The sequence below is a fragment of the Leptodactylus fuscus genome, chromosome 3, assembly GCF_031893055.1.
Source record: "Leptodactylus fuscus isolate aLepFus1 chromosome 3, aLepFus1.hap2, whole genome shotgun sequence".
Lineage (NCBI taxonomy): Eukaryota > Metazoa > Chordata > Amphibia > Anura > Leptodactylidae > Leptodactylus > Leptodactylus fuscus.
The window spans coordinates 191,756,364-191,900,542 of NC_134267.1; the positions used below are offsets into that span (position 1 = coordinate 191,756,364).

The window sequence follows — 144,179 nt, forward strand, 5'->3', positions numbered from 1 at the left end:
AATGCAATGGATGCCAGGAGCTCACAGAGAAACCCAGAATTTACTCAAAACACTGCTAAAGATATTTGTATGCACTTATTAACCTATTAATATCACTAACAGAACTTAAAAAAAAAAAAGATTTTTAACCCTGGAGACCACTTTAGTCAGTGATCCCTCTTCTCTATGGGGAACCACAGAATGCTTTGAATAAGACAGGAGAAGTGTCTCTCTGTTTTCTTGCTCCTTGGTGGTATGCTACTGTAGATGTACTTCTGTAACAAGTCAATTACAGCTCTGTACAAAATGGAGTCAGACTACGGCCATGAGCAAGACCTCCTAGGTTGGTTGCCATTAATTTATGGCTCTCCAGCTGTTACAACTACAACTCCTAGCATGCCCTGACAACTATAGTTTTGCATCATCTGCCTTAGAGTAATACCTCAACATTGTCACATGAACCTTTTTTTCCAATGCAAATTATCTCATGTCATCCAAATCAGAGACTCCTGTAAAAGGAAGAGTTATAGAGGGGTCACCTGTCCTTCTGGAGGAATGTTTGGCAGACATAAAATAATTTGCATATTCTTTCCCAAGGGTCACGGTCTAGAAATACCTCTTCATACATTTGCTGTTTGCCTTGCATAAAAAAATACTCCTATTTTTTTTTGTTCTAAGATAAAATTGATGGTACCCTTGGTGGTCGCCTTCACCTTATCCCATGCCAAACCTAACTTGAAGCAGTGCTTTAAGGGTATGCCTACACGGGATGTGGGTACAGCAGCTAACCCACTGGGATGTTCTGTACTTCAGCAGGAAAAGTAAATGGATTTGTGGTGACAGCACACAACCAAAGACAGAGCGCCAAACGGCAGAGTCATCTGACATAGGCTTAAAGTGGTTGTGCCATTTGTGTCATTAAAGATAAAGGTTAGACTAATAGAGGGTAAGTGTCAGATCACTGGGCTCTGACCGCTGAGACCCCTAGCTATCAGAACGGGGCCCCAAAAGTCCCCCTAAAGTGTCCCTATGAATGAAGCGTTAGTATGGGTGGCAATATCCGGCAGTCCCATAGATATGAATGGAGTGTTGGTGGTCGGTCCCCTAGCGATCTGGGATTTATCGCCTATCCTTTGGAGAGTGGATAAGTGTCTTTAATGGCACAACCCTATAACCTAAGTATGAAGCTACATCAGAAGGACACGCTGCTTTATTTCTGTTAGAGAAAGGTTGACAGGGTGAAACCCCCAAAAAATAATTGACATGCTGAAGGTTTACAACCCACCATTTAAGGCTGGGTTCACATCTGCGCGTGATTCGTCCCCCAAGAATGGAAACCCCAACGCAGGTGTAAACCTAGCATAAGAAATCTAAAATGGCAATAAATATGTGATCTACCAACTACAAACAAAGAGAGAACATGAAGTCCTCATTATACAGGATAATAAGTTATATAACCCAGCCGGTACACTAAATTAGAATTAGTACCTATAGAGATTGCATTGGTTGGGACATATGGCTGTAATTGGCATCAATTGCACCTTTACGCAGCAGTGTTATTCCCTCCTCCATTGCATTCTTTCTGTTTTCCTTAGAAGGATAAAGCCTGCTCACTCCCTCCTTCCTCCCACCCCCTCCTTCTGTCTCAAAGCTTCTGGTTATGCTTGCTTCTGCCAGACCAAATGCATAGTGAGTACTAGGGAACAAGATCTGCCGCAGAAGCCAGTAGTCAAGGAGGAGAAGCTGAGTGAGAACTAACAGCAGGAGGAACACTGCACAGAGACACACAACAAAGAGACAAGAACATGCGATTGAGCTCATCAAAGCGCCAGTCATTGGTACCTGGAGAGAAGTGTAGACATCAGTGACTTCTATACTAGCGCAGGGGTGAGTAGTAGTATCTCTGTACTCCTGCCTTTATTTTCTTCCTATTCTGTAGGTAGATATGTTTCTTCATACCGCATAAGTAAGCAGTAGTAAATACATTGATTTTTGTATATACCCTCTAAATCTGAAAATCTTCAGAACTGTATTAGATCTAACTAGTATAGGAATATAGATTAGGAATCCATTACTGGTACAGGTGTGATGTATAAAATAAGAGTGAAATCACTTAAAAAAAAAAAAAGTAAAATATCCTAATAATCAGAATAAATGCTGCAAACAAGTTTATAAAGCACATTTTCTCGTATGTAGGCTTGAGAAAACCTGTCTGACAAGTAATTGATTCAATGGGTTGGAGGTTATGAGGGTATGATATACAATGCTTGTATTAAAAGAATATTACCTAGTTTACACTGGATCAGTAGTGGATCTATACTGGATTCACTAGATCAATCAATAGGGATATTCATTGGGATTCAGCAGTGCAGCAACGATCAAATCCAATAGATTGTAACCAAACCACGCAAAGGAAATCCTCAGGATAGATTCCTATTAAAAATGCAAGTGATAGAAAATGACGTAATATATGTTGCATCGGCATGAAAGTGATAAAAAAAAACAACACAAATACCCATATTGACTGGAGACAGTGTGTTTTATGGAAAGCTGCTATATAAAGTGGCCATAAATCTGCATTTTAGTGTACTATGAAAGGATCAGTGACTACCACTGAATACTAAACAGAAGCTCAGCCTGATACTATAGACTACGTATACTGTAAACAGGGCTGGTCTAAGGCTGGTGAATGCCCTATATGGACACCCACTAGCATAACACTATACAGTATACAAATACTACACATCAATAGATACACTAGGAAGTATATATATATATATATATATATATATATATATATATATATATATATATAGGTCTTATAGATTTAGGTGCTTAGTGTGGGATCGAAGGTAACCATACCATCAAGTGGCGCCCCCCTGACGTGGCAGGTGATATGTGAGCATACAACTATGAGGCCGAGTCTGACTGTAAGTGACCTTTATATTAAATTGTCTCATTTTTCTCTGTCTAACCTGGTTATGTTTTTACAAGGGTGACACATTCCAGCGTGAGTCATTCCTCTTACCTGTCCATTATAATCCACATATTATAATATAAAATTACATAAATACTGGATTGTAAAGTGTGATACTGTGTCCTATTATCATAAGAGACCAAGCCTATACTATGGGAGAAGCCTAAGTATAATTTATTGTGACGTGGTGCCAAGGCTGTGAGGACAGGACTGCCTAATGTCAGCTATAAGAAGGTATTATAATGAACGTAATCTTACATAACCACATGATCTAAGTGATATTAGTACGGGATACACCTCGTGTTCTTATTCCTGCATTCTAAGTAACAGGTCATTTTCCTATAAATAAACAGTTGTCCAATATTATCATTACCTTATGCTACATAGAGAGACAGGATGTTTTTTTTTCTTCTTCCTCATCCCTTTCTTGGCTCCTCTATTGGACTTTCTGTCCTCATGCTACAGATCTACATTGAATTCTATAGACCCCTAAAGACACGCTGGTTTCCAACACCATCACTCACAACCTGTGGCTGTTTCCATATGTTACAATATTCCAAAGACCAGCATATGCCGGCAGTGTGTGACTGTCATGGATTGCTTGGAGCTATAGTATTGGAGCAGCTGGAGAGCCACAGGTCGGAGACTATTACTGTAGCACAGGCAGAGGCAATTGTGTAGGTAAAAGCTAATGGACACCCCCAGGACAGTACTGTAATTTTTAGAACGTTATAAACACCATAACACTGCCATAAAATAATTTCACCATAATGTGCCCAAATAATATCCAGAATCCAAATAATAATCCTTTTAGAAAGTTACATAATACTGCAATATAGTTCCCAAATAATACTGTAATCCAATAAATAATACTGGGTACTTTTACTACTCAGCCCCTGTCCTGAAGAGCCCCTGAATGGGTTCTGGGCATCTGCACAGTTTGCCATCACACCATAGGATCAGCACCAAGACACAAGGTGCAGTAAACACCCCTGCAAGGAAGTGATATGGAATTTGACAAACCTGCAGCTGCCCTCATCCATACGATAGGAGATAACTTGCAGATCTGTTGGGTTCTGACTGCCCAGACCTCCACAGACCAGGAGAATGGGAGACCTTCGCTCCCTGTTTTTAATGGATCATTGGTGAACTGAAGTAATATGCACACTGCTTCATTCATTTCAATGGGAGCTCTGGAGATAGCTGAAGATAGATCTTTCTGCAATTCCCTAATGCTTGGTTTACATCTGCATTGGTATTCCGTCCGTGGGAGTCCGCATGGTGACCCCCAAATGGAATACCAAACGCAATTGCAAGCGGTGTGCAGTAAAAGTACACGGACCCCATTCTGTTGGGAGGGGTCCTCATGCGGATTCCCCAGATGGAATACCAATGCAGATGTGAACGAGGCCTAACATATCAGTGTGCAGACAAGATGTGGATCTACTTTGAAATAATGCCACCATCACAGCAGCTAACTAGTCCCAGACAATAACATTTACTACTGTCAAGTTTTATTGTCTTTTGTTGCGTTGTAGTCAAGCCAAGCCTGCCATAGTTATGCTCTGTATTTATTTGCTTTCTGCTACGCCTTCAGGAGTTACCCCTGCACGTTAGTATAAGGATCATTGGCTTCATTGCTTTCAGCAAAATCCTTAGTTAACTTTTCAGCGCATTCCTTGGTGAGCTTCACTTGGCAACTGACCACATTATGAATTATAGTTTGATCTTATCGCTTGCATTTATTATTCCTCATCTCATCACTAAACATCTGTTTTTATACCCTGTAAAGCCCTCAATAATATAATCAGTAGGGTCACGATCTCCCAATTTGCATGGGTCCTAACACTCCATGCACACAAATGTGTGCTTGGTCAGTGAGCTAGCTGTGTGTTTAATGGCTGCACACTGACCCATTATTTTCTATGGCCCTATACACATGCTGTGTGAGGGGCTGAGAACCCATGCTAAAACTCAGGACAGGTTGTATTCCAGTCTGTTTTGCAGCCTAGGCTCACTGCATGAATTGGAATGGGTCAGTGGGTAGAATGAACTGCGCACAAACAATCATTTACCATCCATACCGTTTTCCCATTGACCCACAGATATACACATTAGTGTGCAGATAGCCTAAGACCCCATGTACAGGAGTGTGCTTTCAATGTGGGGCTGAGATTGTAGCGGATGCAATCTATGGGGCTGTCAAACCATTCTGTTCTGATGACATTCACAGATGATTATGGAGCAGGTTCTTTCCTTTTGTACCGCAAACTCAGCCCCACATTGGAAGCACAGCACTGAAATTCCACACCAAATTCCTCACCATTTTCCTCCGCGTGAATGGATCCTAAGGCCCCATGCACACGGAGGAAAATGGTGTCAGGAATTTGGTGTGGAATTTCAGTTAATGGGAGGCTTTTTTTTTATCAGCGCTGAAATTCCACACCAAATTCCTCAGGCCTCAAAACCCTGACCAAAAAACTATGTGTGAACTAAGCCTAAGGGCTAGTTCACACGTGGGCAAAGGGGAGGTTTTTGACAGCGGAATTCGCTTCAAAAACCTCTCCTTTAACATGGTGGTCTATGTAGACCACTAGCTTTTTTTTTCCTCCTAGCGTTTTCCGCCTGAAGAAGCGACATGACCTTTCTTCAGGCGGAAAACGCCTGAAGAATTGCATAGAAGTGAATGGGAGGCGAAAACCGCGCGGTAAAAAACCGCGCGGTTTTTTGCACACAAAACCGCGCGGTTTTTTGCAAAAAACCGCGCGGTTTTCGCCTGCAGTTTCTATAGCACATATAGGAAAAAAAAACCCTAGCGAAAACCGCTAGCGAAAACCGCGTCAAAAACCTCGTCAAAAACCGCGTGGAATGCAAAAAACAGCGTCAAAAAAACTCCTCGAGGTTTTTTACCTCGCACAAATAAGCTAGGCGGTTTTCACGTGTGAACTGACCCTTACTGCATTCACACAGAGTTTTTTGGTCAGGAATTTGGACAGAAAACTAACTGAAATTCCTCTTCCTAAAAACGCCTAACCATAGGAGTGTTTTGGAGGAGGAATTTGAGTCAGTTTCCTGACCAAATTCCTGACCAAAAAACTCTGTGTGAACGCAGCCAGGCTAAGGCCCCACGGGCCATATCCACAGCACTAAAGCGCTGCGTGAACGCATTGTGGTTCTTTCCATAGCGCTTTTAAGAGAAAGTTCACCGAGTTTTCATCTGCAGACTTTCTCTTAACATTATATCTATGGGAAAGCTGCCGGCATTTCCATAGATATAATTGTGACATGCTGCGATGTTCACAACCGCAACAGTTTTGAAAATCGCAGCATGTCTGCAATGAATTTTTTTCTTTCTACAAAGTGGGCATGGGATTCGCATGAATCACATCCTCTTTGCTTGCACTGTAAAATGCCGCGATTTTTCCCGCAGCATCTCCGCTGCTGGCAAATCGCAGTGTTTACGTCCCGTGGGGCCCCAGCCTTAGACTGGAATCAGACATACAGCAGAATTTGAATCCATGTGGTGTAGACTTAGGGAGTCACAGTCTCCTTCCACAGCTATATACTGTATATAAGTTGTATAGACACTGATCTGCAATATGTATAAGTTATTTTAATTCAGAGCCTATTGCATGCAATGAGCTTATAATGTAACTCTGTGTGAGTCACTGAGAAAGAAGGTTTTGGCATGGTCCATGACACACTATATGAAGGAGATGATCTCATCTACACAGACGATAACCTTCTAAGGTGATTAAGGTAAAGAACACGCTGTCTTATAGAGACACTATACAGCGGCATGTGCCAACATAGGTACAGCCAAGTTCTATGACAGATCCACATGTAACACATGCAGAGTTTGGTAAAAATGTTAGGAAATTACATAGTTACATTTTTAGCTGAAGTTTTTTTCACTTCGATTTCCTTCTTCTATTAAATCTTTAGGGAAAATGCTTACAATTCCGCAGCTAATATTAACATATTGTGATTTTCAAAAACGCATGTGATTTTGAAAATGGCGCTTTAAGGCTAAAGCCCCACGGGCCACAGCCAAAAAGCACTGCAGGAAAAGCTGTGGCCGAAATGCATTGCAGTTGTTCCCACAGCACTTTTCACAGAAAGTCTTTTTGCTTCAATTAGGGTCAGTGCACACAGAGTTTTTGGACGCTGAATTCACCTCAAAATCGTCCTCCAAAAAAACCTCGCAATAGAACTCTATTGGAAGGCTTTTTTTGGAGGCTGATTTTGAGGCAGATTCAGCATCAAAATCAGCGCCAAAAAACTCTGTGTGCACTGGCCCTTACTGTAAAGAAACGGCCGGTGTTTCTATAGGTGTAATTGACATGCTGCGATTTCCAAGAACTTGACAATTTTGGAAATTTCCACAGTGTGTATTTTTTCTGCATTTTTCTGCATTCTAGCAAATCCCCATCACTTTGAAGGGATGGGATAATGTTGTGGGTTCTGCTGTAGCGTTTATGTCACATGGGGCTTCAGCTTTACACACCTTTTTTCCCAAAATTTGTATGGATAAGATTAAGTAAAATCTCATTCAGTTCTATTGCAAGATGCAGCGTTTGTTTTTGCTGCAGCCAAAAATCCTGCATTTCCGTTTTTTTCTGAAAAGATTTCTACAATTGAAACAAATAATAAATAAATACAAAAGGCAAAATAATTCCAAACGTCATTCACAGGCCTGATTCACATCTGCTTTCAGTATTCCGTTCAAGGAGTCTGCATTAAAAAAGCAGCGAGCAGTGAAAACACACGGACCCCATAGACTATAATGGGGTCCGTGTGCTTTCTGCGCGGTGTCTGCACGAGTCATGCGTAGAGAAAAGTACGTCAAGCACTAATTTTTTTCTCTGCATGATTGGTGTGGACACCGCGTGGAAAATACATGGACCCCATTATAGTCTCGGGCAGAGATGGCGAACCTATGGCACGCGTGCTAGAGAGAGCACGCAGAGCCCTCTCTGCCAGCACACATGCGGTCGCCTGGATCGCTGACTAACGGGGAATCCGGTACATCCAGCTGTAAGCTGTCAGTGTAGGCCACACGGTCCACGCGGCCTACACTGACTATACAGAGCGTGACCTCAGCATCGGCGTGATGACATAAGTCATCAACTCCCACAGTGAATAGGAGAGAGGACACCCAGCAGCCCTTCAGGTAAGTACTCATATATTTGTGTGTGTACTGTCTGGGGAGGGGGCTACTGTGGACCATTTCATGCTGTGTGGGGATGGGGTTACTGTGGCGTATACAGGTATAATCCTTTGTGGGGGCCACTGCGGGGCAGATTGTACAGTGTGTGGAGGCCACTGCAGAGCAGATTGTACTGTGTGTGGGGACTACTGAGAGGCAGATTGTACTGTGTGGGGTCCACTGCGGGGCAGATTGTACTGTGTGGGGGCCACTGCGGGGCAGATTGTACAGTGTGTGGGGACACTGCGGGGCAGATTGTACTGTGTGTGTGGGACACTGCGGGGCAGATTGTACTGTGTACAGACCTTTACCTTTCAGTACAAGCTCTGTAAAGCCCCATTCACACAACTGTAATTTGTGGGTCCGCAATTGTGGATCCACAGAATTTTAAGGTTAAATTGCTGTGATGGCACTCCGCGATAATTATTGAGTTTTGGGTTACAGTCTGGGCACTCAGTCTCAAAAAGGTTCGCCATCACTGGCCAAGGGGGTCCGTGTACTTTCATTGCTCGCCGCTTTTTAATGCGTTCTGTATTCTGCTCAGGGGTCAGCAAGCAGACTTCCCGAACAGAATACCAAACGCACACGTGAACCAGGCCATAGAGATTTCAATGCTTGGAACATATCCTTTTGTTTACTACACCAGGAATTTAAAGGGTTAAAAGAGAGAACCCAGAAAGTCTATTTCTTACTCATCAGCTGGCACAAGTATATCTGTCTACTGATAAATGCCATCTATATCCAGCCAAGAACACTCAGCTGTAGGACAGAAATCCAGAACACAGCATGAGCCTTCCCAGGTCGCCCAAATGACAGGTGTTATATGTGGTGGTCATATATAAGGTACATTCACATCATGTGGCATAAAAACAGGGAAAAATGCGGCATTTTACATTAACAGAAAAGTTGCTTTGCAGTAAAGAAAATGCGCTGAGGACACACTTGCAGTTTTGGGAATTGCAGCATATCATTTATACCTACAGAAATGCTGGTGGTTTCCCTATAGGTATAATGGAAGCAGAAAGGCTGCAGAGGAAACCTCCAAGAACTTTCTGTCCAAAGCACTGCGGGAACAAAAGCAATGCAATGCCGCTGCGGTTTTTCCCACAGTGATTTTTTGCTGCGGGATGCCACGTGGGACCTTAACCTCATACAGTTTTTGGTGTAGTTCCTTTATCAGTTGTAATACTTTTTTCAGATACAGTTTTAACTGCATCTAACGGCACTGTGTGAATATATAGGTTCTCATCCTTTAGGTTAAGGCACTAAAGCGCTGCGGGAAGAACCGCTGTGTGAACGCAGTTCTTCGGACTTTCTCTTAACATTATATCTATGGGAAAGCCGCCAGCGTTTCCGTAGATATAATTGACATGCTGCGATTTGCAAAGCCGCAATGACTTTGCAAATCGTAGCGTGTCTGCGCTATGATCTTTTCCGCAAAGTGGGGATAGGATTCGCACGAATCCCATCCACTTTTCCTGCACTGTACAACGCCGCAATTTTTCCCGCAGCGTCTCTGCTGCGGGCAAATTGCGGCATTTACGTTCTGTGGGGCCCTGGCCTTAATGTCCACATCTGGTTTGGACTTCAAAAACTGCATTAACAAAACATGAGTGCATGCCCTTACCCTTGGGTACATTTTAACAGTCAAATGGGGCACAGTTAATACTGTATACAAAATTGCATTGGAAATATCAGAGATTTTAAATGCACTCGGCCTATGAGATGCATCCTTACCTGTAATACATTACATTCATGTCCTAGTTTACCAGCACAGTGATGGTGGATCACACAGATTTGGATATGTATTGAAATAATATATAGAGAAGAGACATAAGGCAAACACCCAGCAAATATGACCTGACTATTGAATTAAATCATATGCTACATATTACATTCTGCACATCCATATGGTACTTCACCAACAAAACATTAGTTTAAAGATGCTTTTATTTGGATGGATATCAAAACTATCTTGTGAAAATATCCCAGACACATTCCAGCAGCATCTCGCTATACTATGGCTCAGCTGCAATGCTTTGTTTTTAGCTGCAGGGGGTGGGTTAGAGAAAACAAGCACAAATAGCTCGGCTATGGAGTCATCATTTGTTCATCTTGAGTTGTCCAAAAGTTTATAGGGGTTTTCCATCCCCATAAAACTAAGTGTATAAGTGCCTAATAGGGGCATGTTAAAATACTATAAGGGTACTCACCTCTCCATGATCCCCCACCAGAATGGGCCACAAGCCCAGGCTGAACTCCATCTCCTGGTGTCTCCCAAAAGCCTAGCCCAGCCAGTGACTGGATTGTGGAGGGGTGAGTAACATTTTATTTTATCATACTTGTAATAGGCACTATGACATTTACTTTTCTGTTGCTAGAAACCTTCTTAAGGCTCCACATAGTGGGCTGCAGCGAAAAATTGCACTGTGGGAAAAATCGAAGTGGAAACGCATTGCAGTTTTTCCTGCAGGGTTCTAAACTGTGGACTTTCTACTTCAATTATATCTGCGTTTCTGTAAATATAATTGACATGCTACGAATTTCCGAAAACGCAACGTCTTTGGACATCACAGCATTTCCGCAGAGCGTAGTTTTCTGCAATGTGTAGCTGTGATATATAGTTATGCTTAATATAGTATATAATAGTAATATGAAAGTGTACTACATAATAATACATATGCAGACCAAATAAATATACACATATAAATATGGAGGATATATAAAATGCTTCCAGTGTATATATTCAGAGTATGAATTGATATGGGACCTTATGTCTTCTATGTGCGATATAGATTTATATTACATATTGTATGTGGTTTTTTTAAATTAATCTTTGGATTTAATTAACATGATTATTGGATTTTTAGATTTTTCTCCTGTGTATTGTTTGTTGGAGCAAATTTTTTTTTAAATTTTTTTTTGTCTACCTAGCTCGAAAAAGTGTTACACAATAAAATGTGTTTCACATCAACAAAATGGTCTGCGTGTACAGACTCCATAAGGGCTAGTTCACACGGAGTTCCACGTGTATACATTCCATCGCGGCTGCCGTGAGAGGATACCGGTGTAGTGCACCAGCAGCCCGCCGCAGCATTCCGCGATGGATTAGGCCCAAATAAATGGGCCAGAGCCTCGTGCTTCAGATGCCACTGCTCATTCAGCCACGGAATCCGCGGCAAGATAGGGCAGCTCGCTTCTTTTTTCTGCTACTAGCTAACGGAAAAAAGAAGTGAGCGGTTCCCATTGGAGCCATTTTTGGCAGCGGATTTTGAGGCGGATTCCACGTCAAAATTTGCTGCCAACTTCTCCCATGTGAACGAGCCCTAATTGTACTATTTTCTTTAATAAGGCTTCATACAGACAACTGTACTTTTAATCTGCAATTGAGGATCCAAAATTGCGGATAAAAATACAGTCCCATTCATTTCTATGGGCTTAGAGGCCCTAGACCCTACCACCATGCTTTTCCTATCCCCTCCATCTATCAGGTTTCAGAAACAGTGAAACAATCTTCCCATCCCTGTCGCTATGTGAATTTATTCCTTGCTCAGTGTTTGCCATCTAACATTACATGTACCAATGACTATAAAGAAAGCTCTATGTTGTCCTGGTCAGAAGGCACTTGGACAGACAATGGTTTTCAGCCACCCATATATGAATAATATATATACGGGCTGGGGGCCCTGATGAGAAACCATCTGGCATCTAGACATACTACTGAATGTAATGATGTCGGACTGCTACTATAAGCAGGAGAGATGTAGACTCGTCCTTGCACAAGTCTATGTAGTATGCAGCATACGGTATTTGCAGCCTTGTATACTGGATCTCGGAAATCAACTAGAAAATGTATATTGGGAATTAAAATCTAAACTACTGCTGATGGGGGCCTGCATGCCCCGTTTATGGATTTCTTTGTTTGTCTTTGTTCTTTTATTATAAAACTTTTAATAAAAACCGATTATACATAAAATCTAATCTATAGAAAGGTCATTGTAGACCATATCACACATATCACAGCACACAGAATGTTTTTTGTCCTGATCACTGGAAACAGACATACGACATCCTGTCCAGTCCTCATTTCCATTGGCACCTTCTACTGAAGATTGCAAGTCTTGTAAAAATCAGCGGCATCTGCCAAAAAAAATACATCACTTTTTTTTACCAATAGCAACATTTATCTCTACAGATTAGTCATTGACAATATATGCAATACATTACATTTACAATATATTTATAAGTGATATATAAGGGATTTTATAAAATAATTTTTAACGACTTACGTATTCACTTTGCTGGTTCTGACCTTTAGGGTTAATTAAAAGGAATATCGGAATATAAAGGAAATCTAATTGGAGGGCTGATCTGGGCTACGCGGTACATGTCAGGGCGCCCTCCCTGCTGACACTTACAGCCTTATCAACAGGGACAAAAGGCAAATGAGGAAGACCTCAAAGTAGATACAGGAAAATGCTGTAAAACAAAGATAACAGCCCTACAATAGAAGGAGGGTAACATGGAAGTGTACTTGGTTGCTTCATGTTTTCTTTGTAAAGCACCTGCAAATTCCACAGCTCCTTAAGACCAAGGAATATAGGGATTTGTATGCATTACATGAGAAGGGGGAGCACAAATCTTTGCCTTTGGTGAAAAAAGTCCTAGTTTTGTCCTCGGTGCCCGCTGACATTTAATGCAATGTTATTTTACATAAATAAAGCATAACTACTATATCAATGAATAGCTTTCCATATACTTCGTGTTTCAGCTGTTCGCTACTTTCAAGAATGAGAACACATTTCTCTACGTTCACAGCCTACAGACCTCTCCATGTAATAAAGGGCTTATAGTGACGTACATATGATAGATAAGGGTCACGACCCTGCATAGTGCTCTGGGCTAGTTGTTGACCTGTGACCCCTTGCTTATCAATTCCTAGTCAGTTGGTCCCTTTTTACTTTCTCACTATGGACATATAGTACCCAAAAGGACAGCTTCTACAGAATATCTACCGAATCTCAGCATGGACTAAAGTAAAGGGATAATCCAAGTGGGTTTTATTAAGGGGTTTGTAGCCATTAGACAGCCAAGGAACTGCACCAGATTGGGAAGCCATTTTTAAGTCTAATAGATATGTAGAAGGTGTCACTTTCATTAAGAAGTAAGGAATGTCAGGGGTTAAATGTGCCCATCTTTTAACTGGAACGTAGGGCACTTATTTAAGAGACCTATAGTCCATGTGGTAAGATACTGCTGCGCTGACAGTCTGATATAAACACTTAACTTTCCCAGAACATGGATAATCCAAAAATAACTTTAATAGAATCACGTTCCACTTGTTCGCCATTGCCTCAAGTACTAAGAATGACAGTGAACAAGTACTAATGGAGATACATGTGATCATAGTCCGGGTGGTGGCGAGGCCATGGTTCTCAGAAAGTCAACATGCTATTTAAAAGGGCAAGTATTTAGTGAGAATGGATGGAAATGACACATAGTACATGTGATAAGTGGAGTGGTCAGGCATGTCAGGAAGTTACCAGAGCTGAGGTCAGTTATCTTAGTGTATACACTGACATAATAGGGCAGATTTACTATGAAGAATGTGTCATAGACCGAGCTTGTCTTACATCACATTTATAGACACTAATAGGTAGATTTATTAAAATGACCAACAAAAATATCTTCAGCCTTATGTAGCGAAAAACAGCTAAAAATTCAGGAACAAACGCAGCAAAAATGTGTCACTTTTTTTTCTGCAGCGTTTTTCAGGGCCCCTTCACACGGCGTAAGCGCTCGGCTCATTCCGAGCCGTACACGCGAGCGCTTCTAAACACTTCCCATTCACTTCAATGGGAGCGCTCGTAAAGCCAGCTTTACGAGCGCTCTCATTGAAGTGAATGGGAAGTGTTTACAGTTCGGAATGAGCCGAGCGCTTATTGTGTTTTTCTATGAGGTTTATTAAACCTATAGGAAAGACGCTTGCATTTTCTCAGTTGAAATTGACATGCCGCTTTTTTAAAAATGCGTGCCTTTTTGAAACCGCAACTTTTTTTTTTTTTTTTTTAACAAAAACATTATTGACTTTGCTGTAAAATGCAGCATTTTTCCCGCTGCATTTTCGCAGGTCCTTAGTCTTAGATAATTTTAATAAAGCTATCCCTTTTTGCTACCTGCTCTAGTATAAAGCCAGGGCTTAGTTAAAGGGGGCATGACTTGCCAGAAAGGAGGTTTGGCGGTGAGCCTTAAGATGAAACACTGTGCACCATAAAAGAAGGCAACAAAAAATCCAAATTTCAAAATGTTGAATATTTTTTGTTGTAAACTATGCCAACGAATAGTTGGTCTAAATTTAGAAACTTGTAACTATCTGAAAGACAAGGAACCGGAGCCTGCACCTCGATCTGGAATTGGTACTAGTGACATGTCCAGTTAAAAAAAAATGTCCACCACACAGCCAATTATGATGTTCTTGTGAATGTAGGACTTGATACAGAGCACAGGAATTAGTCAAGTGTTAATAGAGATGCATTATGTTAAATTTTTCTGTTTTCCAGGTATGGTCTAGATAAGAATCTTGATGCCAAGCAATGGTTTTCATGTGAATGGAGTCAAATTGTGAAGTCCTGGACCGCGCACTCTAAAAATGGAGATGCTACGTCGCTCATCTGTGTTTGCTGCAGAAGTTTTAGAGGTTTTTGACAGATCCCCTACAGATAAGGAACTGGTAGCACAAGGGAAAGCTTTATGCAGAGACTATATCCAGGCCCGACTTCAGCGTGCTGGTCTTGGATGGACCAAACCAGAACATGGCATCTCTTCTACAGCAGGGGGACGTATGGCAGAGGTATCTGCAACCTTCCTGAGACTGGGTCAGTACTATTTACTATTGGGATAGCCGTTTAGTTTGAAGAGGTTGTCCAGGCTAAAATTTTATTTCTTACTAGGCCAGAGAGGTGAAAAAACAAAACGCTCACCTGTCTCCAGTACTCTGGTGTCTTTCTGTGCGGTCCGGTCCTATGGTTCAGCTGTTTTCTTGTAGTGGAATTCCTCGCCGGTGGTGATGTTCCTAGGTCCCTTCCAGTAACGCCACTGATTGGTCTGAGCGGCCTAAGAAAGGGACCCCGGGATGTCACAGGTAGTGATGTCCATGTGTGGTAATGAAAAACAACAATAGAATTGCAGGACTGGACCGTGCTGGGAGGCACCAAAGCATCGGGGACAGGTGAGTATGGTTTTTAAAAAAAAATTTCTCACCTCTCCAGCCAAATTAAAAAATAAAATTTTAGCCTGGGCACCCTCTTTAATAAAAGAAGGTAGCCAATGACATTGCATCTCATTTTCTAAAGGATTCATGAAAAAATGAGAGGTGACAATTGATTGGTTGATTTGATCAACTACTATTTGTTTCCTTTGCTCCAGTTTTAATACATGACCCTCATTGTCTCCTCCATTTAATGACTACTGGGATATTTAGTATTCGCACAACTGTAGTCTTTATGCACAAGGTGGAGCGTTTTTATATTGCCCTAATGTTTCATATGACGCTCCATGTTCATTGCATGGTATGCCAACATATTTGAGCAAGCAAACCTGCCACATATTTTCCTTACCATTTCTCCACAACCTCTACTTCATTTTCCTTATATGATTTGTTTTTTTTAGTAATTGTAATAATTCCATTCGTTCTAATGACCTGAGAATCTCCATCTCCAGGAATGTTAGCAGGACACTTAGAAGAATGGAGACATGTAGAATGTTTTCCTGAAAGCCGCAGCGGAAAAACCACCAAAATGGGGTGGTTTTTTTTTTTTATGAAGTATTTTTAGCAGAGTTTTAAAAATACAAAATATAAATATATAAATAGATGACACCCCACCCAAATCTCCGCGAGTTTGCTGCAGGGTTCAGCCTTTGTAGCAATAATTGACATGTCATCCATTATGCTGCAAGTAAGCGGCGGCTAATCCGCTGCGACTACGACATTTGTGTTCCTTGCCTAATTTCTCCCATCCTTCTATTTTATCCACCTTCCTTTTCTTTACGGTTCACAATGTGACTATGTCTTGCTTACTTAATGGGACATAAACCAGATACCTGCCTGAGGGTGATTTAGTTCATGTTTGTGAATATTTTCTACAGGATATTAAAGTTCATGTTCATACACTCAACCTCTAATCTTAACAGTGTCCCTTGGTTTCAGTCATGTCCTTAACAACTGTACAGCTTCATCAGAGATGTGGAGGACATTTTAGCCCTGCTATAAATATATACAGACATTACAACTTTCTAACCAGTCAGACTACAGCTTGCTCTAATCACGTTAGTTTTTCACTCAGTGATGTGGACGATCTCCACTGTTTGGACCAACAATTGACAATGTAAATGCTGCAAATGATCATTGGCATCTGTCAAATAGCACACTATTGTCTGCCAAAAGAAGATCGGCCATACTGGATATTTTTGGCCTGTGGTCATACAAAAATGTCAATCTGCTTATGGCCGATTATTAACCAACTTGCGCAGACTTGCTGTAATTTTTTTTTTATTTTTAACAACTAAAATGTTCCTCTGATCAAGAAGTTTAGTTGTTAATGTTAATAGTCGGTATGAACAATCCCATTGTCGATCACCTGGCCACATGACAGCCCTTCGAAATGTAATGTGTATATCCAGTCGTAGGTTAATATCACACATGAATTATACAGCTGGGTTTCTGTGCCCAAATTACAGAAGACGGTCCTAGCACACCGGCAGGTTCAATGGTCTGACTTGACAACATTGATCCGTAACATGCATACTTTGGGTCAATTGACCTGCAATTGAGCTAAGACGCTAAGACTTCTTGCTATTATGCAGTTGTAGAAGTTAGATTAGACAAATTACCAAACCAAACACATTTGCATGCGCTGTGCAGTAAAAGCACAGACCCCATAGACTATAATGGGGTCCGTGTGCTTGCCACACGCTGCCTGCACAAATCATGTGGACAGGAAAGTAGATTGTGAACTACTTTCCTGTTCGCATGTTCTGTGTGGAGATCTGGCAGCAAACACACAGACCCCATTATAGTCTATGGGGATCCGTGTGTTTTTACTGCACAGCGCTTGCAATTGTGTTTGGTATTCCAACGCAGATGTGAACCAACCCTGAGGCCCCACATTGTGACAATGCAGCGTTGTTTTTGTTGCAAATTTTGCTGCGTTTCTTTTAGCCAAAGTCAGGAGTGGATTGAGCAGAAGGGAGTATGAGAGTATAAAATCTGCAACAAAAACTCTGCATTTCTGCAACATGGGGCTTAAGCCTAAGGCTGGAGTCACACATGCAGTTTTTGATGCAGTTTATGAATCAAGCAAAGGAGTGAGTCCAGAAACGAAGAAAAAGTAAAAACAGTAAGAACAAATGATACCGCTCCTCTCTCCTCTCTCTATATCCTCTCCTGTATTTGTCTCCTAAATCTTTCACAGACACTGATGTGCGTGATATCAGCCTTAAGCATTGGCAAACCCCTGTGAAACTCTTGGTTTTCTCAAACCATGTCACGTTTTCTTCAAGTTAACTTAAAGTAGACAGTTGGAATTCATTACATTTCAATGAGCAATTACTGGGCAATTTCCATGTGATAAACTTCAGTTTAAAGCGTAACTGTGCCAAAAATGAGAAAATCCAGTTGTTAAGACTTGGCTGGCTGGTCAGAAGGTTATTTAAGGGGCACCTTTAAATAATCATATTTAGATTTCTAGACAATAAAATATTTTTAAAATATGAATATTTTTTTTTTAAATAGTTTTAAAGATTTTCTCCTCTATCGTAGTGGTGACCGTCTGTTGTCTTTTGATCGGCTGCCAGTGGATATGACCGTGAATACAGGAACTTTCTATGGTTTGCAGCTTATCAGAATTCCAGCTATGATTGCCTTAGGGTTGGTTCACACTAGCGCTTGTATTCCATCCGGAAGGAGTCCACATGGACACCCCAGGGACGGAATACAAGAGCAATTGCAAGCGATGTGCTGTCAAAGCACACAAACCCCATAGACTATAATGGGTTCCGTGTGTTTGCCGTGCACTGCCCACACGAATCAGGGGTCTGTGTGCTTTGACAGCACATTGCTTGCAATTGCGATTGTATTCCGTCCGGTGGGTGTCCATGCGGACTCCTTCCGGACAGAATACAAGCGCTAGTGTGAACCAACCCTTATTGTGGCTGGGTTATCAGACAGAGACACTGAGGGTACATTCACATGGCGGAAAGTAAAGAGAAATTCCCCTTCATCTTCTCCTGCCGTATTCGGCCACGGTCTAGCCACGATGGGATACAGATGCAGGGCACTGCCATTCCGTTGATCTTTCTGCCATTGACAAGGCCCTCGAGCCGCGGAATCCTCAGTCAAGATTGAGCAGTATTATTTCAGCGTCCATCTGTGATCTCTTTCTTGCATCGCAAAAAAATGTGAGGCAGATTTGGGATGAAATCTACACAGTCAGGGGTAGAATCTGCCCTCAAATCCGTGGCAAATTCCTACATGTGAACATACTCGAAATGTCTAAGAAGATTATTCGGCAACAATACGGAATCATATGGTTTCAGAGTATAGAATATTCTAGTATTTGTGGTTGTGTCATCAACATCTAAACAAAACAACAGACTGTCACCATTCAGATGATTCAAGAAAATCTTTGTCTCTGCAAAATTTTTGATTATTCATATTTGCAAAAACGTTTCACTTTTATTTGTCTAGAAATTTTAATATGATTATGGCCAAGAGAAAACCCCTTTAAGGACTTCTTCACATGGGAAATATGGCCGAAAAACCTGGACCGTATATGGACTGCATTTCTCAGACTGAATCTGGAGACTGGGGCTTCCTTGATTATAGTGATGTACAATGTTAGGAGTCCCTGCCGCCTCTCTTTGGCAACCACTATCCTTTACTATAGACAGCATGGGACAGTACAGATCAATCACTATGATGCTGGGATTCCAGGTTCCCGCTCAGTGTTCATTCAGGGATGTACTTCTGACATGTGGTCTCTATATCACAGACTGAACCTCTCCTTGTGAAATCTGCCCAAACCAGAGATTTTCAATTTAATGGCTATTAGCGTACAAGGCACAGTAACATGAGCTACTATACAGTATATTGCTATATATCAAAATGACATATATAGGTCATTGCAACCAGATAATACAATTACAACACAGTATAGAAAACCATACAACTAAAACCAACTAATAACTTGTATAGGAAGGTATATGTTTGATGCCACACTTTTGATAACTGCTATCTTCACATTATTGCTATTGTATTTCAGGGGATGAGCTTGAATATATGAGACCAGCTGTATACCGGAACATTGCCCGTCAACTCAACATCTCTCTCACCTCCGAATCTGTTCTATCTGACGCTTTTCTTGCAGTCGCAGCAGAGATATTCTCAGCAGGTACTGGAAATTACATATGTGCCCTTTTTACAGTGGAGGTTGTCATCTTAAAGCTAAGGTCCCATGTTGAGAAAAGCTGCTTTTTTGTTGCAGATTTTGATGCCGTTTTTTTTTTATCCAAGGTCTGGAGTGGCTTGGAAAGGAATGGAAAATATAAATGAAGGTTTTAGACTGGGTTAGGCAACCTTTGACACTCCAGCTGTTGTAAAACTACAACTCCCAGCATGCATACTGGCTCTGCTGGTGTTAGAACAACCATGGATGTGAGTGGAGCATGTTGGGAGTTGTAGTTTTACAACAGCTGGAGTGTCAAAGGTTGCCTAACTCAGTGTAAAACCTTCATTTATATTTTTCTGTTCATCAGAATTCTGGCATCAAAAAGTTACAAAACATGACTTTTGGCTTACTTGTGCAAACATTTTGTGACATTTTACATTTTTACACCATTCCACTTATGAAATATGGATGGGGAAGTGGGTAAGGTTAGCCTGACAAGCTGATGGTACCCAGACATATCCTACATGAGTTTAAAAAAAAGTCACAAACACTGTCACCATCTTACTACAATAAGGGATGGCATAGAAAGTGGAGTGACATCTCCAGACAGAAGAGAGAGATTGAAGGTAGGCTAAAATTATTCAACATTGTGTGACATTTAAGAAAATTATGGAAAAGCAGACTCCAGTAACACTGACTTTAAGGCTAAGGCTCCACGTAGTGTCCCGCAGCAAAAAAGTGCTGTGGAAAAAACCGTGGCGGTAAAACATTGCAGTTTTTCCCACAGCGCTTTTCACAGAAATTTAACAGAACTTTCCTCTGCAGACTTTCTGCTTCCATTATACCGATAGGGAAGCCAATGACATTTCCATAGGTATGATTGACATGCTGCGATTTTCAAAATTGCGATGGTTTTGAAAATCATAGCAAGTCTGCAGCATGTTACCACTGAGTGGAGATGGGATCCGCGAGAATCCCATTCACTAAACAGTGACTGTAAAACACCATGTTTATACCACATGGGGCCATGTCCTAAAATTCACTTTATGATAAATTAGCTTCTCCCCGCGACTTCGTCTGCGTGTTGTTGGAGTCGACGATCCACCTGTTCCGGCGTTTTAGCAGCTCTATAGCTGGTCTGCCACTGATCTTGTTCTTCATGCCGTGCCTGGGATTGTTTTGGCATTTCAGCAGCTCACTGGGACATCATATAATAAGTGTGTTGTTGGAGTAGATGATCCGCCTGCTCTAAGAGCCGCTTGACACCTGGCTTGCTCAATCCTCCTCAGCTCTGCTTGAGGATAAGTCTGTTGACTTCTGGCTACCTTCATAGCTCTCGTTTTTTGATAATTTTGCCACAAATTAGATTTTTGTTTTCCTGGCATGTTTAAAATTGGGAAACTTCCAATTTGGATTAAAGGGTTTTTCCCATCTCAGTGTCTTAGCACGCTGCCTGCGGTGTCTGCTTCTCACTTTGTGTATTTCTCTCCCCCTCCTCCCTCTGGCTGAATGGGACACAGAACAATTATTCAGATCAGATAATATGTAGATGCTTGTACAGAATGGACTCAGGGTTATCTATGTGTTTACACAGTGAGATAACAGACCAGGCTTTATCAGCAAACTGCAATTAGCTGAATTGTCCTTAGTATGGTATATGAACATAAATTCATAACAGTTGTGAAGGCATGTCATTTACCAGGATAAAAATTATCCTATGTGTTAATTGAGGTTACACTCTATGTGCCAAATTTCATTCAAATCTGTTCAGCCGTATTTGCATGATTGAGTAACAAACATCCCAAAACACAAACAGAGAAACTTTCACATTTATAATATTAGTAGAATCTCCCCAGTCATTGCATCGTAAGCCACGCATTTTAATGGTTGCCATATGTATTCATTTATTTTAATGTGTATATTAAGACATCATTGTTTTTTTGCGGACTGTAGGTGTGCATGACAGATGCATCACACCAATAAAATTATATGGGTCCATGTTAAAAAAACAACAACCAAAAAACAAAAAAAAAGGTAAACCATGGACAGCACATCACTCGAAAATTAGTAGAGTGCTGTCTGTGAATAGCCCGGATGTGTGAAAGAGGCCTTACACAGCCTTTGCCCTATTTTTTGGGGGTACAAATTAAATCAAACTTCCGCTGCATTTAGCGAGGTAAATCCCCAAATACCTTCATTACCTGTAGCTCATGCACTAGTAGACCTAGGAAGTGGGAGCGCAATCCACAGAATTCTCACCACGTGCTTAGTCTTATGTCATGTTATGTAAATGGAGCAAGACATAAAATGTAATTGCCTCTTAAATCCCTATCAGGGAATGAGATCTGGAGTACACACAGAGCAATACCCATAAGAGTCCTTGCTTGTGACTTTCGGCAGATCTGCAAAGTCATTTCTACCAAATGGGTTATAGTTAAAGGTTGATTTTATTCTCCGAGTACTCCTGGGCATGGTGACATGTTCAAGAAGCCAGTTTAATAATATGACATATTGGATTTAGATAGATTAGCAGAATATATACATTCAATATGACCAATGTATTGAGGAAAACATTATTAGCTGCTGAGAACTGCCATGTTTTTTTTCTGGAGTATCACAATATCAAGACTTTATAAGCACACTAAGGGTATATTCACATGGCGGAAAGTAAAGAGGAATTTGAGGTAGACTTCCATCTCAAACTCCTCTCCACTTTCCCATCCTCCACCATGGCTTTTAGGCCTCCTGCAGACAACCGTGTGCAGTATCCAGGTCAGTGAAAATGGCACGGAGTGGTATCTGTATGTTATTTGTGTGTTTCACTGAGCCATACAAAGTGTTATTGCATGCACATCATATACTGTATATTATCACCCATAGTCAGCAGAGTTTGTCTGTATTATATACTCGTGCTCAATGAGCTGAAACCGCTAACAGCAGATGAGTGGTTGTGGAGGGGGCTGGGGGCACATATGCCATCGCACTGTGAGCCAAGGAAGGCATCAAAGATTCTTTCTGTTATAGCCATGGTATTAAAAGGGTATTCCTATCTTGGACATTTATAGCATCTCCTGCACAGAATAAGCCAAAAATGTGTATCCCAGCTTTATCTGCCATTGACATTACTCTGCCATTTAGTAAGAGTGTATGCTAAGTGTTGCAAACGACCTTCTGTATTGACCCCGTATACTTATATTGGAATTCCAAGATGATGATAGTGGTGACGTAGCTATAGGATAAGTCATCAATATCAGATTGGTGGGGGTCTCATACATGCTACCCCTGCTGATCAGATCTTTGAGAAGTCTGCAGTGTTGTACATTGTAAAAGCTCTGTGTGTATTTCCGCTCATGGGAGTCTGTCAGCAGAAAAAATGGAATCACACTAATGGCAGTACCTTGTAGGGCGACTTCTACACTTTCCAGAGATAACTTTCTTATTCAGTTATGCATGGGATTTCTAGTCTTGATAACCACCCCTAACTGCCACCCAGATCCCCTGATATTGCTTGAGTCACATTATGTCGGCAGCTCCCTCCGCCTGAAGCTGATCTGCTCTCCCAGGTACAGTCTGACATCATCAGGCATGCACAGTACAGTCAGCTTGTCGTGGGCGATACAGACAATCTGCTTGGGGTGGGGGGAAGGACTTGAGCAATGGGCGACAGAGCTAAGCAGCAATGGGGGAGAGGGTAACTATAACAGAAAGTAAAGCCCCTGCAGGAAAGAAATGCTCCTAAAGAACTTTTAAGCTAATTTGCGTATTAATAACAATTTTCGTGAAAATGGCGATTCAATGCAGAATAAGAAAGGCAACTTTGGAAAGTGCAGAAGCAATCCTACAAGTTACTGTCATTAGTCTGATCCCAATTTTCCTACTGACAGACTTCTTTTAATTGATATCCTAAGAATAGGTCATTAAAGGGGTTGTCCAGGAATTTCAGAAGTCAGGAAGTAGGCTGGAGAAGGTGAAGCATAAAAAAAATATCTATCATACTCCCCTGTCCCCGGTGCTCCAGTGTCCTCCACTGCTGTCCAGCGTCCTGCACCATGTGTGACCACTGAGGGCAATCAGCGGCCTCAGCAGCCACAGGAAAGAAACCTTTGATATTTATGAGTGTTGTCAGCTGTTCCTTTCTTGTAGTTGCTGACGCCACTGATTGGCTTCAGCCATCATGTCTGGACAGCAGTGGCGGACACCGCAGCGCCGGGGATAGGTATGATTGGTTTTTTTGTTTATGTTTCACCTTATCCTGCCTCCTCTCTGACTTTTGAAATTCATGGACAACCCCATTAATATTATAATCCAGAAAGTTCCTTTAAAACTAATAATAAGGTGATAAATGGCAGAAAATTCTACCAGAAAACCATATTTTCATCAGAGATTTTGCCACTAACCACCTTTACCCACAAATGACATCATTACATTGTAGACATATAAAACATTTAGTTGTTTCTTTTTATATTTCTGTTTTAATGGTTTTTTTTTTTTCCTTTTTTTGGCTCGTGCAGGGATCACATGGGGTAAAGTCGTCTCACTGTATGCAGTAGCGGCCGGACTTGCAGTTGACTGTGTAAAACACTCCCAGCCGGCACTGGTTCTGACCATTGTGGACTGTCTAGGAGAATTTGTACGCAAGACTTTGGTCACTTGGTTGAAGCGAAGAGGAGGATGGGTAAATATCTCATAGTCAATACATTTTGGGAAAATTCCTCAATCCTTTGCAGTTAAATCCACAACCTATCAAAGCATATTGGCACTTATGTAACCGTATTTTATTGCTTCATTTAATCTCAGAGTAAAAATATTCTATTTTTGCTTTTACACCCTGTATGTAGGCTACTCAGTGGCATTTTATGTGCCCATTTCATGTATGCAGTGGGAGCCATCCTAGCACATGCTTTACATGGATACATGAACTGCCATAAGGCATAACATACACATACCTCCCAACCGTCCCGATTTCTGCGGGACAGTCACGATTTGGGTGACATGTCCCGCGGTCCCGGTTGGAGGGAGGTATGTCCCGATTTCAACTCAGATCTGCGTCCAGAGGACGCAGATCTGAGTTGAACACATATGCGGCTGAAGCAAGGAGCTGACACAGGTCAGCTCCTCGCTTCGCCGCTGCCCGCCTCTCTTCCTGACACATGCGGCTGAAGCTGCTCGCGTGCTCGCTTCGCCGCTGCGTCTCTCTCTCGCTGACACATGCGGCTGAAGCGAGGAGCTGACCTGTGTCAGCTCCTCGCTTCGCTGCCGCCGGCTCCTGGCTTGTAGACGCGATGTACAAGCCAGGAGCCGGCGGCAGCGGCGAAGCGAGGAGCTGACACAGGTCAGCTCCTCGCTTCAGCCGCATGTGTCAGCGAGAGAGAGACGCAGCGGCGAAGCGAGCACGCGAGCAGCTTCAGCTGCATGTGTCAGGGAGAGAGGCGGGCAGCGGCGAAGCGAGGAGCTGACACAGGTCAGCTCCTTCCTTCAGCCGCATGTGTCAGCGAGAGAGGCGGCGAGGGAGCGGAGGAGAAGGTAAGTTTAATGTGGAGGCGGAACGTGAATCTGGGGGCAGATGAAGGAGAGGACGGCATGACACTGGGGGCAGAGATGGAGAGGACATGAATCTGGGGGCAGAGATGTGGGGACATGAATCTGAGGGCAGAGATGGGGGACATGAATCTGGGGGCAGAGATGGGGGACATGAATCTGAGGGCAGAGATGGAGAGGACATGAATCTGGGGGAAGAGATGGGGGACATGAATCTGGGGGCAGAGATGGAGAGGACATGAATCTGGGGGCAGAGATGGAGAGGACATGAATCTGAGGGCAGAGATGGGGGACATGAATCTGGGGGCAGAGATGGGGGACATGAATCTGGGGGCAGAGATGGGGGACATGAATCTGGGGGCAGAGATGGAGAGGACATGAATCTGGGGGCAGAGATGGAGAGGACATGAATCTGGGGGCAGAGATGGAGGGGACATGAAACTGGGGACAGAGATGTGGGACATGAATCTGAGGGCAGAGATGTGGGACATGAATCTGGGGGCAGAGATGTGGGGACATGAATCTGGGGGCAGAGATGTGGGGACATGAATCTGGGGGCAGAGATGGAGAGGACATGAATCTGGGGGCAGAGATGGAGAGGACATGAATCTGAGGGCAGAGATGGGGGACATGAATCTGGGGGCAGAGATGGAGAGGACATGAATCTGGGGGCAGAGATGGGGGACATGAATCTGGGGGCAGAGATGGAGAGGACATGAATCTGGGGGCAGAGATGGAGGGGACATGAATCTGGGGGCAGAGATGGAGGACATGAATCTGGGGGCAGAGATGGGGGACATGAATCTGGGGGCAGAGATGGAGGGACAGGAATCTGGGGGCAGGGATGTGGGACATGAATCTGGGGGCAGAGATGGAGGGACATGAATCTGGGGGCAGAGATGGAGTGGACATGAAACTGGGGGCAGAGATGTGGGGACATGAATCTGGGGGCAGAGATGGAGAGGACATGAATCTGGGGGCAGAGATGGAGGGGACATGAAACTGGGGGCAGAGATGTGGGACATGAATCTGAGGGCAGAGATGTGGGACATGAATCTGGGGGCAGAGATGTGGGGACATGAATCTGGGGGCAGAGATGGAGAGGACATGAATCTGGGGGCAGAGATGGAGAGGACATGAATCTGAGGGCAGAGATGGGGGACATGAATCTGGGGGCAGAGATGGAGAGGACATGAATCTGGGGGCAGAGATGGGGGACATGAATCTGGGGGCAGAGATGGAGAGGACATGAATCTGGGGGCAGAGATGGAGGGGACATGAATCTGGGGGCAGAGATGGAAGAGGGACATGAAACTGGGGGCAGATGAAGGGTGTATATGAAACTGGGGGAGAGATAGAGGGGGGACATATAATTTACGGGTGACTGTAGGAGGATTATACTGTGTGCAGGCACATGAAAAATTAACGAGTGGGCGGAGTCAACACAAAAGTGGGCGGGGCTAAATTTGCCGCGACGCGCTACGCGCGCCGCACATTTTGTCCCTCTTTCAGTTCTTCAAAAGTTGGGAGGTATGCATACATCAGCTTATACCAGTCAAATGCAAGCTATAAGTATACCGTCTATGTTACCTTAGTCGTATACAGCATTTCCCAGAGGATATCCCAAATGTTGTGCTCAGATTAAGTTGGGGCCTACCCTTTTCTATCTGCCCCTATTCTGCTGTCTTTAGGTTAGAAAGATGGAGTGAAGTGACTGCACGATCCCAGAGATTATTTAGAGACTCATAGGTCTGCATAGGAGCTGTAGGTACAAAATGGTAGGATATATTCAATAAAGACTCTTTATAAAGGTGACGTCTTTTTCTTATTTTAATTGAATATGTGCAATATAGAAATGGTTGCAAATGTGTATACAGATGTGAAAATTATATTGCTTCATGAAATATATGTATTCTGCAAGTTTTGTCCTACCCATCGGACCACCTCCGATCTGCAACGTATCCCCTATCCTGTGAATAGGGGATAAGATGCATTTATGGGGAAATTCCTTTAAGCAATACATCATATGTACATATTTCATACCAGTAATTCATAATGCATTTTCACAACCTTTACATATGTCATTTGGGTTCCCTGCTCTAGGTGACTAAATCCCTCGGAATCATGAGCACTCATTCATTAGGAAACAATACTTTGCACTTCTTCTCGGCAGGGTTATGTTGCGAGTGGATACAGGGTTAGTGTCAGAATACATTTATATTATTACCAGTATATTCAGCAGCAATGTACTCTAATGGGTTATAAACGATGACGGACACTACAGACATAGTCAAAGCCTTATCTGGATCCCATATGGTTAAATGATCAGGGCTCTAAAACTCACTATTACATCCATCTTGTACTCCTGCTGTGCATTTAAGGAAGATTGTTTTCTAGATTTTTTTATCTAGAATGGAAACCCAATGATTTTGAAGTGAAAAGGAGTAATATATTCTTTCTGCAGCCCTGTCCATACCGAATACTTTGTGAGTCCATGGATGAGGGGAAATGTTTGGAATTTGCCCAATGTTGGGAACCAGTTTTGCCCTTTGTTAAATATTTTTTTTACTGGTGAGCAATGAGTTTGGACCTCTGACAACAGTAGCACCTGTACTCCATTAATGGTGGCCCTGTCTGACAACAGACTTAGTGGTTTTCATAAGTGAATAGTATAGGTGAATATAAGAAACTTTAAATAAATAAATTAAAGTTTAAGTAGATGTTAATTTATTGTCTTATTCTGTGCATTGGAAGCCTTTTATTTGGAAACATAACACAGTGTTAAATGAGCTACCTCTCAGAGATGTAGCAGATTGCAGCACCCCTCATCCTCTCCATAGAATAAGGCCTCGTTCACATCTGCGTTGGTATTCCGTCCGGAGGAGTCCGCATGAGGACCCCCCGAACAGAATACCAAAGGCAACTGCAAGCAGTATGCCAGTGAAAGCACACAGACCCCACAGACTATAATGGGGTCTGTGTACTTGCCGCCAGATCTCTGCAGAGAGGAAAGTAGTTCACAATGTACTTTCTTTTTTGTGTGGGCAGCAAGTAAACGGAGCCTATTGTAGTCTATGGGGTCCATGTGCTTTCACTGCACACCACTTGCAGTTGCGTTCGGTATTCCGTTCGGGGGGTCCCCATGCAGACTCCCCCGGACGCAATACCAACGCAGATGTGAACCAAGCATAATATGCAAAAAGTAACTCAGCTTGATAAAAGGAGAAGGAAACTTATTTCTTTGATGTACCCTCCTTGACTCCTCTTCCTGTTACAACCTTAGTGCATGACTTTTATATTTAGAGGATTCTTTTTCTGCACGCCATCATTTCAGGTTTTGCTGTGTGTTTTGTCATAAATGCTCCCATCTTAAATTATCATAGGCTGTAGATGACTTTGCCTTAGTGGTTCTCTCCTTCAGCTCCACCTACAACTTTGATATATTTCCAGTTTGGCTGCTAGTCTAACTATTTACCTCCTACACACATCAGTCATCCCATCTGTACATGGCCTACCATGTGGCTTACAAAATATATCATAATAATTTACAAACTATAATTCCATACAAAAGCATGCACACAAACAAAACTCTTCATTCATGTCTTGAGTGATGCCCATAGATATTTCATATTTATTGGAAATCCTTCTGGAAAAGGATAGCCACGAGGCCTGAACCACCACACCTGACCACGTTCAGTCTTAAAGCCATACAAACCAAAAGGCTCCATTTCCATCCAGCCTCTACTCCCTTACATACAACCATGTCAAATCGGTAGATGCTACCAGTTGACATGGTAAGAATGTTCTACTTGTGAAGAACATTCACTTGCATTTAGCTAGTGACTGGAAGAATTGCCTAGTAATACTTCTCTCCTTGCACAACTTTCCTTCCGCTACCTTTCCCCTTTTACCCATCTCTTCCCACCATGGATTTGTAAACTTGCTATTAAAAATCCCATTATTATCTTGACAGACCCCATTAACTCACATGTGAAAAGAGCCTAAACTAAAAATTACATTGAATTCTCTTTTTTCTAATAATGTGCACTTTTATCTATAAAAATGGATTCCCTTTGAGATTCCCAAGAGGGTTCTATCTCTCCTAGCCAAACATTGTGTTACTGTACATTGTGCTCTGCTCACAGTGGTTTATGGTTTCTAATCTGCTCAGTCTATATAGCCGTCTTTCCTGTTCGCTCAATTTCACTTAAATCCAAAGCCAGCATACGGAAATTAGTATCACACCATATTTTAATAATGACTTGAAGTTCAGATGACTCTTAAGCTGGATTAGGAGGTTTGTGACGCAGGTTAAATACCAGGAATTCATTGGGAAAGAAAGTCCAGTCTGTGGCTTTCATTCCTGATACATTTAGATTACTTGGCTTCTATTACTCAAGTCTTCTCTGGTTCACTGAAAGCCATGCTGAAGAGGTTTGATATACTACTCCTTCTACAATACACAGATGCACACAGCAGTAGCATTACATTTCAGTTTATTTCTTTACAAACAGCATATAGAATTTTTTTTTTGTAAATAGTTTTTACTAAGTATTTTATCACTACTATCATTTAATATGCAACCAAGGGGAAGTAACGCCACTGATACACTTTAAAGCATACCTCTAGTTATATACGACTTTTCTTATAAGAATAGTACAAGTGAATATATGAAACTTTGTAATATATCTTATTAAAGAAATATGTTTTCTTCTCCACCTTTCAGGCATAATTACTTGGTACATATTAGTCTAGGAAGAGAGGATGGGGCTAAAGAAGCTACTAGAACACTGAAATAAATGCTACTTCTACAATCCGCTACTCTGTGCTCTTTTAACACTGCTAGATTGTAGATAAGAGGCTAACGATGCACAGAATTAGGCAATTAATCAATTAACTAGCTGCTAGCAGCCTCCTTCTCTATCCCTCCCTTTTTGGTAGCTCTGTGTGCAAGGATGAATATAGAGATTAATCTTCTGCAAACAATAGTCAGATTGAACACAAGAAGCAGGAGAACAGCTATTTCTTTTATTGGTTGATATGTAATGGTACATTTCAGGGACATATATTGCTCATGCACTTATATGTCGCCATTATGTTCATCTTAATAACTCTTCTGTATGGATGAAATACTTTCCTTCCCCAAAAAAAAAAAAAAAACTCAGAAAAATCTGCAAAAAAAAAGAAAAAAGATGCATTTCCGCAAGTCGGGCCTCAGCCTTAGCAAGGGACTCCCACCACCTGAGGCCTGCTAGGATGATCACATGCGCTAATCTATCATAATATCATGAACCCTGTTAAAATGGATCCCATCAGACTAGTGTGAACAGAATACAAGACAAATTACTTTTTTTTTTGGTTACTTTTAAAATCTGAATAAATATTAAATGCTTCTTCCCTCTTTAATTCACAGACGGACATAACAAAATGTGTCGTCACCACTGAACCTGGCCTACGATCCCACTGGTTGGTCTGCAGCGCCTGCAACTTAGGTCACTTCTTGAAGGCAGTAATATTTTTTCTACTTCGAGAGCGGTAAACTCTTGTTACAGCATATTGTTCTGAACTGAATACAGCTCCGATGGCAAGTCAATTACTGCCGGACATTGCTTCCATTCATTTCCTGTGTCCTGGTCCGACCGCTGCTCTACAAACAACTCGTCGTGGAACATCCATGTTCACAAGAATGAAAGTCTGATTTATAAAGAGACACCAGACAGTGCTGTCCCATTCCCTCCGTCTCAGAACTATTCCCCTGCAGACACAATTTGGCAGATCCCCTGCTTCCGTCTGTACTTTTCATGAACTCTTTAATATTAACCCATTATGGCTGAACAAATATATGTGGATGCCCAAGAAAATAGCAAAGAGGAGACTGGGCTAACCATCAGAAATACTACACCAGTGTTACAGAAGAACATGATATTGGATATGACCGTATACCACTTGTAATGATGTATCTTGTAATGTTAGTACTGATTATTGCCCTGTTACCCAGAACTGTAAAGACATGCAGCCCTATGTGGCACACCACAGTTTTATATAAAGAAAAATCAGCCAATCATTGTCTAGAGCTATGACAAATACACATGATAAAATCTTGATCACCAGGCTAAATGAATTAGTAAATATCTGGCTTACGCTGGGTTCACACCTGCGTTCAGGGTCTCCGTACTATGGTTTCCATCTTCTGCATGGCAGAAGACGGAAACCATAGACCGGGTCCGGCCGTGCGCGGCGGTGAGCGTTTTAGGCTCTCCGCCGCGAAACCGGATTTTTTTATCTGGACACAGAGTAGTGCATGTCCGACTCTGTGTCCGGATTATAAAACCCGGTTTTGCGGCGGAGAGCGCAAAACGCTCACTGCCGCGCACGGCCGGACAGCTTTCTCACCCATTCAAATGAATGGGTGAGAAAGTCTCCTGCAGGCTTCCGTCTCCTGCATCTGTTTTATGCAGGAAACGGAAACCTGCAATAAGGACCCTACAACGCAGATGTAAACGAGCCCTTACTGTATGCAGAAAGGTTCTTAGCTCCCTCTAGTGGTGGCCAAGTGTTTGGCACTTTATTTTACTTATATAGCACCAACATATTCACAGTGCTTTACAGATATTGTCATCACTCATTGTGCTAGACTACAGCTCACAATCTAAACCTCCTATCAGTATGCCATGGGAGTGTGAGAGGAAACCAGAATACCTGGAGGAAACCCACACATAACATATAAATTCCACGCAGATGTCATCCTTGGCTAGATTAGAACCTTGGACCTAAGCACTGCAAGGCAACAGTGCTAACCACTGCAAGGGAATACATAGCTCTGTGCCAGCAAAACTTAGCTAGGTTCAAATAGGACCATTAAAGATACCCATCATGGAGTCACAATGTGATGTAGCAATGCTGGCACAAACATCAGATCTACTTTTTGTTGGTTCTGTATTATTGGTGAATTCTGAATGTGTAAATTTGGTAGGAAGGCCAATGACTATAAATTCAATGGCTAGAAAATTTTAGACTGACATTTTGCTCTGGTCACTTGGTGTATATGGAAAGTTCTTCCAAAGCGCAGTGCGTGGTTGGACTTGAACATAAGACAGGATTGAGGGAGAGGAGTGGATAATGAGAACATAATGTTTCAAGGACAAACCCTAAGAGAGATCTGTTATATGTTCATATGTCCAAACCATAAAAGAGACAGCATTTGTAAAAGAAGGTCCTAAAAAAGTTTGCAATGGGTCTAGATCAATAGCGTATATTAATGGTAACCACCTAATACTGTTCGGTATAGTGTGGCTTACTCATGGTTACACAATATGTTCATGTTGCATACAGATACTCACCATACTGCATTCTATTAGAGACAGTACTGGTCACATACCCATGATCCTTTAGGCCAGGGGTAGGGAACGTACGGCTCTCCAGCTGTTGCAAAACTACAACTCCCAGCATGCATACTGGCTCTGCTGTTCTGGGAACTCCCATGGAAGTGAATGGAGCATGCTGGGAGTTGTAGTTTCACAGCAGCTGGAGAGCCAAAGGTTCCCTACCCCTGCTTTAGGCGATAGTGGATTTTGGTGCTGACTAGAATGGGGAACTGATGTTCCCCATTCTAGTTCTTTATTCTTAATCCCTGCAATGAGGTACAGACTGTACTGAAGGATTCTCAGGTGGTTGTCCCCAGAAAAGCCCTAAATTAGTGATTAGTAATGCTGATAAGGTAATAGGTTAGAAAGAAACAGAGCCAAGGGTCATTATTAGGAATGACTAGAGGTATTCAGACTAGAGGTAAAGATAAGAACATAGTCACGAATGAAGTCAAGGGTCAGAGCCAGGACACGACCAGGTACAAGACAAACAATCCATAAGGTGACGCAGACTCAATATTTAGGGATAAGGCTAGAGTTAAAATCAGGGATAATTAGGAGTCAAAACCAAGAACAAACAGAAGAAGGGACAGGAGCCAGAATAAGAGTATAACACCCAAACAGCAGCCAAGGTATTAAAGGCTAATTGCCCTTTATATGGGCTACTGAGCCTGACGTCATCATGGCTGACAACTCATCGCTGCCAGACAAGAAGAGGATGTAAGGAGGGCATGGCTGAAAATGGGACAAGTGGAAGAGGCAGGATCAATGCCCGCCTGCTGAGACATGGTGCAGGAATTGGGCGAGAGACATGTAATGGCAACAATTAAACTAGTTAAAATGCTTACATATTTTGATACATGCAGAACAGCATGTGCCATTACATCATCATGCCCTAGGGAGAAGATTAATTGTTCATCTTATACTTACTCATCATAAGTTATTTCATTAAAATTACAATTTATTAAAAAGCAATGCCACTTGTTTTCAGATGTGTCCTGCATGATACTGGCAAGAACCACTACTATGGGCAGCATAAGGCTGAGTTCAGACGGAGTATTATGGATCGGAATTTGACGAGGAGGCCGCCTCAGGTTCCGGTCCAAAATATGGAGCAGCCGCGACTGGATTCCGGTGCAGTGCACTGGAATCCAGTCGCGGCACTGCGATCCGGATTAGGTCCTAATGATTCGCGAGGCACAATCCGCCTGAAGAATGAGCATCTCCATTCCTTTTACCAGGAGCTGGAACAAATGGCTCCCGGAAAAAAGAAACGACCGGAGCCCATTGAAATCAATGGGAGCCATCTATTTGGTCAGGATTTTGAGGCGGATATGGCCTCAAAATCCTGACTAAAATACCCCGCGTGAACACAGCATAAGAAGTCAGTCACTGTGATGGGTGAATTATCTGATGCTCAGTTATTCCCACTGTCAGATGAGAAGGAGAACAGGGACACAAGCCATACCTTCCATCATTATGGATGCAAGGCTAAGGGGAATCTGCTGTTTTTTAATATATTTTTTGAGCCAAAGCAGAGTGGATTGGGCAAAACAAAGAAGTATAAGGGTATGTTCACATGGAGGAAAAGGTGGTAGAAACCTCTTCCGCCACGTGAGCTTTCCGTGCAGATAGCTGCGACAGGATGTCTATGTAGCATGGGCATCCTGTCGTGGCATTCCGCTCCTGATTAGGCCTAATGATGGGCCTAAATAGGAGCGTGTCTCAAGCCACGGACGCCACTTCAGGATAGGTCATATCGCTTCTTTTTTCCGTTACTAGCTAGCGGAAAAAAAAAAGGGAGTGGCTCCCATTGAAGTCAATGACAGCCATTTTTGCAGGCGGATTTTGAGGCGGATTCCACGTCAAAATCCACTTGCAAAAAAACTCAGTCTGAACATACCCTAAGAGCTTCTTTATATTTTCCATTCCTTCTGTAGCCACTCCTGGGATTAGCTTAAAAAAAAACCACAGCAAAATCTAACAAAAAAGCAGCTTTGCTACAATGTGGGGTCTTAGCCTAATACTGTATTATTACATAGATGCCCATTACAGCTACATATAGATACCCCCTGGGTGGAAATGTTCTTGAAGATCATTATATACAGTAAACTTTGACCTTCAGCCCGTGTGACTTCATTTTCTTGGGCTTCAGCCAGTAAAGGTCATGGAGGGATCAGAAATCCCACCACATATTGAAGGGCTTAGCATAATCACATGACCTTTCAGTAAGTCATGGAGAGCGAGCAGGACTCTAAAAGCAATATCAAGATTCCAAGTCACCAGGAGACTCCCTCAGCAAAAGAAAGAAAACATCTTATATTGCCAGAACTTCATGGAAAACAATGTTTATGCTATAAACAAGCCCCGAAGTAAAAAGCTGTTTGTGATATTTGATGTTTTTCACTAAGTTACTGTCTTCCTGTGCCAAAACCACAGAGCCATTAAGATGCTTTAGAAACTAGATAAGCCATCCGCAGCAGTACAGATCTTTCCAAGCAAAAACCATCATTATTCTCATAAAACTATTCACTGTATGTTAAGGGTATATGCACAAGGTGTGTTTCATGTGGTATTGTGAAATTACAGCAAAATGACAGATTTGAAGGGACTTAGCAAAAACCACTGTGTGCTCTATCAAGATTTTTTTTGGATTTGCAGACATAAAGAGAATATAATCTAACAGATTAGTGCAAACATATACCAGGGCTCTTATGTGTTAGGATACATATCCATTATGTTAAAGTGTACAACTTTTCATCAATAAATAGTACATGTGAATATAAGAAATGAATGAGTTACTAACAACATAGAAGTCTATGGAGAGGGGTGCGGAAAGAGCACTTTTGATACAACTGTCTTTCAAAATAGGATTGTACTATTGCACAGAATAAGGCAATAAATCCATTAACAGCCTCATCCTTCTCCCCTCCATAGACTTCTGTGTGTAAGGTGAGTGTAGACAAATGGAATGAGTAAAGATAAGGAGAAAGAATGACTCTTAAGTGGAGAAGGAAACATATTTCTTTAACAAAATATATTAAAGTTTATTTTATTTACATCTAGTATTCATTGATGAAAAGTGGTTTTAGAATTAGATATAAGCATTAAAGGGTTGTTCATCAGGTCAATCCCAGTCTATATCTCTTGTTAGTGCATATCAATGCAGTTTTAACTGCACTTTCTGAATATACCATAATCAAAACTTATTACCTAGTCACAGGATATGCGATAAGTGTCTGATCAGTGGGACCCATGAGTCCCATGACACACAAGCAGGGGGTCCCATGTCACCATTTGGATTGACAGTGGAGCATGGACACTGCCGCTCCATTTAAAGTCTTTAGGAATGTCGCAGACAAGGAAATACTGTACTCATCTATCTTTTGGACGTCCAATACAGTTTCAATGGAACAGTCAGCATGCTCCTCTGCCGCTATTCATATGGGTGACATGGGATAACTAGTCTCATGAGTGGTGAGGTCCCAGCATTAGGTCTCTCACACATCTGTTTTTTTTTTATTATTGGACAACCCCTTTAAAGGATATTGCCACCCAAAACACACAAAAAGTAAAGCTGAAGTTGGGCATTTATAATAAAACAACAATTACATTACTCATCTCTGTTCCCACAATAGGCTTTCTCTCATGGATCTCAGAGGGACATTCCATAAAAACAATAAAGTAAAAAGTGAGTGAAACGGGATTTCAGAAAAATCATTCACATGCTGGAGCAAAAATAAATGTGCAGACTCAAAGGCATGATACAGAAAAGGAAATCTACAGCATACACCATCTGTGGCAGATTTTCTCCAAAAGGTTGTGTATGTGACCCATTATACCAATATATATATATATATATATATATATATATATATATATATATATATATATATATATATATATATATATAAAGTTTTCAGGGTACAATTGTGAAAAAAAAATACCTGCTGTGTGTGAATAGACCTTAAGGCCTTATTCACACTAAAGTGAAAAACAGCTGTGAGAATTTTCGGAACACATTGATTTCACTAGGTCTGTTCACATGTCTGTTTTTTTGCCATAAAAAACAGTTCAAAAACTGATGCAAAATGGATGACACTGCCTCCAAAAACGTCACTGTTGTGAGAATAAGGCCTTAGAGAAATATTTTTGGGTGTTTTTTTATTTATTTAAATACAATTTTAATGATACAGGCAAACAGCACCACTCTTACTTACGGGTAAGAATATGCAAATCTGTCTTACATGATGTAAATAGGAAGACAGTGCCTCAGTCATGCAGACCAATAGAGGGCGCTCCCTTTAACATCATGCCTGACTTTCCCAGAGGCCTTTGCTGCAAATGATGTGGGATTTTACCAAGCCAGTCTTCTCAGCCGAGGACAGCTGTTTCGATCTGATTGGATCTCTTCAGCCTGGCGCAGAGAAGACTGACTTGGCAGAGGTGAGAGGCTTCTAGACAGGGTTAAGGGGATATCGTCACTGCATGACTGAGGCACTGTCTTCCTATTTACATCATGGAAGACAAATTTGCATATTTTTCCCATGATCTTCTTCACAGTGGAGCGCATATGGCTTAATAAGACTCCACACACCTAAATGGTGGTCTTTCCCTAAGGAGTGACGATATCCCCTCAACCCTTACGGGTAAGAGTCATATTGTAGCTCAGACTCATAAGGCTGGGTTCATACAGGGTTTTTTGGGACGGATTTTGACGCGGAATCCACCTAAAAAAAAAACGCCTCCCATTGAAATCAATGGGAGCCAGTCATTTCCTTTTTACGCAACCGGTTTGTTCCTGCTCTCGGAAAAATGGAATCTTCAGGCGTGATTCAGCCGTGGACGTCCGCCTTGCGACACTCCCTCTCAACTAGGCCCATTCATTTGGGCCTAATATGGAGTGGAATGCTGTGACTGGATGCCAATGCACTGAATGCACGGCATTGGCACCCAGTCGCGGCTAGCCACTTTTTGGACTTTGAGGCGGCCACCACGTCAAAAACCAGCCCAAAAAACCCTGTGTGAAACTGGCCTAAGGAGTTACCTGTGGCAATGTTTTTAGTGTATTGAGTTTTTTTTTCTTTAAGACAAGACTCCACATTACAGAAAAATTTTTTTTTTTTTTTTTTTTTTTTTTTTTTAATATTGTAGATTGTAAGCCCCATATAGGGATCACAATGTACATTTATTTTTCTATCATTTTGTCTTTGTAGAAAGGGAGGAAATCCATGCAAACACAGGGAGAACATACAAACTCCTTGCAGATGTTGTTCCTGGCGGGATTCAAACCCAGGACTCCAGCACTGCAAGGCTACAGTTCTAACCATTGAGCCAACGTGTTGCCCCAAAGCTGCTTTTTTTCTTGCAGACTTTGCTGCGTTTTTTTTTTTTTTTTGAGCCAAATCCAAGAGTGGATTGAGCTGTAGCCACTACTAAGTTTGGCTCAAACAAGACAGTAAAATCTGCAAAGAAAGCAGCTTTTACACAAACATATTATAGAATGACAGGTATTCAACATATGGACAAATAAGTGATATTAGTGGACTTTACACATGGGAGTCAGTAGCAGATTTTTTCCTCCAGATTGTTTTTTTGCCCAATAGCTGAAAAATCATGACATGCTACGATTTCAAAAACAGTTACGTATTTGTAAATAGCAGCATGTCAAATATACCTACGGAAAAGCTGACATTTTCCATATAGATATATTTAATGCAGAAAGTTCATAGAGGGAAAACTGCAGACTTTCCACTAGTGGAAAAAGGAACCCATTGAATTCAATGGAAGGCTTTTTTTCCACGTGGATTGTAAAGCGGATTCAGCGTTAAAATTAGCGCCAAAAAGCTCAGTGTGAATGGACACTAAGGGAATATTTTTGTATGCCTTTAAAAATAATAAAAAAATAAAGTTATCAAAAATGCATGTTAATAGTTAAACTGTGGTTTACATGTGTTTTTTTTATGTAAACAAAAACAATTATGATTAGGAACACTGTAAAAAGTGAGAGTAGATGAAGGTGATAATATAATAGAGCTTTATTCACATGATGTCTATTAATAATTAATCTTGACATTCCCTGGAGCCCTGTAGAGTTATGTTGTAGATGGGGAGCCAGAAAAACATCCTCACCCTAAGCTCCTGCTAATGGGAAGCCCCTACTGATCCTCACAACAGAGTGATCACAGAGATACACCCACAACATGTTGCAATTACCACGTCTAGGTGACAACTCACATCAGAGGGATAACAGATTTTTACACTGTACATTACACCTCAGGAATGTAGAGGATAGAATATCTAGTAGTGGCATGTCAATCTCTCCTGGACTTGTTTTCATAACTCTTGCAAACATCTTCAGTATTCCTAACATCCTGCTTATATGCTAATATATATATATATATATATATATATATATATATATATATATATATACAGTCCTATGAAAAAGTTTGGGCACCCCTATTAATCTTAATCATTTTTAGTTCTAAATATTTTGGTGTTTGCAACAGCCATTTCAGTTTGATATATCTAATAACTGATGGACACAGTAATATTTCAGGATTGAAATGAGGTTTATTGTACTAACAGAAAATGCGCAATATGCATTAAACCAAAATTTGACCGGTGCAAAAATATGGGCACCTCAACAGAAAAGTGACATTAATATTTAGTACATCCTCCTTTTGCAAAGATAACAGCCTCTAGTCGCTTCCTGTAGCTTTTAATCAGTTCCTGGATCCTGGATGAAGGGATTTTGGACCATTTCTTTCTACAAAACAATTCAAGTTCAGTTAAGTTTGATGGTCGCCGAACATGGACAGCCCGCTCTCAAATGATCTGAAAACAAAGATTGTTCAACATAGTTGTTCAGGGGAAGGATACAAAAAGTTGTCTCAGAGATTTAACCTGTCAGTTTCCACTGTGAGGAACATAGTAAGGAAATGGAAGACCACAGGGACAGTTCTTGTTAAGCCCAGAAGTGGCAGGCCAAGAAAAATATCAGAAAGGCAGAGAAGAAGAATGGTGAGAACAGTCAAGGACAATCCACAGACCACCTCCAAAGAGCTGCAGCATCATCTTGCTGCAGATGGTGTCACTGTGCATCGGTCAACTATACAGCGCACTTTGCACAAATAGAAGCTGTATGGGAGAGTGATGAGAAAGAAGTCGTTTCTGCACGTACGCCACAAATAGAGTTGCCTGAGGTATGAAAAAGCACATTTGGACAAGGCAGCTTCATTTTGGAAACAAAAATTGAGTTGTTTGGTTATAAAAAAAGGCGTTATGCATGGCGTCCAAAAAGAAACAGCATTCCAAGAAAAACACATGCTACCCACTGTAAAATTTGGTGGAGGTTCCATCATGCTTTGGGGCTGTGTGGCCAATGCCGGCATCGGGAATCTTGTTAAAGTTGAGGGTCGCATGGATTCCACTCAGTATCAGCAGATTCTTGAGAATAATGTTCAAGAATCAGTGACGAAGTTGAAGTTACGCCGGGGATGGATATTTCAGCAAGACAATGATCCAAAACACCGCTCCAAATCCTCAGGCATTCATGCAGAGGAACAATTACAATGTTCTGGAATGGCCATCCCAGTCCCCAGACCTGAATATCATTGAACATCTGTGGGATGATTTGAAGCGGGCTGTCCATGCTCGGCGACCATCTAACTTAACTGAACTTGAATTGTTTGTCCAAAATACCTTTATCCAGGATCCAGGAACTGATTAAAAGCTACAGGAAGCGACTAGAGGCTGTTATCTTTGCAAAAGGAGGATGTACTAAATATTAATGTCACTTTTCTGTTGAGGTGCCCATACTTTTGCACCGGTCAAATTTTGGTTTAATGCATATTGCGCATTTTCTGTTAGTACAATAAACCTCATTTCAATCCTGAAATATTACTGTGTCCATCAGTTATTAGATATATCAAACTGAAATGGCTGTTGCAAATACCAAAATATTTAGAACTAAAAATGATTAAGATTAATAGGGGTGCCCAAACTTTTTCATAGGACTGTATATATATATATATATATATATATATATATATATATATATACACTAAAAGATATAAAGGAATATGACTTGGATAAAAGAAAATACTCTATTTTGACATAGAAGAAGCAGGTCTGCAAATAAATATAAATACAACAGGGAAGCTTTATGAACCAAAATTCTGACATAATTTGCATTAAAAAAAAACTAACATGTTTTGCCCCACATTTATCGAGTGTTTTAGCTACTAAGTTGCGACTATCAAAAATGTGTCACGAACTAACAAGTGGTGTAATATTATACACTCATATGAACGTAGGATGAAAACTTTACTTTTTTCATGGCTGTTTTGCATCCGATTTTTCAAGAATCCCTCACGGGGAGGAGAGGTCTTTACCAGACACCTAAAGCAGCTCCAATATTCTCAATCCTTCTTTCCTTGGCATCTATCTGCCATTAAGGTAGAGTCAGAAGATTCCTATAGACATCATAGCTAGCTGGTTCTAAAGAAATCAGCAGGTTTGTCAAACTTTTATCTAATGTATTTTGTTCATTTGATTGACTGTAAACACTCCTTAGCTACATGCAGACATTTTACTTACACATTGACAGATTCAATGTCAGTTTTATATTTTGCTCCTTATGAAGAAAATTTATGAGATGGAAACAAAAGTCTCTGTATGTACCAATGTGAAGGTTTGACCTATTCAGACTTGTATTCTATATACTGTATTCATGTTTGCATCAATTGGGTGGAAAATAAACCCTTAATACAACACTGGGCCTTATTTATAAAAGCTGTCAGACATACAAAACAATCTGAACTAAGATTTCAGGTCTAAGGCTCCGTTCTCACGGAGTAACACACCGCTGATTTAGACACGTATACACGTGTCAGAGCGCAGCGCTTCAAAACGGATCCCATGGATTTCAATGGGTGCTGGCTTATGCGCGTAACACATTCAAATCAATGGGAGGCTTTGAAACCCATTGATTTCAATGTATATCGCGCATAAACTGGCACCCATTGAAATCAATGGGATCTGTTTTAAAGCGCCGCGCTCTGACATGTGTATACATGTCTAAATGGGTGGCGCATTACTCCGTGAGAATGGAGCCTTAAACTGCTGTGGAGTTTCACTTCCAAAAGTGAGAGTAAATTTTTGTTAATTAACAAAATGCAAGGCAAATGAAGAAAAGAGAAATCTAAATCCTATCAATATTTGGTTTGATTGTCCTTTGCCCTCTATCAATTCTTCTAGGTACACTTGCAGACAGTTTTTGAAGAAACTCAGCAGGGAAGTTGTTCCCGCCATCTTGGAGAACTAAGCACAGATAATCTGTAGATGTAGGCTAGCTCAAATCCTTCTGTCTCTTCATGTAACCCCAGACAGACTGGATGATGTTGAAATCAGGGCTCTGTGGGGGTCATATCATCACCTCCAGTACAAAATATTGATGACATTTACATTTCTCTTTTGTTCATTCACTTAATTTTGAATGAATTGAAACTGACAAAAAAAAACAACCCAAATTATTAACACTTCTATTTTTGGAAGCATTTTTATCAAAAACTGCCCAAAACTTTTGCACAGTACTGTATATCTACAGTGAAAGCAAAAATACATCAGTCAGCAGACCATATGTAAATTTGACTGTAAAAATGAAGCAAAAATATACTATAAGGTCCAATGCACACGGCCATGTGCTTTATCAGCTAGCACGACTCCTTTCTCTCTAAGGCCCCATACACACGTTCCTGTACTAGCACAGGTCCGTGTATGCAGCCATGAGCCTGAGGAAAAACTCAGGACCGGTCCTATATCTGTCCATTTTCCAAACAGGGCTCACTAGATGAAATGAATGGGATTGTGGAAGCGCAGGCTGCACATAGATGTCATCCATGTGCTGTTTACGACCATTTACCACGGACCGAATACATACACGTGTGCATGTAGACTAAGAATGGCGGAATAATTCTGCACATATTTCACCTGGATAAACTCCAGAGCATTCAGCAGCTTAGATTTATTCAAGTAATGTGAGGCGTACAGGCACTACTTCAATATCTTGGACGCAATTTGTTATGAGGTCACTTTCTTATAAGTAACTTGCAAGTGAGGAGCCATGTCTTGTGTGCTGGTTGCCATGGAGACAGTCTGCTCCAGCTTTCCTTCAGCGGTCAGGCGGAAAGTACGGGAGATCTGCAAGGAGAAGGAGAGTCACAGTACAGCGTCACACACACAAGGAGAAGGAGAGTCACAGTACAGCTTCACACACACAAGGAGAAGGAGAGTCACAGTACAGCTTCACACACACAAGGAGAAGGAGAGTCACAGTACAGCGTCACACACACAAGGAGAAGGAGAGTCACAGTACAGCGTCACACACACAAGGAGAAGGAGAGTCACAGTACAGCTTCACAAACACAAGGAGAAGGAGAGTCACAGTACAGCGTCACACACACAAGGAGAAGGAGAGTCACAGTACAGCGTCACACACACAAGGAGAAGGAGAGTCACAGTACAGCGTCACACACACAAGGAGAAGGAGAGTCACAGTACACCGTCACACACACAAGGAGAAGGAGAGTCACAGAACAGCTTCACACACACAAGGAGAAGGAGAGTCACAGTACAGCTTCACACACACAAGGAGAAGGAGAGTCACAGTACAGCGTCACACACACAAGGAGAAGGAGAGTCACAGTACAGCGTCACACACACAAGGAGAAGGAGAGTCACAGTACAGCGTCACACACACAAGGAGAAGGAGAGTCACAGTACAGCGTCACACACACAAGGAGAAGGAGAGTCACAGTACAGCGTCACACACACAAGGAGAAGGAGAGTCACAGTACAGCGTCACACACACAAGGAGAAGGAGAGTCACAGTACAGCGTCACACACACAAGGAGAGTCACAGTACAGCGTCACACACACAAGGAGAGTCACAGTACAGCTTCACACACACAAGGAGAAGGAGAGTCACAGTACAGCGTCACACACACAAGGAGAAGGAGAGTCACAGTACAGCGTCACACACACAAGGAGAAGGAGAGTCACAGTACAGCGTCACACACACAAGGAGAAGGAGAGTCACAGTACAGCGTCACACACACAAGGAGAAGGAGAGTCACAGTACAGCGTCACACACACAAGGAGAAGGAGAGTCACAGTACAGCGTCACACACACAAGGAGAAGGAGAGTCACAGTACAGCGTCACACACACAAGGAGAAGGAGAGTCACAGTACAGCTTCACACACACAAGGAGAAGGAGAGTCACAGTACAGCTTCACACACACAAGGAGAAGGAGAGTCACAGTACAGCGTCACACACACAAGGAGAAGGAGAGTCACAGTACAGCGTCACACACACAAGGAGAAGGAGAGTCACAGTACAGCGTCACACACACAAGGAGAAGGAGAGTCACAGTACAGCGTCACACACACAAGGAGAAGGAGAGTCACAGTACAGCGTCACACACACAAGGAGAAGGAGAGTCACAGTACAGCGTCACACACACAAGGAGAAGGAGAGTCACAGTACAGCGTCACACACACAAGGAGAAGGAGAGTCACAGTACAGCTTCACACACACAAGGAGAAGGAGAGTCACAGTACAGCTTCACACACACAAGGAGAAGGAGAGTCACAGTACAGCGTCACACACACAAGGAGAAGGAGAGTCACAGTACAGCGTCACACACACAAGGAGAAGGAGAGTCACAGTACAGCTTCACACACACAAGGAGAAGGAGAGTCACAGTACAGCGTCACACACACAAGGAGAAGGAGAGTCACAGTACAGCGTCACACACACAAGGAGAAGGAGAGTCACAGTACAGCGTCACACACACAAGGAGAAGGAGAGTCACAGTACAGCTTCACACACACAAGGAGAAGGAGAGTCACAGTACAGCGTCACACACACAAGGAGAAGGAGAGTCACAGTACAGCGTCACACACACAAGGAGAAGGAGAGTCACAGTACAGCGTCACACACACAAGGAGAAGGAGAGTCACAGTACAGCGTCACACACACAAGGAGAAGGAGAGTCACAGTACAGCGTCACACACACAAGGAGAAGGAGAGTCACAGTACAGCGTCACACACACAAGGAGAGTCACAGTACAGCTTCACACACACAAGGAGAAGGAGAGTCACAGTACAGCTTCACACACACAAGGAGAAGGAGAGTCACAGTACAGCGTCACACACACAAGGAGAAGGAGAGTCACAGTACAGCGTCACACACACAAGGAGAAGGAGAGTCACAGTACAGCTTCACAAACACAAGGAGAAGGAGAGTCACAGTACAGCGTCACACACACAAGGAGAAGGAGAGTCACAGTACAGCGTCACACACACAAGGAGAAGGAGAGTCACAGTACAGCGTCACACACACAAGGAGAAGGAGAGTCACAGTACAGCGTCACACACACAAGGAGAAGGAGAGTCACAGTACAGCGTCACACACACAAGGAGAAGGAGAGTCACAGTACAGCGTCACACACACAAGGAGAGTCACAGTACAGCTTCACACACACAAGGAGAAGGAGAGTCACAGTACAGCTTCACACACACAAGGAGAAGGAGAGTCACAGTACAGCGTCACACACACAAGGAGAAGGAGAGTCACAGTACAGCGTCACACACACAAGGAGAAGGAGAGTCACAGTACAGCGTCACACACACAAGGAGAAGGAGAGTCACAGTACAGCTTCACACACACAAGGAGAAGGAGAGTCACAGTACAGCGTCACACACACAAGGAGAAGGAGAGTCACAGTACAGCTTCACACACACAAGGAGAAGGAGAGTCACAGTACAGCGTCACACACACAAGGAGAAGGAGAGTCACAGTACAGCGTCACACACACAAGGAGAAGGAGAGTCACAGTACAGCGTCACACACACAAGGAGAGTCACAGTACAGCTTCACACACACAAGGAGAAGGAGAGTCACAGTACAGCGTCACACACACAAGGAGAAGGAGAGTCACAGTACAGCGTCACACACACAAGGAGAAGGAGAGTCACAGTACAGCTTCACACACACAAGGAGAAGGAGAGTCACAGTACAGCTTCACACACACAAGGAGAAGGAGAGTCACAGTACAGCTTCACACACACAAGGAGAAGGAGAGTCACAGTACAGCGTCACACACACAAGGAGAAGGAGAGTCACAGTACAGCGTCACACACACAAGGAGAAGGAGAGTCACAGTACAGCTTCACACACACAAGGAGAAGGAGAGTCACAGTACAGCTTCACACACACAAGGAGAAGGAGAGTCACAGTACAGCGTCACACACACAAGGAGAAGGAGAGTCACAGTACAGCGTCACACACACAAGGAGAAGGAGAGTCACAGTACAGCGTCACACACACAAGGAGAAGGAGAGTCACAGTACAGCGTCACACACACAAGGAGAAGGAGAGTCACAGTACAGCTTCACACACACAAGGAGAAGGAGAGTCACAGTACAGCGTCACACACACAAGGAGAAGGAGAGTCACAGTACAGCTTCACACACACAAGGAGAAGGAGAGTCAAGTACAGCGTCACACACACAAGGAGAAGGAGAGTCACAGTACAGCGTCACACACACAAGGAGAAGGAGAGTCACAGTACAGCGTCACACACACAAGGAGAAGGAGAGTCACAGTACAGCGTCACACACACAAGGAGAAGGAGAGTCACAGTACAGCTTCACACACACAAGGAGAAGGAGAGTCACAGTACAGCGTCACACACACAAGGAGAAGGAGAGTCACAGTACAGCGTCACACACACAAGGAGAAGGAGAGTCACAGTACAGCGTCACACACACAAGGAGAAGGAGAGTCACAGTACAGCGTCACACACACAAGGAGAAGGAGAGTCACAGTACAGCGTCACACACACAAGGAGAGTCACAGTACAGCTTCACACACACAAGGAGAAGGAGAGTCACAGTACAGCGTCACACACACAAGGAGAAGGAGAGTCACAGTACAGCGTCACACACACAAGGAGAAGGAGAGTCACAGTACAGCTTCACACACACAAGGAGAAGGAGAGTCACAGTACAGCTTCACACACACAAGGAGAGTCACAGTACAGCTTCACACACACAAGGAGAAGGAGAGTCACAGTACAGCGTCACACACACAAGGAGAAGGAGAGTCACAGTACAGCGTCACACACACAAGGAGAAGGAGAGTCACAGTACAGCTTCACACACACAAGGAGAAGGAGAGTCACAGTACAGCTTCACACACACAAGGAGAAGGAGAGTCACAGTACAGCTTCACACACACAAGGAGAAGGAGAGTCACAGTACAGCTTCACACACACAAGGAGAAGGAGAGTCACAGTACAGCGTCACACACACAAGGAGAAGGAGAGTCACAGTACAGCGTCACACACACAAGGAGAAGGAGAGTCACAGTACAGCGTCACACACACAAGGAGAAGGAGAGTCACAGTACACCGTCACACACACAAGGAGAAGGAGAGTCACAGTACAGCTTCACACACACAAGGAGAAGGAGAGTCACAGTACAGCTTCACACACACAATGAGAAGGAGAGTCACAGTACAGCGTCACACACACAAGGAGAAGGAGAGTCACAGTACAGCGTCACACACACAAGGAGAAGGAGAGTCACAGTACAGCGTCACACACACAAGGAGAAGGAGAGTCACAGTACAGCTTCACACACACAAGGAGAAGGAGAGTCACAGTACAGCGTCACACACACAAGGAGAAGGAGAGTCACAGTACAGCTTCACACACACAAGGAGAAGGAGAGTCACAGTACAGCGTCACACACACAAGGAGAAGGAGAGTCACAGTACAGCGTCACACACACAAGGAGAAGGAGAGTCACAGTACAGCGTCACACACACAAGGAGAAGGAGAGTCACAGTACAGCTTCACACACACAAGGAGAAGGAGAGTCACAGTACAGCGTCACACACACAAGGAGAAGGAGAGTCACAGTACAGCGTCACACACACAAGGAGAAGGAGAGTCACAGTACAGCGTCACACACACAAGGAGAAGGAGAGTCACAGTACAGCGTCACACACACAAGGAGAGTCACAGTACAGCTTCACACACACAAGGAGAAGGAGAGTCACAGTACAGCTTCACACACACAAGGAGAAGGAGAGTCACAGTACAGCGTCACACACACAAGGAGAAGGAGAGTCACAGTACACCGTCACACACACAAGGAGAAGGAGAGTCACAGTACAGCTTCACACACACAAGGAGAAGGAGAGTCACAGTACAGCTTCACACACACAAGGAGAAGGAGAGTCACAGTACAGCTTCACACACACAAGGAGAAGGAGAGTCACAGTACAGCTTCACACACACAAGGAGAAGGAGAGTCACAGTACAGCGTCACACACACAAGGAGAAGGAGAGTCACAGTACAGCGTCACACACACAAGGAGAAGGAGAGTCACAGTACAGCGTCACACACACAAGGAGAAGGAGAGTCACAGTACAGCTTCACACACACAAGGAGAAGGAGAGTCACAGTACAGCGTCACACACACAAGGAGAAGGAGAGTCACAGTACAGCTTCACACACACAAGGAGAAGGAGAGTCACAGTACAGCGTCACACACACAAGGAGAAGGAGAGTCACAGTACAGCGTCACACACACAAGGAGAAGGAGAGTCACAGTACAGCGTCACACACACAAGGAGAGTCACAGTACAGCTTCACACACACAAGGAGAAGGAGAGTCACAGTACAGCTTCACACACACAAGGAGAAGGAGAGTCACAGTACAGCGTCACACACACAAGGAGAAGGAGAGTCACAGTACACCGTCACACACACAAGGAGAAGGAGAGTCACAGTACAGCTTCACACACACAAGGAGAAGGAGAGTCACAGTACAGCTTCACACACACAAGGAGAAGGAGAGTCACAGTACAGCGTCACACACACAAGGAGAAGGAGAGTCACAGTACAGCGTCACACACACAAGGAGAAGGAGAGTCACAGTACAGCGTCACACACACAAGGAGAAGGAGAGTCACAGTACAGCGTCACACACACAAGGAGAAGGAGAGTCACAGTACAGCGTCACACACACAAGGAGAAGGAGAGTCACAGTACAGCGTCACACACACAAGGAGAAGGAGAGTCACAGTACAGCGTCACACACACAAGGAGAAGGAGAGTCACAGTACAGCTTCACACACACAAGGAGAAGGAGAGTCACAGTACAGCGTCACACACACAAGGAGAAGGAGAGTCACAGTACAGCGTCACACACACAAGGAGAAGGAGAGTCACAGTACAGCGTCACACACACAAGGAGAAGGAGAGTCACAGTACAGCGTCACACACACAAGGAGAAGGAGAGTCACAGTACAGCGTCACACACACAAGGAGAAGGAGAGTCACAGTACAGCTTCACACACACAAGGAGAAGGAGAGTCACAGTACAGCTTCACACACACAAGGAGAAGGAGAGTCACAGTACAGCGTCACACACACAAGGAGAAGGAGAGTCACAGTACAGCGTCACACACACAAGGAGAAGGAGAGTCACAGTACAGCTTCACACACACAAGGAGAAGGAGAGTCACAGTACAGCGTCACACACACAAGGAGAAGGAGAGTCACAGTACAGCGTCACACACACAAGGAGAAGGAGAGTCACAGTACAGCGTCACACACACAAGGAGAAGGAGAGTCACAGTACAGCGTCACACACACAAGGAGAGTCACAGTACAGCTTCACACACACAAGGAGAAGGAGTCACAGTACAGCTTCACACACACAAGGAGAAGGAGAGTCACAGTGCAGCGTCACACACACAAGGAGAAGGAGAGTCACAGTGCAGCGTCACACACACAAGGAGAAGGAGAGTCACAGTGCAGCGTCACACACACAAGGAGAAGGAGAGTCACAGTACAGCTTCACACACACAAGGAGAAGGAGAGTCACAGTACAGCTTCACACACACAAGGAGAAGGAGAGTCACAGTACAGCTTCACACACACAAGGAGAAGGAGAGTCACAGTACAGCTTCACACACACAAGGAGAAGGAGAGTCACAGTACAGCGTCACACACACAAGGAGAAGGAGAGTCACAGTACAGCGTCACACACACAAGGAGAAGGAGAGTCACAGTACAGCGTCACACACACAAGGAGAAGGAGAGTCACAGTACAGCTTCACACACACAAGGAGAAGGAGAGTCACAGTACAGCGTCACACACACAAGGAGAAGGAGAGTCACAGTACAGCTTCACACACACAAGGAGAAGGAGAGTCACAGTACAGCGTCACACACACAAGGAGAAGGAGAGTCACAGTACAGCGTCACACACACAAGGAGAAGGAGAGTCACAGTACAGCGTCACACACACAAGGAGAGTCACAGTACAGCTTCACACACACAAGGAGAAGGAGAGTCACAGTACAGCTTCACACACACAAGGAGAAGGAGAGTCACAGTACAGCGTCACACACACAAGGAGAAGGAGAGTCACAGTACACCGTCACACACACAAGGAGAAGGAGAGTCACAGTACAGCTTCACACACACAAGGAGAAGGAGAGTCACAGTACAGCTTCACACACACAAGGAGAAGGAGAGTCACAGTACAGCGTCACACACACAAGGAGAAGGAGAGTCACAGTACAGCGTCACACACACAAGGAGAAGGAGAGTCACAGTACAGCGTCACACACACAAGGAGAAGGAGAGTCACAGTACAGCGTCACACACACAAGGAGAAGGAGAGTCACAGTACAGCGTCACACACACAAGGAGAAGGAGAGTCACAGTACAGCGTCACACACACAAGGAGAAGGAGAGTCACAGTACAGCGTCACACACACAAGGAGAAGGAGAGTCACAGTACAGCTTCACACACACAAGGAGAAGGAGAGTCACAGTACAGTGTCACACACACAAGGAGAAGGAGAGTCACAGTACAGCGTCACACACACAAGGAGAAGGAGAGTCACAGTACAGCGTCACACACACAAGGAGAAGGAGAGTCACAGTACAGCGTCACACACACAAGGAGAAGGAGAGTCACAGTACAGCGTCACACACACAAGGAGAAGGAGAGTCACAGTACAGCGTCACACACACAGGGAGAAGGAGAGTCACAGTACAGCTTCACACACACAAGGAGAAGGAGAGTCACAGTACAGCTTCACACACACAAGGAGAAGGAGAGTCACAGTACAGCGTCACACACACAAGGAGAAGGAGAGTCACAGTACAGCGTCACACACACAAGGAGAAGGAGAGTCACAGTACAGCTTCACACACACAAGGAGAAGGAGAGTCACAGTACAGCGTCACACACACAAGGAGAAGGAGAGTCACAGTACAGCGTCACACACACAAGGAGAAGGAGAGTCACAGTACAGCGTCACACACACAAGGAGAAGGAGAGTCACAGTACAGCGTCACACACACAAGGAGAAGGAGAGTCACAGTACAGCTTCACACACACAAGGAGAAGGAGAGTCACAGTACAGCTTCACACACACAAGGAGAAGGAGAGTCACAGTACAGCGTCACACACACAAGGAGAAGGAGAGTCACAGTACAGCGTCACACACACAAGGAGAAGGAGAGTCACAGTACAGCGTCACACACACACAAGGAGAGTCACAGTACAGCTTCACACACACAAGGAGAGTCACAGTACAGCTTCACACACACAAGGAGAAGGAGAGTCACAGTACAGCGTCACACACACAAGGAGAAGGAGAGTCACAGTACAGCGTCACACACACAAGGAGAAGGAGAGTCACAGTACAGCGTCACACACACAAGGAGAAGGAGAGTCACAGTACAGCGTCACACACACAAGGAGAAGGAGAGTCACAGTACAGCTTCACACACACAAGGAGAAGGAGAGTCACAGTACAGCGTCACACACACAAGGAGAAGGAGAGTCACAGTACAGCTTCACACACACAAGGAGAAGGAGAGTCACAGTACAGCGTCACACACACAAGGAGAAGGAGAGTCACAGTACAGCGTCACACACACAAGGAGAAGGAGAGTCACAGTACAGCGTCACACACACAAGGAGAGTCACAGTACAGCTTCACACACACAAGGATAAGGAGAGTCACAGTACAGCTTCACACACACAAGGAGAAGGAGAGTCACAGTACAGCGTCACACACAAGGAGAAGGAGAGTCACAGTACAGCGTCACACACACAAGGAGAAGGAGAGTCACAGTACAGCGTCACACACACAAGGAGAAGGAGAGTCACAGTACAGCTTCACACACACAAGGAGAAGGAGAGTCACAGTACAGCTTCACACACACAAGGAGAAGGAGAGTCACAGTACAGCTTCACACACACAAGGAGAAGGAGAGTCACAGTACAGCGTCACACACACAAGGAGAAGGAGAGTCACAGTACAGCGTCACACACACAAGGAGAAGGAGAGTCACAGTACAGCGTCACACACACAAGGAGAAGGAGAGTCACAGTACAGCTTCACACACACAAGGAGAAGGAGAGTCACAGTACAGCGTCACACACACAAGGAGAAGGAGAGTCACAGTAAAGCTTCACACACACAAGGAGAAGGAGAGTCACAGTACAGCGTCACACACACAAGGAGAAGGAGAGTCACAGTACAGCGTCACACACACAAGGAGAAGGAGAGTCACAGTACAGCGTCACACACACAAGGAGAAGGAGAGTCACAGTACAGCGTCACACACACAAGGAGAGTCACAGTACAGCTTCACACACACAAGGAGAAGGAGAGTCACAGTACAGCTTCACACACACAAGGAGAAGGAGAGTCACAGTACAGCTTCACACACACAAGGAGAAGGAGAGTCACAGTACAGCGTCACACACACAAGGAGAAGGAGTCACAGTACAGCGTCACACACACAAGGAGAAGGAGAGTCACAGTACAGCGTCACACACACAAGGAGAAGGAGAGTCACAGTACAGCGTCACACACACAAGGAGAAGGAGAGTCACAGTACAGCTTCACACACACAAGGAGAAGGAGAGTCACAGTACAGCGTCACACACACAAGGAGAAGGAGAGTCACAGTACAGCGTCACACACACAAGGAGAAGGAGAGTCACAGTACAGCTTCACACACACAAGGAGAAGGAGAGTCACAGTACAGCGTCACACACACAAGGAGAAGGAGTCACAGTACAGCGTCACACACACAAGGAGAAGGAGAGTCACAGTACAGCGTCACACACACAAGGAGAAGGAGAGTCACAGTACAGCGTCACACACACAAGGAGAAGGAGAGTCACAGTACAGCTTCACACACACAAGGAGAAGGAGAGTCACAGTACAGCGTCACACACACAAGGAGAAGGAGAGTCACAGTACAGCGTCACACACACAAGGAGAAGGAGAGTCACAGTACAGCGTCACACACACAAGGAGAAGGAGAGTCACAGTACAGCGTCACACACACAAGGAGAGTCACAGTACAGCTTCACACACACAAGGAGAAGGAGAGTCACAGTACAGCTTCACACACACAAGGAGAAGGAGAGTCACAGTACAGCGTCACACACAAGGAGAAGGAGAGTCACAGTACAGCGTCACACACACAAGGAGAAGGAGAGTCACAGTACAGCGTCACACACACAAGGAGAAGGAGAGTCACAGTACAGCTTCACACACACAAGGAGAAGGAGAGTCACAGTACAGCTTCACACACACAAGGAGAAGGAGAGTCACAGTACAGCTTCACACACACAAGGAGAAGGAGAGTCACAGTACAGCGTCACACACACAAGGAGAAGGAGAGTCACAGTACAGCGTCACACACACAAGGAGAAGGAGAGTCACAGTACAGCGTCACACACACAAGGAGAAGGAGAGTCACAGTACAGCTTCACACACACAAGGAGAAGGAGAGTCACAGTACAGCGTCACACACACAAGGAGAAGGAGAGTCACAGTACAGCTTCACACACACAAGGAGAAGGAGAGTCACAGTACAGCGTCACACACACAAGGAGAAGGAGAGTCACAGTACAGCGTCACACACACAAGGAGAAGGAGAGTCACAGTACAGCGTCACACACACAAGGAGAAGGAGAGTCACAGTACAGCGTCACACACACAAGGAGAGTCACAGTACAGCTTCACACACACAAGGAGAAGGAGAGTCACAGTACAGCTTCACACACACAAGGAGAAGGAGAGTCACAGTACAGCTTCACACACACAAGGAGAAGGAGAGTCACAGTACAGCGTCACACACACAAGGAGAAGGAGAGTCACAGTACAGCGTCACACACACAAGGAGAAGGAGAGTCACAGTACAGCGTCACACACACAAGGAGAAGGAGAGTCACAGTACAGCTTCACACACACAAGGAGAAGGAGAGTCACAGTACAGCGTCACACACACAAGGAGAAGGAGAGTCACAGTACAGCTTCACACACACAAGGAGAAGGAGAGTCACAGTACAGCGTCACACACACAAGGAGAAGGAGAGTCACAGTACAGCGTCACACACACAAGGAGAAGGAGAGTCACAGTACAGCGTCACACACACAAGGAGAGTCACAGTACAGCTTCACACACACAAGGAGAAGGAGAGTCACAGTACAGCTTCACACACACAAGGAGAAGGAGAGTCACAGTACAGCTTCACACACACAAGGAGAAGGAGAGTCACAGCACAGCGTCACACACACAAGGAGAAGGAGAGTCACAGTACAGCGTCACACACACAAGGAGAAGGAGAGTCACAGTACAGCGTCACACACACAAGGAGAAGGAGAGTCACAGTACAGCGTCACACACACAAGGAGAAGGAGAGTCACAGTACAGCGTCACACACACAAGGAGAAGGAGAGTCACAGTACAGCTTCACACACACAAGGAGAAGGAGAGTCACAGCACAGCGTCACACACACAAGGAGAAGGAGAGTCACAGTACAGCGTCACACACACAAGGAGAAGGAGAGTCACAGTACAGCTTCACACACACAAGGAGAAGGAGAGTCACAGTACAGCTTCACACACACAAGGAGAAGGAGAGTCACAGTACAGCTTCACACACACAAGGAGAAGGAGAGTCACAGTACAGCTTCACACACACAAGGAGAAGGAGAGTCACAGTACAGCGTCACACACACAAGGAGAAGGAGAGTCACAGTACAGCGTCACACACACAAGGAGAAGGAGAGTCACAGTACAGCTTCACACACACAAGGAGAAGGAGAGTCACAGTACAGCGTCACACACACAGCCACAAATGAAATTGTCTTTCTAGCACGACAATCTGTACCCTCAAAGAATAAACTGAGCCCATATCTGATCACGCCAGCCCATTTACTTATATGTAATATGCTTGGCGAGGCCGATAGCAGGTTTGGAATCTACTTGCTAGAAAAAAAACTAAATCACCACATGTAAATACAGCCTAAAATAGTCTATAGACTTCATGTATCCCATTACTGAGGTTATCAAAAAAAGAAGACATTGGCACATAAACTGTGACAGCTGATGATCAGCAGAACCACAGTGCAACTCTGTACTCTGTGAGGTTCAAGAAGTCAGAATTATTATACAAAGTTAAGGGGATATTGTCACTCCTTAGGGAGAGACCACCATACAGGTGTGTGGAGACTTATTAAGCCTTTAGCACTCCACTTTGCAAGGAACTATGGGAAGAATATGCAAATCTGTCTTCCATGATGTAATCTAAAAGCTTAATAAGTCTCCACACACCTATATGGTGGTCTCTCCCTAAGGAGTGACAATATCCCCTTAACCCTGTCCAAGCCTCTCACCTATACCAGGTTATAGTCCTCTTTACATCGAGCTGACGAGATGCAAGTACATCGAAACGGCCGTCCTCGATTGAGAGAGACTATATCTGGTAATAATCCCAGCGTCACTGCAAAACAAAGGCCTCTTGGAAGGTCAAGCATGATGCTAAAGGGAGCAGCCTTTAATGGGTTGTTTCACTGAAATCCTGTCTTCCTAACTACATCAGAGAAGACAGGCTTGCACATTCCAGTGAGCGCCCTCTATTGGTTTGCAATACTGAGGCAACTGACTTCCTAATTACATCATGGAAGACAGATTTGCATATTCTTCCCATAGTTTATTATACAGAGTGACTGTATTAAAGGGGTTTTCTGGGCTAAACATATGGAAAACCAGTCCTGACGATAGGTCATCAATTTTAGATCTGTACGAGTCTCACACCCAACACCCCATTCGATCAGATGTTCTCAGCAGCAAATATGCAGAGAATGGGGCAGGTAGCAGACAGCTCATTACGCAGTGTAGTACTTGAATTGAGTTGCTGCTACTCAGTACCCATATAAGTGAAATGGAGCCGATCTGCAGAAACCTGGTGTAGCTATTATACAGTACAGAGCCGTCTACACAATCTTACCTTCTGTACATAAGGCTCTTTCGCAAAGCTGATTCTACTTAGTGAATGCGAGGTAAGGGTGAGCTGCTCTCCTTGCACCTCTCCTTCTTCAATCTCAACTACACCTGAAAGATGAAAGATAAAAGATCTTATGGAAGACCCAGGTAACTGCATAAATACATGTAAAATAGAATATTAATACTGGAGACCAGCGTCACTGTGACGGAAGAGCATTAAAAAAAAGATTAGAAAGGCAGAGATTGCTTGATTGTAAGCAGGCACTTGTATAACATTGACTCAAAGCTCCTTTTTAATGATAACGGATCAGGTTGTTGGCTTTTTTCTCTAGCCCTCACCATTCTCAAGCAATAAGTGCTGTTAGTTTTGGTGCCTGATAAGCTATTTATATCATGTGGATGGTGTCAGGCAGAAGTAGACCAGGGGTGTGATTCTGAGCTCTGACACTGTCCACATCTGACTGGAGCTTTGAATCACGCCCCCCCTGCCTGACACCGCCATCTGACAGTACAGAGCCCAAGTAGCGTATGAAGCACCAAAACTAATAGCAAAAAAAGATTGCTTAGGAACAGTGGGGACTAGAGAAAAAAATTCCAGCTATGATGAAATCAGCAGAGCAGCGCCTATTAACAGATGGTCAGCACTGGACTTGGTGGAGGTAGTGAAAGGTCCTTCTTAGTATCCTGATCCCCAAATGTTATATCAAAATAAAAGTAAAACACTTGGTGAAACATTTACAAAAACATTCTTTTACACCACTGTGAAGGAAATTTACTAACTAAAGTTAGTTATTTTTCTGACATAAAAAGCCACACATTTTGGTATATGTCACATTGGTACAAATGCCGGGGCCCCGGCCTTTATAAATTCCCTTCAAGCTCTACAAAGAATAGGTCAAAACGGTGGCTCAGTGGTTAGTACTGCAGCCTTGCAGCACTGTAGTCCTGGGTTCGAATCCCGCCAGAAACAACATCTGCAAGGAGTTTGTATGTTCTCTCTGTGTTTGTACAGATTTGCTCCCATTCTACAAAGACATACTGATAGGGAAAAAAAATGTACACTGTGATCCCTATATGGGGCTCACAATCTACATTAAAAAAAAAAAAAGAGAGAATAGGGAGCAGAGAATCAGCCCCTCTCTTTCCCCATAAATCAGCATAGCAGTATGTTAATTAAAAAAATAAGCTGCAAAACCTGAGTTTAAAGCTTTATTTCCTTTAAGAACATTTACCAATGCTGGTTTCCACATGCATGCTCGACCAATACTCCTTTGCAATGACTAGTCATACAATGAAGAGGAACAAACAATTCAGGACCCCTGTTCTAATAATTGGTACAACCCTATTGCAGGTAGCTGATAAATGTTCTCGGAGGAAATGCCCCTTTGGAGGAAGTTGTTCAAAGTGAAGGAAACCAGATGGCAGTCACAACAGACCTCATTACATGTAAAGAGGCCCTGTCATTGACCAACGGGTCAACCACTACATGCCTAGTTGTTGCTTAACATGTTATGCACTGTTCTGTATAGTACATGTAATAGCTTCACTGGAGGTAATGCTAACGAATATATTAATAAGGAAATGAAATCTCAGAAATGCTGATGTATCCCAGGGTTGAGATTACCTGTATTCTGGGCACATATAAATGCCACTTGATTGGTTCCTGGCTTCACCCGAATGAACCCACATTCTCTGTGCATTGCTTTCCCTGTCTCTGGGTTAGAGGCACAAAACCTGCATGACAACATAAGTCCAGTCAGGTAAAGTACGGTACTATTAATACACATGTCTGTATCATAAAGCCATGTTTACCTTCACAGCTCACATTTCCTTCTTCCTGAACATCAAGGAATAGTCAAGTCTTACTAAACACCCCAATTCTGGCAACCTAGACTATTATATGTGTATCTAATACAGATACAAGTTTAAAGAGTCTCTGCCACCACCAATAATCACGTCTAGACCACCTATATATTGTTGTAGGGGTGGTTAGTGACATAGTAAACATACACCTTTCGTTCCATAGTATAATCTTGCTGCTGAGGACATCAATGAAATTGTTCAGTGTACCCAGGGCATGGCGTTCCTGCTCTGGCACCAGTTATTTCCTGGGGTTGCTGTCCAGGGTCACCTCCTAACATAAAGGTTGGCAGGTCTGGTGACCAGAGGCAAAAAAAAGGTGCTCTGACAGAAATGGCTATGGCCCTAGATAAATGGCCACCACTGATGTACCTGCAAAATTGTATAGGAGATAACATGCTGTATGAAGGCAATAAAGCAGGCCCTGCTGCTAAAAGTCAGCATTTGTTGTCAAGCATCACTCACGTGAAATTCAGCATTGGCTGTCCAACATGTGAGATGACGGCTTCCTCCATGTAACGAAATGAAGGGATTGAGGGAAACTCTCCTTCACCAGGAGGATCAGATACCCATCTCCCCAGCAGCCAGGCCAGTGGTGCTACAGCCGGATTCAATGGAGGGGCACCTGTAAAAAGAACACACTTATTACTTGTATACTTTATTGTAAATGCAAAAAATCCTCCCTCTGATGTAGTACAAATATGGTTCTTCATTCTTTTGGCGCTACATGCTGAAGCAAGATTTTGTAAGTGTTAAAGCATATGGGTTCTTCTTTAAAACAAAGTTTAAAATGCTTGTACCAAGCTTTCAACTAACCAAGACAATCGCCTTTTGTGGATAGGTGATTTGCCAGACACAAGACTAAGGGCCCTGTGTATGAGTGGAGGGGTGGCTGAGCAGGCTAAACTGCTGACCATTCACACAGAGTGTTTAGCAGGGGTCCCAGTGGTCAAACAATCAGTCACTTTATCCGTCATGTGCATAGGTGATACGTTTAATACTTCGTACCTGTATTCACAATTCCTATTAAATACAACAGTTTAGATTATTTACTATTACATTATAGAAGCCAAAGTACAATAAAGACAACTCCATTAAGTCAGATTACCCATCAGAAAATAAAAATTCCTTCTAAACTCCCTCAATCAACATCCCATCCTAGAAATTCTAGTTCCCATAAGCTACAATATTTTTACCCTCAGGAAAGTCATCAGGGCCATCTTGTACCAGTATAAATTATTCTCACCATATCATGTGGCAGTGAGTCCCATAGTCTCACCACTTGTACTGTAATGAAGTCCAGCCTATGACTTATAGAGGCTACAGACCTTGGTATAGAGATTTTAAGAAAGATCTCTGTTCACTCCATTCATATATGTTGTCCCTAAACAGTATTTTTCCCAAACTGAACAACCTCAAGTTTGATAATCTGTCCTTACACTCCAATTCACCCATCCCCTTAGCTACCTTGGTTGGCCTCTTCAGCACTTACTCTAGATCAGCTATATCCTTCCTATATACAAGAGCCGAAAATTGTGTACAGTATTGTACACGTGGCCTGACCAGGGATTTGTATATATGCACTGCATGTTCTACACTTTCCAGAATAGGGTATAACATATAGAAAATGCAGGGAGCGCCTGGAGAATTATGAATGTAGATGTGGTGGAGAATATATTATAATACAGGATGTAACTCAGGTATGTACTTGAAGAATAAATAGACTACAGGGAGACAATGGGAAATTTAGATGCAAAGTGTTATAAGAAATCGGTTTTCCAGCCCTGTAAGATAAAAACTGTATATATAAGGGAATATTCACATGCCGCTATTACAAGTATGGAAAGAGTGAGGCTGCATGCAGGGATATTTTTCACATCAAAGTGTTGGATACCTTGGCAGAATTTGAGAGACCCCAATATAAGTCAATAGGGGTCTACTGGTAGAGACTTGTACCTTCCATATGTAAGTATGGAAGCCACAATACAGATAACAGCGGGTTCACACCTGCGCCCGGTCACCGGTTTGCAGGTTTCAGTCTTCTGCCCGAGAAACTGGACAGGAGACGGAAACCGGCGGTCAGTTTTCAAACCCATTCACTTCTGCCACTCCGCAGCTAAACCGTTTTTTTTCACCAGACACAAAGTCGGACATGGAGAACTTTGTGTCCACTTAAAAAAACCGGTTTTGCCACAGACAGGCAGATTACGCTCACAGGTGGACACTTTGCAAACCCATTTAACTGAATGGGTTTGAAAACTGACTGCCGGGTTTCCATCTCCTGTCCAGTTTCTCGGGCAGAAGACTGAAACCTGCAAACCGGAGACCGGGCGCAGGTGTGAACCCGCCCTTAGAACAGTAGTCAAAATTTTTATTTATTTTTGCTGCTCACAATTACATAACTGAATTACGACCAAACCCGACCTAAGTTTTTTTTTTTTACAAATTTCTTAACAACACATTCTAATAGGTGTAATCCTTTACTGCCTCCTAGTGGTTATTACAGGAATTACATAAACAATTAATAAAGTTTCATTTATTTTAAATTAAACATCAATAAAAAAAAACTAAAATTGAAAAAAATTATATGCCAGTAGCAAATTACTAAATTTGGTGGTTATTTGACTCCAGTGATTTGTCAAACCCATGAGCCCCCCCTCTGACAATAAGTACAAGGTCTTGTTCTAGGTTGTATTCCTAAAGGGAGATGAAAGAGTACCGTATATACTCGAGTATAAGCCGACCCGAGTATAAGCCGACCCCCCTAATTTTACCACAAAAAACTGGGAAAACTTATTGACTCGAGTATAAGCCTAGGGGGGAAATGCAGCAGCTACTGGAAAATTTTTCAAAAATTAAAATGGTCGGAGTTTTTGGGTGCAGTAGATGCTGGGTGCTGGGATAGGGGAGGGGGTGTTTTGGTTGTCTGTCTGCCCCTTCCCTGAGCTTGAGGACTGTTTTTCTTCCCCCACTTGGAATTCAGTCTGGCAGTGCTCCTATTAACCCCTTCCTGACGGAACAGGAGCACTGCAGATACCCTATTTCAGTAGACCGGGCACTGTCAGACACAGGGATACCTAATGTGTATGTGTTTCACAGTAATTTTCTACTTTTATATGTATTCTAGGGAAAGGAGGGATTTAGAACCTTTATTTTTTTATGAAATCCTTTTTTTTTTTTTTTTTGCACTATTTTATGGGAGATTCTATACATTAATATTGTGGCTGGTCATAGACTCCCCCTCCTAAAAAAAAAAAAAAAAAAAAAAAAATAATTTTTTTTTTTTTTTTTGCTGACTCGAGTATAAGCCGAGGGGGGCTTTTTCAGCACAAAAACTGGGCTGAAAAATTCGGCTTATACTCGAGTATATACGGTAGCTCTGTTTTCTGGCCCCACCAACATCATGTTATGAAACGTCTATATTATCTATATTTCAAATTGTGTGTTCTGGATTATTGGTATTTTTTTTTTACTGTACCACCGTTACAGTGGTCCAAGCCTGAGCGCCATTTACTAAGTTTCATTAAACAGATTTTAGAGAAATATTACATGAGTGAAAATAATAGGACTGAAAATGTGTTAACTATTGTTGAACGAGTGCATGTGCTAGATCTGTGGTAAAACAGCATGGAGCACATGTATGATATTTGTGTGTTGGCCGTGTGTCCATGGACCTATTGATATTCTTCTGTGAGCCTGGGCAGCAAAACAGAAACTTATAGGACTGGTTTTGCCCTAGGCTCCCAGCCTTATACACTGACCCATTATAATGCACAGTCATGTGTATGGAGCCATGGAAAATATGCTAGAAGTTAAAAACATGGCTAGTACACATTCGTGCTTTAATCCTTACAGATCTAAAATAAAAAAAAAGAAAACCCTCAACACCATCAGTATAATAAAATATATACCTATAAGGCTACATACACACAGCTATAGTGGCTTTACTGTCCGCAAATACCGATCAGAAAAAAAACAAACATGTCAGTATGTCATCTCAAATCACAGATCTGCAAAGACTTGTACGATCTACATTTGTTGGTGCTGCAAAGGCGGCTGAAAATAGGACATGGTTGATAATTTATGGTCTTCTTCTACGGCCCGGACACAATCCCCTAAAAATAAAAGAGCCATAGAAATAAATGGGTCAGATTTGCAATTGCAGATAAAATCTATGGCGGTGTGCATGAAGTCTAAAGCTGGGTTTACTCAATCTTTTGCTACAAGAAAATGCACGCAAAAACACTTATGTCTTTATAGAAAAAACACAAATGTTTCTGTGAAAAAAGAAGAAGTATTTTTTGCTTTTTTTTTGTCATAAGTGTACCCAGCAGAGCATAAATCTGTCGCATGGAGTTAATATAGTATGCCAATGATTGATGGATACCTGCAGACATAATATACAGTGCTGCATGCAGTTAATATTATAAGTGTGTATATAACCATATATATTACACACACCTCCCAGCAATGATGGGGTGCACGTCACATATACACACACCTCTGCAGCCACAGCTGACTCTTTACCTGCACTCTGCTCACTTGCCATTCTCCCCTCTGCAGACAGGAAGTGACATTGGTGCAGGAGCAGTGCACCCTGGGAGATCCAGTATAAGGTTACATTGTGTAAGACTTGTATAACGTGTATGCTCGTGCAAGTTATTAACACTTGTAATATGACTCACTGTCTCTGGACAGTATATGGAAATCTAGATTTTGCCGCCTTAGAAAACAAACACATGTGACAGAGTAACTGTGTAATGGCGCAGATTGTGTCATACGGAGTAATATTAGTCACACCTGCAGATATAGTAGGAGGGCAAAAGTCATAGGCTTTACTGCTTATTGTCATACTGTAAGGCCTCATTCACATCTACGTCGGTAATCCGTCCGGGAGGGGGGAGAGGGAGGAACCCCATGAACAGACTACCGACTACTGCATTGGCAAGCGGTGTGCAGTGAAAGCATATGGACCCCATAGACTATAATGGGGTCCGTGTGCTTTCCACACTGTCTCTGCATGAGTCATGTGGATAGGAAAGTAGATTGTGAAGTACTTTCCTGTCTGCATGTTCCGTGAGGAGACTGTGCGGAAAGCACACGGACCCCATTATAGTCTATGGGGTCCGTGTGCTTTCACTGCATACAGCTTGCCAATGCGTTTGGTAGTCCATTCATGGGGGTCCCAATGCGGACTCCCCCCGAACAGATGTGAACGAGGCCTTAGGCATAGAACAGCGTGGTTCTCAGCAAGATCCCCAAGATTTGGCAGAAATAGCATAAAGTTATATTCATACGGCTGTGAATAACAGCAATGTGATATGTTTTTCTTAAAGACAAAACGAAACAAAAAAAAACACAACCACACAGCAGCGTTAAATTCAATGCAAGAGAATGGGGGCTATTCGCATAACCGTTATTTTGTTCTAATTTTATCTCTTTTAATGAACTCCCCTCAAATGTATGAGTGATCCATCAAAATGGCTGCCCTTTGGTGCAAGAGGGCCATGAAAAATGTTCATTTTTTTTCTCAGTCATTTTGCACTCTGGTTGTGTGAATGTATCCTAAAATACTGAACTCATTTGCTACTTTTTTTTTGTCACTCCAGAAATGACAAAGTGCCAGAAGTGGGTGTGGTTTATTAATAAGGAGGCGTATATTAGGGGGGTTATTTGTACTAAATAGTACAGTTCTGTTCCATGTGGCCAAAAACCGCACTGTTAGATCTGCTCACAGTTTTGCAATATGCTTTTGCAAGCATGGCTCCTATAGATGAAGCATGTTAAATATAATTATTACTCCTATACACTTCACATGTATTACAAAACCACAACTTGGAGTGAAACAGGCATTTTGGCTGCAAGCTAACTGGCCACAAGGCCCAAAAAGAATGATGCAATTTAGTAACTGAGGGAATAAAAATGTTGCAAATCTCTAGCAGAATTATAAACCCGCTAATACACCCGGTGAGGACCCAGCCTCAAATATGTCCGTTAGAGCAGTAATTTATGGCTACTAAGGCCTTATTCACATTAGTGATTTGCTGCAGTAATTGTGAACCAAAACCAGGAGTACGTTGAAAACACAGCAGAGGTGTAAATCTGTCCATTACACATTATATCCGTGCACTCCTGGTCTTGGCTCAAAATCACTTCCCAGTTCAGTGATGGGTGAATAATGTCTAAGACCAATTTCACACAGCTGAGTTCAGACCAGGATATTCAGCATTCAGTTCAGCGGAGCCAGGTTTGGGACAGTAAATCCCACTGATATAGTGAGGAGAATTTATCAACCCATCTATACTAGTTTTCTGGAGTACATGGGTGTTAATGTGGTGTCTTTCTGGGGCCAATGAATATGGTCGGCGCAGGGCGAGGACACTCAAGCCCAAAGTATTAGTAAACTGGCATGATTTATTCAGGACATCTTCGCCAGCACTGGACTGGTGCACATTTCTGTTCTGACACACGGGCATGTGCCTGATGTATAAAGAGGCCGGAACCACTTGCTAATTCTGGAGCGCAGGCAGGGCCTTTATTAAGACTGGAGTAAGAAATGTCAATCTTAATAAATTCCCCCCATTGATCAAGTTTTCTAAGCCAAATTCAGCCATGTAAATCTGCTCAGCTCATTCAGAAAATATATAGTACAAAAGAAAAGTTAATAACCATCATTTTCAGGGCACTCCCAAGTTTTTGTGTGTAATTGTGTTTTATTGAAGATTTTATAAGATAACAACAAAACAAACATGGAAATCTGAAAACAGGGCGTGTAGGCCCAAACGACAAGAGCGGCCAAGGGAACTCCCCCGGCCAACAGAATGCAATACAACAAATCAGTCATCGGCAAAGCAAAAATAGAAATAAAACCAGGCAGCCACGCAGGCCAGCCAACAAAGACAGGACGAACAAAAATAAAACAAGGGGAGACAAGAGAACAAAGCCCCGAGAGGGCAAAGCAAACAAACAAAATAACAAAGCTATAAAGACAGACAGCAGAAGGAGGGAAAACGTGACACAAAAACAGAGGAAAACCAGGAAGGGAAAGGGAAGGAAAAGGGAGAAAAAGAAGGGTAGAAGCACAACCAGTTCCCCCCTCAGGAAAAGAAAGAGGAGAAAGCAGAAGATTCCTGGAAAATCACCCAGGGCCGCCAGAGCTGTTCAAACCTAGTGGGATCAGGAGAGTCCTCAGCAACCAGGGCCTCCATTCTCTGGATAAGGAGGAGTTCCTGAAGGAACTCAAGAAGGGTAGGCGGAGTGGAACTGCGCCAACGCTTCGGAATGACCGCCCTGGCGGCCGTGAGGAAATGCCCCAAGAGGTCCTTCTTAATGTCAGACCACTCCCAAATTTTTTACAACAATCCTGACCAAGTTTGGCATATCCTGCCCAGAGAAGAGTGTGGCTTACAAAAATCACCATCATCCACCATTGCAGATAAAAAGTCTGGTTATGTGCATTGCAGCTCAGTAACTTCATGGGGATCATAGTAATAGCAGTTAACCCCATCATGTCCCTCACATTAACCCCCTATGTGCCTCACACAAGAGTTACTGATATGTGGGACATATGGAGGTAATAATTAGGTATCTTCATAATTAAGCTCCTTCATTGGTACCCTCATGTGTCTCACATATTAGTAACCCTTATATGGGGCACACAGGGGTTAATATGAAGGTGCAGATGTCACATACCAGTGGCTACAGGACCTTTGATGACATAACAGTTACCTGACCTCATGACAAGCCAATCACAGAGCAGTAGCACTAAAGGACCTCCTCCTTCCAGTTTTCTGTGCTCCGTGGACCCTGACTCGTGTATAAACCGAGGAGAGATTTTTCAGCATGAAAAATGTGCTGAAAAAGTCGGCTTATACTCAAGTATATACGGTAATATAAATGATGGTAGATATGCAAAAGGGAATGTAATGGTACTAAACAAAATGAAAGGCAGAAAATAAGATTTGGCCTTACTGTGTGCTTCATAATGTAACTGGTCTCTGCAGAGTTCCTCTTCTCTGGCAATTCCTGGCACTTCCACAGTACTGTACTGCTTTATTTGGCTGGGTAGGGGGGTTGCTATAGAGCAGTTTAGGGAGTCCAAAGTGGCCAAAACCTCTGAGTCCTTGTCTTGAGCACCATACTTAATCTGTATACCTGGTATAGGTTCCTGAATTGCACATGTAGGTGACTCCAAGACTTCAGCGTTGTCCATGTTTACCTCAAGAGGAGTTTGTCCGACTGAGGCCAAAACTGTACTGCGGCTATCAAATGATTCCTCAGAACCAACCACACCACACAATATGTCCTCACTGCCATGTTCAAAAGATAAGGAGTGCTTGTTGTCTTCTTCTGGGTTTTTGGAGCTTTCTTCTAGTGGTTGAAATGAAGAACTAGAATTTGCCATGTTTTGTGACAATAAGGTCACTGAAGACCGACTGTACGAGTGCAAGGAATAGATAAACTTTGAGGCTATATTTTGGTTACCTTGATGATGAAAATACTCCATGTCCATGGGATCACTTTTATTGGTGTTATCATAGATGTCACTTTTATCTGCAAAATCTTCAGCTAGTGGCACAAAAAGCCTTTTATCTTCTAGGATAAAGGGAGGTATCTTTGTCTTCAAGCGTGTTCTTCTTCGCAAGACATGCGGCTCAAGTACTCTCTTTCTCTTGAAATCTTTGCTACCTTTGAAAAGGGAGGGCACAGCATCTGTCCTGAGAAGAGGGTGCTGGTCAGGCATCCGGGGGACAAAGCTGTCCTCACTGAAATGTTCACTGCATAGGAATGAATAGGGACCTGGAGTCCAGTCACTTCGCTGGATGGCGGCTGTCCACAGATACAGCCGAGCAGAATCTTTAAGTGGAAACCTGGAAGAAAAGGAGAGACTTAAGGGTGCATTCACACTGAGTAAACGCTAGCTTATTCTGAACGTAAAACACGTTCAGAATAAGCGGCGTCTAAAGCAGCTCCATTCATTTCTATGGGAGCGGGGATACGAGCGCTCCCCATAGAAATGAATGGGCTGCTTCTTTCACTCCGTGCAGTCCCATTGAAGTGAATGGGGAGTGCCGGCGTATACGGCAAGCTCTGCTCATGCCGGAGCGTACACGCCGGCACTCCCCATTCACTTCAATGGGACTGCACGGAGTGAAAGAAGCAGCCCATTCATTTCTATGGGGAGCGCTCGTATCCCCGCTCCCATAGAAATGAATGGAGCTGCTTTAGACGCCGCTTATTCTGAACGTGTTTTACGTTCAGAATAAGCTAGCGTTTACTCAGTGTGAATGCACCCTTAGGCTCCATTTACATGACCAAGTGTGCTGTTTATTGTGGGGCTACGTTTGCAACAGAATGCACTCAGATGTCACATGGAGAGACATCTCAGTGCAATCCGTGATGTAGTTATTTCTATAGAGGTTTCTGATGTGTTCTGTTCCAATGACAAAGTAGGGTAGGACCTGCTCTGCGTTCATCGGAACGGAACAGGCCACCAGACGCCACCTTGGAGAATAATCGGCCTGCACACTTGGTTGTGTGCATTAGGCCTAAAACTTTAGGGAGGGGAGGGGGGGGCAATAAAATAGTGAAAAAGAAAAAAGTTTTAAAAAAATAAAATAAATAAAGGTACTTTTCAATTATCGGGCCACTAATGGACATAATACTGTGTGCAGAGGCCACTAATGGACATAATACTGTGTGCAGGGGCCACTAATGGACACAATACTGAGTGCAGGGGCCACTAATGGACACAATACTGTGTGCAGGGGCCACTAATGGACACAATACTGAGTGCAGGGGCCACTAATGGACACAATACTGTGTGCAGGGGCCACTAATGGACACAATACTGTGTGCAGGGGCCACTAATGGACACAATACTGAGTGCAGGGGCCACTAATGGACATAATACTGAGTGCAGGGGCCACTAATGGACATAATACTGAGTGCAGGGGCCACTAATGGACATAATACTGAGTGCAGGGGCCACTAATGGACATAATACTGTGTGCAGGGGCCACTAATGGACATAATACTGAGTGCAGGGGCCACTAATGGACATAATACTGAGTGCAGGGGCCACTAATGGACATAATACTGAGTGCAGGGGCCACTAATGGACATAATACTGAGTGCAGGGGCCACTAATGGACATAATACTGTGTGCAGGGGCCACTAAGGGACAGCGTGCAGGAATGCGGAGGAGGGAGTCGGTCAAGGTCTACGGTGTCGGTCGGGGGTGGGGGGCATGTCAAAAGTTCACCACGGGGCCCCGCCATTCCTAGTTACGCCACTGCTTTACAGAGATAGATTGCTAAAGGCAACTGCTTCATTTTTTTTTTTTTTATTGCTTACGAAAAAATTACTGAGATTTTCTGCAGAAAAAAACGTCACTTCTTATTGCTAAAAACACAGAAATCAGAGAAATATAAAGAAGGGATTACTAAAAAACTAACATTTTATACAAGTCACATAGAGACGTTTAATCAAAATGAGTGAAAAGTGAGGCACTTGCCAATGGCAACTAACTAGATTGTAGCTCTCCCTCGCCAGAAGCCCAGCATGGTTGCCATGTGTAACTGCTTTCCTTGCTTTAGTTTTGGTGGCTGCCCCCCACTTGTACAGCTCAGCCATCTTTCTTGCAAACTCAAATTCACCATTTATAGAACTTATGTGAAACTACAAATCCCAGCATGCCCTGCTTTAGCTTCGCTAAACGTCAGGACAGCTGTTGAGCAACAGGTGACTGTACATTGTGCTCTATGGCTGTCCGTCAGAGACCAGCCAGGCCGCTACCTGTGGAAGGATATAGCTCCTCTTTTCCCCTTCCCCTGCCGGTTGGTGCAGTTCGGGGCCGCACAGCATATCACCATGACAGCCTTTTTCGTATTCCGTACAAGATGGCGGCGCCCTTCTTCCCGGAAGACACCCTGCTGTACGGAAGCAAGATGGCTTCTACAGTACGTAGGCTTCTTTCTACTCCCAAAGGGAAACCGTTTTCACCACGACAGAGAGAGGTCTAGAACGGATACGGACACGTAAGCACCGTGCTGCCATGGGCGGGCCTGTTTCCGTACAATAGCATGTCAGCCTCTACGTACTTATCGGACTTCCGTGTTTATATACGTATCAGACGTCCTGTGGTAACCTGGTGTCTGATTGGCTGCTTTTATGTCAGCTGATGTAGTGTTTGTCACTAGGGTAGGTTGTCTCCCTGCCATATGAGTGTGTGAGAGGAAGGGAATCATGGACGCAGGTGAGTTCAGCACTGGAGTCTCAGCCCTCGTTCATACCTGGCCGTTTTATAGTCTGATGATAATCTATAAGCGTATGAGAACCGCAGGGGGGCCGGGACGGGCAGGCGGTGTACAGTCATGTGTCTGCCCTGTATCTCCTGGCCTGGCCTATTGTCTAGGACAGTATATACACTGCTGTTAGACCCCCACTAGGATTTTCCCATCAGCCATTCATTTCGTTATCGTTTCAGTGTACAGCGCCCCCTTCTGGCTCATACAGCCTTATAATATTATTACCCGGGGGGAGTAAGACAACAACTATAGGCATTCAGGGATGACTGGGCTTTCTGTTACGTTGGGGACAAGATAGGGTTAATATGTTGCTAAAAATAGTGTGGGCAGTATAGGAAAGGGCAGTATAGGAAAGGAGAGTCTGCACCTTCCAGTATTGTGGGGGAAGTGAATGGAGAAAACCTGGACGTCTACTGTCAGGAACCCCACAGATCAGCTGTTTTCTCTGTGACTGTATATACTTGTCATAGCTGTATCCTATAGTGTACCAGTGTGATGGACTGATGTCATATGGTTTATTTGTCTGTGGGTCAGTATGATTGCGGTGGTGCTAAATATATACATATATACATTTAGATATTACCATTGCTTAAATACCATATGGTTTTTGTTTTTTTTTAATTTATATATAATAAAACTATTTTCTATGGAAAAAAAAAAGATTTTTATGTTAAATTTAATCCCACTAAGGAACTTCACAGTATAATCCTCAGATTACTTATACAGTGATTCAGGATAGTGCCTATAGCAAAGTGGGTGGAAAGCTGAGGAAGAGCTGGATGCTGATCAAAATCGGCCCCAAATTCTTTAGTGTGAACATGCCCTAAGGGTGTTTAGAAGTTAAAACCAGGAATGGATTAAAAGAATGGGTAGCGGTGTTATCAAACATGACTGTGTACAGGCCCTGTAAGGGCTCAGACTTGTGGGTTCAGAGATCTCTCCAATCCTGATAATCACATGACTATGTACAGGCCCTTTAAGGGCTCACGTGGGATCAGACATCTCTACAATCCTGGTAGTGACATGGCGGTGTACAGGCCCTCTAAGGGCTCACATGTTGGATCAGACATCTCTCTATTCCTGGTAGTCATATGACTATGTACAGGCCCTCTAAGTGCTCAGACTTGTGTGATCAGAGATATTGCCAATCCTGTAGTCACATGGCTCTGCCATTTCGTAACCACATTTGGCACAGAAGGAAGACTGTATAGTATCCAAAGCAATATGAACAAGTTTTATGGTCTTCATGGTCATGATATCTTTATGGTGTAAATTGTGATCGTTACATATTGGTCAGCAAGTGTAAGACAAATGACTCTTCCAAGCTCGGGCAATAAGTCACCTGTGATAATCTGTGTTTCATGTCTTCCTAGCTACACTGACCTATGACACCCTGCGGTTTGCCGATACCCCCGACTTTCCTGAAACGGCAGAGCCTGTCTGGATATTGGGGAAGAAGTACAGTGCACTAACAGGTACTACAATACATAACTGCTTTGTGTGGATCTGATACACTTCCTTTTATTTCATTATATTGAAATACAATTTCCCCTCCTAACCAGCAGCCAAACACTGTCTTAGTGTGAATTGTTGCTTATAATGAGGGTTAGCTCATGGGGTGTTGTGGGGAGCAATACAGTGACACTATGTGACCAGCTCAGGGTAATACCCTGTATACTTAGAAAGATATTGTCCACTCTCCCATTTTCTAATCTTTTCATGCAGAAAAGGAAGAGCTTCTGAATGATGTCACGTCCAGACTGTGGTTCACTTACCGACGGAACTTTCCAGCAATAGGTATGAGCTATAAAGGTGTCTATATATAATAGGTATAAAGACATAGGACCAGAGTAGATCATGGACTCACACCATTTGTACTAGTGGCAGCTTTGCCTTTAGACATATGCAGAATTCCTTAAATATGCAATTTTTGTTTGTTAAAGGGTTTCCAGAGTTTTTAATGGGTTATTAATTGAATAGTTTAGCAGTGCATTCCCTACATTGGTTACTAATACATAAGCAGGTCCCCCTCAGCCCTGTTTATTACCTCTGTGGAGGATGGTTTTCAGTCACATGACGGATTCTATTCTACTTTATGGACCTTCCTAGAGGGGGGTTGGTGGTGTCAGACAGAGTTGAAATGTCTGCAGTGGAGGCAGGGGTCACACAGCAGACTGCTATGTTATGCAAAATGTAAACTTCAGGGCTTTAGGAGATAATGCTTATATTATAGTAGTAGTAAAGCTTATCCAGGGCTGAGAATACACTGATAAGCTTTATTGTTCTCCAGATAACCCCTTTAAGAGCTCCAGGTTTTACAACATATGGATTTTTAAAGCAGTCTCTGGTAGAGATCTCCAGAATAATTGATTTGGTTAGAGTTTATATTTGCTGCAAAGATATCTAGACAGAGGACAATATATTTGCAGAAGTTTTCAATGTACATATCCCAGCCTCTGCTTGGAAGAGTAGTACTCCCCTGCAATGTAGGTAAACAGCTATACACACTAAGGGCTAGTTCACACAGGGCAGCGGATTTTGACGCGGAATCCGCCTGAATCAGACGCGGCGTCCATGAGGCTCTGACTCAATAATTTGGGCCTAATCCATTGCAGAATGCCGTGACGGGATGCCAGTGCACTGCATGTGTATGTGTACACACGGAACTCAGTGTTAACTAGCCCTTAGTAGGTGACAGTTAGTGGGATATCCTGCTGGGACATGCTTTGAAACTGTTGTTGCAAAAATGCAGGGCGCTATATAGTATTTTCTCTTGAAGGGATCCTGTCACCTGTAAGTGGGCGTTCACACTTGTGCCCGCTGTGTGCCCACCATGATTCTGCCGATATTGCACAAACACTGCCTGGGGATGGCATGCTAGTGGTCAGTTTAAAAATCCATTAATTTCAAAGGGTTTTTAAAGCAGACTGCCAATGTCCGCATGCAGCCTTTCCACCACGAAATCGCTATTTTTACACAGGTTAGTGATATGAATTCTGGACAACAGGGTGTGTCGCTGTACAGTCTGCAATAATTGGACAATTTCAGTCTGTATAGGGTCACACTCCCAACAGATAACAATGTCAGTAACATATGAGTTTATTCCTAAATTTCTAGGAGGAGTAGCAGAGGAACAGTATGATGCAAATCCATCAGAAATTCAATCCTACTGACAGTGGTTTTTGCTTGGTCATTTTATCTGAGCGCTTTCATTGAAGTGTTGGAGCTGCTACATGTAGAAGCCTAGGACGTCAGCCATTACCAGGATTCCCAGCATCATAGATTGTATTGATTCCTACCTGAATGTAATTGTTTTAAATAGCACAACCATTGCTGGTGACTCACAGTCTGACTCAGTGTCCCATTTTATATTTCTGCTAGTATACCCAGTCATTTACAGATATGTGGAGAATAACTCCATTTACAATAAAGGAACAGGGAGCCAGCACATCAGAGACGGAAATAACTGTTCGATGCGGTTTTGTTTGTAAAAGACTACATGTATCCTGCCAGTATATATCTCTATAAATGTAATTGGGGAAAAAAAAGATATTTAGGTTTTCTCTTTGCAGGTGGAACTGGTCCAACATCTGACACTGGCTGGGGCTGCATGCTGCGATGTGGGCAGATGATTTTTGCTCAGGCTTTGATTTGTAGGCATATAGGAAGAGGTAAGATGCCAAAATTCTTTCATTATTGTGTTTTCTAGTGTGGTCAATGGTATGGTAAAGTTGCATGAAGTCTGGATTGAACTTAACTGGAGATGAGCGAGTACTGTTCGGATCAGCCGATCCGAACAGCACGCTCCATAGAAATGAATGGATGCACCTGGTACTTCCGCTTTGACGGCGGCCGGCCGCTTATCCCCCCGCGTGCCGGCTACGTCCATTCATTTCTATGCGAGCGTGCTGTTCGGATCGGCTGATCCGAACAGTACTCGCTCATCTCTAAACTTAACCACTTCAGTACCGGGCCAATTTCTGGTCCAGGACCAGACACATTTTAGGGGTTTTTTTTTTTTTTTTTGTATGTACGGTTTTGAGGGCTGTAACATTTTTCTCATACGTCTCATCCAACTAATTTTTGCTTTATTTTTATGGTGTTTTTATTTTCGAACGTGTTTTTATTTATTTATTTATTTTTTATATCCGGGAAAATATAAACAAAATAGGAGGGAAATTGTGTCTGGTTCTCACTTTTCTTTTTTCTTTATTTAATAACACAAATGCCACTGATAAACTTTATAAAATAGTTTTTCCTCTCAGTTACGGTAATTTTTATTTTGTATGGTGTTGTTGGGGGTGGGGCTACAACCTTTAATAACGGCATTTTAATGGCGTATTATTTTACTTATTTTTTAAATTATTTTATTATTTTATTTAATTTTTAAAAAAACTTTTTTTTAATATATATATATATATATATATATATATATATATATAATTTTTTTTTTTTTCAGATGGTGTCCCCATAAGGTCATAAGAGACCTTTGGGGACACCTGATCACTTTTTTCTTTGGTAGAGAGGCTGATTTCCCCTGTAGCTGGGGCTGGTACATTTACCCCCAGTTGTAGGAGGAATCCAGCCTTCTGCATGTTGTATATAGACCTTATAGAGCAGATCTGGGTCCTGTAGGACCCAGCAGCTCTTGCAAGACACTGAGCCCGGCGGATCACGTAACCGCTGGGTCAGAGGGCGGCCGCATCATGGCGGCGCCCATAGCTGTGTTTACAGCGCTCATTGAGCACTGTATATATAGCGATCGAGAAGGTAATAAACCTTCCCTGCCTTCTCTCTGGGAGCTCCGGCTGAAGTTACCGGATCCCAGTATTAGCAGCTGCTGTGTTCTGACAGGACATACCGGCACGTACTGTCAGAACAAGGCAACCACTATGCGGCCGTATAAAGCCTATGGCCGGTCTGGAAGTGGTTAAAGAGGATCTTTCAATACCGGCACCAACTCCAATTTTTAGGATCTTTTACTAAGTGCCACTTCACCAGTTCTAGCACAGTTGGAAAACTTTTTTTAGCCCCCACCGTTTCCAAGCTATCAGTGCAGTTAGTTTTGGTGCTTGATATGCTAACTAGACTCCTTAATGTCAGAGCTCCAGTCCGAAGTAGACAGTGTCAGAGCTCTGAGTCATGGTCCCTTGCCTGTTCCTGCCTGACGCCACCCACTTCACATTAGGGAGTCTAGTTAGCTTATTAGGCATGAAAATTAACTGCACTTATTGCTTGGCAATGGTGGGGGCTAGAGAAAAAATTTCAACTGCGCTGGAATCAGTGGAGCAGCGTTTATTAAAGTATGCAGAGAGATGAACTCGTCATAGTTGGTGAAAGGTTCTTTTTAAGGAATACTCTTTACAAACATTATGTAGTTTTGTGATGCAAGACATAAAGGGGTGTTGCACACCACAGAGATTAAACAGAACCTTTCTACAACTCACGGGCAGACACTTTGCAAACCCATCCCATTTCCAGACTCCTCTATGTGCATGGGGCCTTAACCAAAGAGGGAATTTCCATTAATGATTAGGATTAGTTATGTTAAGAACTGTTTTCTTACATTTTTGTGTTTGAATCCAAGCACTTCAGGTGCGACTATATACATAGAGAGGGTGGAGTGGTACATATAGATGTTGCTGGAATAAGGTATATTTTCAATTTTTTTGTTAGAATGGAGATGGGACAAAAAAGGACCAGCTGGAGAGTACCTCAGTATCCTGACTGCTTTTCTAGACAAGAAAGATAGTTATTACTCCATACATCAGATTGGTGAGAGACCTATGTGGATAAGACAATGCATTTCACTGCCTGCGGCTTGTGTGTGTGGCTGTTCTCAGAAGATTCCCTTCCACACTCCCTGAGTGAGAGAAAAGCAGAGACAGACAGACAGAGGCTACCCCAAATATTAGTTTTGTGCATTTTATGTGTATAATTTCCCATATGGTGCTGCTGCTGAGTCAGTAAGGGTTAGTTTCTGGTCCTGATTTTGATGCGGTAAGCCACGTCAGAATCCGGACCAAAATGCGACTGCCGTGGCTTCCGACAGTCGCGGCTTTTCGCTCCAGATTAGATCCAAATGAATGGGCCTAATCTGGAGGGATTGTCTTGATGCGGACGCCACGGTGGTTTCCGCCACAAATCGGAAGGGCAGGTCGCTTCTTTTTTTCCAAGAGGAAATGACTAGCTCCCATTGAATTCAATGGGAGGCGTTTTTTTGACACGGATTCCTCATCAAAATCTGGAGACATCATAGCAGCTAGTCTCCACCAACCAGTGCAGGGATAGCTGAAAATAATAGAGAACCTAAGCGGAAATCTGCTAAAAAAATGCAGATTTTTCAGGCCTGTTAAAAACACACTCAGGGTAGGTTCACAGTAGCGCTTGGTACACATTTGGGGTTTCTGTCCTCAAACTTGCTTAGAAATGCAGGACTTTTCTCTCCACATTTTTCCGGCAGAAACCCAGCAGACCCCATTCTAGTTCATGAGGGTCTGCGGGTTTCCACAAGTACTCTCTTTTTAAACAGGTTAGCGCTCTGTTTTTTAGGTCTCCAAACGGACCCGAAAGACAGAAAGCCAAACACTAGTGTGAACTTAGCATCATATATAGTAAACCTATTTATTCTATTTATTTCTTGTACTGTATGTATTAGAATATGACAATAGTGTCTGTACTTTCTGATCGTTGTGTTTTACCCGACGACAGATATGTTAGTCACCAGTCGCATATTTTAAGGGCATTGGCCTCAACATTCATCAGTGTTATTTACTGTGGTAGAAATGAAATAATATAGAATACATTCAGTTTTCATGAACACTATTGTCTAAGCAGCACGTGAATGGGCAGGCCTATTTTCACAAAGGGTGGGTATAATATTTAGGTGTGTGTTGGGGATGATCAGTAACTTGCTGTACAGGTATGATGTAAGATTGATGGTTAAATATAAAGATGTCCTATTAATAATGACCTGTTCTGTAATGGCCTCATCTGGCTATCCACTCAGTATTTCAGTATGTATGCTGCCTTATCAGTCTCTGTGGTAACTCTATGCTTTTTATTACAGCCCAGATGGGAGTTGGTGAAGGGAAATACATTGGTCAGTGGTATGGGCCGAACACTGTAGCACAAGTGCTGAGGTATTTAGTAGCACAGCTATTATTTACCCACAGACAGGATATGGCTCATGTTATGCTTAGTCTTCTTATCTCTCTCATTGCAGGAAGCTAGCTGCTTTTGACCAGTGGAGCTCAATGGCTGTTCACATAGCTATGGATAATACTGTTGTGACTGATGAGATAAGTGAGTAAGGCCCCAACATCAATGTAAGCAGTGCTGTATAGCAGCATCACCAAGACTTGTGGTTGTATATGCTGTGTAACATACAGAGTTCTATTTTTTTCAGAAATGTTACCTCTATGTTTATAAAAGCTACATAATTGCTTAAGTGAGCAATTTTTATTAATAAATGACAGTAAATTATTTCAATTAAAATCTTATCCTATCCTTACTTCCTACTAATCCTATCCTACGAATATTCCTTTCCTACTAATATTAGAAATGTGAAAGTTTGTGTGTTTGTTCCTCAATCACGCAAAAACGGCTGAACGGATTTGGCTGAAATTTGCCACATAGATAGATAGATAGGAACTCCAAGTAAATTTTGGCTACTTTTTATCCCGGTAAATGACGTCACTACATGACTGTTAAGCACAAATTTACACATACACTATGTTTGAGGACCTTTGATGACATCACAGGCCCTTCAGCTGTCCCATAGGCTCATGCTATGTGGTGGGTGGAACTACATGCTAATTTTGGGGGCGGAGCTAAACAGGAGGGAGCTGGATAGTGTGCAAGCTCAATACAATGGAGTCTCCTAGAAGATCAGGAGACTACAGAACATGCAAGCTGTGTGTGGCCACAGAATTGCCCGATGTAGCCGAGCTGAGGCAGCGCGGTACCACAGCTTGCTCTGCTCTCCATACGGATGTGCATACAGCTGGGGCTGCTGCGCATATGCACAAATGTAGCAGAGCCGACACGCGCACGCAGGTGAGTCACCGCCAACCACATTTGGCTAATTATTAGCGGCTCATCAACAACAACAACCCGCAGACAAATTCGTGGGCAGAAGCTAGTAAATTCTAATTGTCACAATTGCTGCCAAGAAATCAGAAGTTATTTACAAGTTTAGGTATAATGAAAGAGGATGAAGTTACTAAATTGATTTTCGGCGGTGGCTGAAAGGAGGAAGCCAATAACACAAAAGTTAATTCTACACTGTCACATGCACAGAACAGACATGCATTTTCTATCCAAACAAAGGCAAACACTGCACATGCCAGGCTTCTCTTTGCACTGAACTAGGAAGAGATGGCCAATGGCTGGCTTGGCAATGATCCTACAGGATACTACTTTGTATATGTAACAGCCATCACTTCAGAAAGGACTTTTTACCACATGCATAGTGGTAGGGTTGTTTTTTAGTGGTGAAACCTGGTGACAATTTTCCTTTAATTAAAAAGTGTGATACCTAATTTATGGGAAAAATATGCAAATCTGTTTCCCAAGATGTAAATAGGGAAACAGTGCCTCTGTTTGCTGCCCTCTAGAGGTAGCTCCCTTCATCATGCCCGACTTTCCAACAAGCCTTTACTGCAATGATGTGGGATTTTGCAAGGGAGCTACCCCTTTAGCCAGAAAACAGAGGCATTGTTTCCCTATTTACATCTTGGGAAACAGATTTGCATATTTTTCCCATAATCCCCCTAGTAGAGCTAAAATGGCTTTTTGTAAGACTCCACATGCCTGAGAAGGTGGACTCTCCTCAAGGAGTGACATTTTCCCCATACCTAAGTTATGTAAGACTTTCAGTTTCCATCTATTACACTTGAACCTATTAAAGTATAATGAAGGCCTGACAAGCGAAATCTTTCCTTTGTACAGGGAGGCTGTGTAGATTGGGAAGCTGTGACTCTGGGCCGCTGTGCAATGGTCACAATGGAGCTTCAGAGTCGCCCAGGCTGTGGAAGCCTCTAGTGTTACTTATACCCCTTCGGCTGGGCCTAAGTGAGATCAATGAAGCGTATATCGAAACCCTAAAGGTATTTTTTTTATTATTATTTTATTTAAAGAAAAAATGTTTTTGGGCTTCTAATTAAATTGAATTTACAAATGTAATATTTACTGCACAGTCCAAGGATAAAGGCACATTACTAGATAGGACTACTTCCAGCTTCACTAGAGCTATATTATATCATCAGAGCTGTTTCATTGTCTTTTTCAGCATTGCTTCATGCTGCCACAGTCTTTAGGAGTTATTGGTGGCCGGCCAAACAGTGCTCATTTCTTCATAGGATATGTTGGTAAGTATGGCTGTAGGTGACCTCCTCCATACCCAGACCAGTGCTATATCTGTATATATAATGAAAGAAATAATATAATCTTTTTACCTACTAGTATAATGATGAGGAATGTTCTAGAGAGAGTATGTGGGTATCCATTAATTCTCATCCAAACCTTGGCCAAGACGAGAGCTCCTTTTTTCTCCATATAAGCGTATCCGTGCCTATGCGTTTCACCGGGGTCATGCATACCCATGATAGTGAAATTCATGAAGAGAAAGAGAAAAATCAATTCGTGCAACAGAACCTCAAATATTACTCCAATTTTTTTTATTTCTTTTAATTGTGGAGTCATATTGAAGATGTGGAAACTATTAAGGAACACTTGTGGAATTAAGTAGTAAATAAAAACTTAATGAACTCTTGGCAGTCTCTTAATCAGCTTCATGAGGTAGTTACCTGGAATGGTTTTATCACAAAAGTCTTGAAAGAGTTTTTTTTTTTTCTTGTCTGGGCTAAAATCAGTGATTACCTATCTTAGTGGGTATCTTACGCCTGGCAAACCTACTGATCAGCCGCTGATACACAGAGAGTGGAGCAGAAAGAAGACAGCGCTGTTTGTTGTGTAGAGAAAGCTCCAGGAACTTGGTCTGGCTACTGCACAGATGACAGAGCTGTCTGCTTTCTGGTGCCTTCTCTGCTGAGAATAGCTGACTGGTAACTCTGCCAGATTTTTCACCCCCACAGATTAAATATTGATGGACCTTTTAATTCAATGTGTTTTTTTCATAGTTTTCATTTCTTACATAAATCTGCAGTGTAGAGAAAAAAAAAAGTGGAAGGGAAAGGTGTATCCAAAGTTTTCACTTGAATTGCATATACGATTAAAATGATTTGCAAAACTGTTCTGTTTTTCTGTATTACAGGACAAAATACATGGGGGTTTTACCCTAAATGCAGCAGTCTTCCCTGCAACAATCTACTAGCACTTGTGCTGACTTGACACCAAGTCCTATTATTTTTCAAGCAAACCTGTTACAGCATTTCCCTATGCAGCTAGGGTGTAGGGACCTAAAACTGTTACTAGCAGTCCCATCTATTCCTGTTTTAGCTTGCCAGAGATAAGAGTGGTACCCAGCACATGCGCATGTAACTGATATCTAGAAGGACGGTACACCCTGTGCATGTACAGTGAGAGAATGTGAATGATACTGTATATTCACTAATAGTTAGGTATATCTTTTTTAGGCAGTTTTGCTTAGAATTCCTTCCCTATCATATTGTATTACTGAATTATAATGTCCCCAACAGGAGATGAGCTCATTTATCTAGATCCCCACACGACACAGCCAGCTGTGGAGCCCAGTGATGGCACTTATATAGCAGATGACAGCTTCCACTGCCAGCATCCTCCATGCCGGATGCATGTGTCAGAGATTGACCCGTCCATTGCCGTGGTAAGTACGATTTTAACAAACATATATTCAAAAATATTGTGCTGTTGCTTGTAGTCACATTAAAAAAATAATTAAGACAAGGAGATACACGGCAAATTGCTTGCCAAAACACAAAGGGGTTGCAATGTATACTCTGTTCATCTGACTCCTTTGTTATTCGCACCATTTCCCCTTCACAAGCCTATGATGCGATATGCTTGCTTGCAACTCAGTCCCATTCATACAGAGAGGGGGAGGAGGGACTGAGTGAACCACACACAGAGGCAATAAATGTGGTCTTACCAAAAGTGCTTTATTCATAGGCAATGCTTGCAGCAAGCATAGGCACTGTTTTTGCATTTACATCTTGGAAAACAGATTTGCATATTTTTCCTATAATCCCCCAGTGGAGCGAAAATTTGCTTTGTAAGTCTCCATACGCCTGTGAAGGTGCTCACTCCCTAAGGAGTGATGATATCCCCAGATCCTTGGTCTATAGCAGGGGTAGGGAACGTACGGCTCTCCAGCTGTTGCAAAACTACAACTCCCAGCATGCATACTGGCTCTGCTGTTCTGGGAACTCCCATGGAAGTGAATGGAGCATGTTGGGAGTTGTAGTTTCACAGCAGCTGGAGAGCCAAAGGTTCCCTACCCCTGGTCTATAGTCTCTCACTCTGCCAAACCAGTAACCTTATGCTGTGCTGAAGAGATCCAACAGATCAAAACAGCGCTGTCCACAGCTGGGATTCTGTTCCTTTTGGAATAGATTTACTGGTTTGGCTAAACCTTGCATCATAGCATTAAGGCTTGTTGAAAAAGTCGGGCATGATGTTTAAGGGGGCTGCCCCTAGAGGGCAGCAAGCAGAGGCACTGGTTTCCTATTTACATCTTGGAAAACAGATTTGCATATTTTTCCATTATTCATATCAGTATTTCTCTAAGCTGTATCCTCTCTATACTATAGGGATTCTTCTGCAGTTCTGAAGAAGATTTTAATGACTGGTGTCAGCGCATTAGAAAGGTGAGTCGCGTGCGTAAACTAAGCAGGAAGTTCAGTTATGTACAGGGGCATCAACAAACTATAGCCAAGGTAGGACTAGGGCAGTAACCCAAACTGAAAGGTGAAGGGGGAAAAAATACAGATATTAAAACATCACTGACTTGTAATCTGGTTTGATTATATATTTTTTTTAATTCTATTTTCAATACATGTTTATAAGGGCTGCCATCTTGCTTGAGCTTCTCCTCTGCTCTGTTAATAAAAGGCAGGAGTGAGAGTAGATTGTTGTACAGAGGAACATTTGGAAAGAGTAGAATCGCCTCTACAATGTACTGAGATTAGTTTTATAGCCAATTTACTGCTCATAGACTCATTTAAAGCTCCACTTTATGACACAAAGTAGTTGATAGGAGGGATCCATTATCTGTCACTCCATTTATGTACTAGGGACAGCCATGTACATAGACGATCTCTTTAGTGTAACCTGTTCTTTGGAACGATGCAAGTGGCATGTTTTGTTAGGGGGCATTCACACAGAGTAAAGTGGTGCTGATTCTGCAATGATAACTCACGGCAGAATCAGCACTGATTTAAAAAAAAAAAAAAAACTCCTTTTGACTTCAATGGGTTCTGTTTAATGCGCAGAACATGTTGAAATCAATGGGAGACTTTTTAGCAGCACCGATTCTGTCGCGAGTTATCGTTGCAGAATCAGCACCACTTTACTCCATGTGAATGCCCCCCCCTAAGAGGGCTTTTCACCATCTCCCATGCTTATCTGTGAATAGTTGCTGCTCCACTGATTCAATCACAGTTGGAATTTTTTCTCTAGCCTTTTTCATTGTTCCAGCGTCGCAACATAGTTAGCTTGGAGGCTTGGTTTGCTATTTGAGCTCTGTAATGTCAGAAGTGCAGTGTCAGGCAGGGGGAGTGATTCAGAACACCACTCAGAGGCTGCCAGTGTCAGAATCACATCCCTTGTCTGCTCCTGCCTGACACCACCCTTCTTATTATATCAGGTACCGAAACTAACAGCATTGATTGCTCATGAACCGTAGGGGGCTAGACAAATTCCAACTGTGCCAGAATCGGTGGAGCAGCACCTACTAAATAATGCAGGAGGAGGGCTTGTAGGAGGTGGTGAAAGGTCCTCTTTAAATACTCATCTCCAGGTATATAAATGAAATTGTTTGTAAGCAAATATACGTCCTATGAATATAACTAAGTATGTTTTTTTTGCAGATATCACTCACTGGAGGATCTTTGCCTATGTTTGAGGTAGTGGATCAGCTACCACTACATCTATCTAACCCTGATGTACTAAACCTTACCCCAGGTAAGTGCAGTCATGTTGCTTGTGCTAGGGTGGAAACAGCTTTAGCCTACTAGTCAGTCTTGTACAGATGGTGACAAATTGAGTATATGTGGCTATGGGAACGAAATGTCTTTAGTTTCATTCAACGATATACACTCACCGGCCACTTTATTAGGTATACCATGCTAGTAACGGGTTGGACCCCCTTTTGCCTTCAGAACTGCCTCAATTCTTCGTGGCATAGATTCAACAAGGTGCTGGAAGCATTCCTCAGAGATTTTGGTCCATATTGACATGATGGCATCACACAGTTGCCGCAGATTTGTTGGCTGCACATCCATGATGCGAATCTCCCGTTCCACCACATCCCAAAGATGCTCTATTGGATTGAGATCTGGTGACTGTGGAGGCCATTGGAGTACAGTGAACTCATTGTCATGTTCAAGAAACCAGTCTGAGATGATTCCAGCTTTATGACATGGCACATTATCCTGCTGAAAGTAGCCATCAGATGTTGGGTACATTGTGGTCATAAAGGGATGGACATGGTCAGCAACAATACTCAGGTAGGCTTTGGCGTTGCAACGATGCTCAATTGGTACCAAGGGGCCCAAAGAGTGCCAAGAAAATATTCCCCACACCATGACACCACCACCACCAGCCTGAACCGTTGATACAAGGCAGGATGGATCCATGCTTTCATGTTGTTGACGCCAAATTCTGACCCTACCATCCGAATGTCGCAGCAGAAATCGAGACTCATCAGACCAGGCAACGTTTTTCCAATCTTCAATTGTCCAATTTCGATGAGCTTGTGCAAATTGTAGCCTCAGTTTCCTGTTCTTAGCTGAAAGGAGTGGCACCCGGTGTGGTCTTCTGCTGCTGTAGCCCATCTGCCTCAAAGTTCGACGTACTGTGCGTTCAGAGATGCTCTTCTGGCTACCTTGGTTGTAACGGGTGGCTATTTGAGTCACTGTTGCCTTTCTATCAGCTCGAACCAGTCTGGCCATTCTCCTCTGACCTCTGGCATCAACAACGCATTTCCGCCCCCAGAACTGCCGCTCACTGGATGTTTTTTCTTTTTCGGACCATTCTCTGTAAACCCTAGAGATGGTTGTGCGTGAAAGTCCCAGTAGATCAGCAGTTTCTGAAATACTCAGACCAGCCCTTCTGGCACCAACAACCATGCCACGTTCAAAGGCACTCAAATCACCTTTCTTCCCCATACTGATGCTCGGTTTGAACTGCAGGAGATTGTCTTGACCATGTCTACATGCCTAAATGCACTGAGTTGCCGCCATGTGATTGGCTGATTAGAAATTAAGTGTTAACGAGCAGTTGGACAGGTGTACCTAATAAAGTGGCCGGTGAGTGTATGAACTACTTTAAGGGTCAGTTCACACGTGAAAACCGCCTAGCTTATTTGTGCGAGGTAAAAAACCTCGAGGAGTTTTTTTGACGCTGTTTTTTGCATTCCACGCGGTTTTTGACGAGGTTTTTGACGCGGTTTTCGCTAGCGGTTTTCGCTAGGTTTTTTTTTCCTATATGTGCTATAGAAACTGTAGGCGAAAACCGCGCGGTTTTTTGCAAAAAAACGCGCGGTTTTGTGTGCAAAAAACCGCGCGGTTTTTTACTGCGCGGTTTTCGCCTCCCATTCACTTCTATGCAATTCTTCAGGCGTTTTCCGCCTGAAGAAAGGTCATGTCGCTTCTTCAGGCGGAAAACGCTAGGAGGAAAAAAAAAGCTAGTGGTCTACATAGACCACCATGTTAAAGGAGAGGTTTTTGAAGCGAATTCCGCTGTCAAAAACCTCCCCTTTGCCCACGTGTGAACTAGCCCTAAGGCTAAAGCTCCATGTTTCAGAAAATCAGCTTTATTTGTTGTGGTTTTCTTGAGCCATAGCCAGTAGTGGATTGAGCAGAACGGAGAAGTATAAGAGCTTCCTGTATCTCCCATTCCTTTTGTAGCCATTCTTGGCTTTGGTCAAAGAAAAAAATCTTCAACAAAAAAGCTGCATTTTTGCAACATGGACCTAAGGGTAAGTTCACACGTTGTTAGGTGTCAAGGAATTTGGTTAGGAAAAAATCCATTTCGGGAATTAGGAAATGGTTTTTTTGAAGCGTTTTTGACATGAGGCGTTTTTAGTTTTTTACCGACAGCACAGTGTACGGACCTTGAAAAACCGCTAACATTCTTTTTTTTTTTGCCAAAAACCACGAGTTTTTCCGCCTCCCGTTGTTTTTTTTTTTTTTCAGGCGGAATCCTCCTGAAGAAAGGTCATGTCGCTTCGTTTTTCCGATGGCTTTTTTTTTTTTTTTTTTTGCTATCAGGAGAAAAAAAAAAAAGCTAGCGGATTACATAGGACTCTATTGTGAGGTGTTTTTTGGTGGAGGATTTTGAGGCATATTCCGCCTCAAATTCCTGACCAAAAAACTGTGTGAACCCAGCCACAGCTTTTTCTTGATGCAGATTTTGCTGTGGCTTATTTTATTTTTTATAGCCAAAATCAAGAGTGAATTCCAAAAGGAACATGTGTCATAGTGTCCAATAGATGTGAATCCCAGCTGAGACCCACACCAGAAAAGAGGTCTTCCAACTATCTGGCATTGGTGCAGCAGTATAATGGCCAGGATTACAGAAACAGGCATAGGTTACACTCCTTTAGAAGCATGGGGGAGTTGGAGCTCAGTGAGCTATACCAAACTGCTCAGCTACTTTTGTAAGTGGTATAAAAATGAATATATAGAGCCATGTGTGGCTGCGAGATAGGGATTAGGGGATCAAGAAAATCTCATTGAGCCATACCCCATGTTGCTATCATTAATCATCTTTGTGTTAGATTCCTCAGATGCAGACCGCCTTGACAGATTCTTTGACTCAGAAGATGAAGAATTTGAAATTTTATCTTTTTGAAGAGAGAGAGAGAGAAAAAAAAAAAAAGACAATACGACTGATTGAAATGGTAAAGAGTATACTATTCCACAGGAGACTGCTGCTTCTTTGTTCATAAAACAACAAAACTACACACATTGCTGGATATAAGAATTGTCCTATTTACAGATCCCTGATGCGACCTGTTTTAATGCAGTGCCTAGCGCTAGGACGCCTAGACACGTCCAAGAATTTATGCATAGTAAGGAGTAAGTTTGGTTACATTCCATTTGCAGACGGAAGGAAGTCCAGCCATCTTGGAAGATGTGGGATATTGAGATGTATGGGAGGGAATATATACATCTTCCAAGTTTACTGAGATGGAGTATTCCTTAAAAGAGCCTTTAATTGCCTTCAGTAACTGTTTTTGTGTTTGTTTGGAATGTCTACATTGTCTTCAGCATAAAGGGATATTCCCATCTCCTAAAGTGATTGCTAGAACATGCCAGATTTTATGATCCTTAAGAGTTCTGGGACCTTTTTAAGCTTAATAAAGTGGCTACAGTGGTGACTTGTCACTGTGCCCCCTTCATTGTTTTATATCTGCTGTGCAGGACACTGCAGCATGGCCCCATTCAAAGTACTTTTTAAGATGGGAATACCACTTCAGCATTGTATAGTCTTTTGACCAGATCACATTATGTTGAGCTATTGACTATTTTCAGCCATTCAGATAGACAGCGCGTCATACTAACTTTCAATATAGCATTTGCCTAGTTAAATGGATGTAGCCATTCTAATTTCTAATTCTAATTTTCATTCTAACTAATTTATTTTTACTTTACTAAAAGCTTCTCTATGCTACTTTATTTCTTAGACAATAAAAGGGATACTAATGTAAAAAAAAATGCAAAAAATACCTTTCATTTGTTTTTTTTTCCCCCATTTTCACAATCAAAATAGGGTAAGGAAAAGTTCTGTATATATTTAATTTCCCAGGAGACATCCATTTGACTTCAACACAGTTATTCTAGTGCTAGAATGTGAAGTTTCTGGCTAAAAGGCAACTGACAGGAGCAGAAATAGTTTAATGGAGATTAGATAAAAGGAGCTCAGCCAATCCTTAGCTAGAGCTGGAGAGGAGCAGAATATAGAAATCAGACAATAGGAGCTTTATAGACCTCATTGCATTCAAGGGTTAGTTTGTTTTCATTACCTATGATATGTAGATTAGGAAACGGATCGATTTGAAAGCAAAGATGTGACTTTTGTGCTTAGTATTGCAAAGTACTGGCCTGAACAATCTGGCAAGAGGGACTCCTAGCAATACAGCCATCTCTGCTACTAGGAGTCTCTGCCTCTGAGCAACAAGCTGTGCCATACTGATCTTAGTCGCATACCCAATTTCTCTAAAAATAAGCTCTATTTTGTCAGTGCCTCCAGCGCTAGGTTGTCATGTGATGTCACGGAGACTAAGGATAGGCATACTGTAGCTCCCAACTGTCCAGGAAAAGTGCCCCCTTACCTACGGCCACCGCAAGGCAAACTCCACCTCCTGAATTCGCTTTTCGAATGCTACTATGCCATGGGCTTGGCTACCTATGCGACCAGACGTCAGGTACCACCCCTGCTCGCTTCCACAGATGCAACCACTCCACTACAACAACTGCCCCTTAGCTTAAAGGAGAAGAGATAGCGAGGGCACGATGCCACTGCCACACAGTGTTTAGAGAGACATTGCCAGTAAGTGTAAGACCCACTGACACTGCACCATCAATTGTGAATGTAAGTTAGGATTACTAATCATTTTATAAGATTTATCTGGAGCAAATCAGAAAAGACCTTCTCTGAAATAAGCCCTAGCCCTTTTTTTTCCCATATAAAAACAAATTAAGACCCTGTCTGAGCTTCAGAGAAACACGGTAGATAACTGTATTGCTAAAAATCCCTCACTCTATAATGTTCAGACCAGTAAATCTGGCTAACACACAGTTTCACGAGGGAAACTCAATCATATGACATGATAATTTGAGGTGCACGGTGCTGGTTTGCAGCCTATTAGTGATGGCCGTACTACTCAGATGTTCTATATGTCAGGTACTGGACAGCCCACCTGATATACACACACCCAAGTAGTACTAGCAACCCCCATTTTCCCTTCAACCAATGTAACAGGCCCTGGCTGCATCCTGGCCAAAAATGAGCTGGTTCCCTCACTGCATTAGTAAATATTTTGGCCAAGATACAACAAGCTTGCAGATCATAGCACTGAAATGAAGCTACATTTACCTCGAGTTAATGTCACCTCTTTACAGTAATAGGAGGTAGATAACACCTTTAAATTCCACTGCGTCATAACATGCATTCTATTGAACACATTTTTGCAATGATTTAGGTAGTCAGTACTCCAAAGTATGCTTTATAGGAAAAATTATGATTCTTTTTTTAAAGTCAGATACATCATCAATGTCGCCATATTCTTTGGGGGTTGTAAAATTGAAGATCCACATTATATAAACTTGGTTAAACAGTATGTTACAGTTGTCAAGGTCGGTCTGGTGTGTACAAATGTGTAATGTACTGTAAGACAATTTCCACTATTTATATGTATTATATTAAGGCTATCATAAACAAGTTAAAGCTACAGTACTCAATATTTTTAATATTTAGGAGTTTGTTGTTCCTATCATAATAAAATCCATGTCAAAACTGGGCAAATTAACATTTCTATTTATAGTTTGTTTGTTACCATGCAGGTGAGACCAAAGCTGACACTAACCAATACAACTTATTCAATTTCTAGATACTACAGAAGACAAGTACATTGCAATAAAATTTTTTATTCTTAGCTTAGAGTGTAAATTTGGTTTAAGAGCAGCACTATGTGCACAAATACACAAGCAGTGTCAAATACTGAATCCATATTTATATTCAAATCTCACTAGCTAACATGATGTAATACCTAAATGGGGTTTGTTGGCACCAAATGGAGTTGTCATACTGACTAGAGATGAGAGAGTACTGTTCGGATCAGCCAATCCAAACAGCACGCACGCATTGAAATGAATGGACGTAGCCGGCACGCGGGGGGTTAAGTGGCCAGCCAGCGTCAAAGCGGAAGTACCAGGTGCTTCCATTCATTTCTATGGAGCGTGCTGTTCGGATCGGCTGATCCGAACAGTACTCGCTCATCTCTAATACTGACCTAACCACCAGATAGGCTGCAAGTATCTGACGACACCCAGACCACACACAGATCAGCTGTTCCAGTAATCTCCAGAGCTGCTGCAATGGACAGACAGCACATGCAGTCTGACTCATTCAAGTAACATAAGTAGAGTAGCAATCCTGTCCCCTGAATAGTGGTGGTTCTGGCGACCTGTAACTCCACTCTTATCACTTGAATAACAGCACTCCCTGTACATGTCAGCAGCACCCGTAAGTTGAGAACAGCTGATCTGATCAGAGTCCGGGTGTCAAACCCCCACAGATCAGATTTGTGCATGGAAATTCAAGATGAATCCATTTGGCGCCGAAAAACCTCTCTAAAAATAATATGTAGCCTATATACACTTTATATAGGACTTTCATATATTATAGGGCTACCAGTTTTTGTATTTTTTATATACAATATGCCTTGCTTTCAAGCACATGAAGGTTCCCCTTTATACATAACTGACTTTAAATTCCCACCAAACCCCTGAATGATATATTAAAAATTTAGAACAGTTTACCCAGCATATTGCACCAACAGGCTTACCTGGAATGTGTAACTTACTCATTTGCTCACACAAAAATTCTAGGTAGAAAAGGCACAATGTCAGTGTGGTTAAAACATCTAAAATCAAGCCATATAATTTTACAAAAAGTTATACAGTTCACACAGAACATATTCAGTTGCCTTCATTAAACACAGCCATAATCTATAACATTCACCACCTTTACAATTAAAGTGCCCAAGTCATGTGTCTGAGCAAGTATAAATCCCAGCTGATAAAGTCCCATCAGTCCTCGACCCACAACTTCCCGATTGGTTGATCGCTGGCTTCCTTAATGATTGCTTCACTCATCTGTTTTATAACATTATGAACATCTTCCATACTCTGTGCAGCGTCAATGACCTGCCCAACAGAAAAAAAACGCAATGAGCAGTTTTCTAAGCTTGAATTAGACTCTGTTCACATCTGCCATCGTGACAAACCCCTTCCAGACTTTATAGGAGGAAGAGTGCTGCTATTCTTCCTGTAAACGGGATGGATACAACAGATCCCTAATGCAGCACATAAGACAATAGTCATACAGCATTGCCAAATCTGTTGCAGAACCAATACTAGCAGAGCTTTATGACTTCCATTATAAGGCCAGGGCCCCACGTGGCATAAACGCCATAACAAATCCCTGCAAAAAAAATACCCACAGCAGAAATGCTGCAATTATTGCGTTTATGGAAATCGCAGCATGTCAATTATACCTATATGGCAATGCTGGCGGTTTTGGTATAGGTATAATTGAAGCAGACAGTCCACAGAGGAAAACTGCGGACTATTGGTGGTTTTTCCTGCAGCGCTTTTTCACTGCAGCCCAATATGTGGGGCCTTAGTCTAAATAGAAACCCTTACCACAGATGTTTAAGGCCCCGAACTGTCATGTATTGCAATGCAATTACTGTCCATAGTAAAAGCCAAACTCAATCACCAAAGTTGTAAAAGTCTGACAGTCTCCCCATTACCTTCCAGTTAAGAGATTTGTCTTCCATAAGTTCAGCATAGCGCTTTTGCACTGTTTTCTGGAAAGCACTTGTCTCATAGCGTTCATTTCCAAAATCCCCACGTTTAGAGGCCGCCTCTGCAGTGATGTTTAAAAAGACAACAAGATCTGGCTTTGGAAGTCCGACATCAGGCTGCTTACACCAGTGCAAGGAGAAATTCTGAAAAAAGAAACAGGAGCTTACCTTTTTGCTATAGACAGACACCTCAAAGTGTCCATATTGCATATTACGGCTGTTTTACACTAACTGGTACATTTAGAAGGAATATACCCGACTGTCCGTTACTATAAAGCTGATCTGAGCTCAAACAGACTCTGCCCCGCGCGGATCATTTGACCGCCAGGGTTAGAAGGGAGCCGCATCATGGCGGCGACCATAGCTGTGTACGCAGTGATCAGGGAAGGTAGTTACAGTTGGCTCCATTTCAACAGCTGAACAATTTCAGTACCAGTACGTCCTTGCAGAACAAGGCAACCACTTCCGGATGTAAATACTCTATGGGCAGTCCAGAAGTGGTTAAAGGGGGTTTCCAGGCAAAAATTATTCTTTTTATAATAATAATAAAAAAAAAAGGGATCTGTTAGTGCTTATTAATGGGATAATAAGTGTACCCAAATACCTTTAGCAGTGTTTTGAATGATTTCTGGGTTTATCTCGGAGCGCCTACCATCTTCTGCATTTGTTTACAGGTGTAGCTTCCTGCTGCCTTAGCTAATGTAATGCATTATGCTACTTGTAGGTTCTCACACTCACTCACATATCCCATACACCCCATTTGTCTCCCTAGTTATCCTGCTCACTACTAGCCCACCCCCCTATACCATTATACTTACCTGTCTTTTTCCTGTCCAGACTTCCTTCTGTGGGGAACAGCTCCTTCTCTTCTTTGATTCTGCCAGTGCCTGCACAAAAGTCCAGGCACTGTGCTGTAGCCTTCACTCCATCTCTACTGTGCAGGCATAGGTGGCTCTTTTGGGCTTCCACGCTTATGCAAGAGATTGCGTGTCGGCTACAGCGCAAAGCCGGGACTCTGGCTCTTTAGCGTATACAGGGGCAGACGTCACAGAAGGAGGAGGAATTCTGGTAGGAAGAGAGGTAAGTATAATGGGGTGAAGAGGGTAGTAGTAGTGACTGTTTCCGGATCGTAACTGAATTAGCAGAAAATGTCTCCGTGGCAGTCACATGACCGCTCCAGGGATATGGGTAACTACATTTTTGCTGAATTATTTAATTTAGAAAGTAGGCAGGGGGAGGATGTTTAGATTAGTGTAGGTTCTGGGGATATTATCACTCCTTAGGGAGAGATCACCTTCACAGGCATATGCAGACTTACAAAAGCAATTTTCACTCCACTGGGGGATTATGGGAAAAATATGCAAATCTGTTTTCCAAGATGTAAATAGGAAAACAGTGCCTCTGTTTACTGCCCTCTAGGGGCAACCCCATTAAACATCATGCACGACTTTTAGCAAACAGAGGCACTGGTTTTCTATCTACATCTTGGAAAACAGATTTGCATATTTTACCCATAGATTAGTGTAGGAATTTATATTTATCCCAGACAACACCTTTAAGGTTTGTTGTGAGTTTTGACTTCTCTTTCAAGCTTAGTGGTGAAAAACTGCAAACATTCTTCATCAAAAAAAGACAAAGGGAATGTTGGCTGTCTAATTTATTTTCTTCAAATCACCTCTATACTGCAGCAATTTCATTATATGTGAATGTACCCTAGCAAAAACCCCATCATAAAACAAAAGTATAACAAATGACATAACAAGGAACAAACTAAAAACTGTGAATCTAGACATAAATCTTATATGCAGTGTGTTGCACTGCTGTCCTGTATTCCAGATAACTTCACATTACCTCTTTTGAACTTGTGAATGCAACACCAGAAAATGCATATCTGTCCACCACAAGAGTGACTCCACTTCTCAGCTTCTCTTTTATAAGAGGACTGTAAAACATAGAAAACTTGCATGAACGTATTTATATTCATAGTCACTAACATTTCATGGACTACACAAACTTCTTCAGCTCAAAGAAAGGCCACAGGAAATGCTAGAATTGAAGCCTCTGAGGAGCTTTCAAGGTTGAAGGATATACACAATACACAATATTTTGTAAATAATTTGCCAAGAAAGTAAAGATGTAGCAGGAAACATTGCAGTATTAAAGTGAGACTTTGGGTGGAAGACCACTGATGCATCAGATAAATACTTAGAAATAAAAATATTTAAGGTGCATGTGGTGCAAATAAAATCAAATCAGTCTTACACATGCTCCCAGCGGTTGGCAGAAAACAGCAGGTGGACAGTATGATCTTCAAGGTTACTTTTTTTCTCAAGGTATGAACCAACAAGACGCCCAATTTCTGTTGTTCTTTCTGCAAAAAATAAGTCTCATGCTGAGAAATTCCTTTTAGATGGGTTGTGCCATTAAGAACCCCAATCCCCAGCAATCAAGACAACATGCGCCTGAAAGCCTCATTTCTCCTCCATGTGAAGGAAGCAGACCATTCACTTCTATGGAGCTTCATGGACCATAATCTCCAGACGTGAACAACGTGCCCTTAGTGCTTGTGCACTGGTGCTTTATTCACATGGAGACGTAGGGGACTTTCGGATCCCAATTCTCCTGATCCAGCAGTAGGATCCGCATCAAGCTAACAACTTGTTCTTAAAGGTAACAGACTCCCTTTAACCTAAAAAAAAAAAGTAGAGAATAATATAGTAACCATCAACACAGTTAAATATGTTCAGGTAAAGCAAACCTAACACCTTTTTCCCCTCATGAAAATCCATTCCTCTGTTGCTGAGATAATGACAATTTGGCACTTTTGATTTCTTTTTTTCCCGCTATGAAGTTTACCATATGGAAAACATATTTTAAGTTTGTAGAGCAGGCGTGAAATGGCTGCAATCAGAGTGGACTCTGATCACGAACATTTGCTCCAAGTCTCTGCTCTGCTGAAGCGCAGCCGCCATCTTTAAAGGGATTCTATCATTAGAATCCCTTTTTTTTTTTATATATATATACACAATAAATACACATAGAAATAGCCTTAACCCCTTAAGGACCAGGCCATTTTTTGGTTTTGCATTTTCGTTTTTCCCTCCTCACATTTCAAGAGCCATAACTTTTTCATTTTTCAGTTCAGAGTCACATGATGGCTTATTGTTTGCAGGACAAATTGTACTTTGTAATAGCACCATTCAATATGCTGTGCAATGTACTGGGAAGCTGGAAAAAAATTCAGAATGAGGTGCAATTGGAGAAAAAATGCATTTGCGCCATTTTCTTATGGGTTTAATTTTTACAGCGTTCACTGTTTGGTACAAATGACATGTTACCTGTGTTCTACGTGTCAGTACGAACGCGGTGATACCAAATTTATATAGCATTTGTAATTTTTTGATACTTTTAAAAAATGATAAACTTTGCAAATAGAAAAAAAAATTTGTGTCGTCATGTTCTAACACCTGTAACTTTTTCATATTTCCATGTATGGAGCTGGTTGTGGTGTCTTTTTATGCGGGACAAGATGACGTTTCTATTGATACCATTTGGGGAAAGATCTGATGGTTTGATCACTTTTTATTCAATTTTTTATAGGAGGCAAAGTGTTGAAAAAAAACGCTATTTGGCTATTTTTATTTTTTTTGCCGCTACATTGTTCGCAGTACGGGATAAATGTTTTAATATTCTAATAGTTCGGGCATTTTGGAGCGCGGGGATACCTAATATGTTTAATGTTCTTTAATCACTTTTATAGCTGATCTAGGGAAAGGGGGGTGATTTGAACTTTTATATTTTTTTAATTTTTTCAATACTTTTAAAAACTTTTTTTTTTCTTGTTATACATTTATGATCAGACCCCTTAGGTACCTTGAAACCTAGGGGGTCTGATCGCTCATACTATTCACTGCAATACTACAGTATTGCAGTGAATAGGAAAATCGCAGCACTTCTATTAGACGATGCCTCTGGCATCGTCTAATAGATCTAGTGCAGAGACAAGCCTGGAAGCCTTCAATAGGCTTCCGGCTGTCATAGCAACCGATCACCGCCCTCATGTGACGTTCAGGAGGGTGGCGATCGGCGAAACATGGCGGCGCCCGTGCCGCCGTTTACACACTGCGATCACGTTTGACCGCAGTGTGTAAAGGGTTAACAGCAGCGATCGGCTCGGGCACCGACCGCTGCTGTTATTGGCAGGTCCTGGCTGTATGATACAGCCGGCATCTGCCCTGTATGGAGCGAGCTCAGCGTGTGAGCTCGCTCCATACATCCCCATGCGACCCATGACGTACAGTTACATCATGGGTCGCTAAGGGGTTAAGAAAGGCTATTCCTCTCTTACATTTTTTATTATTCTAATCCGCACTGCCGTTCTTGAGGAATTTCTTCCTTACACAAATGAGTTTTCTTGCAGCACTGAGGGCATTCCCCAGCTCTTAAACAGCACTGGGGTCGCCCCCCAATGTTGCTTCAAAACCCTCCAGCGACAGCCTCTGTCTTCTTCACCGCTTCTTCTCTCATGCTCCTCTTTTCTTGGTCCAAAAGGGCCGACTGCGCATGCCTGTCAGCTATTTTCTTGTGGCCTCTCACATAAGCGTCCGGTCGGCCACAGACATGCACAGTGCTTTTGGCTGAAGATGCAGCCGATGACCTGTCGAAGAGAGTGTCCGGAGAAGAAGACAGCACGTTTGAGCGCAGGGAAACGCCGTCTGTGCTACCTGAAAACTCATTTACATATGGAAGGATGAAGAAATTCCTCAGGAATGGCGGTGCAAATCAGAAAAAGAAAGGTAAGAGAAGAATAGACTTTCTAAAGGCTATTGTGACATGTATTTAGTTAAAAAAGGGAATTCTAATGATAGAATCCCTTTAAGTGGATTGTGTTTCCGTTTCTCGAACCCCCATGCAGACTCGAAGAACAGAAACCCAAGCACAGGTGTGAACCTAGCGTTAGACATAAGAATAGGGCCAAGTTCACACCTGCACCCGATCTGCACCTGGGCATTCCATTCCCTGTTCTGATTTAAAAATATGGGAAAAAAAAAAAAAAAAAAAGTCCTGTAAGCCGCACTTTTCTCTCTGCATTATCTGCCCTTTTCAGGCGGACCCGATTCTAGTCTATGGAGTCTGTGGGTCTCCGAAGGTGACTGTTTCCTTAAAGAGGACCTTTCATCAGATTGGGCACAGGCAGTTTTATATACTGCTGGAAAGCTGACTGTGCGCTGAATTCAGCACACTATTGGCTTTCCCGATCTGTGCCCCGGGTAAAGCGCTATCGGTCCCGGTACCGTAACGCTTTACAGTCAGAAGGGCGTTCCTGACAGTCTGTCAGGAACGTCCTTCTGTACAAGCAGCGCCTATTGCACCGTACAGTGTGAGCACTGTACAGCGCGATAGGTGCTGCTTTGAAGAAGGACGTTCCTGACTGACTGTCAGAAATGCCCTTCTGACTGTAAAGCGTTACGGTACCGGGACCGATAGCGCTTTACCCGGGGCACAGATCGGGAAAGCCAATAGTGTGCTGAATTCAGCGCACTGTCAGCTTTCCAGCAGTATATAGAGCTGCCTGTGCCCAAACTGATGAAAGGTTCTCTTTAAGCGGATTAGGTTTCCGTTCAGGGGGTCCCCAAGCTGACCCCTGGAAACAGAAATCCGAATGCAGGTGTGAACCTAGCTTTAGCTCCTAGTCTCATGTGTATGGCTACAGTAATAGTCCTTAAAGCGCCTGAGGCCAAGCAGCAGTAACTAGATACTCCCTCCCTATTACTAGAAGCTTTGCATATACACCTATTCACACACATCCGATTTTTTGCCTTTACATAACCGACTCTCTCACCAAACGTTTCATTGTATGACTGACCCAGATTCCCATATAACCCCTTATGTACAGTGCTGCCCTCACCTGGGAAGCGCATGCCCTCGGCCTTGTACCCTTGCTCTTTCAATGCCTCCACTAGTCTTCGGGCCTGAGTGCTCTTGCCAGCCCTATCTGCACCTTCCAGAACAATCAGAGCACCGCGCCGTCCTGCCATCTTCCAGCCACTACCACAGGACACCCCTATCACGTCAGTCACCCGGTCAGAATTACCGCTTTCCCTCAAGAGCCAATCAGGAATGACCTTAATTGGCGCGCTCCAATAATATGAAGGCAGGCGCGGGTCCGCTGTGTAGCTAGTAATTAGCCACGCCCAATAGCCTTTCAGCCTACGAAGCCGTCTACCAATGGGAAAAGAGAACATCCGAGACAACCCACCAATCACCAAGGCTCACACAATGGGCGGGATCAGACGGAAAAGTAAAAAAAAAAAACTCCATTGGTTTGCGCAGAGCGCGGGCAGCCCGTGCTCATGAATATTAATCAAGCAGACGGCCAACCCGACACGCCGGAAACGCACTGCTCATGAATAATCCAGCGAGTCGCTGAGCGGGACTGAGATCTGAGGAAGGAAACGCTCCCACTTTCCGAACATGGCGACGGCGATGTACCTGGAACACTACTTGGATAGTGAGTGTGGGGACAGGAGGGATGAATGGCCTTGGTAGGCGGAGGTGTTATCGCTTAGTGCGGGGGGTTACCGCAAAAAGAATCGACCGAGCGTGTTATTAAAACTGCGTCACCACTTTGCGGGCGCGCGCTCCTTCCTTGCAGCCCTACGTGATGACGTAGTGGGCTTACGTAATTGGCTTGAGCAAGGAAAACTTTATTGAAAATTTGAACCTGTAATGATTGAACCTGTAATGTGTGGAAAACACTTAACTGTTACATAACTGTCTTATAAGCCACAGTGTATAAGAGTAGGGGCTGGAGCCGAGGCACAACCTGTAGCATAGGCTACACAAGGAAAAGAGGCAGATTAGCCTTTGTGGACATACATCTTGTGTGCACATCTGTTGGCACAGTGAAGGACATTTACTAAACTGGTCTCACTGGTTCTGTGGTGTATTTTTAGTACACTGCTATTTGTTGCCAAAAATTGTGCCACTTTGTCCATTTTCTGACCTGCTCAGTGATCAGAGCAGCAAGATGTACAAGGTGGGCTGGAGACGCCTCCCCATACAGATGCACTGTAACTTGAATGGAAAGTGTCCGCCATTTTCCCATTTATTTATTAAAAACAGTTGGTGAAATATCACTTTTTCAAATCTTTTATTTTCTGATTCTAAATTTTACTTTGTATTCTTTTCCCACATGATTATCAGGGCCGCCATCTTGGCTGAGCTTCTCCTTTGGTCTGTTAACAGCACTTAGTGACATGCTTTACAGCATCATCATGGCCCTAGGCAGCGATAGGCTCATTGAGCTGTATAGGAGAGTTTTGTAGACTTGTTCTCTGCAGGGAGTAGACAGACTGTGATCTCTATCATCAATAGCTGTAGAGTTTTGAAGTTCTATTGTGGTTTAATTTCCATCACAAACAAGACTGATAAGATCACAGTTGAATTGGCAAGTGCAAAGCTAGGGTCACATCTGTTTCCGAGAATCTGTTTGAGACTCCATTGCAGAGTTTGTCGAAAGTTGGCGTGATAAAAATTCCTCCACCATTTTCAGTTTAAAAACAATGGATCCCATTATAGATAATTGGGTCTGCCTGGCTCTTTAACTCCAGTGCATCTATCTCCTGTGATTCTGTGCAAGCTGATGGTCACCCAATAGTGTCCCATCATGCCAAATTCTGATATTTTTGTCTGCAAATTTTCTAACGTGACCAATCTTTTAGTAGACTAGTGTTGGCGAGTACACAGGACCCCCATTGGCATCCTTTTGTATTTGCTTTTAGCGTAAGCTATTATGTGGATCCATTAATTAATTAATCCATTAAGTGGATGAGAGAAATTAATATGAACATAGTTACACCTTATGCTATATGTATAAAAATAAACTTATTGATAAATATTATACAAAAAAAAATCTATTCAGCCTTTGTTTCAGCTTAGAAAAAAGTTATGTGACAGTCAGTGTGTCCAGCATTACACTTCTGTCATGTCAGCCATCTTTTCTAGGCTCCTAACTGTAAACCTCGCAAATCAAGTAGCAATACAGAAGTAGTGGGAATAGGAAGGTTTATCTTGTAGGAGACTGAGAAAACTACATGACTGCGCCTTGGCTATGATGAAGGCCGGTTGCTACAACCTATGTTATTCCTGGATGTGAATCTCCCATCCTCCATTATTCACTATGGTGCCATTTTTTCATGTTTGCAGGTATAGAAAATTTACCCTGTGAACTCCAGAGGAATTTCCAACTTATGAGCGACCTGGATCAGAGGACAGAGGGTATGTTCTGTATAACTAGCTTTAAAGGGAGTCTGTCAATAGGAACTGTGCTTACCAAATCAGCAGTACTGTTACCTACCTTTGGCTGAATAAAACTCCCCCCGCCTCCCTTCTCTCTAGATCACAGCCAGGGCCTCTGTTCTTGAGATACTGTAATAGCTTTATGTTGAATATGCAATTGAGCACTTGAGACCAACAATGGCATCATCGTTGCTCTCTCTTCCCTGAAGAGTTAGGCTTCCTCCTTCCTTGCCTCATTGATATTCTTACAGTGCCTGACCCATGTTCCCTGGGAAGGAGGGACTGACTGGGCACTGGAGGACACAACTCTTCAGTGAGATGAGAGCAGTGATGATAGCTTTCTTGCTACAAAATGCATGTATATGTGGTATTTTAGTAATTGAGGTATCTCAATGTGCTTTCTATTCTTCACTGGACTGAAGTGGCTTTTGGCCTCTTTACTTTCAGGTATAGCTGTAAAATGAAACGGATAATGCAGTGAATATTGTGAATCTCAAAGGACGTACATGAATCCATCCTATTTTATTAGAAGACTTTACACTACTCCTAGAGTTAAGGCCTGTTGATATGGCGGAACATTATAGTTGGCACATGTGTCAAAACTTGTAGCTATAGGTTTTAATAGTTGTTTATTTTTTATATTTATAGATAAAAAGAAGGAAATTGATGCCTTGGCCAGTGAATATATTGCCAAGGTGCGGGACCTGACCCCAGAACAGAGAGTACAGCATCTACAGCGGATCCAAAACGCTTACAGCAAATGCAAGGAGTACAGTGATGACAAAGTGCAGTTAGCCATGCAGACCTATGAAATGGTAAGAGGAGGAGAAAACAAGTGCTTTTCTCTAGTTTTAGAAACCATGTAAAGAAATACCCTGAGAGTGCAAGTGCACATGTGTAGACTGGGTGACAGGAATTTTGTGATTGATGTGTTGCCTTGCAAACACTGGTAGTGTTTCATTGCCTTCCTAGTTTCTTATTCAGGAATGGAGTACAGGCTACACTCACTCAGCTGACTATTTCTTGGCAGAGTGTTCATGTGGTTATAATGCGAAGGAGGGAATGCAGAAACAAAGTATTGGGTTTGTTGAATACACAAATGGTGTTGGTTTAACCTTTTTTTGTTATGCACTTAAAGGTGGATAAGCACATTAGACGTCTTGATGCAGATCTGGCACGATTTGAAGCTGACCTCAAAGAAAAACTAGAGGGCACAGAGTTTGACAGCCCGTCTGGACGGAGTATAAAAAGTAAGTTGGCACTTCCAGGATTCTGTACATAAGAAACAGTGTTTATATATTTAGATGGGTGTTACAACTTATTCCTTCTTATTTTTATTTAGTAGTGCTGTTGAGGGGCCCATAAATATTCATTTATTTATTAATATATATATATATATATATATATATATATATATATATATATATATATATATATATATATATATATTATTTTTTTTTTTTTTTTTTTTTTTTTTAATATAATTTACCTCTCCCTGGACCTACAATTCCAGTAGCAGCAGCTCAGATCTCCTGCATACAGGTCCTCCCTGGCTGACATCTTCAGTGGCTGCAGCCAATCACAGGGCTCAGCAGAGATGTCTTAAAAAAATGGCACGCGACTGTAGTGACATTCTGTTTCTGGAGAGGTGATCACTGTAGCTTGGTTAAATGTAAATGGAAGATGAGAGCTGCTGCTGCTAGAAATGGAGGCCCATTGAGAGGTGGGTAATGGTTTATATTTCAGGATACAGTGTCTGATTTTTACTGTATGCTTTACAGAAAGTCGTGGGCAGAAAGATAAACGTGGGTCTCGTGGCCGCCGAGTATCGGAGGAAGATACTGTTAAGAAAAAGAAATTAAAAGGAGGGTAAGTCAATAACCTATATAAAGAGCGCTGGTTTTGATTTAACTACTTCGGTACCGGGCCAGTTTCTGGTTCAGGACCAGACACCTATTCAGGTTTTTTTGTGCGTGCAGTTTTGAAGGCTGTAACACTTTTATCGTTTGTATTATTCAACTAATTTATGCGTCTTTTTTTCGGTGACACTTAGGGTTTTATTTTTGCATGTTTCTTAGATTTTTAAAAAATGTCTTTTTTCAAATTTTTCTTTAATTTTTTTTATATAGCACTAAGCGCTACTAAAAAAAAAAAATCTTTTTAAAATAGTCTTTCCTCTCAGTTATGGTAATTTTTGTTTTGTATGGTGTCGTCAGGGGTGGATCTAGAAGGGTGTGTTATAAGTCCATAATGGACCTTTGGGGGGACAATCAGATCAATATTTTTTTTCTGGTGAGGGAATCTGACTTCCCCTGTAACAGTGGCTGATATGTTTACCCCAGTTACAGGAGAAATACAGCTTCCTGCCCATAACCACAGCGCTAGTCTGGCTACTGTTGGACCCAGCAGCTCTAACAGACTGTGTGCGGTTCCCATAGCTGCGTATACAGTGCTCACAATTTTGTGCAGCTGCTGAAAACTGCAAGGACGTACCGGTATGTCCTTGTAGAATTAGACAACCACTCTCTGGATGTATATACCCAATGAGCAATATTTTGTACTTTGGTGAATTTTCCAGAGAATATGCCTTTTGTGGTCAGATTTATGTACATTATAATGATTAACAGTTGTGTTCTGTCCCACAGGCCAGTGTTTTCAGATGCAGTCCTAGCTGTGCATCCTTCCGATGTCCTTGACATGCCGGTAGACCCCAATGAACCCACATACTGCCTGTGTCACCAGGTTTCCTATGGGGAAATGATTGGCTGTGATAACCCAGATGTAAGGATTAAGTATTTCATCATATGTAATGGTCACAATGAGAGTTCCTGCAGCTTTTACTTACTTTTATACCCAAACTGCTGTTCTACATGATGATAATGTACAGTCTAAGAGAAAAGGAACACATTTTTGATTTGGAGTGTTTTCTGTTAGTGACAGAAAATCTTGGTTACAGAATAGAATCATATTATTACAATTTATTTATTTTTTTGTCCTTCTTCTTTCTAGTGTCCCATTGAATGGTTCCATTTTGCCTGTGTAGATCTCACCACTAAACCAAAAGGAAAGTGGTAAGTATATATTCTCATTGCTGGAAGCCATTTACATTACATCTTCTATTGACTTGTAGACCTGTTCTCTGAGTATTTGTTCAAATCGCATACACGGATTCCCAAAATCAATGTTGGCATGAGTGAAATTTCCGCAACAAGTCTTCCATGTGCAGCATTGCACTGCAATAAGACATAAAACACTGCAATAACACTTAAAACATCCCTCTTATACCCTGTGTGAATATACTGCTATAAGGCCTCATTCACAAATCCATACTTTGAGCACTTTTTTTTTTTTTTTTTTTGTATCAGTATTTGCAAGCCAAAAGCAGGATTGGAATATTAATAAAAACTACTGGAAACATTTGCACTGTTTGTGTGTTGGGTTCCAAATACCGTTGCAAAATGCTGATTAGAATAGGCAAATGGTGAATGAAACTCTAATTTAATTTTTTCACTCTTCATTCAGGTTCTGTCCACGCTGCACTCAGGAGCGGAAGAAATGATTACACCACAGCTTTTATCAGATTCGTCCTTCATACTTCCACATACTTTTGTTCTTTGTATCATCCCTGCTTTATTTTCCATTTATTTTACTGGACAGCTTCCTAAAGAAGGTGGAAGCAACAGATTGTCTTACCAAATCTACAACCCTCTTCCTAAGGAGAGTATTGTTGCACTTTTGGATTGGTACTGCTATCGTATCTTTTGTTTTCTTTGTTTCACAGTGTAATCTATGTTTATTATATTTTACTGAAAGGGAGAGCAAAGTAATATGAGCATGTCTTACTCCATGAATGTTGCTTAGTCATACCATGAAGTGTATGTATGGCTAATGACACTTTCATGAACGTGCCCCTCTGTGAAAACAAAACGTAAGTGATATGAGAGTAGAAAATCCATTTTATAGACACACTATTACATACTATGGGTCAGATATATTGTCTAAAAGAGAAATTGTAACCAGTCTTGGCAAAGCTTTCATTTTATAAAAGCAGTTTAGGAAATGAAAGTTGCACTGTGATTGGTGGCTATAGGGAGTAGTTTTTCTTTTAGACAATTTTGATGGATGAGGCCCAAAGTGCTGACTGTACAGTTAGGAAATCCGTCTCAAATTCCTCTTCACCTGTTGCTATATAATCTTAGTGTTAAGGTTATGTACATGTGTATACACACAGTGAAATTCCGGTGTGGTATATCAGTGTATGATATCCAAAGCGGAAAAAGCCAAAGAAAGATCGGGGCTCATGTACATGGCTGTATTACGGGATCTGCCTTACACACAAGGCCTTGAGCGGTAGATAAAATGGTAGCATTATCTTAAGTGATTTATTTTGTATTACATTGGCTGCATACAGGAGTCCAGATTTTACAGCTATTATATGAACGTCAACTTGAATCCATGTTATGGTTGTGCTACACCAGCTTTGGGTTTATATTTGCACTAACACTAATAGTATTGTGTATAATCACACTAAATGTACCTGAATAATACCTGCCTAATCCAGAAATCTGAAACGATTGAACACCTTTTGGATCCTGTTAATACCAGAATACAGGAATTCTGCTGTGTGTATACTAATAAATACACAAAGTAATGGGAAAAAGTAAGGGTGCCCCTGGTTTAGTTTTGTTTTTTTTTTGTTTTTTTTTCTCTACATTTAATATTCGATCCATCAATATATAAAGATTAAGGTCTTGTAATTGAATACAAGACAATAACAAATTACCTTTGTGAATAAAAATTAGGTATGCGTTTTTGTGGAAGGTTTTAATATCTGGTACTGTGCCCTTTGGCAGAAGCAACCTCCAACAGGCACTTCATCAATAGTGATCAGAGGTGCCTTTGTCTGAGCTGTAATGCCACACAATGAAGAGGCTGCAGCACTTGCTGCAATGCTGCAGCTCTTTCAATCAGCTAGTCAGTTGGGGTGCCAGAAGTATAAAACTGGCGTTGCTAAAATAACCTTAGACTACATAGTTTATCATTATAAAGTCATGAGAAACCCCTTTTAAAGGGAATCTGTCAGATTGATTTGGGAGACTAGACCACCGACAGGTTATTATGGACTGGGGTCCCAAAAAGCTCTGTTGTCCACAACTGCATTTAAAAAAAAAAAAAAAAAAAAAAAAAAAAAAGGTTCTAGAGGAGTCTGAGTCTCACTGCACCCTTCTCTGGAGAGCTCCTGGTGCCTGCGCAGATGTTCAGTGTAGCTGAGGATGTGCTCCTTCGGCTTCCTTGTGGAGTCGCCAGGAGTACGGCCACTGGGTAAGGGGTTTTTACTTTTAACATGGACATGGATGTCATTACAACAGGGGCTATAATGATTGGTGTGTGTTTAGTGCTCTAAATCATCCTCACAGGTTCCCTTTAAATCACCTGTATCTTTATATAGTATTTTAGTAATGATCCTACAGTATGTCAAGTCATCCTTACTTTTTCTCAAGTCTGTGTGTTAGAAGTGAAGAACTCTTGCTATCACTGTAAAGTGGTGTAACTGTACAGTCAGAAGTATTGGTATCTTATTTAAGCGTGACCTTTGGTAACGTTATCCTGACCTATTCTCGATTTTGTGTGATTTCTTACAAAAAGAAATGTAGAGTATAATCTGAATACCAGTCTGTCCCTTATACACGAATCTGGCTTCCAGAACATCAGCCCATTTTTAGTTTTATGCAGTCTTAACAGGCCGTGAGCTGCATCAGCCCACAAAATGGATGACCTCCCTGTAGAGGGGTCGCATGACCATAACATAAGGGAAGTTTACTAAGTAAACTGGTCTTTACTATATATGATTGCTAGGACTGCACAGCACAGTTGGGGCAGCTATATCCTCGAGCTGTCATATGTATTAGAAATCGACCTTTTATGAATGTGATCTAGTTAACTTGTAACTTGCCAAAGATGATCTATTACAGAATCCCATTAGAATGAGAATATATTTTAAAATAGAGATATTCAGAGAAGTAAAAATGTGGATAATATATTTGATTCTATAGCCCATTAAATTAACCTGTTACACTGCTTTGGGGGGGAGAGGGGGCTGGTGTGTAGCCATCCCTATGAAATGATTCCTCTATATTATATTAGAGTGCCAGTTTTATTTTTTACATGTAAATACAACAGATTATATCTATATGGAGATCTATATGTATAAATCGGCTATTGTGAGCTGTAGTGATTGTGCCGAGTTTGATGTTCTTATGAGATGATATGAAATCCTTTGTTTGGAGGGCTTCCATGTGGAAATACTTTGAAGTAAAGTCATGAATTCCATACCTCAATGACTCCTATGTTCAATACATTTCATAGTGGTTTGTTTTCTTGTGGTTTTTTTTTTTTTTTTTCAACCACTACACTTTCTTAGATGATCCATCTGTCTAAAGGAAATCTGTCACCGGAGCCCAGCATATCAACCCATCCACACAAATAGAAAGGTTAGAGTAATGTGCGTGAAAGTGGTTTCCATTTGTGAATCGAAGGCCTATTTTGCCGAGATATTGCTACTTTGTCAATATGCAAAAGGTTATGCTGTTGCTTTAAATGGGTAAGTGACAATACCCTGTTGCTCCAAAGAGCTCAGTTGCATATGGACAAAAAATGGTGATATTTCAGTGGCGGAGGCACCAATTCACAAGGGGAGGAAACTTGTGATCCTAACCGATCTTCATGGTTGGGTTGATATGGTGGGCCCTGGTGACAAGTCTCCTTTTAAGGCCACCATTCAGACATGTGTAATGAGCAGAAGTTTAACTGTACATGTTTTAGCGAACTTACTGTTCAGTAGTTCATTTCTGGATCATGGTGTCATCTCTGTAATATAGGTTGCTAAATGCACCTGTCTGAATGAAGGCTTGGTTTATGAAACTTTAATTCATAGCAAACTTGTTGGATGATTTCTGCTGCCCTGTCGGAGACCCGGATATTATAGAAGGAAGGTCTTCAGTTCTGGGATTGTAAAATGAAATGATATATTTTATAGGTTTATACAATTGGATATAACTTTTGCTGTCCATCTTTGCAGAAAAAACTTAGAGCTGAGCTGAAGTAATGGTATCCTGCCACTGTACAGGGCACAGAGCCATCTGCTATCACCTCCATGCATTATATAGTGCAAAGTCCAGGTGCAATTCTGTACAGTTGATCCATGTGGGGACTGCTATAGCCCCGCCACTGATCTGATATATATGGATATTCATAAATAAGAAATCGTGAAAGGAGTCCTAGGAGAGGCAATTGGAGTTATCTGTACCCTGCCCCCACACTGACGGCCTTCTGTGTACACACACGGATATAAAGAGAGTTGTCAATCGCTGTGTGAGCTTGAAATCATACAAACCTATATATCACAGAGCTTAGCTTCTCTCCTCTATCATGTTATGCTCTCACATGGGGCAGCTGAAATCACCTGATGGGTTCACTCAGCTTAGGGTAAGTTCACACAGAGTTTTTTGGTCAGGGTTTTGAGGCCGTAATCGCCTCAAAACCCTAACCAAAAAGACAGCTCCCATTGAAATCAATGGGAGCCGCTCAGGTCTTTTTTTTTTTTTTGGGAGCCGTTTCTTCCAGCTCCCGTTAAAAAGAAGCGAGGTGCTCATTCTTCAGGCCGAGTCATCTCGCGATTCGGCCTGAAGACACTCCCTCCTCCGGACTAGGCCCATTCATTGGGCTTAATCCAGAGCAGAGTGCACTGGCTTTCAGTCACGGCTACCCGGTTTTTAGATCGGAACCTGAGGCGGCCTCCGCCTTGGGTTCCGATCCAAAAAAAAACCCTGTGTGACCTTTCCCTCACCCTGCCATTTCATTTACTCATTTCATCATTCTTTTAAGGGTTGTGGGGTTTTTTTTGTTTTGTTTTGTTTTTAAATCCTGTTGTGTAAGTCAGATATCATGATCACTACTTGCCCCATCAGTGGCAGTGGTACTGTATGAAATCACATACTAAAATCTTGTAAAATCTGTTCTTAAAGGAGCCGTTTAGGAACTTTTCCAAGAGCATATGTGGAAAAGTGTGTTACAATATAGTATCCCATTATTTCTTTCCTCCCAGTGGAGGAAAACTGCAGAGAAAAAAATGATGCATTGTGTGAACAGGTGTTTATAAAATGCCACTTGCTAAAATATAACTTCTGGCTGTTGTAGTAAATTAGTGCAACATCCATAATAAATTTACTTGTAAGTGTGCATGTTCGATTACATTGCTTTTTGTGGCCTTGTCTCTCTGGTTATTCTGTTCACTGTTTTGGGATACTCTGGATTCCTTTTCCTCAACTGAATTTTTCCTCACCTTCTCAACATACATGAGACCATCTTTATGAATTTGTCAGGGAAGTGCAATATATTATATGACATAGAATCTTCTAACAATGAGAATATTCCTCGCCAATGTGACAGCCCTTTCGAGCTCTTGTATATCCACACTTGTGTTGTGCTCAGCCACAACAGCGAATGTCAGCAGCACCTTGTAGACTTTCAATGCGGCCACTGCGTTCTGTTGTGTTATTTATTAATATATGTTTGGGCTGGCATACACTATAGGTCTGCCTAAACTTTACTCTGCATGTCGGTTCAGGTGAGTTGTGACCAATACACAGTGAGGGAATTTATTAAGACTGGAAATTCTTACTCCCGTCTTCATTCATTCCCCTATGGCCTCTTCTTGTGCATGACTGTGCGCCTGATTTTGAAATTCACACCAGTATTTGTGGAATAACTCAAACCAGGTTTTTGCCATGGGTTGCAGTAAATCTGGCAGACCAGGGTGTTCCAGCCCCAACACATCTAAATTCCTGCCCCTCTCCACCCAATGTTTTAGAAAAACAAATACTGGGCATAGGAGCTGTGATGTGCCAAAAATGCACAAAGTTGACAACTATAGTAAACCTGAAAATGCATCCAATTTATCACTATGGCTGATCCTGAACGACCATCCACAATTATATATTGCGTATACATATGCATATTTATTTTGGGCCAGAACTATATACAAAATGTTGGTTCAATTCGGTAAAGGAGTCAGAAAAACCTATTCTTAGCACAGGTTAGCTGTGTACAAACCCTTCCTAATAGAAGCAAGAAAGAACAATTCTATAATCTTGGCTTTTCAGGCACATGCCCTATTCTTTAAAGGCCAGTGTTTGGGATCCACATAAGGCCCCACATTGCAGAATGCTGTGCATTGCTTATCAATGTTAACAAAGATCAGAACCCAAAATGGAAACTTATTTGCTGTTCCTTTGTAGCAAATGTCCTATTGAGTGACTATCAAACACATGTAGCAGTATATTAAGCATTGGCATTCATCTTGGTAACCAGCATCCTTTTGCTTTCATTCAGTTCCTGTTCTATATTCTGACTGTATTAGAAGTCTTGAATGTAGCTGTTATTGTGATCATATATAAAGCTATATCCCTTATAACTGTGACCAAAGTTCTGGTGTGATATTATGTGTTGGAATATTCTAGCCCTGTTAACAGAATGTAACTGTGTATTTTTGGAATTTTATTTCTGCAGATTTTCTAGGTGATTGGTTACATTCTGAAATGTATGTATAAAACTTCTCAGCAAATGTATTTAATTTATAAGATTTCTTGACTGGTATAAATGTTCTATTTAAATGGAGTTAAAAGAGCGTCTCTTGTCGCAACCCGCGAGGATAATAGAGTGGATTTATTAAAGTGAAAATATAAACTTCTAGTTTATGCACATCACCTTACTTGTTTCTTTGTCTTCGTGTGTAGTTTATTATGTTGAATGTGGAAATATAATCAATACCTTTTGCTGTAAACCTCCAGTATACTTGTTCCTTAGCTGGATATTCTTTTGTTTTTGTTTTCACACTTTTTATATAAATTTTATTTTTTATACTCCTTTAAGTGGAGTCTACTACCACTTAAATCTCTTCTAAACCACTTCTATGTAGGGCGGTGTTACCTTTTCCGACTCTGAGTGCCCTTTCCCACCACCACCAAGTTTTTACAAAAAGTCTTAAGGTTATGCATGAAGGTATGCAGTCTCTTTCCCAACCAGAGTGTTGCAGCCTTCTAGAAGTTTCTGCCAGGGATGATGCTAAGCTGTAAGGCTTGCCCTTCTGACAGTGGAGCAATAGTGGTGCCGAAACTAATGGCACCAATATTTCTAGTACACTGTTTCATATTGTGAAAGATGACCATGTGCTGAATTCAGAGTCTATAATACTACCAATGCCAGAAGATGTGAAAGGTCCTCTTTAAAGGGATCCTATCATTAAAATTCAATTTTTTTTTTTCTGCCTACCATGTCGGAATAGCCTTAAGAAAGGCTATTCTTCTCCTACCTTTAGATGTCTTCTCCGTGCCGGCGTTTGGTATATAATCTGGTTTTTGTCAGTATGCAAATGAGTTCTCTCGCAGCACTGGGGGCAGGCCCCAGCACTCAAACAGCACTTGGGGGTGTCTCCAATTTTGTGAGAGAACTCTCCAGTGCCGCCTCCATCTTCTTCAGGAACGGGGTCTTCACGTGTCTTCCTCCGGGGGTTGGCTTCAAACTTCTAGGCCTAGGGCAAAGCTGACTGCGCATGCTCACCGGGCAGAAGAAAAATGGCCGCTTACACAGTATTGTAAGCGGCCATTTTCTCGCGGCCGGCTGGCATGCGCAGTCGGCTTTGACCTAGGCCTAGAAGTTTGAAGCCAAACCCCGGAAGAAGATGCGTGAAGACTCCGTTCCTGAAGAAGATGGAGGCGGCGCTGGAGAGTTCTCTCGCAGCATTGGGGATGCCCCCAAGTGCTGTTTGAGTGCTGGGGCCCACCCCCAGTGCTGCCAGAGAACTCATTTGCATACCGTCGAAAAACGGGATTTTAACCGAACGGCGGTACGGAGAAGAAATCTAAAGGTAGGAGAAGAATAGCCTTTCTTAAAGAGGACCTTTCATCAGATTGGGCACAGGCAGTTGTGAATTCAGCGCACTATCGGCTTTCCCAATCTGTGCCCTGGGTAAAGCGCTATCGGTACCGTAGCGCTTTACAGTCAAAAGGACGTTCCTGACAGTCTGTCAGGAACGTCCTTCTGCCCAGCAGCGCCTATAGCGCTGTACAGTGTGAGCGGGGAGGAACGCCCCCTTCCTCTTCTCACAGTGCTCGTCCATAGACGAGTATTATCAGGAGGGGAGGGGGCGTTCCTCCCCGCTCACACTGTACAGCGCTATAGGCGCTGCTGGGCAGAAGGACGTTCCTGACAGAGTGTCAGAAACGGCCTTCTGACGGTTTAGCGCTACGGTACCGGCACCGATAGCGCTTTACCCAGGGCACAGATCAAGAAAGCCGCTTTCCAGCAGTATATAGAACTGCCTGTGCCCAATCTGATGAAAGGTCCTCTTTAAGGCTATTCCTACGTGATAGGCAGGAAAAATTGAGTTTAAATGATAGGATCCCTTTAAGCTAAAGTCTCACGTTGCGGAAATGCAGCTTTTGTTGTTGCAGATTTTGCTGCAGTTTTTTGAGCCAAAGCCAGGAGTGAAACCAAAGGTAAAAATATAAGAACTTCCCATTTCTGTTTGCAGCCATCTTGGCTTTGGCCCAAAAAACTGCTACAAAAGACTCTGCGTTTCCATAACGTGGGGCCTTAAGCTATAATCGCATGAATAATGTTCGCTGCAAAATAAATATTGAATTGAAATCCATTTAATGGGATTATGCACATGCCTGTGTGTAGTGTAGTGTGTGTGTGTGTGTGTGTGTGTATGTATGTATATATATATATATATATATATATATATATATATATATATATATAATGTATACCCCCTAGCCTTCTTCATCAGCAACACCATTGGAGGGGCCACCTCATCCATAAGACAGGAACTAAAGTTATTTAAAAATAGTGTTGCCAACCCTCTCCTCCAGAGGGTCGTCCGAATAGAGCTTTAGACCAAAGTTAGATTTTCTCAGCAGCAAGATTGCACATTGCCCCTACAGCATCATATAACTGGTTTAGAAGAGATATTGATGGTGTTAGATTCCATTTCATATTATTCTAGTTATACTGGCCTACCCAGAGTACCTTGGTACTCCAAACTTTGATAACTTTGACCACTTCCATATGCTTCAGATTTGTATCAGTACATTGCAACCATATTTTTAAGCTAAATCCAGGAGTGCATTGTAAAAATAAATAAAAATACCTTCTTTGTGTAGGATCCACAACACAGCTGCTAAATGCTGATCAAATCTGCATTGTGTAAAAGTGGTCTTGCTGTTGGGGACAATTCTTACAGGATTATTCACTAATCATTTACTATTGAGACCTGTGTGCAGTGACATCCACATAATTTCTATTACATCCTAAAATAAAGCACACATGAGATGGAAGGACCACGATAGGCACAAGTCTAAGGACTTATTTACATGATTGAGAAAAACTGTCCTTCCTTTTCATGGCTGTTTTGTGACTCTGTGAGGTGCTTTTGGGCATGTTCACATGACTGTATCTGCAGATTTTGAGGCAGATTTCGTCCCAAAATCAGCGTTCGATTCTGCCTCTCATTGGATGCTGAAAAAATAAAAATCCTGCTTGGTTTTGCCACGAATTCCACAGCTGATTCCGCTGCAGCGTTTACAGTACAAGACACGCTGATGATCAGGCCCATTCGTTGGAGTGTAAAAATCCTACTCTCATATTTCAGTAGCAAGAATTTGTAATGTCAAAACCATCAGACCCAAAGATGTTGTTTCCTTTAAAGGGAACCTGTTATATTATAGTTGTGTGGGGGGGACATTTAGTATAACTTGTATTTTATTGACTTATGTCTGCCTGCTCTGGGTTAAGGAGTCCAGTAGGCGGTCCTACTTGGTGATTGACCGCTACCTTTGTATACACACAGAAAGATGGAAAGCTGCCAACCACAGAGTAGGAGAAGTGGTTTATTACAAGTTGGGCCTTTTGCAGACATTTGGTTGTGTTCCTATTACACCATATCACCAGTGCTGTCCTGACTACCTGTCAGATGACCTGAATTTACTGCATTATGGATCCCTTTGTTGCTGTATTTTTTCAGGTCATTTGACCAAACAGTATGACATTTGTGTTGTATTCACCGTATAATTTGGACAGGAGGAGGCCTAACTTGTAGAGGATGAAACTCTCATGGCCACATAAACATTACAATGTTATCTACTTGTAGCAGAATAGGAAAGAATTATGTTTTCAGGACTTATAATTCTTAGGCCTGGTTCACATCTGTGTTCGCTATGCAGTTTGGGACCTGAACAGAATACTGAACGCATTGACAAGCAGTGAGCAATGAAAGCATATGGACCCCATAGACTATAATGGGGTCCGTGTGTTTTCTGTGCGGTGTCCGCATGGAACATGCTGAGAGAAATGTACTTCATGATCTACTTTTCTCTCCACATGACTCGTGCAGACACTGTGCAGAAAACACATGGACCCCATTATAGTCTATTGTGTCTGTGTGCTTTCATTGCTCACCACTTGTCATTGCATTCAGTATTCTGTTCTGGGGGTCCCCATGTGGACTCCGTGAACAGAATACCGGCTGCAGATGTGAACATGGCCTTAGCTGGAAAGATGTCTCCCCCCCCCCCCCCCAATTCTTATAGTCATGTATGGAGGCTTTTATTAAAAATATATTTTTACTGAACAGACCACTCTGATTGTGAAAGGATTGCATACTGTTTCTTGAAGGACTTTGCAAAGCTGGACTAAGATTCCTGTATTTTTGAACTTGTTGACTCTGTGTCATTCATAAATAAAGTATTTTGTGTTATCTCGTCTAAATTCAGTGTTAATTCGTTATACGTGTACATAAGGGGGCGTTCACACAGGATGGATCACTGTGGATTTTCTGTATGGATTTGCAAACTGATGATGAGCAGTGAATTAACGTATCAAGAAAGTGGAATTTAACAAATCTTCCCTGTATTTGCTGTAGAAATTGACGTGCATTTGACTTAGAACATACAAACTCCTTGAAGATGTTGGCATAACTTCTGCCGCTGTAAAAAAAAAAAAAAAAATGCTCTAGAATTTGCATCTGAATATTTTACTTCCATATATATCCCCATGATTATTATGTATAGAGCCATATTAGATGCATGGGCTTACTATATCCCTATGGGGTGTGGGGAAAGCCTCTTCAAAATGTAACCCAGAAGCTGGCCTTCTAGCACTGCAATTATTTGGAAGAAAGCTCCCAATGTTTGTGCCAAATAATTGTGTCCAATCCTCATTTTGTTGTTTAGCACTAAGGACTAACTTTATTTAGTATTTTAAGCTCTTGCGCTCAGAGTTTTCGGACGCGGAAAAAAGCCTCCCATTGAAGTCAATGGGAGGCCTTTTTTCTGCACCTGAAATCTCTGTGTGCATGAGCCCTTCATCTGCTGACCATTTGGCTATGTTCATGCAACAGAAAATGAAGAGGAATTTGAGGCTGACATCCACCTCATATTCTGTCTCCTGATGGCAGAATACTGAAGGAAAACATCTGCATTCCACTGTGGCTTTCCAACACTGAGGTCTAAATGGATGGGCCAAATCAACGGAAATTCTGGTACTGCGGATTCTGTGGCTGAAACCTTGGCAAGATCGAGCAGGGCGCTTTTTGTCCGTTCTGTGGTTTCCGTCTTCTGCATGCCAGGCCGGGTCCGGCCGTGAGCGGCGGTGAGCGTTTTATGCTCTCCGCCGCGAAACCGTTTTTTTTTTAATACGGACACAGAGTACTGCATGTCCGACTCTGTGTCCAGATTATAAAACCCGGTTTCGCGGCGGAGAGCATAAAACGCTCACCGCCGCTCACGGCCGGACATCTTTCTCACCCATTCAAATGAATGGGTGAGAGAGACTCTTGCAGGTTTCCGTCTCCTGCTCTGTTTTATGCAGGAAACGGAAACCTGAAGTACGGAGACCGGGTGCAGATGTGAACGAGCCCTAAGTGGTATTCTCTGCAATACTAAGCACAGCTGCCCTAGACCTGGTATTCACTGAAGAGGCTGGAATACTTGTCCAATCACTGCACCCACACTAAATAGCTGATTGGCGAGTGCGTCAGATCCCACAGATATGCTATTGATGACCCAATATAAGGACAGCTAAAAGATACACGTCACTACGTAACTCCACTGATATCTGGGTGCATAAATGCGGTGTTTTACAGTACCTACAAAATGGAAGTGATTCTGGATACTCCCATCCACACATTGCGGAAAAATATCTGCTGTGGACATGTAGCAATTTGAAAACCCATCATCGCAGCATGTCAATTATACTTATAGAAACGCTGGTGGTTTCTGTATAGGTATAATTGAAGCAGAAAGTCAGCAGAGGAAAAGTCTGCAGACTTTCTGTGAAAAGCAATGCGTTTCTGCCACGGTTATTTCTGCATTGCTTTCTGGCTGTGGCTCGCTATGTGGGGCCTTAGCCTAATGCACATTGTGATATGTGTACCAATGGTAGATACTGTAAACAGATAAAACATACAGCATAAGCTGAATATTTTTATTAAAGTGACCTGCAACACGTGGCCCTACAGTTCTCATGAAACACGTGTCAGCAAGACAGAAAACTGAAGCATTCTTGTAAAGTATACAGAAAATATTTGCTAAAAAGCCTGTACTGTATTTCACTGACTGGGCTGCACAATCTAGTAACAAATTTCTGAGTGTGCAATTTATTAAAGGAGCTCTATCATTGGGAAAAGTCATTTTTAGCTAAGCACATCCTTGCATATCCTTTAGAAAGTCTATTCCACACCTACCTTTAGTATGTAAATTGCCTCAGTAGTGTTTGAATGAGCCCATTTTTATTCATATGCTAATTAGCCTTCTCCATGGACTCCAGAAGTGTCTGAGAGCACCGTCTGCTATTCTCTATGTGTGTGAGAGCAGAGAGGCTGCTGCTGACGACTCATCTCTCATAGACAGATCCGATGCTCGCTGGAGTCTAAGGGCTAGTTCACACGGGGGCAAAGAGGCTGATTTTGATAGCGGATTTAGCTTCAAAATCCGCCCCTTTACAATAGTGGTCTATGTAGACTGCTAGCTTTTTTTTTTTTTTCTGCTAGCAGAAAAAAAGAAGCGACGTGACCTTTCTTCAGGTGTTTTTCACCTGAAGAAAGCAATAGAAGTGAATGGGAGGCGAAAAACTTGCTTTTTTCCCCCCAGCCCATTCACTTTAAGGGAGAGGAAAACAGACTGGCTTTTTTTTTTTTAAGCTGTTTTTACAAAAAAAAACAAAAAAAAGCTCCAAAAAAAGCTCCTAAAAGCGTGGCAAGGTCCCAGAGCAGCTCTATAAGCTATATACTGGTGTGCATGAGGCTGTATCACTCCTGCCACTGGGGCTAAATGTACCAGCCCCCGTTACAGGGGATATCAGCCTCCACCACAAAAAAAGTGTTCCGATGTCCCCAAAGGTCAATTATGACCTTATAGGGACACAATGTAGAAAAAAAAAATATGAAAAATTTTAAAAAGTAAATAAAATAATAAAATAATTTAAATGAAATAACTTGTTAATAAAACGCCCTTATTAAAGGTTATAGCCCCACCCGCAATGACATTGTACAAAATAAAAATTACCGCAACGGAGAGGAAAAATTATTTTAGAAAATTTTTTAGTAGTACTTTGTGTTATCAAATTTAAAAAAATGAAAAGTAAAAGACAGACACGATTTCCCTCCTATTTTGTTCATATTTTCCTGGGTCTAAAAAAAATTAAAACACCTGCAAAAATAAAAACAACATAAAAATAAAGTCCTATGTGCCCCCCCCAAAAAAGATGCAGAAATTAGTTGAATTAACACATGTGATAAAAATGTGACAGCCCTCAAAACCGTCCATACAAAAAAACCTAAACTGTGCCTGGTCCTGGACCACACATTGGCCTGGTACAGAAGTGGTTAAAGCAGCTAGGTTTGTTTAACTCGTTGTTATATTTTGCTACGAGGTAATATGGGCAAACCTTGCCCTTAACAAAGATGGCCACAACGAGAGCACTTCTTCATGTGATCCAACTATTTCTTTCAACAGTAGGGGGAGCAGGATCATACCATTCACTTACAGGAAGGAGGAAAGAGAGAGCACAGTTAGTCCAGGCAGAAAGCAGGTACTTGTAGGTCTGGCTGTGTTCTGGCGATTTCATTGTTTGTGCCCTATGTAACAGGCCTTGTACTAATCCAGGCCCATAGGCAGGCATTGCTGCTGAGCCTGTAATAGGCGCGACCAGGGTTACATAGGACGGCAGCAAGTCAGGCAGGGGAGTCTGCAGAGATATCTAGTACTGGCTCCTACGTCTACACTAGTAGTATGCCCGGGAGCATGCATAATACAGCAGGGAGGACTTCTTTTAACCCCTTAATGACCAAACAATCTTTTGCAAATATTGTGAGGGGTTTTTTGTTTTTTTTGTGGAAAGACTTATTATTTATTATTAATTAATATAATGGCAATTGTGCCATTGTTGTTATATTACCACACCCCCTTCACCATTCAAAAATATAGTGTTATAGTAGGTTTTATCTGGTCATTACAGGCTTGATGTGTGGGGGGGTTTCTTTTACAAAAATATTGGGATGGGGATTTAAGTTTTTTTTTTATTTTTTATTAGTACTCCTAGAAAACTGAACTTCGGATCTACTTGAGTAGAGCAAGGTATGCTGACCCAGCGACATATCAACATATTGGTGGGCTCAGTGCAAAGGTTCCATAAGTGCCCCTACCCCTTTATATATACCTCCAAACTTGCAGAGGAGACATCGGTAGACTATTATGGCAGTGAGCATAGGGTGCTGCAGCAGATAGTTTACTTATTAAACTGTACCCCTAACCCCACCAATGTCTCCTTTGACTCCGCCTCATCCCTTTCATTTCTTTTTGTGCCCTGCCACTGAAAAGAACTCTATTGGGAGGCTTTTTTTGGAGGCTGATTTTGAGGCGGATTCCTGACCAAAAAAACTGTGTGAACTCCGCCTAATGGCTCCTTTCAATTTGTAGCGTACAATGATGCTGCTTCCACCACACACTATAGCTCCCTATTAGTTTCTGATGTAAAGGCATCCACACCCTCCTGTTCCCTCTTTCTGGAGCAATCTAAATAGCGCAGTTACTACTGAATACACACCCCGGCACCTGCTTCACATTTTATTCTGATGCAAGACACCCAGAAAGTATACTGCATTGGGGTAAAGCCTATTAGTGAACGATGTAGAAAGTCTATTGCTTGGTCACTAACCGGTTAAAGGAAAGTCCAAACTCTGTTTTCATTTCTGCATACACAAACAGGGGATCAAGGAGAAAGAAAACATATTAAAATTTATTCAATCTGGCATCAGATTATGGATTATATTGATCGGTCAAGAATTAACTATATATATATATATATATATATATATATATATATATATATATATATATATACACATATGTATATATTTTTTAAATTAATTAGTTCATTTAGTGTCTGACATTCCTGGCAAGTAGTGCCAAATTTAACAGACCACATTAGCCATTGTGATAGGATAGGCCATTAATATTAGAAAATGGATAATCCCTTTAAAAATTGGATTCAAAAGGAATGGGACATAAATAGGAAGTTCTTATACTTTTCCCTTCTGCTAAACCCACTCTTGGCTTTTGTGAAGGGGCGGAAATCACCGCAAAATTCTGCAACAAAAAAAGTAGGATTTCCAAGAAATGTGGCTTCACCCATAAACTGCATCACCATCCAGACACAAGTCATGGGCCCTAATACAAACTCCAGTAGCTGCACTCATGTCTCAGGATTGTAAAGCTCTGTATGCTGTGTACAAAGTGTTGGTTACTTGACATAGTAATAATGTCAATTTCTTACAGGTAAATATGAGCTATTTTGGGCTCAAGGTGGGTTCCAGAAAATTATGGAAAATGGTGAGGATCCTTCAGCTAACTGAGCCCCGATGGGGACAGATTCCCTTATTGTTAAATTCTAGATTCATGAGTCAAGCAACGGATCCACCACTCACCGAGTTAAGGTACAATGTGAAACGTCTGCCATTTGCAGATGTCACGGAAGAAGATGTCCGGCACTTTCAGAACATTATCCCTGGTAGAGTTATCACTGATGAAAGTGACTTGAGACCTCATAATGTTGACTGGTTACGAACAGTGAAAGGTAAGGGATACGTTCGTGTGCTAAAAGGGGTGAAACCTGGGGCAACTATTGGGTAAGATATATAAAGTTGGCTGTACATACTGTATTAGATTAATTCTGGGCACTACCCATAGATGTCAGTAGGACTGTCTAACCATCTAATGTGTATGGGACTGTTACAATTTTCCCCAGATAGCAGATGTCAGGGGAGAAAAAGATCAGGCTGTTCAATTTCAACATGTCCCATCCTATTGCTCTTAGGGCAGGTAAGCCAATGCTAGAGGCCATCAGAACACATCCCTGCTCTGTAATACACTGGTTGAATATTTGTCTTATCTGACCTATTGATAGTATTTGCTATAAGTATCTGATGATTATTTCTGGAATTTACACTTGGCCAGAGAGTGGGGGTCTTCTGCTGTCCGATTTGCCCCGCCAGCGAAAAGGAATTGAAAGAGTGTGCGTAAGCTTTGCTTTCCCCATTGTAGTTTTGGACACGCATTTCACTTACCCCAAATACACAGTCTAGTCACATTAATGTGACCACCTGTCAAAATCCAGAATAACCACCTTTTGCAGAGCGGACCACTGCGAGACGTGCAGGAAGAGAGGGGATGTTGTGATGATGTTCACTGGGATGTTGAGCCATGCCGTCTCCAGTGCCGTGGTCAGCTGCACTAGGTTACGTGGTTGAGCATCCATGGCGCGAACAACCCGATCGAGGTAGTACCACAGATTCTCGATTTGGGTTCAAGTCCGGGGAATTTGCTTCCCAAGGGAGTACGGTAAACTCATCCTGGTGCTCCTCGAACCACGCACGTACACTGTGAGCTTTATGGCACGTCGCATTGTCCTGCTGGTAGATGCCATCATCCTGAGGAAAAACAATTCGCATGTAGGGATGAACATGGTAAACAAGGATAGATGCATACTTGTATTGATCCATCGTGCCTTCCACAATGATGAGTGCACCCAGATGGCTGATGACACGTGCCTGCTGCGACTCGTTATTTAACGTTGACGTCAAAAGTAGGCGGTGGTCACATTAATATGACTGGACTGTGTAGCACAGTGGTGGCAACCACTTTAGAACACAGCCATCTTTTCTTCTGTGGGGCACTGAATACAGAAGAGTCCTAATTATGGGGTTGCCAAAGATGGTTGAGGGCTGCACAGAAAAGCATAGCGGGCTGCTGGTTGTGCACCCTGATATAGACTTTAGTTTTGTTACATTTGAACAATACTTCATGCATAATTTTTTTCTTATTATTAGGACATAGCAAAGTACTTCTAAAGCCTCGGACCACACAAGAAGTTGTTAAGATCCTGAAGTAAGTGTTTGTACTTGCGGTTTTCCATGTGGAGATAATTTTCTAAATATTACAGTGGGCAATGCATAAATCTGTGTGATTAATACATGTTTGTACAAGTGAATGGGAACTGAGCTGCAATAACTTGGCGTGGCCACTTCACAATGGATGGAGCTTCGTCTGGCTCAGTCTACTGTGTATTGCCATGTAGCTGCTGTGAATAGCTGCCTGGTGTTGGTGCCAGGTGTCAATCTATTATTGTTGTATTACTTTTTTTTTTACCTGGTTATAGAAATGTATTTTTATTGATTGTAATTGTCATATGTTTTTATCAAAAATTCTACGATTACTAGATTCCTGTGTGTGTGCTTACAGGTATTGTAATGAACGCTGTCTGGCTGTAACACCTCAGGGAGGAAACACAGGCTTAGTCGGAGGCAGTGTCCCTGTATTCGATGAGATCATTGTCTCCACTGCTCTCATGGATCGGGTGATTAAGTTTGATGAGATTTCTGGTGAGTTTCTGATTTACTCTCCTTACACTCAGTTTTCATGTTCTGTATCCTAAATGAGATTCTAGTTTAAGTTTGTGAAATTTTGTACATTCTATTGAACCAAGTAGCCATTGGGTGGGGTCCATTTTTTTTTATTTTTTTTTCCCTCACAATGTACATTTTTCCCTATCAGTATGTCTTTGTAGAATGGGAGGAAATCCACGCAAACACGGGGAGAACATACAAACTCCTTGCAGTTGTTCCTGGCGGGATTCAAACCCAGGACTCCAGCGCTGCAGTGCTAACCACTGAGCCACCGTGTTGCCTTTTTTATAACTGTTCTGTGAACATTCCATACCAGAAACTGGAAAAGAATAACACTCTAAGCTATGACCGCTGCTAGATTTTAGTTTCTGGTGCAAGGGGAAGGGGGAGGGGGCAAAGATACACCAAAGTTATTAAGAGATATGCACCTCTTGCTAAATGAGGAGGATCTCACTCCATCACACAGAAGGTCAAGATTGGCAGCAGTCTTGTTAAATTTCCCTTGAATTATTCAAAAGTTGAGAGAAGTGAGAAGACTAGCTATAGGGGATGCAGGGGCATAAAGTGAAGGTCCTGGGCCTAATGCAAAATCTGTAACTGGCCTTCAAACTGTAATGTATCTATGCTTATAGTACTTCTCTTCTTTAGGGGTGCCGAAACGCTCCTGGGCAGGGATGTGACTACTCTGTTTGTCTGCAGGGTCTTAATTTAAGGCGGTGCAGTCACCCCCAGGCTCTGTTGTCTTTTGCCACAAATTACACTTCTAGGCAGACTTTAGAACAACCATGTTGATTTGTGGTGTTGTATGTAGGTATTCCAGGATAAGACAATATACATTGAAAACCACATGATCATTTGCACTACCTCCGACCATGAGGGTGCTGTCCAGGGTTCATGTGTTGTATACAGTACTACATGGAGTAAGTTAGCTATTCTAGTAAGTAGGTTAAATTTTTACTTTGGCCATTCATGTTCTAGTCCTAATTTAATCCAATGGCGCCTAATTTCCCAATCTGTGGTATGTCTGACCAGCTTTGTAAGGAACACGTGTACTATTCCTATCCTGCACCTTTAGCTTGTAGAACGGCTTATGATTATGGCTTTTCGGGGGACTTTAGCACAACTTTTTGAGTACCCGGTGATAGCAGGGCTGAGAAACACGATTATAGTGCATGACTGCTTTTGGTATCACTAGTGCAACTTTTAGAGATTTCCACCCAAATTTGCTTTGAACAATGGTCATCTGTGGAGTCCCCTCAAAGAACAGGGACATATACACTGTTCTAGATGGTGGGTGAGCTTTCAATGTATATTTGTGTTTGTTTTAGGTGCCCTTGTGTGCCAGGCAGGCTGCATTTTGGAGTCTCTGAACGAGTATCTGGAAGAACGGGGTTATATCATGCCATTAGATCTAGGAGCAAAGGGAAGCTGTCACATAGGGGGCAACCTGGCTACAAATGCTGGCGGCCTCAGACTACTGCGATATGGACCCCTGCGAGGGACAGTGTTGGGACTAGAAGCTGTAAGAGGTTTTCGAGGTGTTTCATAAATATCTTATAAACAAAATTAGAAGTTTTACATTGTCCTTTTTAATCTGTTGTTAGGTCCTTCCTGACGGATCTGTAATGAACTGTCTAAATTCCCTGCGCAAAGATAACACCGGCTATGATCTAAAGCAGCTATTCATTGGCTCAGAAGGAACTTTAGGCATCATAACTGCTTTGTCCATTATGTGCCCGCGTAAACCCAGAGCAGTAAATGTGGCCTTTTTAGGTAAGGTGCTTGATTCTATCAGTCATTCATTCATTCAATCCACTCGCTTTTTTCTTTTTCATGATTAATGTGAACATAACATGTACTGGCAGGACAGAAAGTATTGGCTTGTGAACAGCGGTCCAATGTATATCTTTTGATTTCCACCATCTCATAGGTTCCGTATATACTTTACATTATTATATATTTGTTTTATAAACAAAACACATGGGATGAGAAAGAGAAATGCAAAAAAAATACTACGTCCAACATAGAAATCTATATCTGACCGAGTATTATCATCTAATAAAGAAAAGTCTATTCCAGTAAACCATGAGCGTCCAAATTCTTATTAATGACAACATTCTCTAAGAAGTCACTCAGCGCTTATAGCCTATAATTGAAATGACCAGGATAGTAGGAAGTTAAATAGCAGGAAAGGAAAAGGAGTGGGGTGAGGGTACATGAACAATAAACCCAAAATAAGCCCAAACTACACTCACCGGCCACTTTATTAGGTACACCTGTCCAACTGCTCGTTAACACTTAATTTCTAATCAGCCAATCACATGGCGGCAACTCAGTGCATTTAGGCATGTAGACATGGTCAAGACAATTTCCTGCAGTTCAAACCAAGCATCAGTATGGGGAAGAAAGGTGATTTGAGTGCCTTTGAACGTGGCATGGTTGTTGGTGCCAGAAGGGCTGGTCTGAGTATTTCAGAAACTGCTGATCTACTGGGATTTTCACGCACAACCATCTCCAGGGTTTACAGAGAATGGTCCGAAAAAGAAAAAACATCCAGTGAGCGGCAGTTCTGTGGGCGGAAATGCGTTGTTGATGCCAGAGGTCAGAGGAGAATGGCCAGACTGGTTCGAGCTGATAGAAAGGCAACAGTGACTCAAATAGCCACCCGTTACAACCAAGGTAGCCAGAAGAGCATCTCTGAACGCACAGTACGTCAAACTTTGAGGCAGATGGGCTACAGCAGCAGAAGACCTCACCGGGTGCCACTCCTTTCAGCTAAGAACAGGAAACTGAGGCTACAATTTGCACAAGCTCATCGAAATTGGACAATTGAAGATTGGAAAAACGTTGCCTGGTCTGATGAGTCTCGATTTCTGCTGCGACATTTGGATGGTAGGGTCAGAATTTGGCGTCAACAACATGAAAGCATGGATCCATCCTGCCTTGTATCAACGGTTCAGGCTGGTGGTGGTGGTGTCATGGTGTGGGGAATATTTTCTTGGCACTCTTTGGGCCCCTTGGTACCAATTGAGCATCGTTGCAACGCCAAAGCCTACCTGAGTATTGTTGCTGACCATGTCCATCCCTTTATGACCACAATGTACCCAACATCTGATGGCTACTTTCAGCAGGATAATGCGCCATGTCATAAAGCTGGAATCATCTCAGACTGGTTTCTTGAACATGACAATGAGTTCACTGTACTCCAATGGCCTCCACAGTCACCAGATCTCAATCCATCCCATCTTTGGGATGTGGTGGAACGGGAGATTCGCATCATGGATGTGCAGTCGACAAATCTGCGGCAACTGTGTGATGCCATCATGTCAATATGGACCAAAATCTCTGAGGAATGCTTCCAGCACCTTGTTGAATCTATGCCACGAAGAATTGAGGCAGTTCTGAAGGCAAAAGGGGGTCCAACCCGTTACTAGCATGGTGTACCTAATAAAGTGGCCGGTGAGTGTATATGAGGGGTGGAATGATGACCGGCAGTAAAGTACAAAGCACAGTTAGGTAATGCTGTGCGGAGAACTAACTGGGCATAATACAGTAATTAATAATGCATTTTATTTATATAGCATCAAGTACAGACAAAAAAGATAAATTACTAAAGAAATAGTCATTTCACACAATGGGACTGAGGGCCCTGCTCACAAGAGTTTACAATCTATGTGGTAAGGGGGTGAAACAAGAGGTAGCAGGGGCGGCATCGGAGGTAGCATTGCTATACATGTAAGTAACCAATGGATCCGGGGCTACCAGAAATTAAAGTAATTTGCCAAAAGGGTGCCCCCCACAAAACCATAAAACATAACTTTTAATAAATACTTTAAAATATATAAAATGGGACAGTGTGAGCCCCTATGTGGACAAAATACTGTGAATTGGGTGCTACTGACATACACCAAGTCACTGCTCTATGACTGGCAACCAACAATGCTCCTGGAGGTAAGGGAATTAGTGCTAATCTGAGGGCTGCAAGTGGAGTTCACATACAATGTGTCAATATGCTCAGCTGAATTCAGCAGCCCTTTGAGTTCTACCCATGTAGATTAATCAGCTATGTAGCAACTTCTCACCCTAAATATTAGCCCAAAGCCGGCTACGATGTTTGCCAAGATACTGGACAATGTACGGGTAAGCTCTAATATACGGCTCCCCAAAATCCATAGCATTGCTTATACAGTGGTGAGACAATTTTGTAACAGAAGTTACCGTCATTACACAACATAAAACTATATGAGCCGTCACCAGTCGTGTCCTTTAATAGGCATTAAACTATGTTGGGATCACTAATAGGCTTTATACTTTCTGGGGTATCATACCGTGTGAGGAACTTATTCTGGAACATTACACTATGTATAGAGGACAATATAGAGCATTCTACTATGGGATATTAATGAGCATTATACTGTGTATAGGGGGCAATAAGGAGCATTGTCCTGTGTATATGGGTCCTGGCATTCTAATGTGCAAGATAGCACAGCATGCTGCTCTATTTTGTTAGAATATTTTCAGGTTCACAAGGCTGTAATACTGAGGTAGTCTATTCTCTGTATTACAGCTGTAAGTCAGATTCTAATTACTTTTATCTAGTTGTCGACATTAAAGGGGATCTATCAGCAAAATTATGCTGTATGAGCCCCACATATGCGTGAATAGCCTTTACAAAGGCTATTCAGGCACCGCAAATGTTGTTTTAAACCTCCCCCCCCGTTTTAAAATAAAACCATAAAAACATATTTATAAATCATACCTATCGTGCATGGTGGGCGGCCCTGCACTGTCCGACATAATCTTGATGTCCCGCCTTCCTCTTCTTTCTTCTTCCAGCGACGTCCTCCTGTCCTGGCTCTTCCCCGCCTTGATCTTCTGTTCTTCCGGCAGGTTGTGTTCAAATCCCGCGTGGTCGCAGTAGCGCTACTCCGGAGCGCTACTGCGCACACGTCGGCGCCATTTTTGTTGTAGTTCTAAGTACCCCTTAGAACTAAGCGAGCGTATTGTGCATGCACAAGATAGCGTGACAGCAAGATGACGTCGGACCATGGAGGACCGCCCACCGTGTACGATTGGTATGATTTACAAATATGTTTTTATGGTTTTATTTTAAAACGGGGTGAAGGGGGGTTAAAATAAGATTAGCGGTGCCTGAATTGCCTTTTTAAAGGTATATGTGGGGCTCATACGGCATAATTTTGCTGGTAGAGCCCCGTTAATTATTGCGCAGAACACTGAGTACCTCAATATTTTTTTTTTTTTTTTTTTTTTTTTTTTTTTTTCTAAAACGTTAAATCAGCACTCCGTACAAATAAGGCCTAACCATGACCTATTCAAAGAATGTCACCTGTCTTATAAGACTGAAAAACCCCTTAAAGCAGGCACCATCTCTGGAATGTGGCATAAGGAAGTTAGAGAACCTCAATGGTGGTTTTGGGCCACTATAACTCCAGCATAACATTATGCAGTCGGGGTCTTGGGGTCCCAAACTGGTGTAAATTACAGCTTCCCATCCCCGCCATAAGGAGAAAATTGAGTTGTAACTGGCAGATGAGCCCTGGAGTCTACATGGACGTATGTGCATTGCATCCAGCGATGCTGGGAGCAGTAAGGGTCCATTCACAGGAAGGAAAATGGTGAGGAATTTGGTGTGGAATTTCAGCGCTGAAAAAAAAGCGCCTCCCAATGGGTTCCTTTTTCTGCTAGCATGAATGGACCCTAAAACTCTCTTCACTATACATGCCCTGCACATCGGCTGTGAATCGAGTGATGCTGACCTCGACTTTCTAGATCACAGGAGGACATCCAGACTCATCTGCCAGTGAGTTATAAATCAATGTTCTCCACATTGCGGGGACAGGCAGTTTGTTTCATAGGTTTGAGGACCTAAATCCCAGCTGCGTATCATGGCTAGTAGATTAGTGGCCCCAACCTATATATAGGACTAGTAGCAAATTTGAAATTAACAGATCCTGTACCTGTTCTTTTAACCCAGCACATCTATATTTTATACAAGCAACCCATTAATTTCAGTGACCACGGTGTCATCCTGCATTTTTGCTGCTGGGTTTTGCCAAAGATTACAGGTTATGATTGGGGGTCGTGTCACTGAGATTTGCTATGATCTGCTTATCACCAGGAGATCTTACTAACAAAAACAGACTTTCCAAAGCTCACCCCCCTCAATATAACTCTGTTCAGAGATAAGAGGGCCAAGTGGTAATCTACCCCCCCACACACACTTTCTGACATATCTGCCACAGTATTGATCTTGCAGCCTAACGGAAGGTAAAGCCTCACTGTATCGTGCACATTGTTGTATAGTATGACTGTATTTAGGGCATATGCTGTTTCACTAATGGTCCTTCTTATAATTTCCTCCAGGATGTGAATATTTCAGCCAAGTTTTGCAGATATTTACCATGTGCAGAGATCAACTGGGAGAGATTCTGTCTGCCTGTGAGTTCATGGACGCGGAGTCTATGAGGATGGTACAAATGCATCTGAACCTTATCAATCCTTTACCAGGTCAGTGACATCCGACAACTTGTGGTGACCATTGGAGATATTGGTGTAAGGGGGTTGCCAAATTGAACACCGCTATCCACTCTCCATGGGGTCTCCCAGCGATCAGGAGAAAGGAGACTAAAAGTCTCTGATGCCCCATAGTAGTGAATGGAGCACCAGACATACAAGCACACTGGTGCTTCATTCTCATGAAGGAGGCTGTTTTGCTCAAAGTGGGTCCAGCAGTCAGACCCTCATCTATCCACAGGTTAAGAGATAAGTGGTTTTTACTGTGATAACCCCTTTGATGTTGGTATTTTATTATTGCAGACAATGCATTTTATGTATTGGTGGAAACCTCTGGATCTTATGGAAAGCACGATGAAGCAAAACTCAATAGATTTCTGGAGAATGCAGTGGACTCTGGACTTGTGACGTCAGGAACAGTAGGAACAGACCAGACTAAAATCATGGTATGAGCTGAATCTACAGTAATTATCAGTGGTATTAAAGAGCCATTTTATTTTTTTGTACTGCATAGATGTGCTATTATTTACCTATATTTGCCCAGGTAATAATATTATGTCCATATACCACTGCACATATTTATTTTGCTTACTTGCATAGAACCATCATATTCCGCAGCGCTTTACAGACATTATCAGTCACTGCCCCATATAGGGCTCACAATCTACATTCTCTGACAGTATGTCTTCGGAGTATGGGTGGAATCAGAAGCACCTGAAGGAAACCCATGCAAAAAACGGGAAAAACTCCTTGCAGATGTCGTCCTTGGCTGGACTCTAACTTAGGACTTCAGCCCTGCAAGGCATGGGTGCTAACCATTCACTATTTAAGACCACTTCCATGACAAGATGACTGTTTAGAAGCATTGAAGGAGCAAAATGATCAATGAATAAGATATGTTATGCTTATTGGTATTCAGATAAGCAATAGGTTAGAATATTACTAGTGAGAAGAATATATCGACAGGATATCTACGCTGGGGTTCTGATCTTCTATGGCAATGACAAAGATAGCTGAGCGCCTCACTCAATCACTTTCTAAAGCAAAGCGGGGGCCACGCATGCTACCACTCCATTACCACATGAGACTCGAGGGCCACATTTCTTATGATCAGTGCTGGTCCCTTCAGTCAACCCCAAACAATTGTATATTTTTCGCACGTTCCGTGAATAGGTGATAAATGTTGTTTTTTTGGGGGAAAAAAACAATTTATCCAGGATGCAACTTGAAAATATAATCAAATGTCCCATTAAATATGGCACCATATGGAGCATCACATTTTATTAGGGCAAAAAACCACAATGGAGCAGATCCATCCCACACTTGTGTAGTGAAAAACAAACCAACCCAAAAACCTTCTCTATATACATGTGTGTGTTTCTATAGCTTTATATTCACCTCAAATCACTTTTCTTTCCTCTCTATGTACAGGGAATATGGGCCCTCCGGGAACGTATCACAGAGGCTCTAGCCCTTGATGGTTATGTCTACAAATATGACCTATCAATGCCTGTGGAAAAACTGTACGCACTGGTTGAAGAAACAAGGGTCCTTTTAGGGGCGTACGCTAAGAGTGTGGTTGGTTATGGACATTTAGGTAAGATACTGCACTTTACTGCAGTGCTTTTTTCATGGATTTATCACGTATAAATTTAGGCTAAAAATTTACGTTTGATACAGATACTCTGCTATCATTAAGAGTCTATTTGTGCCAAAGCTACCTACAAAAGTGACCTTGATGGTGCAAGCACCACTACTTAGGGATCATCCATACACTATGGGGAATATCTTTGTGCTTCAAAGTGAATGAGCGGAAGATTTATCATCATCAACATAAATTCTTGACAAAAAGAAACTTAACTAAAGTCAGAGCCAGACTGGCATTTAATGCAGTCATTTGGAAACACGCAGGCCCACTTTCTGCATAGTTAATGTAAAATGTAATTGCCAAGGTGTGGTAAGCGCAATATGTAATACAGCTCAGTCCCATATATTTTAATGGGACTCAGTTGCACTCTGTGCATGTATGCCCACTCTCTGTGCAATCAGGGCTCCAATCATGAGAGAATTGTTGGTTAAAGGGATAGATTTAGGTCCCACTTACAGTAGATGCCACGGTGCTATCGACTTTCAGCATCTAAAGTGTTAAACAAGAGCTGTACCTGTCCCTGACTGTTGGAGCAAGGTCAGCTGTAACATATTGCAAAAGAAAAAATTATTTCAGCGCTCAAAAAATGTAGTAATTTAATAAAACATAACTTTTAATGGAAAAAATATACAAAAAACCACAAGAACCAAAAAAGTAATAGAAAGACGCACTTACGACATGTAATGACAAGTGACACAAGACACGACTGGTAGCTGGTTGCCTACACGTTTCGGGGCCAAAGCCCCTTCCTCATGGCAGTGGAAGAGGAAGGAGCTTCTGCCCCGAAACGCGTAGACAACCAGCTACCAGTCGTGTCTTGTGTCACTTGTCATTACATGTCGTAAGTGCGTCTTTCTATTACTTTTTTTGGTTCTTGTGTTTTGCTTTTTTTTTTTTTTTTTTTTTGTATATTTTCCATTAAAAGTTTTATTTTCTTAAATTATTACATTTTTCAAGTGCTGAAATTATTTTTTCTTTTGCAATAGTTCATTTGACCTAGACCGGGAGGTTTATTATGTTCGTGCACTGTGTTTTTTTGTATATATTTTGATTCTCAGTATTGGTTGTGAGGCAATTTTTTTTTTTTTTTTTTTTTTTTCCTTTTTTAGCTGTATTCTATATCTGACACTTGTTGCAGGTGACATGAGCTCAACTTCTGAGCCACCGTTATCACCATATTAGAAGTGCTTGGCAGGAAAAGATTATACTACAGGAAAGGATTATATTGTAAGGGCTAGTTCACATGTGTAGGGTGGTCGAGGAATTTTTTCAGGAAAAAATCCACTCCGGAATTAGGAAGCTTTTTTTTTTTTTGGAGCGTTTTTTTGAGGCCTTTTTTGTTTCAGGTTTTTTCCTCCAGCACAGTGAATGGACCTTGAAAAAACCGCCTGGTGTTTTGTTTTGTTTTTTTTTTGCCAAAAAAAACGCGCCAAAAAACGCTAACTGTTTTTGCCAAAAAATGCTAGAGGTTTTTCCACCTCCCATTGACTTGTATTGATTTCCTGAGGCGGAATCCGCCTGAAGAAAGGTTATTTTGCTTCTTTTTTTATTTTTTTTTTCCGCTAGCGGTCTACATAACCTCTATTGTGAGGAGGTGGATTTTGAGGCGGATTCTGCATCAAAATCCACCCCCTCTTGCCCCGTGTGAACGAGCCCTAACTTGGCCCCAAATGTTGTTTTCTAGAGATGAGCGAGTACTATTCGAAACTCCTTTTTCGAATAGCACGCACCTATAGGAATGAATGGACGCAGCTGGCATGCAGGGGGTTAAGCGGCCAGCCAAGTCTGCACGCCGGCCGCTTCCATTCATTCTTATGGGTGCGTGCTATTTGAAACGGCTGTTTCCAATAGTACTCGCTCACCTCTATTGTTTTCATTAATTTGTGATCTACTGGATCTGGTTGGGCTAAGTTGTCTGGTTTATGTCTACTGAATCAGTGACACCCCTTTTTGGACCTTCACCTTCATAATATTGCGGTGGGCCCTGTGAATGCTTTACCTAAATCCGACTCTTCATTGTAAATGATGGACATATTTTATACTGTAGTGCACTTTATAAGGTACTGTAGCAATCATCAGCTTTATCATAGATATGTGGTGGGATTTTATATATCACATCTTATATTTTTTCTACAGGTGATGGAAACTTGCATTTAAATATTACAGCAAAGTCGCACAGCAACTCCTTACAGTCGTTGCTGGAGCCTTTTGTGTATGACTGGACAGCTAAACACAACGGCAGTATCAGTGCTGAGCATGGACTGGGATTCAAAAAGAGAGACCATATATATTACAGCAAGTCCATGGGAGCAGTACACCTCATGCAGCAGATTAAACGTATGCTGGATCCAAAAGGCATTATGAACCCATATAAGACTATACCTCCAATGGACTGATCACTGCACCATTGACTTCTCAAGGAGCAGTGAATTTGTTAGTAATAATAAAATCTGTTCCCTAATCCTTTCCCAATATATTGACTTTATATAATGTGTATAGAGAAATTAAAGAATTAATTTTGCAATTTTGACTGGATAATGTTCTTGTTGACCACGGGACACAGACACTAGTCCTAAGCAGTGGCGTACTTGCCATGCAGCTGCTATAGGGCCTTGTGCCGAACTTCTGCTTTCCAATATGTATCCATGATATTTTCCTGCAGAAACCACTAGGGGGAGCACAGTGTATGGATATTTTTACAGCTTTGAATGCCTTCACTGGTATCTGTATCAATTCCTATGCACTGAAGGCTGCAAGTATTATCACTCAGTGCTATATGGGGAGATTTATCAATGTATTTATATCAGTTACCTGGTGTAAGTGCATTAAGAAAACATTTGGTTCAAGATGGGCACCATATTAATCAGACGTAGACTGCACATTGACTGGATTCGTCTGGGCGCTCGGCATCTATCTCTGCAAGGATGTAACTTACACCCTTGTAGTAATGAGAAACTGTATAAGATTGTACAGCTGTAGAACCAGGGAGCAGCCTGTTACAACAAACATACATCCCAACCACTGTGTACACAGAGCTCAATGAGTCCTATGTGCTGTTATTGGGGGCCCACCAAAATGTGGCTCCCCTTCGGGCCTACTGGTAATGTGAACTGTCAGGGGTTGAGAACTGCAGATGCCGCTCTAGAGTAAGTGGTAGGAGGCCATATTCCTTCTGTAGCTGGGGCTAATGTATCAGTCCCAGTTGCAGGGGAAATCCACAAAAGAAAAAAGTAATGTTAAAATGCCCCCTAAAGATTAATTATGACCTTATTGGGGGGGGATTTCTAAAAATCACTAAAAAGACCAAAATAGAGGAAAAAATAATTCCATATCACAGGTTCTAGCCCCTTGCCTAATGGTCTAACTCTGAGTCACTTTCTTTACAAATTAAGAAAAGAAAAAAAAGTGAAAAAGGCGTGTGTCCCCTCCGTTTTTGGTTACGTTTTCCCAGATATATATATATATAAAAAAAAAAAAGAAATATGCAAAAATAAAAATTAAAGCCATATGCGTCATGCAAAGAGAAAAGTGCTGCTTGCAGTACTTAACTCTCCGCATGATTTCTGCGGAAACCACACGGACCCCATTATAGTCTACGGGGTCTTTGTGTTTTCTTAGCTAACCGCTTTTTATTACGTTCGGTATTCTGTTCAGGGGGTCCCCAAATGGACTCACTGAATACAAATGTGAACCGAACGTTAATTGTCGTTTATTACATCAATTGTAGCACCAGGCTGAACAAGAGGGTTAACAGTGAATTTTACGCCTCTCATAAATGTCTCGGGTAAGGGAATAGAGCGCTTTAGGGACTTGAAAAGCAATAAGATTAGAGGGATGGCCAGCCAGCATTTCAAGCATGCTTTTGCCAAATCAGGACACCTCTGCGGCTAGTGAATTCAGACTATAGTGCTTGATAAATGTGGATGAAGATTGTGACCCTGCAAATATGTTCTATTGGATTATGTCCCCCTTCTGTGATGTGAAATGAGCTCTGGCTTTGGAGATTGTAGACCACTCATTTGGTAGCACATTTCACTTGTAGCCCTGATCCATTTTGGCTTTACTTGTCTTTTATTCCTTTTTTTTGGGCCATAAGGTTGCAGGAAAAATTTTCCGCTCCCTTGAAGCTGTTGATTCTCCAAATGGATAAGAACTGCTTTTTTTAACATCTAAAGATTGCCACTTTAGTTGCTCCTCGTCCTAAGGTTGAGGGGAAAGCACTGGCAAGGCAATATCCTGGCTGATATTTTTGAAACTGGGTACAGTTGTAAGAAACCCTGTCATGGTTTTCAAAAGAAGACAATTTTCAAGGGCTCTCAGGCTACAATTCACTTATACGCCTGGCAGATCTTATGGCGACCAATTTTATGGAAGCTTCTTGAAGAGGCTTAAATGAAGATTCCATCAGTGCATCAATGACCACTGCCAGGTCCCATGAAGGAGCTGGTTTCTGTGACAAAGGACTTAGATTTTCCAATGCTTTGAAAAAGGTTCTTATGAGTTGGTGACCAGAAAATTTATTTTATAGTAGATGCCTGTAAGGAGGACTTGGAACCAGTGGAGTAACTAGGAATGGCTGGGCCCCAAGGCAAACCTATGACATGAGCCCCTTAAAGCAGGGGCGGATCCAGGGCCAGGCGAGTCGGGCAACCGCCTGGGGCCCCGCCCTAACAAAATGGTCCCGGTCAGCTCGGCATAGTCGGGCAAGTGCCGGGGCCCACAGAGCCTCTGGGGGCCCCCCGGCACTTGCCTGTCACAATTTCAGCTCATCGGCGTCCGTCCGCCGATGAGCTGAATACATACGCGATTAAAGCAGGAGCTGTGAGATCAGCTCCTGCTTTAAAGCTCCGGCCCGGCTTGCGTGTGTAGGCACGATGACGTCATCACATCGTGCCTACACACGCAAGCCGGGCCGGAGCTAAGCAGGAGCTGAGGTCACAGCTCCTGCTTTAATCGCGTATGTGACTGGAGAGAGGAGCGTCGGGGGAACGATGGAAGGTGAGTGATAGAAGGTGAGTGTAAGTGTTTGTTTTGTATTAAATATTAAGGTGGAACATAATGAAGGGGGCCCATGAAACTGGAGGGCAAATGAAGGTGAGGGGGGGAACGGCATGACACTGGGGAAGATGAAGGGGGTGGGGAGAGAACGTTATGAAACTGGGGACAGAGGTGGAGGGGGCCCAATGAAACTGGGGGCAAATGAAGGGGAGGGGGGAACGGCATGACACTGGGGCAGAGACGGGGGACATTAAACTGTGGGCAGATGAAGGGGGAGAATGTGATGAAACTGGGGACAGAGATGGAGGGGGGACATGAAACTGGGGGCAGAGGAAGGGTGTATATGAAACTGGGGGAGAGATGGAGGGGGGCATATAATTTACGGGTGACTGTAGGAGGATCATACTGTGTGGGAGCACATGATAAATGAATGAGAATGGGTGGAATCAACATAAAAGTGGGTGGGGCCAAATTTACCGCGGCGCGCAGAGCGCACATTTTACCCCTCTTTCTACTCTTTAAAAATTGGGAGGTATGGCGTTGGTGACGCCACACTCCTGCATGACGTCACTCGCTTCATCTGCGACGCACAGTGTCTCGACTCCCCCGCCTCCTTTACAAGGGGGCCCACTGAGGCTCTGTCGCCCAAGGGCCCATAAAAACCTGGAGCCGGCCCTGGGTCAGCATGTTCCGATTTCCTACGGACGCCGATGAGCTGAATACATAGGCGTTTAAAGCAGGAGCTGTCACACCTCAGCTCCTGTTTTAACGCTGAGCTCCGGCATTTGTAGTCGCGATGTGATGACGTCACATCGCGCCTACAATATGTGTATGAGGGAGAGAGCTGCGGGGGAACGAGGAAAGGTGAGCGTGTGTGTGTGTGTGTGAGAGAACAGCATGACACTGGGGCAGATGGAGGGGGAGAGAACAGCATGACACTGGGGCAGATGAAGGGGGGAGAACGGCATGACACTGGGGCAGATGAAGGGGGAGAGAACAGCATGACACTGGGGCAGATGAAGGGGGGAGAACGGCATGACACTGGGGCAGATGAAGGGGGAGAAAACAGCATGACACTGGGGCAAATGAAGGGGGGGGGAGAACGGCATGACCCTGGGGCAGATGAAGGGGGGAGAACGGCATGACACTGGGGCAAATGAAGGGGAAGAGAACAGCATGACACTGGGGCAGATGAAGGGGGAAGAACGGCATGACACTGGGGCAGATGGAGGGGGAGAACAGCATGACACTGGGGTGGATGGAGGGGGGAGAACAGCATGACACTGGGGCAGATGAAGGGGCGAGAACGGCATGACACTGGGGCAAATGAAGGGGGAGAGAACGGCATGACACTGGGGCAAATGAAGGGGGGGAGAACGGCATGACACTGAGGCAGATGAAGGTGGGAGAATGGCATGACACTGGGGCAGATGAAGGGGGGGAGAATGGCATGACATTGGGGCAGATGAAGGGGGGGAGAATGTCATGACATTGGGAGAGATGAAGGGGGGAGAACGGCATGACACTGGGGCAGATGGAGGGGGAGAACAGCATGACACTGGGGTGGATGGAGGGGGAAGAACAGCATGACACTGGGGCAGATGAAGGGGCGAGAACAGCATGACACTGGGGCAAATGAAGGGGGAGAGAACGGCATGACACGGAGGCAGATGAAGGGGGGAGAATGGCATGACACTGGGGCAGATGAAGGGGGGGGAGAACGGCATGACACTGAGGCAGATGAAGGGGGGAGAATGGCATGACACTGGGGCAGATGAAGGGGGGAGAATGGCATGACATTGGGACAGATGAAGGGGGAGAACGGCATGACACTGGGGCAGAGACGGGGGGGGACATGAAACTGTGGGCAGTTAAAGGGGTAGAATGGCATTAAACTGGGGACATAGATAGAGGGGGGGACATGAAACTAGGGGTAGATGAAGGGTGTATATGAAAATGGGGGAGAGATGGAGGGGGGACATATAATTTTCGGGTGACTGTAGGAGGATTATACTGTGTGGAATCACATGAAAAATGAATGAGAATGGGCGGAGTCAACATAAAAGTGGGCGGGTCCTAATTTGCTGTGGCGCGCTGCGCGTAGGGCCCCGCCAAAGTCAATTGCCCAGGGCCCCGCAAACCCTGGATCCGCCACTGCCCTAAAGCTTCCAATACCTCCCCCTCAATTGAGACCAAGCCTGACGGGGCCAAAACAGAAGAACTGCTATGATTTCTGCTTTGTCTTGTTGGATTTTTTTTTAAGACACGATGAATTACTGGAAGAGGGAAAACGTATAGCAGTCCTTTCCACAGTGGATGGAAAAACTGTCCGTTACAATTGCAGAATGATCTTGATGCAACTTGCAATAATTCTCGCTCTTGGTATTGTCTCAGGTCGCCATTATATCTAGCGTTGAGGTACCCCATTTCTTTGTCAATTTGTTTGAAAATTGATTGGTTCAGACTCCATTCCCTTGGATGAAGTGTCTTGCAGCTCAAGAAGTCTTCATTGTGATTTGTTGTTCTCGATGTGGGTAACTGAGTTGTTCTACCCAACTTTTAAGAAGTCTGCGCTCTCTGGACGTAGCTGAACTCTTTCTGCCTCCCTGCTTGTTTATGTAATAGACTAAAAGGAACGGGCCCTTACCTGTTATGAGCTATATGTCATTATTTCTAGGGATCATTCGCCCCCTATTGGTCAGGTCGACAACTACAATAGTATTTAGAATCTTCAATGTGACTTGGCTATCCCATTCTGAGTAAGGACCTGGGCAATATATAAAAGTGCAGTGCTTTTCTTTATATTCTTGTATTTCTGGACCTGATGTGTTTTTGTTTTTTTTCTTTTTGTAAAGTGCACAATAAAGTTATACAGGTGGACATGGACTAAAATCTGACATTTTTTGTTTATTACTATTTCTACCAGTTCTTTAAAATCAACAATAAAACCTGAATATTTCTCCTTGTGTGATTATTTCTGAGCGCACATTGTGACCGGCTTTGTAGCGACCACTCCACTGCAACTTATTGTCATGTTTGTGGTTTCTACATTCTCAGCACAATCTTCATACTTTCTTAAAAAGTGAAATATAGCACAAAAAAGCAGAAGTTTTCGGCCTAGAAATTATTCCTCATAGGAAAGCATTGACATTGCATGACATTGAAAGTAACACGTGTCACTGCTATGACTATTGCAAAGCAAAAAAGCTGCCGTATAGCAGCTTCTGTCGTATCTTTATCCCTGGGGCCCTGTTTTCCTTCATTTGTCCCAACTTCTCTTCTCCACTGTCCATCATATATGAGTGTGGTTTCACGTGTCACATCCTAACCCTCCAGGCCACAGCCCAGCACCTCACATAGGTGAGCGCAGTACTGGGTATTGTCACTATCTCACACATGTCCATAAACTGTCAACAACTGGGTTTATGGAGTAACTCTCCATATGAAGACAGTTATACCATGGGATCTTCTGCAGGTGAAGATAAAAAGCATTCGGCCTCCCTTGACAAAGTGTCAGGATTCAGAGAGGGTGCAAGAGACTCCTACCCAAGCTGATTCCTGCAACACCTCTATATATTGTATGTGTGAATGCGCCATAGGCTGGATATATGTTTAATCAAACAATCTTATATGACTTCTGCAGCACCAGACAATGTGCTCCCTATTGTCTTAACTCTTCACCTGTGGCAGATGATGGAAAAGATATTCTGGTGAGATTGAAGCATGGCCAATCCTTTATTCTCACAGGGGGTAAGGGTCACCTCACAGACCACTAATTTCCTCAAACTGATCATCTGTGGGTTGTACTAGAAAAAGAAGACTGAAGACTCCACTTCACAACTTAACCAGACTGCTGCTGATGTCTTGGTGACAGAAACCACAGGATGCCTACAGAGATCTTGAGGAGTCCATGATACCATATTAAGTTTTATAGTTATGGCTGACTGGTGTATGTAGTATTAAAGTAAAAAAAAGACAAAACATTGTGTCTGAAATTATAACGCAAACTAAAGACGCATATTTTCAGACAAGCCTATCACAATTTCTAATGTAAACCCTTAACCCTCCTCTGTCCCCGCTCCCACATTTCCCCACATGATATGATGTAATCTCAGGATAACTTTATAGGTCCAAGCTCCATCCACATGTTAAAGGACACGGCTGTTGACGGCTCATAAAGTCTTATGTTTGTGTAATGACAGTAACCTCTATTACAGAAGTGTCTGACCTCTGCATAAGCAATGCCGCCCCTGCTCTTGTGTCACCCCCTCTACCTCATAGATTGTAAGCTCTTGTGAGCAGGGCCCTCAGTCCCATTGTGTGAAATGACTTTCTTTGTAATGCATCTTTCTGTCTGTATTTGAACCCTACAAATTGTACAGCGCTGTGGAATATGTTGACGCTATATAAATAAAATTTATTATTATATTATTATTATGACTATGGTCAGAGTTTTATCCTCTAGAAGTAACAAAATGAATAACAGCAAGCCGAAATCTAGAAAACCGTGAGGAATTGATACAGAAAGTATATTGCAAAATTGTTTATCTTTTTATCGTACATTTGTTTGTCAATATTGGTGTGAAAGTGGCCAACCCCTTTAAAGGGATCCTATTAGAGATGAGCGAACACTAAAATGTTCGAGGTTCGAAATCCGATTCGAACAGCCGCTCACTGTTCGAGTGTTCGAACGGGTTTCGAACCCCATTATAGTCTATGGGGAACATATACTCGTTAAGGGGGAAACCCAAATCCGTCTCTGGAGGGTCACCAAGTCCACTATGACACCACAGGAAATGATGCCAACACCTCTGGAATGACACTGGGACAGCAGGGGAAGCATGTCTGGGGGCATCTAACACACCAAAGACCCTCTATTACCCCAAAATCACAGCCTAACAACTACACACTTTACACACTCAATACCACCTCTCTGACAGTAGGAAAACACCTTGAAACGTGTATTTGGCACTTGCAGTGAGGAGAGCTTGTCACCAGCAGTGAGTTTGGCCCTTGTAGTAAGTTGAGGTTGGCACCAACATTTGTTTTGAAAATCAGGGTGGATTGAGCCTCTAACCAGCAGAGTTTGGGCAAATTCATGGTGGAGGGAGCCTCTAAACACCCCAGTTTGGGCAAATTCATGGTGGAGGGAGCCTCTAAAAACCCCAGTTTGGACCAATTCATGGTGGAGGGAGCCTCTAAAAACCCCAGTTTGGACCAATTCATGGTGGAGGGAGCCTCTAAAAACCCCAGTTTGGGCAAATTCATGGTGGAGGGAGCCTCTAAACAGCCCAGTTTGGGCAAATTCATGGTGGAGGGAGCCTCTAACCAGCCCAGTTTGGACCAATTCATGGTGGAGGGAGCCTCTAAAAACCCCAGTTTGGACCAATTCATGGTGGAGGGAGCCTCTAACCAGCCCAGTTTGGACCAATTCATGGTGGAGGGAGCCTCTAAAAATCCCAGTTTGGACCAATTCATGGTGGAGGGAGCCTCTAAAAACCACAGTTTGGCCAAATTCATGGTGGAGGGAGCCTCTAAAAACCCCAGTTTGGACCAATTCATGGTGGAGGGAGCCTCTAACCAGCCCAGTTTGGACCAATTCATGGTGGAGGGAGCCTCTAACCAGCCCAGTTTGGACCAATTCATGGTGGAGGGAGCCTCTAAAAACCCCAGTTTGGCCAAATTCATGGTGGAGGGAGCCTCTAACCAGCCCAGTTTGGACCAATTCATGGTGGAGGGAGCCTCTAAAAACCCCAGTTTGGACCAATTCATGGTGGAGGGAGCCTCTAACCAGCCCAGTTTGGACCAATTCATGGTGGAGGGAGCCTCTAACCAGCCCAGTTTGGACCAATTCATGGTGGAGGGAGTCTCTAACCAGCCCAGTTTGGGCAAATTCATGGTGGAGGGAGCCTCTAAAAACCCCAGTTTGGCCAAATTCATGGTGGAGGGAGCCTCTAACCAGCCCAGTTTGGGCAAATTCATGGTGGAGGGAGCCTCTAACCAGCCCAGTTTGGACCAATTCATGGTGGAGGGAGCCTCTAAAAACCCCAGTTTGGCCAAATTCATGGTGGAGGAAGCCTCTAACCAGCCCAGTTTGGACCAATTCATGGTGGAGGGAGCCTCTAAAAACCCCAGTTTGGACCAATTCATGGTGGAGGGAGCCTCTAAACAGCCCAGTTTGGGCAAATTCATGGTGGAGGGAGCCTCTAACCAGCCCAGTTTGGACCAATTCATGGTGGAGGGAGCCTCTAAAAACCCCAGTTTGGACCAATTCATGGTGGAGGGAGCCTCTAACCAGCCCAGTTTGGACCAATTCATGGTGGAGGGAGCCTCTAAAAATCCCAGTTTGGACCAATTCATGGTGGAGGGAGCCTCTAAAAACCACAGTTTGGCCAAATTCATGGTGGAGGGAGCCTCTAAAAACCCCAGTTTGGACCAATTCATGGTGGAGGGAGCCTCTAACCAGCCCAGTTTGGACCAATTCATGGTGGAGGGAGCCTCTAACCAGCCCAGTTTGGACCAATTCATGGTGGAGGGAGCCTCTAAAAACCCCAGTTTGGCCAAATTCATGGTGGAGGGAGCCTCTAACCAGCCCAGTTTGGACTAATTCATGGTGGAGGGAGCCTCTAAAAACCCCAGTTTGGACCAATTCATGGTGGAGGGAGCCTCTAACCAGCCCAGTTTGGACCAATTCATGGTGGAGGGAGCCTCTAACCAGCCCAGTTTGGACCAATTCATGGTGGAGGGAGTCTCTAACCAGCCCAGTTTGGGCAAATTCATGGTGGAGGGAGCCTCTAAAAACCCCAGTTTGGCCAAATTCATGGTGGAGGGAGCCTCTAACCAGCCCAGTTTGGGCAAATTCATGGTGGAGGAAGCCTCTAACCAGCCCAGTTTGGACCAATTCATGGTGGAGGGAGCCTCTAAAAACCCCAGTTTGGACCAATTCATGGTGGAGGGAGCCTCTAACCAGCCCAGTTTGGACCAATTCATGGTGGAGGGAGCCTCTAACCAGCCCAGTTTGGACCAATTCATGGTGGAGGGAGCCTCTAAAAACCCCAGTTTGGACCAATTCATGGTGGAGGGCGCCTCTAACCAGCCCAGTTTGGACCAATTCATGGTGGAGGGAGCCTCTAACCAGCCCAGTTTGGACCAATTCATGGTGGAGGGAGTCTCTAAACAGCCAAGTTTTGGGAAATTCATAGTGGAGGGAGCTTCTAAAAACCCCAGTTTGGACCAATTCGTGGTGGAGGGAGCCTCTAAAAACCCCAGTTTGGACCAATTCATGGTGGAGGGAGCCTCTAAAAACCCCAGTTTGGGCAAATTCATGGTGGAGGGAGCCTCTAAACAGCCCAGTTTGGGCAAATTCATGGTGGAGGGAGCCTCTAAAAACCCCAGTTTGGCCAAATTCATGGTGGAGGGAGCCTCTAACCAACCCAGTTTGGGCAAATTCATGGTGGAGGGAGCCTCTAACCAGCCCAGTTTGGACCAATTCATGGTGGAGGGAGCCTCTAAAAACCCCAGTTTGGCCAAATTCATGGTGGAGGGAGCCTCTAACCAGCCCAGTTTGGGCAAATTCATGGTGGAGGGAGCCTCTAAACAGCCCAGTTTGGGCAAATTCATGGTGGAGGGAGCCTCTAAAAACCCCAGTTTGGCCAAATTCATGGTGGAGGGAGCCTCTAACCAACCCAGTTTGGGCAAATTCATGGTGGAGGGAGCCTCTAACCAGCCCAGTTTGGACCAATTCATGGTGGAGGGAGCCTCTAAAAACCCCAGTTTGGCCAAATTCATGGTGGAGGGAGCCTCTAACCAGCCCAGTTTGGACCAATTCATGGTGGAGGGAGCCTCTAAAAACCCCAGTTTGGACCAATTCATGGTGGAGGGAGCCTCTAACCAGCCCAGTTTGGACCAATTCATGGTGGAGGGAGCCTCTAAAAATCCCAGTTTGGACCAATTCATGGTGGAGGGAGCCTCTAAAAACCACAGTTTGGCCAAATTCATGGTGGAGGGAGCCTCTAAAAACCCCAGTTTGGACCAATTCATGGTGGAGGGAGCCTCTAACCAGCCCAGTTTGGACCAATTCATGGTGGAGGGAGCCTCTAAAAATCCCAGTTTGGACCAATTCATGGTGGAGGGAGCCTCTAAAAACCACAGTTTGGCCAAATTCATGGTGGAGGGAGCCTCTAAAAACCCCAGTTTGGACCAATTCATGGTGGAGGGAGCCTCTAACCAGCCCAGTTTGGACCAATTGATGGTGGAGGGAGCCTCTAACCAGCCCAGTTTGGACCAATTCATGGTGGAGGGAGCCTCTAAAAACCCCAGTTTGGCCAAATTCATGGTGGAGGGAGCCTCTAACCAGCCCAGTTTGGACCAATTCATGGTGGAGGGAGCCTCTAAAAACCCCAGTTTGGACCAATTCATGGTGGAGGGAGCCTCTAACCAGCCCAGTTTGGACCAATTCATGGTGGAGGGAGCCTCTAACCAGCCCAGTTTGGACCAATTCATGGTGGAGGGAGTCTCTAACCAGCCCAGTTTGGGCAAATTCATGGTGGAGGGAGCCTCTAAAAACCCCAGTTTGGCCAAATTCATGGTGGAGGGAGCCTCTAACCAGCCCAGTTTGGGCAAATTCATGGTGGAGGGAGCCTCTAACCAGCCCAGTTTGGACCAATTCATGGTGGAGGGAGCCTCTAAAAACCCCAGTTTGGCCAAATTCATGGTGGAGGAAGCCTCTAACCAGCCCAGTTTGGACCAATTCATGGTGGAGGGAGCCTCTAAAAACCCCAGTTTGGACCAATTCATGGTGGAGGGAGCCTCTAAACAGCCCAGTTTGGGCAAATTCATGGTGGAGGGAGCCTCTAACCAGCCCAGTTTGGACCAATTCATGGTGGAGGGAGCCTCTAAAAACCCCAGTTTGGACCAATTCATGGTGGAGGGAGCCTCTAAACAGCCCAGTTTGGGCAAATTCATGGTGGAGGGAGCCTCTAACCAGCCCAGTTTGGACCAATTCATGGTGGAGGGAGCCTCTAAAAACCCCAGTTTGGACCAATTCATGGTGGAGGGAGCCTCTAACCAGCCCAGTTTGGACCAATTCATGGTGGAGGGAGCCTCTAAAAATCCCAGTTTGGACCAATTCATGGTGGAGGGAGCCTCTAAAAACCACAGTTTGGCCAAATTCATGGTGGAGGGAGCCTCTAAAAACCCCAGTTTGGACCAATTCATGGTGGAGGGAGCCTCTAACCAGCCCAGTTTGGACCAATTCATGGTGGAGGGAGCCTCTAACCAGCCCAGTTTGGACCAATTCATGGTGGAGGGAGCCTCTAAAAACCCCAGTTTGGCCAAATTCATGGTGGAGGGAGCCTCTAACCAGCCCAGTTTGGACCAATTCATGGTGGAGGGAGCCTCTAAAAACCCCAGTTTGGACCAATTCATGGTGGAGGGAGCCTCTAACCAGCCCAGTTTGGACCAATTCATGGTGGAGGGAGCCTCTAACCAGCCCAGTTTGGACCAATTCATGGTGGAGGGAGTCTCTAACCAGCCCAGTTTGGGCAAATTCATGGTGGAGGGAGCCTCTAAAAACCCCAGTTTGGCCAAATTCATGGTGGAGGGAGCCTCTAACCAGCCCAGTTTGGGCAAATTCATGGTGGAGGAAGCCTCTAACCAGCCCAGTTTGGACCAATTCATGGTGGAGGGAGCCTCTAAAAACCCCAGTTTGGACCAATTCATGGTGGAGGGAGCCTCTAACCAGCCCAGTTTGGACCAATTCATGGTGGAGGGAGCCTCTAACCAGCCCAGTTTGGACCAATTCATGGTGGAGGGAGCCTCTAAAAACCCCAGTTTGGACCAATTCATGGTGGAGGGCGCCTCTAACCAGCCCAGTTTGGACCAATTCGTGGTGGAGGGAGCCTCTAACCAGCCCAGTTTGGACCAATTCATGGTGGAGGGAGTCTCTAAACAGCCAAGTTTTGGGAAATTCATAGTGGAGGGAGCTTCTAAAAACCCCAGTTTGGACCAATTCATGGTGGAGGGAGCCTCTAAAAACCCCAGTTTGGACCAATTCATGGTGGAGGGAGCCTCTAAAAACCCCAGTTTGGGCAAATTCATGGTGGAGGGAGCCTCTAAACAGCCCAGTTTGGGCAAATTCATGGTGGAGGGAGCCTCTAAAAACCCCAGTTTGGCCAAATTCATGGTGGAGGGAGCCTCTAACCAACCCAGTTTGGGCAAATTCATGGTGGAGGGAGCCTCTAACCAGCCCAGTTTGGACCAATTCATGGTGGAGGGAGCCTCTAAAAACCCCAGTTTGGCCAAATTCATGGTGGAGGGAGCCTCTAACCAGCCCAGTTTGGGCAAATTCATGGTGGAGGGAGCCTCTAAACAGCCCAGTTTGGGCAAATTCATGGTGGAGGGAGCCTCTAAAAACCCCAGTTTGGCCAAATTCATGGTGGAGGGAGCCTCTAACCAACCCAGTTTGGGCAAATTCATGGTGGAGGGAGCCTCTAACCAGCCCAGTTTGGACCAATTCATGGTGGAGGGAGCCTCTAAAAACCCCAGTTTGGCCAAATTCATGGTGGAGGGAGCCTCTAACCAGCCCAGTTTGGACCAATTCATGGTGGAGGGAGCCTCTAAAAACCCCAGTTTGGACCAATTCATGGTGGAGGGAGCCTCTAACCAGCCCAGTTTGGACCAATTCATGGTGGAGGGAGCCTCTAAAAATCCCAGTTTGGACCAATTCATGGTGGAGGGAGCCTCTAAAAACCACAGTTTGGCCAAATTCATGGTGGAGGGAGCCTCTAAAAACCCCAGTTTGGACCAATTCATGGTGGAGGGAGCCTCTAACCAGCCCAGTTTGGACCAATTCATGGTGGAGGGAGCCTCTAACCAGCCCAGTTTGGACCAATTCATGGTGGAGGGAGCCTCTTAAAACCCCAGTTTGGACCAATTCATGGTGGAGGGAGCCTCTAAAAACCCCAGTTTGGACCAGTTCATGATGGAGGGAGCCTCTAAAAACCCCAGTTTGGGCAAATTCATGGTGGAGGGAGCCTCTAAACAGCCCAGTTTGGGCAAATTCATGGTGGAGGGAGCCTCTAACCAGCCCAGTTTGGACCAATTCATGGTGGAGGGAGCCTCTAAAAACCCCAGTTTGGGCAAATTCATGGTGGAGGGAGCCTCTAACCAGCCCAGTTTGGACCAATTCATGGTGGAGTGAGCCTCTAAACAGCCAAGTTTTGGGAAATTCATGGTGGAGGGAGCCTCTAACCAGCCCAGTTTGGACCAATTCATGGTGGAGGGAGCCTCTAAAAACCACAGTTTGGCCAAATTCATGGTGGAGGGAGCCTCTAACCAGCCAAGTTTTGGGAAATTCATGGTGGAGGAAGCCTCTAAAAACCCCAGTTTGGGCAAATTCATGGTGGAGGGAGCCTCTAAAAACCCCAGTTTGGCCAAATTCATGGTGGAGGGAGCCTCTAAAAACCACAGTTTGGCCAAATTCATGGTGGAGGGAGCCTCTAACCAGCCCAGTTTGGACCAATTCATGGTGGAGGGAGCCTCTAAAAACCACAGTTTGGCCAAATTCATGGTGGAGGGAGCCTCTAACCAGCCCAGTTTGGACCAATTCATGGTGGAGTGAGCCTCTAAACAGCCCAGTTTGGACCAATTCATGGTGGAGGGAGCCTCTAAAAACCCCAGTTTGGGCAAACTCATGGTGGAGGGAGCCTCTAACCAGCAGAGTTGGGGGAAATCAGGGTGGAGGGAGCCTCTAACCAGCAGAGTTGTGGGAAATCAGGGTGGAGGGAGCCTAGTATTAGCAGAATTGTGCAACGCTTATGGTG

At 43.1% G+C, this 144,179-nt stretch overlaps 6 protein-coding genes across 8 annotated transcripts; 4 read left to right on the forward strand and 2 right to left on the reverse strand.

The window, feature by feature from the left end:
* The first annotated feature begins 1,631 nt into the window (after nucleotides 1-1,631).
* BOK (BCL2 family apoptosis regulator BOK) lies at nucleotides 1,632-31,306 on the forward strand. Its single transcript, XM_075268963.1, has 5 exons — nucleotides 1,632-1,866; nucleotides 14,726-15,040; nucleotides 19,484-19,612; nucleotides 24,121-24,284; nucleotides 30,561-31,306. Exons 2-5 carry the CDS (start codon nucleotides 14,815-14,817, stop codon nucleotides 30,684-30,686), a joined length of 645 nt encoding a protein of 214 aa, XP_075125064.1. The 5' UTR covers nucleotides 1,632-1,866; nucleotides 14,726-14,814; the 3' UTR covers nucleotides 30,687-31,306.
* Nucleotides 31,307-42,512: 11,206 nt separating this feature from the next.
* THAP4 (THAP domain containing 4) lies at nucleotides 42,513-68,829 on the reverse strand. 2 transcript variants are annotated; one of them, XM_075268954.1, is made up of 6 exons: nucleotides 68,591-68,829; nucleotides 65,765-66,663; nucleotides 58,259-58,418; nucleotides 57,558-57,667; nucleotides 55,938-56,041; nucleotides 42,513-42,717 (listed from the first exon to the last, which is right to left on the reverse strand). In XM_075268954.1, the coding sequence occupies exons 1-6, from the start codon at nucleotides 68,665-68,667 to the stop codon at nucleotides 42,598-42,600; spliced, it is 1,470 nt and encodes a 489-aa protein (XP_075125055.1). In that variant the 5' UTR covers nucleotides 68,668-68,829; the 3' UTR covers nucleotides 42,513-42,597. The 2 variants fall into 2 exon arrangements, with proteins under 2 accessions (XP_075125055.1, XP_075125056.1); XM_075268955.1 differs by lacking the exons at nucleotides 65,765-66,663; nucleotides 68,591-68,829 and adding an exon at nucleotides 62,321-62,349.
* Nucleotides 68,830-68,972: 143 nt separating this feature from the next.
* On the forward strand, nucleotides 68,973-85,119 carry ATG4B (autophagy related 4B cysteine peptidase). The gene is made up of 13 exons (XM_075268961.1): nucleotides 68,973-69,050; nucleotides 70,476-70,577; nucleotides 70,828-70,899; nucleotides 72,675-72,773; nucleotides 74,779-74,877; nucleotides 76,172-76,244; nucleotides 76,328-76,407; nucleotides 78,055-78,212; nucleotides 78,395-78,473; nucleotides 79,764-79,909; nucleotides 80,853-80,909; nucleotides 82,131-82,224; nucleotides 85,043-85,119. Exons 1-13 carry the CDS (start codon nucleotides 69,041-69,043, stop codon nucleotides 85,114-85,116), a joined length of 1,143 nt encoding a protein of 380 aa, XP_075125062.1. The 5' UTR covers nucleotides 68,973-69,040; the 3' UTR covers nucleotides 85,117-85,119.
* A 3,839-nt stretch (nucleotides 85,120-88,958) lies between these two features.
* Nucleotides 88,959-95,963, reverse strand: DTYMK (deoxythymidylate kinase). Its single transcript, XM_075268964.1, has 5 exons — nucleotides 95,766-95,963; nucleotides 92,120-92,228; nucleotides 91,709-91,799; nucleotides 89,804-90,001; nucleotides 88,959-89,195 (listed from the first exon to the last, which is right to left on the reverse strand). The coding sequence occupies exons 1-5, from the start codon at nucleotides 95,893-95,895 to the stop codon at nucleotides 89,079-89,081; spliced, it is 645 nt and encodes a 214-aa protein (XP_075125065.1). The 5' UTR covers nucleotides 95,896-95,963; the 3' UTR covers nucleotides 88,959-89,078.
* Nucleotides 95,964-96,177: 214 nt separating this feature from the next.
* Nucleotides 96,178-107,959, forward strand: ING5 (inhibitor of growth family member 5). The gene is made up of 8 exons (XM_075268962.1): nucleotides 96,178-96,368; nucleotides 98,066-98,137; nucleotides 98,807-98,973; nucleotides 99,297-99,408; nucleotides 99,940-100,027; nucleotides 100,804-100,939; nucleotides 101,168-101,229; nucleotides 101,681-107,959. The coding sequence occupies exons 1-8, from the start codon at nucleotides 96,332-96,334 to the stop codon at nucleotides 101,715-101,717; spliced, it is 711 nt and encodes a 236-aa protein (XP_075125063.1). The 5' UTR covers nucleotides 96,178-96,331; the 3' UTR covers nucleotides 101,718-107,959.
* A 7,278-nt stretch (nucleotides 107,960-115,237) lies between these two features.
* D2HGDH (D-2-hydroxyglutarate dehydrogenase) lies at nucleotides 115,238-129,823 on the forward strand. Of its 2 annotated transcripts, none has more exons than XM_075266757.1 (10): nucleotides 115,238-115,306; nucleotides 117,052-117,349; nucleotides 118,602-118,659; nucleotides 119,014-119,153; nucleotides 120,506-120,699; nucleotides 120,782-120,950; nucleotides 125,562-125,705; nucleotides 126,015-126,157; nucleotides 127,143-127,308; nucleotides 129,496-129,823. In XM_075266757.1, the coding sequence occupies exons 2-10, from the start codon at nucleotides 117,058-117,060 to the stop codon at nucleotides 129,753-129,755; spliced, it is 1,566 nt and encodes a 521-aa protein (XP_075122858.1). In that variant the 5' UTR covers nucleotides 115,238-115,306; nucleotides 117,052-117,057; the 3' UTR covers nucleotides 129,756-129,823. The 2 variants fall into 2 exon arrangements, with proteins under 2 accessions (XP_075122858.1, XP_075122859.1); XM_075266758.1 differs by having other exon boundaries at nucleotides 115,269-115,306; nucleotides 117,145-117,349.
* The last annotated feature ends 14,356 nt before the right edge of the window (nucleotides 129,824-144,179 follow it).

Excerpts from the sequence above, each read along its gene's own strand:
- BOK (XM_075268963.1), top strand. The coding sequence starts at position 14,815 with ATGGAGATGCTACGTCGCTCATCTGTGTTTGCTGCAGAAGTTTTAGAG. Across the intron at positions 19,613-24,120 it reads AGCAGAGATATTCTCAGCAG|GGATCACATGGGGTAAAGTC; the intron begins GTACTGGAAATT and ends TGGCTCGTGCAG. Across the intron at positions 24,285-30,560 it reads TGAAGCGAAGAGGAGGATGG|ACGGACATAACAAAATGTGT; the intron begins GTAAATATCTCA and ends TTTAATTCACAG.
- THAP4 (XM_075268954.1), bottom strand. The coding sequence starts at position 68,667 with ATGGTGATATGCTGTGCGGCCCCGAACTGCACCAACCGGCAGGGGAAG. Across the intron at positions 57,668-58,258 it reads CAGCCAATGCTGAATTTCAC|GTTTTGTGCCTCTAACCCAG; the intron begins GTGAGTGATGCT and ends GTTGTCATGCAG. Across the intron at positions 56,042-57,557 it reads TATATGTGCCCAGAATACAG|GTGTAGTTGAGATTGAAGAA; the intron begins GTAATCTCAACC and ends TTCATCTTTCAG.
- ATG4B (XM_075268961.1), top strand. Across the intron at positions 70,578-70,827 it reads GAAGTACAGTGCACTAACAG|AAAAGGAAGAGCTTCTGAAT; the intron begins GTACTACAATAC and ends CTTTTCATGCAG. Across the intron at positions 72,774-74,778 it reads TTGTAGGCATATAGGAAGAG|AATGGAGATGGGACAAAAAA; the intron begins GTAAGATGCCAA and ends TTTTTTTGTTAG.
- DTYMK (XM_075268964.1), bottom strand. The coding sequence starts at position 95,895 with ATGGCAGGACGGCGCGGTGCTCTGATTGTTCTGGAAGGTGCAGATAGG. Across the intron at positions 92,229-95,765 it reads CGAGGGCATGCGCTTCCCAG|AAAGAACAACAGAAATTGGG; the intron begins GTGAGGGCAGCA and ends TATTTTTTGCAG. Across the intron at positions 91,800-92,119 it reads GCCAACCGCTGGGAGCATGT|TCCTCTTATAAAAGAGAAGC; the intron begins GTAAGACTGATT and ends TATGTTTTACAG.
- ING5 (XM_075268962.1), top strand. The coding sequence starts at position 96,332 with ATGGCGACGGCGATGTACCTGGAACACTACTTGGATA. Across the intron at positions 99,409-99,939 it reads GTCTGGACGGAGTATAAAAA|AAAGTCGTGGGCAGAAAGAT; the intron begins GTAAGTTGGCAC and ends TATGCTTTACAG. Across the intron at positions 100,940-101,167 it reads TTGGCTGTGATAACCCAGAT|TGTCCCATTGAATGGTTCCA; the intron begins GTAAGGATTAAG and ends TCTTCTTTCTAG.
- D2HGDH (XM_075266757.1), top strand. The coding sequence starts at position 117,058 with ATGAGCTATTTTGGGCTCAAGGTGGGTTCCAGAAAATTATGGAAAATG. Across the intron at positions 117,350-118,601 it reads CTGGTTACGAACAGTGAAAG|GACATAGCAAAGTACTTCTA; the intron begins GTAAGGGATACG and ends TCTTATTATTAG. Across the intron at positions 125,706-126,014 it reads CCTTATCAATCCTTTACCAG|ACAATGCATTTTATGTATTG; the intron begins GTCAGTGACATC and ends TTATTATTGCAG.